The 142,364-nt window shown below is 53.4% G+C and overlaps 1 protein-coding gene across 1 annotated transcript; it reads right to left on the bottom strand.

Annotated features, from left to right (window-relative positions):
• Positions 1-26,994: 26,994 nt before the first annotated feature.
• On the bottom strand, positions 26,995-87,160 carry RUNX3 (RUNX family transcription factor 3; the record flags this gene model as incomplete). Its single annotated transcript, XM_082832628.1, has 7 exons — positions 26,995-27,542; positions 32,291-32,449; positions 43,228-43,332; positions 50,924-51,080; positions 52,962-53,230; positions 86,768-86,856; positions 87,084-87,160. 7 exons carry the CDS (start codon positions 87,158-87,160, stop codon positions 26,995-26,997), a joined length of 1,404 nt encoding a protein of 467 aa, XP_082688754.1.
• Positions 87,161-142,364: the final 55,204 nt, after the last annotated feature.

Raw genomic sequence — 142,364 nt, 5'->3', positions numbered from 1 at the left:
GTGTACACGTCTCAGGAGGCGGGCACGTGTCAGAGGACATGTGTCCTTTCCTTGAAGCCGAGAGAGGCTCCCCCACTCAGAGAGGGGAGAAAGGAGGAGCCCTGGGCAGGGCCACTGGGGAGGCGGGAGGAGGAGGCCCCTGCCCAGAGCCGCTGGTCCCCTGGAGCGGCTCCAGTGGGAAGGTGAGAGGCCAGGCAGGATTAAATGTCAGAAATGGGGCCTGGGAGCAAAGCAGGGGGAACCAAGGCGCAAGAGGAGCCTGATGTCCCCAGATGCGGGGAGATGTGCACAGGCCCAGAGGGGAGCCCAGAGAGCGGAGCCCAAGGCGGTCCAGAGGCGGGTCCGGGGGGTGCCCAGGGAGGCTCTGGAACACATCTCCAAGGCAGGTTTCCAGGTGCCCTGGGCAGAGGCAGACGTCTAATGCCCAGCCACTGATCATGATCCTTAGCAAGATGGATCTTTCCAGAAATGTCATTTTCTCCCCAGGGCAATTGGTTTGATTAGGGGTGCCCGTGGGACGTCTCAGGAAGGTGGTTAGTGCCATCCACTGCCCTGCGGGGGTGGAGTCTGACAGTGTCACTCTGGCTCCCTGAGTCGTTTCCTCGTCTGGAAGACAGGAAAGCAGTAGCATCCCACCCGCAGCTTTGCTGTGAGGCTTGAGGCGCTAGTGTTTGCACAGCCCGCTGCTCAGCACGTGGGCCAAAGTGAGGAAGCAGCAAAGGGGGCTGTCCCGGCCCTGGGTCCTCCAGTCACAGGATCACGGACTCTCAGGGTGGAAGGAAGGTCGAAGAATCCACCCCTCCATCCTGTAATTGATCACTTCTGTGGTTTCCTGCTGGGCAGTGCCAACCTCAGCTTGATCTCCTCTGATGACAGGATGCTCACTCCCCACCCCTCAAAGTAGTGTATTCCATCTTAGGCAGGTCTGTTGGAAGTTCTTCCTGGTGTGGAACCCAGCTCTATATCCTGGGGGGTCTCCTCCCATGGGTTCCAGTCCTTTCTCTTGGGACCGCATGGAGCACATCGCACGTCTAATCCATATACGAGTTACAGTTATCTGGGTCTGCTCTCTGGTCCCCCCAGCCATTCTCCATCAGGATGCTCCAGGCTCCCCACTCTTCTTATCTCCCACCTCCCACCCTTCTCGTTTGTCCAGATCCTTCTTCCATGCAGGGCTGAGCACAAGACTCTGGCTGAAGAATGCAGAGAAGATACAGGGGCCTCCGGCATCCTCATATAGGGCGGGCTCACCTGGCGTCATGGCCTTTGCCAGCTCTCTCTCGCTCTCATCCTTTTCTTTCTCTGGGTGTCCTAAAAGCACAGGTACAGCTGTCTGAGGCATGGAGGTCTTAGCCAGAGGAGGGTCAGGCTGAGTCAGCCTTGTGCCCAGAGACCAGAGGAGACCCTGGCAAACCACCGTCATTTTTAACTGAAAACATGTTTTCTTCCTCTCATCTTTATTTTTATTAATTTATTTATTTTTGGCTGCATTGAGTCTTCGTTGCTGCGCGCGGGCTTTCTCTAGTTGTGGCAAGCGTGGGCTACTCTTCGTTGTGGTGCGTGGGCTTCTCACTGCAGTGGCTACTCTTGTTGCGGACCACGGGCTCTAGGCACACGGGCTTCAGTAACCGTGGCACGTGGGCTCAGTAGTTGTGGCTCGTGGGCTCTAGAGCGCAGGCTTAGTGGTTGTGGTGCACAGGCTTAGTTGCTCCGTGGCATGTGGGATCTTCCCAGCCAGGGCTCGAACCCGTGTCCCCTGCATTGGCAGGTGGATTCTTAACCACTGCGCCACCAGGGAAGTCCTTCCTCTCATCTTTAAATGACAAAAATGAAACAAGCTCACTGTAAAAATGTGAAGCAATTCCAAAGTGTATAGAGTAAAAAGCAAAGCCCTTTTTCATTGCTCTCTCTCTCCCCAAATCTTAACCTCTGTCGACAGATTGGTGAGTCTCCTTCAAGGCATTTTTCTTTCCACATGGAGAACCTTTTTTCCTCCCAAAGGTAACACTACACATAGTGATCGTTCATTTATCAGGGACAGGTTTCCATGTCAGCACGTAGAGCGCAACCTCATTCTTTTTTATTTTTTAAATGAAATATGAAAAACAACTTTATTAACTCTTCTTAGAACAATGCTGTCCCTGAGGCAGCCACGTAAATAGCATAAAAGGTTTACTGTGAAAAACGAGTTATCGTCAGTCCCACCCCCCACACTGACCCCTGCTATGAGTTCTCTGAACCCCCAAACACACAGGGGAGGGCAGGTCATACTGTGTTTGGTCTAACGGCTACCCCGGGGGGCTAAGTGTGGGCGTGCCATGCTCTGTGACCGACCTCCTACTAATGTCACTTAGCTTATCTTCAGCTTTTCACTTTTAAACAAGGCTTCAGTGACCCCACTGCACTGATACGCTTAGGCTGGCGTAGGAAACCTTCCCAAGGGTGGACTGGCCGGACCACAGCATCGCCAGTCACAATCAGGGTACCAGCAGACCTGAGACCCTGATTCCTGGGAGGTGGCTGGGAACAGGATGACGCAGGAGGGGAAAGAGTCCCGGGCCAGGAGTCAGGAGGCCTGGGCTCTTAGAGAGTCACTTCCCCTCTCTGAGCCTGTTTCCTCTACCTCAAAAGAGGATGCTGGCCAGAGGGCACGGGCAGCCTTTCTTGGCTTGCATCAGATGCCAGTCCACAAAACGTGGCAAGGACTCTTCTCCAGCGCCCTGCAATTCTTCCCTGCTGTCCGAAAGGACTCTCTCTGCTCTGGTGACAATGAAAGGCTCCTGGACTTTTCTGATGGCTTGGGGGTGGTTCAGTTTCTGCTCTAGGACCTCTCTGGGTGGAGCCAGCCTGTCCAATGCCCCATCAGAGGGAAGTGGGCACTGGGATGGGCAGGGGGCTGTGGACTCCTGGGTGAGAGTCGCAGGCTTAAAAAGGACCTCCCGGATCAGCCTCGATCCATGACTTGTCAGGACAAGGCTCTTCCTGTGGCTTCAGGAAGGACTTGTGTCCTTTCAGACCCAATCGAGTAACAGACACGCTCTAGGTATTTCAGATAGAGGGACTTAAAACAGGGAGTTGGTCACCCAGGTGTATAGGAGAGCCGAGAGGCCAGAGGGGTGATGAGTCAAACCAGAGGTCATCCACCGTGGGAAACTGCCACCACCCAGGGGTGGAGGGACCAGGGGAGGCGGTTGGGTGGGCAGAAGCCAGGATCCTGGGCTACCTGGTGCCAGCTGGAACCTTGCTGGGTGGAGCACAGAGGAAAAGCAGCTGCCGCCAGTGATCCCACCTGGGGCAGACTTGAACGGGGGAGGAATAGTCCAGCTTCTCTCTTCACGCCCCCCTCCTCCAGGTCCTCACCCACTGGAAACCGGCTGGCAGGAGAGCCTGGGCAATGCAGCCCGCAGGCATCAGCCCCATGCAACACAGACAGGGAGGTATTTGAGAATGGAAGCCCAGGACTGGCCTGTGACTATCTGTGCTTAAATGCTTCAGGTGCTGGGGAGCTCACTCTCTAATCCTAGAGGAAGCAGCAGCAGCTCATTTCACTGCCTGCTGAGTATGAACGTTGGCTCAGGATAAGGAAAAGACGTTTGCGACTCCCAGCCTGAAGATGAGGGTTTGTCTTTGGAGCAGGAGCCCTTTGTGTAAGACAGTCGCCTCATGCCTCCCGGCGTTGCTCATGCTGTCATAGCTGCCAGGAATGCCCTTCCCACCCTCCACTGCTCAGCTGACTTTCGCCCACCTGATGAGATTCAGCTCTTCCAGGAAACCTCCGAGCACACCCATCTTGGGTGACGCTACCCTTGTGCCCATTCAAAGCACCTCGTGCCTCCTTCTCTACTTAGCACTAATTGCATCACATCACACATGAGTTTCCACGTTTGTCCACCTGATTCAGCGGAGCACAGAGCTTGATGCACACGACTTTGCCTCCCCAGTGCTAACCTACTAAATGCTTTGCACGCATTGTTTAATTCTCCCAATAACCTGAACTTAGGCACTATTATCCCCAGGTCTCAGCTGGAGAATCTGAGGTTCAGAGAGGAGAGGGTCCAAGCCCACTCGGCTCTGGGGGGCAGACAGGGATTTGAACCCTTTTCCCTGGCTGTGAAGACCTGGGGCCAGTCCACATGGTCTTGGGACAGTACAGCTGGGCAGTGGGGCGGAAATGCATGGGATGCCTCCCTGGGAACGTTTTCAGTTCATCTCTGGTGCCTCATTCCCCGCCCTCTGTCCAAGCCCCTACGTCAGTCCCTTACAAACGAGGAGGCCGTTCCCATGGCCACTTCTCCATTCTGAAATGACCAAGAGACCAGGCTGGGACGGGAGGTCTAACCACAGATTGACAGATGTTTCCACATGTGGAAGTGAGTTTGAGCCTTGACGTGTGTTTTCACGGTTCCCTTTTCACTCTCTCCCTTGGGTGATGTGTTCCAGTCGTGGTCTTGATGCTCTGATGTGTTTCATGTCTATTGCACACACTCCTTAGACTGTTCTTAACAATCTTTCTCGTTAGCAGAACACTTTCTAGTTTGCATAGCACTTACATATGCAACAGCTCAGGGGATCTTCCCAGCAAACCTGGGACTTGGGCCCATTTGATAGATGGAGGCTCAGAGAAGCTAAGAAATGACAATGACATCAATTTGCTGCCCTTTGTTGAGCTCTTTTATGCCTCACTAAAAGCATGATGCTCAATCATGCTGCACACAGCATCTCCTTTAAGCTTCCCAGCAGCTGGAAGAGGTAGACAATATTATCATCCCTATTTTAGAAGTATGGAAACTGAAGCTTGGAGAGGATAACTGACTTGCCCAAGGTCACAGAGCAGCAAACCCAGACTTAGAACTCATCTCTTGATTCCTGGCCCAGTGCTCTAAACAGTTCTTGAGAACAGCTGTAAAACTGAAAAAAATACATTACTATATTTCAGTAAATCCACAACATCATTGAACATAGATACACCAGTATTTTATATACCCTAGGAAATAAAAATGCTGTCAGTTAAACCAAGACACAATACGTTATCACTTAGGATTTTTTTGTTTCCTACTTAGTAAAAGAGCTCTTTTAGACTTAGATGTATATCATATATATGTATATATATACATATATATACATATCACTCTTGTGCATAATAAAAGGAAATTTATATGAAACTAAATTTATGTGAAAATAAACTTCTTCACATTCAAAATCTGACTCTGACTCAGAGTGGCCAAGGCTGGTGCTTTTTCACACGACATCATCCTCTGTGTCGGCCAGCGCTGGTGACGCAGACCTCACTCTCTCTTTCTATTTTTAAAAACATTTTACTGCACTAAAGCTTCCATATAATAACATGCACAAATCAGAAGTATATCTGATGAGTTTTTTTTTTTTTACATCTTTATTGGAGTGTAATTGCTTTACAATGGTGTGTTAGTTTCTACTTTATAACAAAGTGAATCAGTTATACATATACATATGTTCCCATATCTCTTCCCTCTTGCATCTCCCTCCCTCCCTCCCTCCCACCCTCTCTATCCCACCCCTCTAGGTGGTCACAAAGCACCAAGCTGATCTCCCTGTGCTATGCGGCTGCTTCCCACTAGCTATCTACCTTACCTTTGGTAGTGTATATATGTCCATGCCTCTCTCTCGCTTTGGTCACAGCTTACCCTTCCCCCTCCCCATATCCTCAAGTACATTCTCTAGTAGGTCTGTGCCTTTATTCCTGTCTTACCCCTAGGTTCTTCATGACTTTTTTTTTCTTAAATTGCATATATGTGTGTTAGCATATGGTATTTGTCTTTCTCTTTCTGACTTACTTCACTCTGTATGACAGACTCTAGGTCTATCCACCTCATTACAAATAGCTCAATTTCTTTTCTTTTTATGGCTGAGTAATATTCCATTGTATATATGTGCCACATATTCTTTATCCATTCATCTGATGATGGACACTTAGGTTGTTTCCATCTCCGGGCTATTGTAAATAGAGCTGCAATGAACATTTTGGTACATGACTCTTTTTGAATTATGGTTCTCTCACGGTATATGCCCAGTAGTGGGATTGCTGGGTCATATGGTAGTTCTATTTGTAGTTTTTTAAGGAGCCTCCATACTGTTCTCCATAGTGGCTGTACCAATTCACATTCCCACCAGCAGTGCAAGAGTGTTCCCTTTCTCCACACCTTCTCCAGCATTTATTGTTTCTAGATTTTTTGATGATGGCTATTCTGACTGGTGTGAGATGATATCTCATTGCAGTTTTGATTTGCATTTCTCTAATGATTAATGATGTTGAGCATTCTTTCATGTGTTTGTTGGCAGTCTGTATATCTTCTTTGGAGAAATGTCTATTTAGGTCTTCTGCCCATTTTTGGACTGGGTTGTTTGTTGTTTTGTTATTGAGCTGCATGAGCTATTTATAAATTTTGGAGATTAATCCTTTGTCAGTTGCTTCATTTGCAAATATTTTCTCCCATTCTGAGGGTTGTCTTCTCGTTTTGTTTATGGTTTCCTTTGCTGTGCAAAAGCTTTTAAGTTTCATTAGGTCCCATTTGTTTATTTTTGTTTTAATTTCCATTTCTCTAGGAGGTGGGTCAAAAAGGATCTTGCTGTGATTTATGTCATAGAGTGTTCTGCCTATGTTTTCCTCTAAGAGTTTGATAGTTTCTGGCCTTACATTTAGGTCTTTAATCCATTTTGAGCTTATTTTTGTGTATGGTGTTAGGGAGTGATCTAATCTCATACTTTTACATGTACCTGTCCAGTTTTCCCAGCACCATTTATTGAAGAGGCTGTCCTTTCTCCACTGTACATTCCTGCCTCCTTTATCAAAGATAAGGTGACCATATGTGCGTGGGTTTATATCTGGGCTTTCTATCCTGTTCCATTGATCTATCTTTCTGTTTTTGTGCCAGTACCATACTGTCTTGATTACTGTAGCTTTGTAGTATAGTCTGAAGTCAGGGAACCTGATTCCTCCAGCTCCATTTTTTGTTCTCAAGATTGCTTTGGCTATTTGGGGTCTTTTGTGTTTCCATACAAATTGTGAAATTTTTTGTTCTAGTTCTGTGAAAAATGCCAGTGGTAGTTTGATAGGGATTGCATTGAATCTGTAGATTGCTTTGGGTAGTAGAGTCATTTTCACAATGTTGATTCTTCCAATCCAAGAACATGGTATATCTCTCCATCTATTTGTATCATCTTTAATTTCTTTCATCAGTGTCTTATAATTTTCTGCATACAGGTCTTTTGTCTCCTTAGGTAGGTTTATTCCTAGATATTTTATTCTTTTTGTTGCAGTGGTAAATGGGAGTGTTTTCTTGATTTCCCTTTCAGATTTTTCATCATTAGTGTATAGGAATGCCAGAGATTTCTGTGCATTAATTTTGTATCCTGCTACTTTACCAAATTCATTGATTAGCTCTAGTAGTTTTCTGGTAGCATTTTTAGGATTCTCTATGTATAGTATCATGTCATCTACAAACAGTGACAGCTTTACTTCTTCTTTTCCGATTTGGATTCCTTTTATTTCCTTTTCTTCTATGATTGCTGTAGCTAAAACTTCCAAAGCTATGTTGAATAAGAGTGGTGAGAGTGGGCAACCTTGTCTTGTTCCTGATCTTAGTGGAAATGCTTTCAGTTTTTCACCATTGAGGATGATGTTGGCTGTGGGTTTGTCATATATGGCCTTTATTATGTTGAGGAAAGTTCCCTCTATGCCTACCTTCTGCAGCATTTTTATCATAAATGGGTGTTGAATTTTGTCGAAAGCTTTCTCTGCATCTATTGAGATGATCATGAGAGATTAATACAGGCAACTCTATGCCAATAAAATGGACAACCTGGAAGAAATGGGCAAATTCTTAGAAATGCACAACCTGCCAAGACTGAATCAGGAAGAAATAGAAAATATGAACAGACCAATCACAAGCACTGAAATTGAAACTGTGATTAAAAATCTTCCAACAAACAAAAACCCAGGACCAGATCGCTTCACAGGTGAATTCTATCAAACATTTAGATAAGAGCTAACACCTATCCTTCTCAAACTCTTCCAAAATATAGCAGAGGGAACACTCCCAAACTCATTCTACGAGGCTACCATCACCTTGAAACCAAAACCAGACAAGGATGTCAGAAAGAAAGAAAACTACAGGCCAATATCACTGATGAACATAGATGCAAAAATCCTCAACAAAATACTAGCAAACAGAATCCAACAGCACATTAAAAGGATCATACACCATGATCAAGTGGGGTTTATTCCAGGAATACAAGGATTCTTCAATATACGCAAATCAATCAACATGATACACCATATTAACAAATTGAAGAAGAAAAACCATATGATTATCTGATAAGTTTTTGTCCACTTATGTATACATCAGTGGTGGGCTCATGGTTAAATATCTAGGAATTTTGCACACTGGTTTTTAAACTCTTGGTCACTTAAAATGAGCCATGGTGAAAATATTTACACCATGGAAATTGGCAAGCGCTACAATTCAGGGTCTCCCCTCCCCCCCTCAGAGATTGGTTTACGAGCACCTCATTGAGTGTGACCACTGTAGGGGTCAGGAGAGAGCTTTCCAGCAGCCTAGAAGGCCCCTTTGTGCTCTCCCTAGCCCACCTCCGCCAAGGAGCCTCTCTGAAGCAGCATTTCTTACAAGAATTCACAGATAAATTGAAAGCCAAGGGTCCTTACACTGGCCTTGCCTTTGTGGCTCTTCCCACATTTGATCCCCGCGTGAGGAATGTGGCTGAACACGTCTGCTTTACTGACTTCTCCACCCTCTACCCACAACCGGTTGGTTCCTAGAGGTTAAAAGAATACTCTTTTATTGTCTCTAGGGTTTTCTTCCAAGCCGCAGAAACCCATACCAGAGTGCTGGGCAGGCAATAATGACTCCATCCAGAGGGCCCCTGGCCAGCAGATACTGGGAGACGCACCCTCATTTCAGAGCTATTAAAATGTGAAAAACCATGCCTCTTAGAATGGCTGAGTTACAGTGTATTGTTACACTTTTGACATCTTTCCTTGCTGAAGCAGTTTCCTCTGAGAAGCAGCTCGTCTTGATGATTAAGCTCCATAAAGCAGATGTGCCTCCGTTTCCTCACGGCCAGCAGTCTCACTGGTCATCCCATCCCTAAACAGGTGGCATCTGCCCATATCTCCAGGATGTTACTACCTCTGGCCCTGACCTGGAAAGAGAAGGAAACCGTGGCTCTGACACCAGGCTGCTTCTGGACCATCTTTTCTGGGTGCAGACGAAGGTGGGGCTTGTGCTCTCTGGGGATGGTTCAAGGTGTTCTTTATGGGGTCTCACCTCAGACAGACCCCTCTAATGACTGTTTCGGGGTCAGTGTCATCTTCCCAACCTGGCCGTGACCTTCTGCAACTTTGTGTTCCCTCAAAACCCAGCACCGGGCTTCCCTGGTGGCGCAGTGGTTGAGAGTCCGCCTGCCGATGCAGGGGACACGGGTTCGTGCCCCGGTCCAGGAGGATCCCACATGCTGCAGAGTGGCTGGGCCCGAGAGCCATGGCCACTGAGCCTGCGCGTCCGGAGCCTGTGCTCCGCGACGGGAGAGACCACAACAGTGAGAGGCCCTCGTACCGCAAAAAAACAAAAACAAAAACAAACAAACAAAAAACCCCAGCACACCCCTGACACGGAGCAGGTGCCCCGGAAATATTTAAATGAATGAGCCAATGACAGACCCTGGTGGAGGGACTGCATCCTGCATCCTGTAGCCTGCCTGACTCCCTGCCCTTGAGAAAGTCCCTTTTTGTGAAATTGACAGGAGCGACTAGGATGGCATGCAACATGGCTTCGCAGGAACTCTAAGGGGTTCACTGAGAGCATCGTTATGTGACCCCTTTGGAGACCTCAGGACCACCCCTCCCTTCTGTGACTTGGTTCAGGCTGCCCTACCCCAACCCTGCCTGTTGGGACCAAGGACTGGGTCTCTGGTGGGTGGGGCAGGGAGGATAAGGCTGAGACCTGGCCTGGAGCTGGCGGAGGCGGTGGCCGGAAGCAGCATCCAGATTGAAGGGGATTGAGAGCAGAGGGTTTAGATAAAACCCCAGAGTAGCAGGGAGATTGCAGTGAGTTTGCTGAAGATGGAGCGAGTGGATTGGATCACTGGGAGTCTGGAACGGACCTAGCATGTGCTTCAGGAACTGTGGGGAATTCAGAGGGAAGTACACGGACCAGAATATCTGGGCTCGAGTCCCAGTCCTGCCACCTCCAGTCCTCATGACTCCAGGTGGTTACCGCTTTCTCTAAGCCTCAAATTCACCACCACGATAATAGCCCTGGTCCTGCAAACCTCCCAGTTATGGTTATGGGAATAATTAAAATGTGCTTACGTGATAGTGAGTCCTTGCTCAGAGGCCAGACCCGGAGCGCTTTACAGGAATTAATTCAGTGCTTCTCCAAGTGTGGTCCAGGGACAGCATCATCCTCAGCATCACTTAAGAACTTGTTAGAAATCAAATCCTTGGGCTCCTTTGGAATCTGAAACCCTGGGAACGTGGCCAGCAGTTGGTATTTTAACAACCTCTCCAGGAGATTCTGCTAAAATGTAAAATTGGAGAATCACGGCATTAGCTTATCAGCCTGCTCATCCCTCCTGTGAGGTAGGTGCCGTTATCATGAAGAGTAGAAGCCTGTCATGCCAGATTGTCCCCAGTTTTTCCAGACGCAAAAGCATTTTTCTGAAAAAAGATATGATTCGTATATCATACAATTAACCCTTTTACAAAGTGTACAATTCAGTGGTTTTTAGTATAGTCACACAGTCATGCAGCCATTACCACTAATTCCAGAATATTTTCATTGCCCCCCATAGAAATGATGTACCTTTTAGCAGTCACTCCCCATCCCCCTTTCTTCTTAGCCCTTAGCAACCACTCATCTATTCTGTTTCTATGGATAGACATTTCTAAACATTGTGAACAATAGACAATGCTAATGTCAATGTCTCTTCTGGACATTTCAGATAAATGGAATCATATAGTATGTGCTGGTTTGTTTTACTTAGCGCATAATGTTTTCAAGCTTCTTCCATGTTGTACTTGATTCATTTTCATGGCCAAATAATACTCCATTGTATGGATACAGCACATTTTGTTTATCCTTTCAACCACTGATAGACAGTTGGATTGTTTCCATTTCTTGTTAATTTCATTGTATACAGAATGTACAATCCAGTGACATTTAGTTCATTTACAAGGTTGTGCAACCCTCACCTCTATCTAGTTCCAAACAATTTAATCACTCCCAAAGGAGACCCTGTACCCACTAAGCAGTCACTCCTCAGTCCTTCCCCCCCCAAGCCCTGGCAACCACTCATGTGCTTTCTGTGTCTATGGATTTAATTATTCTGGATATTTCATATAAAAGGAATCATATAATATGCGATCTTCTTCGTCGGACTTATTTGACTTAACATAACGTTTTCAGGTTCATCCATGTTGTAGCATGTACCAGTCCTTCACTCTTTTTTATGGCTGAATAATAGTTTATTGTATGGATAGACCACATTTTGTTTACCCATTCACCCACTGATGGACATTAGGGTTGTTTTTACCTTTTAGCTAATGTGAATAGTGCTATTATGAACATTCATGTACTTGTTTGAATACCTATTTTCAATTCTTTGAGGTATACATCTAGGAGCAGAAATGCTGGGGCGTGTGGTAACTCTGTGTACAACTTTTAGAGGAAATGCCAGTCTGTTTTTTCAAAGTGGCTGCACCATTCTACATTCTTACCAGTAATGTATGAGGGTTCCAATTTCTTCACATCTTTGTCAACACTTGCCATTTTCTTTCTTTTTTAAACATTTTGGCCATTCTAGTGGATGTAAAGTAGTATCTCATTGTGGGTTGGATTTGCATTTCCCTAATGATTTTTTTTTTTTTTTTTTTTTTGCGGTACGCGGGCCTCTCACTGTTGCGGCCTCTCCCATTGCGGAGCACAGGCTCCGGACGCGCAGGCTCAGCGGCCATGGCTCACGGGCCCAGCCGCTCCGCGGCATGTGGAATCTTCCCGGACCGGGACACGAACCCGTGTCCCCTGCATCGGCAGGCGGACTCTCAACCACTGAGCCACCAGGGAAGCCCCAAGGCAATATTTTAAAGAAAAATGTTAAGTAAAACACCTGTGTAGCTGATATGGGCCAGATATGGGAAAAAGTGGAGAGACGATACTTGAGTGAGTGAAGTTTGGGAGATGCTGTTTCTAGTGGATTTCTGTTCCTTGAAGATTTCCTCCGGCCTGGGAAGATGCTCTGTTTAGTGAAAGATGCCAGGTCTGAGGTGATAGGGCTGTTGGTCGCCCACCCAGAGGGACAGCTTGGCAAGGTCCCAGCCAGGTGTCACCTCCCCTGCTCTTCCTAGACGTGCATCCATGGGCAAGGGGTCTCCAGGAGCAACGAAGAGCCACCCCTCTCACTTGCTCATCTGGTGCCCGTCTGCTCCCTCCTCTTCCCCCAACTGGGCCTTGGTCCAGCTGCCAGGCCCAGCACCTCTCCCATCTGGCCAATGTGGTTCCAGAAACAACCTCAGGAGCATTTGGATGTGTTTCCAGCCCAGACTAATGGTGCTCCTGTCCACAGCCCAGACCCAGGTTCCTGTCGGGTGGGGTGGCAGTTCCTCACCTCCTGGAAGGTGATGGAAGCGTGTGGTTTTTCCTTTGCTCGTTTTGCTTTTGGAACGTAAGTCTCTTTCCAAGTCTCTCTGGCCAGATGATGACAGTGCAGGCCCGCTGGCCTCCTCATCAAAGCCCCGGGCTTCCATGTGCTGCTTCTGCTGCCCGTCACCCAGGCGCTTCCAGGTGCATTCATTTCCTAGGGCCGCCGTAACAAAGGGCCACAAACTGGGTAGCTTAAAACGGCAGAACTGTGTTCTCTCACAGTTTCGAAGACTAAAAATTCAACATCAGGTTGTTGGCAGAGTTCGTTCCTTCTGGAGGCTCTGAGGGAGAATCTGTTCCGTGCTTCTCTTCTAGCTGCCAGCGGCTGCTGGCGAGCCTTGGTGTCCCTTGACTTGCAGATGTATCATCCCAATTTCCGCCTTCGTCTTCACCTGCTCTTCTCCCTGTGTCCCTGTCTCTGTGTCTTTTCTCCTCTTATAAGGGCACCGGTCATAGTAGATGAAAAGCTCACCCTACTCATCTGATGATGATCTTACCATCTCGTCTTAACTAATTACATCTGCAGCGATCCTGTTTCCAAATAAGGTCTGAGGTCCCAGGAAGGACATGAATTTTGGAAGGGACACCGTGAAACCCAATGCTTGAGGTGAGAAGTTGTCGTTCTTGGGAAACTGGCTAGAGCTGACACAGGGAAGGAGGCTGGAGCTGACATTCTGTTTCTGTGACCCTCCCGGGTGCCTTTGCTTCTAACAGCCTGCACCTGTGGCTCTCTTCAGGGGCCTCCCCTTGAGCTACTAGAGCTGTTTTGCTGACACACACGTGCACACACACACACACACACACACACACACCCAGAAGTGCCTGGGCATTTTTGTCCCCAGGGCAGCCTTAGCATGATAATGACTGGCTGGTCCTCATGCAGGAGTATGAAAGCCCAGTTCACTGGCCTCCAGTTGGGAACAAACTCTGAGGTGCAGCTGACACTTCAGAGGCCTCCATAGGTCAGGGTTGAGCTGACTAGTTCGCTTTCCAGGTCCAGATACCCCCACTCTGTTCATGGCTTGTCCTGGAAGCACTTCCTTAAGAAATTCACTTGCACATAGAACCTCTTCTAAAAGTCTACTCTGGGCAGCCCAACCTGAGACAAGTACCCATACCTTGAGCCTGCTGTGGCCAGGACTGATGCAGGAACCCAGCCCAGGGGAGCCACGAAGGGACCCACCTCACAGGGTCCCAAGATTCAGTGATTTGTGGCTGGTGACGCTTTGTAGATGGACTCACCCCCTGGGGCCCCTGAGGAGTCTTCCACACATCCTGCTCAGGCCAGTCTTCCCAGCCGTGCCATCTGAGATCGTCTAATTTTGCAGTTTCAGGCTGCTGACCAACCAGCTTGGGAGTTAGTGCCAACGGGTAGTCCTTCTTCCTCCACATGAAGGGGACAACCACGTGCATCGCTCATTGCTGTGTGCCAGCCCATGGCCCAGACTTGAGTCCTTGACTCCTCTGACAGTTGACCATAGGGAACTATGACCATGAAGTCACAGGAGTGTGTGGAGGGACAGGTATAGATGCAACACAAGTGGGCAGCATGGGCCTGGCACACCTCTTCATGCAACCTGCTTGGATCTTCGGGACCCGATCAGTCCCAATTCCAGATATATCATTTCCATTCTATAATGGATTGATGCTGGGCCCTCCTAATATTATGACTTGGTGGATTTGATAATACCCAGCTCACAAGGGGAGCTCAGATGGTATAGTTGCTGGGTGTCTCATGGTCAGGCATGCAGTCTCTATTAGGATCCAGGAGAATGCCAGAAATTATCACAAAAAAAGAGTAGTTCTCTGCTGCAGAAAACCCAAGGAGTGTGCACCAGCACTCTTCTACTGGGGATTGCCAAAGACTCTGCCCAATATCCTTATCTAGCACCATGGAATCTTCTTAGTTACATGGCTTAAATAACAGGGCAGCTTGCATTGCAGACTGAACCTCCGCAGAGTTATCTCTCTTTTTGTCTCAAAAGTGATAGTTTTATTTTTTTTAATAACAAATGTTGGTGAGGATGTGAAGAAATTGGAACCTTTGTTCACTGTTGGTGAGAATGCAAAATGGTACAGCCACTGTGAAAAACAGTATGGCAGGCCAAAACAATCTTGAGAAAGGAGAACAGAGCTAGATGTATCACATTCCCTGATTTCAGACTATACTACAAAGCTACAGTAATCAAAATAAATGGTACTGTCACAAAAATTGACATATAGATCAATGGAATAGACTAGACAGTCCAGAAATAAACCCACACAGTTATGGTCAACTAATCTACAACAAAGGAGGCAAGAATATACAATGGAGAAAGATAGTCTCTTCTATAAGTGGTGCTGGGAAAACTGGACAGCTACATGTAAAAGAATGAAATTAGAACATTTTCTCACACCATATACAAAAATAAACTAAAAATGGATTAAAGGCCTAAATGTAAGACATAAAACTCCTGGAAGAAAACATAGGGATAACACTCTTTGACATAAATTGTAGCAATATTTTTTTGGATCTGTCTCCTAAGACAAAGAAAACAAAAACAAAAGTAAACAAATGGGACCTAATTAAACTTAAAAGCTTTTGAACAGCAAAGGAAACCGTCGACAAAATGAAAAGACATCCTACTGAATGGAGGAACATATTTTCAAATGATATGACTGCTAAGGGGTTAATACCTAAAATATATAAACAACTCACACAATTCAATAAAAACAAAAACAAAAACAAAAAACCCGATTGAAAAATGGGCAGAAGACCTGACTAGACATTTTCCCAAAGAAAACATACAGATGGCCAACAGGAATATGAAAAAATGCTCAACATGGTAACCATCAGGGAAATGCAAATCAAAACCACAATGAGATATCACCTGACACATGTCAGAATGGCTATAATCAAAAAGACCACAGATAACAAATATTGGCAAGGATGTGAAGAAAAGGGAACCCTTGGACACTGTTGGTGGGAATGTATATTGGTGCAGCCACTGTGTAAAACAGTATGGAGGCTCCTCAAAAAACTAACAATAGAGCTACCATATGATGCAGCAATTCTGCTCCTGGACATACATCTGAAGAAAATGAAAACACTAATTCGAAAAGATACATGCACCCCAATGTTCATGGCAGCATTATTTACAACAGCCAAGATATGGAAGCAACTTAAGTGCCCACCAACAGATGAATGGATAAAGAAGGCTTGGTGTATATATACAATGGAATACTACTCAGGCATAAAAAAGAATGAAATTTTGCCATTTACAACCACGTGGATGGACCTGGAGAGTATTATGCTTAGTGAAATAAGTTAGCTACAAGGATATATTGTACAACATAGGGAATATAGCCAATATTTTATAATAACTTTAAATGAAGTATAGTCTATAAAATTTTTGAAACATGATTTTGTACATCTAAAACTAATCTACTATTGTAAATCAACTTAAAAAATACCCACCCCCTCCATCCCCACTATGGCAGCTTCTCAAAGAATTAATAATAGAATTACTATATGATCCAGCAATTCCACTTCTGGGAGTATACTCAAAAGAATAAAAAGCAGGGTTTTGAAGATATATTCCATGTTTATAGCAGCATTATTCACAATAGCTAAAACATGGGAGCAATCCAAGTATTCATCGATGGATGAATGGATAAGCAAAACATAGTATATCCACACAATGGAACAATATTCAACCTTAAAAAGGAAGGAAATCCTGTCATATGCTGCAACATGGGTGAACCTTGAGGACCTGATGCTAAGTGAAATCAGCCGTCATAAAAAGACAAATACTGTATGATTCCACGTATATGGGATACTTAGAGTAGTCAAAAATCATAGGGACAGAAAGTACAGTGGTGGTTGTCAGGGGCTTGGGGGTTATCATTTAATAGATATAGAGTTTCTATTGTGCGAGATGAAAAGAGTTACGGGGCTGGATGATGGTGATGACTACACAACAATGTGAATACATTTAATACAACTGAACCGTATACTTAAAATGGTAAAGATGGTAAATTTATGTTATATGTATTTTAACACGCACACACACATACACACAAAGCTGGTAGCTTTCTGATCACCTAATAAATAGGTCAGAGTAGTATTGCCAAGTGTGGAATATGCTGCTTCAAAATTTAGAGAGGCCGAAGATGGTGGCTTAAAACAATAAGAATTTGCTCTCTCAAAGTTCTGGAGGTTAGAATCCTGAAATCAAAGTGTTGTCAGGGCCTTGCTCCCTCTGAAGGCTCCAGGGGACGAACCGTTCCTTGCTTCCTCCAGCCCCTGGTGGTTCCAGACATGCCTTGGCCTGTGGCTTCTCTACTCCAATCTCTTCCTCTGTGGTCACATTGCTTCCTCCTCTGTGTGTCACTTATAAGGACATTTGTCATTGGATTTAGGATCTGCTCGGATGACCCAAGATTATATTCTCACCTCGAGATCCTTAACTTAATTACATCTGTAAAGACCCATTTTCCGAATAAGGTAATAATCGCAGGTTTCAGGGATAAAGACATGGGCGCATCTTTTGGTGGGGGGACTTTTTTGTCTGCTGCGTGGTAGAAGGTGCAGAGTGCAGCGACTTCTCTTAGAGGTGAAGGCGTGGCATGCCTCTGCTCCCTTTCCCTTACTGTCTTCATTAATATGTCGGACCCCTGAATCCTCACGGGGTGTATCTTCCAACCTCTGGCACCCATGTTCTTGCCACTCCCTGCTCCTCGGGTTCACAGCGGCAGGGGAATGGGGCACTGGCCCAGGGAGGGGGGTATGGGTAATGTTCTGGAAGCATCGACACACTATGGTGTGTCTGATCCTCTAAACATTCCAGACACCACCCTGGGCCACCAGGTTGGCTCTAGCAGCTTATAGATGCCTCCTTCCCTGGAGAATTGCTCTCCTCCCAATAGTAGGGATCTTACCAGGGAGGTTACTCCCCTCTGGCGGGGGCAGGTCAGCCACACCGGCTGCCTGGGAGGCAACTCAGTGGTGCAATTCACACTTCAGAGGCCCCCGTGAGATCAGAAGGAGGCCAGTCTCCAGCCCAAAGACATCACGGATTATCTTTCTTCCCCTGCTCTGTCCCACTTCCTTCATTCCACTTCTGAAAGCCCACCCCACAGAAATCCCTGCCTCTGGAGCTGCTCCTAGGGAACCTGAGCTAAGACAGCCCCTGGCAGTGTTATTATGATGGGGCTCAGGCAGGGCCGGGAAGGGGGTTCTGCGGTCCCTGCCGTGTAAAGTCAAGCTGCTTTGTCTCCTCTCTGCCGCGGGACACCATGAAGAGAGTTTGCCAGATCAATAGCTGTCTGCCGGGCTCCAGACACGCTGACCTGCCCCAGGGAAGATGCCACCTGTAGCGGAGATTCAGCCACACCTGGCCGAGCTCCTGGCAGGCTGCGTCCCCTCCTCAGAGGGCCCTTCCCTGACTACGTTGTCTTCTAACACTCCGTCTTCCTCCATCATAGTCTCCCATTTTATTTTTTGTAGCCCTTATTCCTTTCTGAAATCATGGCATGTGTTTATTTGTTTGTTTACAGTCTTTCTCTCCTACTCAGGGCGGAAGCTCCATGGGGCTCAGGATTTTGGCTTATTCATAGCTGCCTCCCAAGCCCCCATCACGGTAGTAGGTGCTGAACCAATATGTGTCGAATGAATAAAAGAGCGGGCCTGTGTTCTTTCCCTTGAAGTCGACAGAAGTCAAAGGACAGGGTTTTCTACGGAGGTTTTAAAGTGGAGGCCACTTCTGGGGGTCACCGGGGTGGGAGAAAGCAGGTCTAGGTGGGCTGCCTTCCAGGTGGTGAAAATCCCCTCGGCCTGGTGAGCCCCTCCCTGGCTGGGCTTCTTGTTGGGTCTGGGGCAGACCTCAAGGAAACATAACATTTTTAATGAAACCTCAGGGTCAATAAAGCCACATGGTCTCGGGTGCCCCTCCTGCTGGCCCCAGCTGTTGATGTTAGAAGTCAAGAGGTTGGGGAGTCGCCCAATTCCCGTGTAGGTCGGGGAGACGTAAGCTAGAAGGGCCTGGCCCATTTTGTACGAAAAAACAAAACAAAACAAAACTCACTTGTCCTGGAAAGATTCCACCGCCAGCCAGAATCAAAGGTCCATTCAGAGTGACAGAACCGCTCACATTCGCCGCTAATGAAAACCAAATTTCTCGTCCCCCTGAGCGTTTCCAGGGGCTGCAACTGGAAGGGGCTGCTGTGGGCTCTTGGCCACCCCTCCTGCCACCCAGAGGGCCCCACCGTGTTAAAATAGTTTTATGATAATACCGGCCACGTATTTTTCTAATTTCGGGCGTCGGTGGTTTAGAACTGGGTTGTTTTCATGGAAAAAGAAATAGCACTTGTTTGAGGCAGGGAACACTGCCCCCTCGGCTGGTGGTCCCACTGGGTGTGCCTGTCCAGGGCGAGGGAGCCCTGCCACCAAGGGCCTGGGTCCCCCCAGGGAGGCCTCATTCACAGGGCGTCTGTCCCCTTGAGTATGCAGGACAGGCTGGGGGTCGCCAGAGGGTCCAGAGACGGTGATTTCTGTCTTTCGATTTCACACTTCTGTGAAATCTTAGGTTCACAACTCAGAAAGGCAGACACATCGCTCTCAGATGAGAAGAAAGGGCTGTAACGCCTGTGTCCTCCCTGCTTCTGTGTTTTTTGTTTTTTTTTTTTAAAGACATTTTCTTATGGCTTTTTCCTTTCTTTTTCCCTTTGATGGGCAATCTTTATGGCCAAGATGAGTCATGGGGCACAAACTCAGGTGTAAAAGAAATTACACCTTTTTCCTAAAGTGAACTGAATTCTTACTTTGAGCCCCCAATACGTTTAGCTAATGGGAAACTTAAGCTCAACTTTTTCAGGTATTGCTCTGTCCTTGTTAGAAATGGAAGGGAATTCTTTCCTTGTTCTTCAGTTTTCTTATCTGTAAAATGGGGATAATGATAATATAGACCTCAAAGAGCTGATTTAACATGGCAAAATATTTATAATAGTGCCTGGCATGCAGTGTTAGCTATTATTATCATTCCAAAGATAAACTCACAGAGAAGGCACCAAACCCAGCATGAGGTTATCAGGGAAGACTACCTGGAAGAGGTGACACCTCAGCTAATGTCAAAGGAGTTGGTCCAAGCATGATTTTGAACTCCTCTGCTTGGATATTCATCAAGGTCTAGAAGTTTAATACACTATACCCCTAACAAATGTGCTCACTTTAGAAAACTTGAAAAAACACTGAAAAATATGAAGAAGAAAACAGAAAACAGCTATAACCCACAACCTTCCAGTGAGTTCACTCTAGATTCCTTTTATTTCTATTTTTTTAATTACATTAATTGATATACTGTATATACAGTGTGTACCTGGCTAGAAAAAATTTATTCCAGGAAAAATATTTATATATTTATAGAAAATAAAGATCTGGATGGGGGAAAATCCCTGAAAGTATTAACAATGGTTATCTTTGGAGAGGTGGGGTTATGGGTAATTTTTCTTGTCCTCTTTTTGGTAATCTGTATAATCTATTTTTTCTCTGTAATTACTACTAATTACACTAGGATTATTTGGTGTCATTTTAAAATGTGATTTTACATCTGTGAGTCTGTTTCTGTTTTGCACATGCATTCATTTGTATTATTTTTTAAGATTCCACATATAAGTGATATCATACAGTATTTATCATTCTCTGATTATTTCACTAAGCATAATATTCTTTAACAAACTAGTGGTTACCAAAGGCGAGAGGGAAGGGGGATGGACAAATTAGGGGTATGGAATTGACAGATATAAACTACTGTGTAAAAAATAAGTAAGCAACAAGGATATATTATATAGCACAGGGAAACATAGCCTTTATCTTGTAATAACTTTTAATGGAGTATCATCAGCAAAAGTACTGAATTACTATGCTGTACACCTGAAACTAATATAATATTGTAAATCAACTATACTTCAATTTAAAAAAATTGATTTTAAAATTTAATACATAGAATTTGGGAACCTCAGGCTCAGGATCTTACAACCATTACATCTTTGGGCTACGGAGGAGAGTGGGGTGGCAGGACCAGACTCTGAGCCCTGGACCCTTTAGTCTGAGAGGCTCCATGTGGCCTCGGGGGTGGTGAGGGGGTTGTCACGAGCCAGGACATAAGGCTTCACTAAAACATGTGTAGGGGGTAGGGATCAGGGAGAGGGCAGGGTTGCTGTTATTACACACTTGGCATAACAAAAACTATTATCAAGACCTTGTCCCCAGTGGCCCCATCAAACGCCATGAACCCAAGACATTGAGAGACGCTTGAACCTGAGGTCTGGGGCACTGGATCCATCCTACGACTTTTGTGCTAAAGATGCCTTAGGGAACACTTAGCTCCTCCTCTGACCATTTTGCACAGGCTTCACCCTCCTTTGCCTGGACTATTGCAGTAGCCTGTGAGCAGGTGTCTTCTCTGCACCCCCATGCAGTTCATATTCCAGGCTGCCATGGTGACTCCCCCCAACAGACGCACAACCATCTGAACCTGCCCCCACTCCGCAGTGCCTGCAGGACCAAATCCAAGCTTGACCTTCAGCCCCTGTGACCCCTTGGCCTGCTCGTCTCCCATATCCCCTTGCCATTCCTCTACCTTCCCCACTGTCCTCCCAGCTTAGACACACTCCTGTCCTCCAGGCCTCTGCACGTGTGGTTCCCTCCACCTAGAGGCCCTCCTGCTGCTTCTCTGAGTAGAAGTTCTGCTGGTGAACTTCTACTCATCTTTCCATCTTGTCTCATCCGCACCGTGTATCCCACGGGTTAGCCCTCCTGTCTTCCTGTCTGTCCTCTGAGCTCCCCGGGAGCACAGCTGTGTCTTATTGGTCTTTTTTCTTGCTGTCTGGCACATGAGGGTGGATCGAGGCCTGGGTCTGTTTGGTGAATGAGTGAATGAACTCTGGCCAAGGCCTCGCAGACACCAGGCCCAAAGAGCAGAGTGGGGTATGTGGCCCAAACAGCTGCCACCCATTAGGACGACAACGAGGTCACAACGGTTTCCAGCAGCTGGCATGGGCACAAAGGAAGGGTGGCTCCAGAAAGCCAGCTCGGGGGCTGCTCCTCTCCCCTTCGCTCAAGGGCTTCCTCCGGGCTGGCTCAGGGCAGGCTCCCTCTGCGGGTGAGTATAAATATATAAAACAAACAGCGTGCCTTAACTGCAAAACTAAAAATAGGAAGCCTGGAATCCGGCTCCCCGGGCTCCTCTAGCTGCTGGACTACATCGGTGTGGATGTGGGTGTCGAGGGGATGCGGCCCCTCACCCCCTCCCAGCTCCCCAGCCCTCGTGGGGAGGAACGGGGGGCACCCTGAGTTTCCGCAAGGAACAGTTCATTCTTTCACTCCGGTGCCCCCCCGCCCCCGTCCTTTGGACAGCTCATTTCATTTACGACCCCAGAATGAACCGACCCACTGAGGTGCATTCCCCGGTGGCCAAGCTGCGTGTCTGCTGCAGCTGAGAGCTGCCCCCTGGGCCATGCTGGGGGGGCCTGGCTGGCTGTGTTTGTGGGGTGCAGTCTGGGGAAAGGGGGGAGTAAGGCAGGCCTGAAGCCCTTCCCCAGAGCACCGGTGCTGGCCCCGCACCGGGCAGCCCCTCACCGCAGCCTCCTTTGGCCCTCACAGCTCTTCCCTTGGTCACACATCATCACCTGGGGCCCGTAGACCCCTGCCGGGACATCCACCTCTCACTACAAAAGCCGAAGCCATCCCCATGGCCAGACGCCCAGCACTTTCAAGTCTGTCTGGGACCACTTCACCCCTCAGGAGGTGCCAAGATCAGTCCAGTGCCCAGGGAGACCACCCCTTGGAGTCCCAAGGCCTGGACCACCTCTCTCAGCCTCTGGCCAGGCCGGACACAGGCTGTGGCCTGGCACGGCTGGTGAACCCGTAGGCACTGCCCAAACTGGACCAGCTCCTCGAGCCTCAAAATGGAATTCTAGAGTCCAGGGGCTCCCAGACTCTGGAACAAAATGGCCCCTTTACCCTTGACGGGAGGTGCAGGAGGTGGGGGGCTCGGGCCTGGGCTCCAGCAGACTGGGGATGCTGGGCCAGGGATGTCAACCTTTCCTTCAAGCCGAGTAAACCCCTGTCCCAAAGCAGGGCCTTTGAGGATCATGGGACTTGATACTACATACCTGGCATACAGTAGGTGCTCGTGTAATATCTGAATTAAAAAGGGAGGCTCAGAGAGGGACAGGGACTTCCCACAGGCACATAGCTAAAGAAGGAAAGAAAACCCTTCCTCCACATCAAGATATTTTCCAGGCCCTTCTGGGATGAACCCCCTGAGGTTAGGAAGTTCTTTCCAACACCTAACCTGAATTCTGGCCATAACTTAGGCAAGTCCCTTTTCCCCCTCCTCTGGAGGGGCATGTTCACTCTCCCCACCTGCTGCCACCTGCAGGCTGATATGGTTACTGCAGCTCTTCCCCCAGCAGCCTGTGTGACCTCAGGCAAGTCCTGGACTTCTCTGGGCCTCAGTTTACCTTTGGGAACCTGGGTGTGCTGGTCTGTGCTTGCTAGGGTTAAGGTGATGGAGCTTTGAGTCAGGGGCTCTGGAGGCCACACCTCCTCTTGTATCAGCTGTGGCACCAAAGTGTGGCCAGCGGGGAGGAGCTTGAACTGTGCTCCCTCATAACCTCCATCATTCTCTACAAAGGGCCCCCAAATAAACACATCTTACGGAAGCAGAGTGCTGACTTATAGATGCTGCTTCAGGACCATTCTTGCTCATCCGGGCGACGGCACTCAGAGCACACCCACAGAGCAGTTCTGCAGCTCTGGCCGGGATCCTGCCTAGAGAAGACTCTGCTGGCCCTGGGGCAGAAGCCGTGCTTCAGCGCAGAGGGGCGGGGATCAGGGTTTAGGCCGGGAAAGGGGAACTTCCTGTTGGGTGTTGGGTTTCAGGCAGACCAACCTAACTGAACAGGGCAAAGTCTTGGGATTAGCTTTTGAAGTATTTTCACTCAAAACTAAGGTGTTTTATGAAATTTCCCCAAACCCCAGCTGGACAGGCACGGTGGGCCAAGCCTCCTTGCTGGCAGGCTTGGGGAGGCTGTCAAGCCAGGGGCCCACACCCTCACACCCGCCGCCCTCACCATCGGCCACAAACTCCTCCGCGGAGCTGTGGGGCCGGGTGACACCCCCTCTTTGCACCTTAGTCGCCTCATCTGCAAAATGGGGGAGCTGACGTGGCTGATTGCTTTGCAGTGCTGACTGCTGCTAATTTATCAGCATGGCAGTGAACAGTTCCCAGAGATGGGCTCTCACCAAGGCTGCTTCACGGTCCACCTGCCTATGCCCCCTTCCCAACTCAGAGCCTGGGGGATGAGCTGGAACAGGTGCTTCGCCTATTCTGTTGACTTGTGAAAAGTCATGGGCCGCCTGCGAAGGGAGAAGGGACGGTGGCACCTTGAAGACCTGATATTCCTCTGGGGTTCCAGCCACACATGGGAGAAGCCTCGCCAGCTGTACTTACCCAGGGTGGTCTCTGTGGCCCTTCCGGATGGAGCCGGATGCAGGGAGGCCAAGGCGCTGGGGAATCTCCAAAGCAGTGTGGTCAGTCCTGCTCCTGTCCCCAGGCCCGGCCCCATTCCTCCCTGGCCATGGCGGGAGGACTCCCATCCTCTCCCACCCCCATGCATACAGCTCCAGAAGTCTCGCACTGAGATCCTTCAACACGTCTCAGAGTTATACTATTGTAACAAATCAGCCAAAATTCCATTTTACTGTTAAATAGTATAGAAGACAGTTTACTGTACATGGAAGTTGTGCATTAAAAACAAACACACCAAGCAAATTATAGTGCAAAGCAGTTTCCATCCCTCCCCACCTTCTTCCCAGCCCTGGGTCGGTTTTACGGAAGATATGAGTAGAGCAGGTATTAACTCCTCAGCATGACAATATGTCACAACGTATCCGTACCCACCACCAAGAGGCTTACAGTAATATGGTGCCCAAACCCCTTCGTTTCCTTGTGCTTTCTAAGTCAGTGTGTTTGCCTAGTACAACTTCAAAGCAGCCTTGTAAATAAGGACCCATCTTTACCAGCCCAAGCTGTCTGTACCCACTATGGGCCTTAAAAAACTCAGCGCGGCTGCCATCACTTTGAGTCAGGGAGTTTCGGGGAGGGGGTCGATTTATTTCCTGTCCCTGCCCCCACCGGGGCTTGGATGTCAGGAAGGGGGAGTAATCTGGGGAGGGGCTACAAAGTGCTGGGCACTGGGAACCCAAGGGTGCCTCCCACTGGGGCCTGGGGCCAGTCTACAACCAAAGAGAATAGGAGAGGAGGAGACACGAGGGCAATGGATTTGTAGCTGCTTCCTGAGAAGGGGTGGAGATATCCCCCCCGCCCCTCCCCCGGCTGAAGGGAGTCAGCAGGATACCCCCAGCAGCTATTTTGAAGAGATAAAAGCAGGGGACTGCTTTTTCCAGTGAGGGCAGGACAAGAGAAGCTGTAGCTCCTAACCTGTCTGAGCGTGCATCCCATGTGCCTATCTGGCGGTTGTCACAGGTGCGGTGGCAGACGGGTCACGTGCTATTACAGAGACAACCGCTAAGGAGCATTTTGTAGGGGAGATTTCCACATCCACAGAGGATGGGGCTGAAACGATGGCTAAAAGCCACATGCTGCCCAATGCTTATAAGAGTTTTGTCCTTTTCCACTTACGCCTTTTGAGAACTAAAAAATTCAGACATGGGTTTTTTATGCCTTTCTAGAACGAAAAATACTCGGACATGCTTAAACCCTTGGGCAAGGCCTGCTTTCCCATTTGTAAACTGTAATACTTCCCCTGTGAGCAGAGCAGGGGCTGAGCTGAGGCTGCCAAGCCCTTCCCAGCTCTTGTGTTCTGCCATCATACAGCCACCGTACTCCCCCACATCCCTCCCACCTCTACCGGGACACCCACACGTCCTCTCGGACAAATGCCCGAGATTCCAGCATCTCACCAGTGCTCCCTTTGTTCTGCACCAGGCTGGTCTTGGTGCAGGCTGGTGGGATGCTGCTGAAGGACTGTGGCCCCTTGAGGAGGTTTTGGGGTCCTAACAATTCCACACTCTCAGCGGGGGAGGGGCATCGTTCACTATCATGGGGGCTTTTTCTGTAAGACATCGTGTGTCTGAAAATGTTTGACAAGCTTCTTTCTCTAAAATCAGCTTTAAAAACTGGTGTTTTGTTCAAGGCTGCTTTGGAAGCAGACTGGTTAAAGACGGGGAGCTGTGTGTCAGAGATTGGAAGGTTAGGCTGGGCCTTCCCCCGAGGCTGCGGGTCCGGGGCACAGCTTGGCTGTGCACAGCTTGGCTGGACCTAGGTGGGCCAGGGATGCTGACATCTGACCCCGTGACCCCTTACCCCAAGGCTTTCTGGTAGGACCTGTCTGGTCCTGGTGCTCTCTCCAAAAATGGCAATTTTGAGACCAGCCTAGGGGGAAAGGGACCCTTCCCAGCCCCCACTGAGAGAACAGAGGGCGAATGCCTTGGACTGGTAAAGTGCATGGAAGACCTGTCCGCAGGTGTCTTTCCTGGTTTTAGGGGCCTGCTGCCGCAGGCCAGTCTGCTCTGGGGCCTGGGACCCACAGACGGCTGGGATGGGGTCGGGGCCCTTAGCTGCCAGGAGTTGTAGGGAAACAGAGCTGGGGGGCGGGCCTGGGGGTATCCTCATTCCATCTCTGCTAGCGATTCCCTGGGGCCTCTGGAGGGGTTCCTTCCCCATCCAAACCATAAGTGAGCCCCTCTCAGGGCTGGGGGACCTTCCAGTTGTGACTCAACTTGTGTAAATGCAGAGGGAGGGCTGGGCCCACAGGGTGCGGGGTCTCTGAGGAAGGCAAGGGTGGGGAGGTCTTTCTAGGGTCCCGAGGATAAGAGGCCAAACCACGTGGGCAAATGCCGCCTCGCTCTAGAACAGAGATGGTCTCTGTCCCAGGAGGCCTGGGCCCCGTGACAGCAGTGGGCACAGCTGGGGACAGCCAGGTCATTCCAGGGGAGGTGGCAGGAGGAGGCTACTTCTCCCAAGGGGACGTGGGATGAGATGAGTAGGATCTGGGCTGGGGGTGGGGTCCTGGGGGAGGTCCCGACCCCTCTGTACAAAGACGTGGCTGGACCAGATGCTCTCAGAGCCAGCTACCAGCTCTGGGCCCCAGGACCACGGACCCTGGGCCCACAGCTGCCGTGAAGCGTTAAGTCCCATGAGTGCCCTGAGCCTTGGAGCTGGGCCCGCCACTTGTCTGGAAGGTTATTGGGGTCCCCGCCACCAGCGGGAGCAGTCCACTTGGACCCGGGCGGTCAGTAGGGCCGCCACACGGCCTCGTCCATGCGGCCGGGCGTGCTCAGCGCGGTAGGCGAGTTGCTGTGGCTGCCATCGGCCTCCACGCCGTCGCTCTGGCCACCCAGGCTGGGGTTCATGAGGTTGCCGGTGGCGACAGAGGCGGCGCTGCTGGGGCAGGAGGCCAACATGCGGGTGGGCGAGCGCTCGCCAGCGCTGCTGCTGCTGCCGGCCACCATGGAGAACTGGTAGGAGCCGGAGGACGCGCCGTAGTAGAGGTGGTAGGGGGAAGGGCTGGCCTGGAAGGGCCCGCTCTGGTTCTGCGGGGCCCCCGGGTAGGGCGGTGGGAGGTAGGTGTGGTGGAAGCGGCTGGTGGCCGGCATGCTGGCCACGCTGAGGCTGCCGATGCTCGTGCCCGAGGGTGTGGCGCTGTAGGGGAAGGCGGCCGACATGGCCCCTGGGTAATGCATCCGGGGGTCGGGGAAGCGGCTCTCCGGGAGGGTCGGCAGCGCTGCGAAGGAGCGGTCAAACTGGCGGGGGTCGGAGAAAGGGTTCAGGTCGGAGGTGCCTGGGGGACAGCAAGGAGGATGGTCAGTCACTGCCCGACACCACCCCGGCGGCCTTTCTTCAAGAATGACCTCGGGCTCTGGTTTACAGGCCCATCTAGGGGGATCCCTGGTGCTACGTGTGGCTCTGCTCCCACCGCCCGGAGCTGCTCGGGGGCTGGAGCCTGCTGATTCCCAATCCGGTCCCACCTGGGAAGCAGGTGCGAGCAGGGGTCTGGGCTGTGGGTGGCCCCGGGCGGGTGCTGCCGGGGCAGGCAGAGGAGGGGGAGGGCTTTTCTCTCCTCCCGGCATCCTCTTCCCAGCCTAGCCATGCAGAGGCCTGTTGAGGGGGCAGGTGGGCTCCCCGCTGGGCTGTGGGTGCGTGGGGAGCCAAGGGCGGGGCCAGCACAGGCTGCCCAACAGCCTGGCCTGGCAGGTTCCCCTCCCCCTCTCGCTCTCGGTAAAGAGGGTCTCCAACGGTCCCGTGAGATTGGGAGTCAGGCCCTGCTCTCGCAGACGAGGAACCAGGCAGAGAGAGAAAGGTGGCTTCTCCTGATGCTGCACAGAAAGGACTGGAACTCATCACGAGGCCTCTGCTTTCTGCTCCCGCTGGGGTGTACGTGCGTGTGCGCCTGCACCTCTCCTGCCCAGGTGGGGCTCAGTTAGGTTACGGGAGCTTCCGCCTGTGCTGTGGCAGCTGGGTCCACGGCAGCTCTGTCCATCCCCCACCACCCCCCACCCCGGCCTCAGCCTGGGCCTGTGTCTCCAGGGCTCCCCTGCAGGCTGGAGCTGACTGGTGGCCAGACAAGGATCAGATGCCACCCTCACCCGCCTCCACAGCAAAGCGAGACAGATGGCAGCCAGAGGGGCTTGGTGGCCTGGACCCTGCCCTCGTCACAGAGAGACCCAGTGTCCAGCCCAGGCCTCACCCTGGCTCCCCCAGGAGTTTGCTCCAAGACAAAAGCATCCCAGCCTCTGCCCCGTACTTTTGTAATCACAGACCCCCCCCAAACCTCAACACTCAAAGGGGTTCAGGATTGAGTCTAAACCCCTTGGTAGGAAGACTGAGACTCAGAGAGGGTGAGGCACTTGCCTAAGTTTCACACAGCACATTGGACCTACACAGAATCCTAGGGCTCTCAGTCCTGAGTTCTGACACGTGCCTGAAGGGTAACTGTCCCATCTTTGAGGCAGCACAACTGTGTGGTCTCTGAGGTTGGATACTTATCTTAGTTCTGACACTTACTAGCTGTGTGTCTTTGGGCAAGTCACTAAACCTCTCTGTGCATCAAGTTGTCCCACATGAAAAATGGAGACAATAACAGTTCCTAGGGATTAAATTAGTTAATACATGTAAAGTGCCTACACTGGGCACACAGCAGGGGCCTGATGAGGGTTTGTGCTGCCACTGCAGCTGTGACACCTCCTGTTCTGGGCACTCAGGAGAACCGGCTCATTCAGGGCCCTGCAAAGCTGAGCCCCTGACCCTGGGCCCTCCTTGTACCCTGGCCAAAGGGGTGACTCTGGGCAGCAGTGGGGAGGTGGATGAGCCCCCAGCAGCAGTCTAAAGTCTGTCTGTTCCCAAGCCCTCTGTCCACCAAAGACTAGGGGCCAGAGAGGGCTGAGGAGGAGGCCAGCCTCTGCCCCTGGCCAGCTCCAGGTGTGCACCGCCTGCCGTGCCTGAGGCGTGGCTGAGCTGCAGGTGCCCTCAGGCCTCACTTCCCCAGATCTGCTTGAGGTGCTGTGCGACCTCAGATAAGACTTGTAACTTCTCTGGACTTTGGGGTCTTCCCAGCTCAGCTGGGGGGGTGTTTCCTCAGCAGCAGGCTCTGGTCCCGGATGTGGATGATACGGGATGAGGCTCCGGGCTCCAGGTGGGGAGATGTGGGGGCTAGGGGCCGGGAGACGGGGGCCTTCTGGCCCATCTGGACCCTCCCTAACAGATCCCTTGGCTGGTCAGTGCTGCCCTGAGGCCTAGGGGGTCGGAGGAGCCTGGCTCCTGCCCTCATCTCTGAACCCCAGGGGAGGAGCCTTGTTGGCAGCGCCTGGCACCCCGAGCACAGCCAAGCATGAGGCTAACACTTGCCCTGAGCCCAGGGGAGCGAGCGCTGCCGCCTGACAGGAGGGAGCCCAAACAGGGAGCCCAGGATGCGACGGCAGGGCTATAGCCTGGGCCTCCGTGCCAGGTGGGCCCTCGGGGGTCATGTGGGCTGCGGGCAGGCCTGCCTGGCCCTCTTACCGTCCTCTCCTGCCTCCCTCCCTGGGTGGGGGGAGCGTCTGCCCTCAGCACCCCCTCAGCTCCTGCCCCCGGCCCCGCCCCCTCCAGCCCAGTAGCCCCAAGAAACCCGAGCTGGCCAGGCCTCTGTCGAGCAGCCAATCCCAACACTGGAAGGAAATGTTTATTTTCTTCTCCAAATTGCCCCAGCTGCTGTGTGGTGGCTGAATGAGGCCTTTGAGCTGTGAGAAGCCCCCATTGTGGGCGGTCACAGCCAGGGGGCTGGGGGCTGGGGTACGGAGGGGTTGGGGCCTCGGCACTGCTTGCCAGTCACCAAAGCTGGGGGGTCAGAGCTATTAACAGGAACCAAGAGAAGTGGTGGTGGGGTATCCTGAGGGGGACCCCCAGGATGGAGTCTGAAAGTAGAGGCTTGTCCCACCAGGAGGGGAGGGCCTGTGAGAGGGACACCCCAAGCCTGGCCCTGCCAACACCCCTGTGACAGATACCTCCTTCTTCCCACTTTACAGATGAGAAAACTGAGGCTCAGAGAGGTGAAGCGACTTGCCTAAGATCACACAGCCAGTGCCTGGCAGAGCCTGAATTCCTAGCCAGGTCCACCTGACTGCAAAGTTCACGTTCCTTCCTTGGTCTTGGTTGTCAAAAGCCCTTCCTCTCACTCCAAAGGGGACAGGCCTGAGGACGGGGAGGCCTGGCTGGTGTGAAGGGCCACAGAGGCTGCCTGAAGTCCAATGCTGTGGGTGGCTAGCGAGCACCCTGCCTCAGGATACAGCAGAAGGGGAAGGACTGGGTCAGCCACTATCCCACACAGGCCCGACCTCCTCTCCTCCCAGCCTCGGGGGAGGCAGGGGCTCTGCCTGCTGCTGGGCTAGGCCTGGCCCTCTGGGGCTGGACAGAGGGTGGGTAGGCCTGCCTCAGGCTCCAGCAGGTGCTGATTCCCAAGCCATGTCCACACAAATGGAAAGAGAGGTGGGTTCTCCTTCCACGGGAGCTGCTGGACAGGACGCCACTGTTAGCCCCCACCTGCTGGGTTCCAGGGCCCCCTGGCTGGGCCCCAGCTCTGCCCATGTCAGGGAAAGGCCTGGAGTGTTAGACCACTGTACCTGCGCAAAGGCTGGCCTGCCGGGAAGGGGAGCGCGGACAGTTTCTGGGCAGGGGTGGGCATGAGCCCAGAGGACATCTTACTGCCTCTTGAGCTCAGACCCCTCCACCCTGCAGCCCCCCTGGCTCAAGAGTTGCTGAGTGTTTCAAACTCGACAGCCCGTGGCTAAGAGCCTGGACCTGGGGCCTCTCCCCACCTCGGGGGCTCAGCAGGGCCAAGGCCCAGCTTCCCAGGCCAGAAGGGAGGTACCGTCTCTTCACACCACGGGGCTGCATCAAGTCCCCCTGCCATGGCATTGTGCCTGGCACACATGGCCAGGGCTGGGGGCAGGGCCTCCCTTAATGGAGAGACCCAGCAGGGACTCCCTCGCTCGTGCCCTCAGAAGTACAGGAAGTTCCTGGGGGCGGGTGCTGTGGACACTTTGAACCTGGGCATTGATGCGCTGTGTGACCCAAGAGTGGCCCTTAACCTCTTAAGCCTCAATTCACTCATCTGCCAAATGGGTTCTAACCAGGGCCTGGAGGACCAAGAAAGAACAGACACCCACGGTGCATGATGGCCGCAGCCAGCCCTCCCGGCCGCGTCCAGCACTGCTGCCGAGCACTCTCCACCCCTGCCTGGCCTGAGGGTCAGCTGCGCACTCAGCCGCCTGCACCCCAACCCACCGGCCAGGAGAACCTAGACAGCAGCGTAGATGTTCACCATCTGACCACCTACCGAGCACCTGCTGTGTGCCAGGCCCTGTACACCTGGACGGCCTGCCCGAGACAGGCTCACACGTGCCTGCCGTGTCCATCTGGCCAAGGGGTAAAGACTCCATCCTGGGCCTCCGCCCACAGGCCTCCCTCCTCCTTCCTGTTTGGGAAGAGTCTCTGGGCCAGGCGGGGACCTTTCTCAGGAGATGCTCTGTCTCTCTCCAGGGACAAATTCACTTCACAGTTTACGAAGTTTGAGTGCAGTAACGTCATCTGAATGTCGCCCGAGGCCCAGGCAGAGGCATCCACCACCACCCCGCTTTCAGATGAGAAAGCTGAGGCCTGGGGGGCTGTGATGTCCTTGGCAGACACGTGTCTGTCTCAGGCTCCTGGGGCGAGGCCTGCCCAACTTTAACGGGTGCACTGGGGGACTAATACCCATTTCCCGCCGGGCACAGGGAGCCCCTGGAGGGCAGGGACTGTGCCTGTCTATTCATCCCTGGGGCCAGGCACCACGACGGCACAGGGTGAGTGACAAAAAATGTTTGCTGAATGAATGAAGGAAGGGCTGAGCCCAGGACCGGGCAGAGCAGGCCCTCAGAGCAGGCCGCGTTCCTTTATACCAAACACCAGGGTGGTGCTGCCGGCAACCCTGGGATGAGCTTTGGGTCCGGAGCAGAGAGACCGCTTCCAGGCCGCCGTCCCCTTCTCCCACCGCAGCCCCCCCTCCCTGCGCCGTACCTTGGATGGGGGTCTGGGCCTGGCTGCTGAAGGGGCCGGCGGTGCTGAGTGAGCCTCGGGGGCTGGGCGTGCTCGGCGTCACCCGCATGCGCAGGCGCTCCAGCTCCCCGAAGCGGTCGGGGAACGCCTTGGTCTGGTCCTCCAGCTTCTGTCGATGCCCTGCAGAGCATGAGAGCCCGTGAGAAGCTGGTCCCCGTGAGTCTCGGGGGGCAGAAATGCCTTGCTCTGCTGGGAAGTTCTCCCTGAGGTCTACCCTTAGGCCTCTGTAGGGAGAACCCAAAGGCCACTACCGATGTCTCTTCTGAACAGAGAATGGTCAGTACGTGCTGCCCTGGGGCTGCCATCATCTCACTCCTACCTTCTTATGCCACAGGTGAGGCTCAAAGAGGTTCCAGGCCACAGAGCCAGTAAGTTGTGGAGTTAAGATTTGAACTCAGGGTTCAAATCAAAGCCTGCGACCTACACCTCTACGTTACGCTTTTTGGCAGAAGGGGAATCTGAGGCAACAGGCACGGGAAAGGGGCTTAAGCAGGCTCCCATGGGAGGCAGGGAGAGAACCCAGGCATGCTGCCACTGTCTGCCCCCCAGCATCCATCCTGCCTGCCATTCACATCTGCAAGAGGAATGGGAGATGGCCCCGGAATGGGAATGCTGGCTCCTCCAGCCCAGAGCTACCCTGGGACCCCCAGCACATGCCTCCTCCCCTCTGGGTCTCAGACAGGAGGGGAAATTCACCACGATGCTGGGAAGTGGAGTGGGGCGCTGTGTGAGGGGCTGGACTCCCATCTCTGTCCCGAAGCTGGGAACAGGGGACCAGGGCACCTGGCTTGGGCATCACACTTGGAGAAACCGCCAGCATTTCCCAGTATCCCTCTGCCACGGCCCACACAGGAAGGACCCCAGCCTCGTCAAGATGGCCATGCCCCTGCCTTTAAGCAGCCAGCCGAGGCCACCCTCAAGGCTTCTCGAATGACATCAGGCTTGCAGGGACCGCCACCTCTCTCTCTCTCTCTCTCTCTCTCTCTCACACACACACACACACACACCACTTTTTCAGTTACTCATTTTACATTTCACAAGCAAAGTATGAAAGCTACAAAAATAAAAGCATTACAGGTAAGGCTAATGGCCCCTCTGACCCACCCTAAATCCCTGCCCAGGAATCCCCACGTGATCTATTTGGGGGTCTTTCTTTCCAGCCGTTTTTTGGTTTCACGTGCATGCAAAACACAGAGCAAGTTTCCCACAGAACTTTCTTGAATGGCCTCAGCCTGGCTGTCTCATTCTCCAACTTGCTCTTTCAGTAGCACACCTGGGGGCCACCTCAGTTTCCTTATCTGATAGCTGGAGAGAGTAACCCAGCCCCAGGGCAACAACAGGGTTCCCGCAAAACCTTGGGAGCCCACCCCGGGGCACAGTGAGGGGCAACAGGTGGGGGCGGGACGGCCTCACTAAGCCTGCGGGTGTCCCTCGTTCCTGCTCGTCACATCCCCTGGAGGCCGCAGTCCCCTCAGCCGTTCCTCTCAGATGGACACTTAGCTCACTTCCAAATGATCCCCCTGCATGCAGGACTCCCAGGAATATCTCTGTTCACACACCTCCTTGTGTCGGGGGATTTCTCCAGGGCAGACACTGTGTTATAACAGACTCCTCACTGAGAGGACCGGACATTCCTGGGCTCTCCTGATCAGCCTGTCAGCCGAGGTTGACCCGTTCGGCTCCACCTGACCCAGAGGGAGGAGGCCAGGCAGACAGGTGGGCCTGGTCCTCTTTTTACAGACAAGGGAACTGCAGTTCAGAGAGGTGAAGAAGAGGCTTGCCCGAGGTCACACAGCGAGGAAAGAGGGAGGATGTCTTAGACTTGGGATCCTTGGAAAAGAAGTGTGGGGAGGGGCTAAGGGAGAGGAGAAGGCTTGCCTGAGTCCTGGGGTCTTCAGTGACACGAGGAATCTTCTGGATTGACAGAGAAAGAAGAAGGAGAGAGGGGCAGCGGGGGGTAAAACAAAACTCCTCACCAGGCTTGCTGAGGTTTGGAAAATGGTGTCCTAGGGGCCTGGAAGGTGTGAGATGACTCTTCACTGCCACTGGGAGCGAGGGGACAGAGGTGGGGACTTCAGAATGGGCCTGACTTCTGATTTTCAAAAGGGGGATGCAATGCATTCTGGTACCCACAGGCCCCTAGTCTTGCTACACACCCCTGTCACAAGCTCAAACAGGCATGTGAGAGCCCTTAGAAATGGAACAGGTTGTCCCAGGAGCCTCAATGGGCTCAGCAAGTCACCAAGAGCCAGGGACCCACTTTCCCCTCCGAGGAGGCCCCAGGCCCGAGCCCATGGGACATCCAGCTGCCAAAGTGAGACCACCTGGCTCCCAGCCGGGCCCCCCACTGCGCCTCCCAGGACCCTTGGCAACAGGGAAAAACGTGGGCTGGGGGTAGTTTGGCTGGAGCTGGGGCCACCAGGTTAGATGACTATGGGGGCTGGGCAAGTCACTTAAATGAGGCACATGGGATGGGTAGGGCCTGGGGCAGACTGGAGAGGGTGGGCCTCGTAGAAGGGGCCGTTGCCATCCAGTCCAGCTGACTGGTGCCCTGGCGGGGGTGGACCCCGTGTTGCCAGAGCTTCCAGTTTACCGGAAGCCATAAACCTGCTTTTATGTGAAACCTCCCGTATTTTATGTGTTGGCAATTCAAATACTGAAAACAACAACAAAATAACTCGACCACTTTGTAGAACATGTCCTGTTCAGGGGCTGCCGGTTTGCATCCTCCAAGCTTGGGATTTCATTTGCTGGTTGGTTGTCTAACCTTAGCCATCGAGGACTGGCTCATGGATACCCCTCAGGACGTGGTCTCTAGGGAAGTGCCGGACGGCCTGGCCTCAGTCCTGATCGGCCTTGGAGGAAACGCTGTTGCCCTGGCTGCCGAGGCCACTGAAAATGGCAAGGCAATGTGGATGAGCTGGGGCATGAATGAAGTCAGAACAATCTCAACAGGCAGGAAGCCGGCTGGATGGATCTGGAGACCGCAGACTGACCTGACGGCAGCTCAGGTGCAGAGGATCTGGGTGTCTCAGTCAACCACAAGCTTGAAGTGAGCCAGTGGGGTTACACGAAAGCTGGTGCAAAACCTCAGGCCTTGTTGTTATCGCCACTGGCTAATAAGGTCCCGTTTCTGAGTCACACTGTGCACCATGTGTCTAGAGATACTCCTGTGGGCCAGTGGAAGGAGGGAGGGGTTCGCAGCCAGCCTGGGTCCGAGGATGGGCTCTGCCGCCTGGTGGCCTCACCCCTTTCCCCCACCCACCCCAAGCCACGGTGTCTGCATCGTGGTGCCCTCGCAGGTCGTGGTGCTGGCCAAATAAGGTGACCGGACGCTCTCCACCCACCTGGGGCCCCACCATCTGCACGGTCACTTCTACCCCAGCCTGTGCCAAGGGACGCAGGATCATCATCCCCACATAGAGACCAGGACACGGAGGCCAGGATGCTAAGTCCTGTCTGGGACACAAAGCCAGGACAGCGGAGCTGGCGTCGGCACCCAGACCCCGACTCCAAGTCCAGTGCTCTTTCTCCTGACACTTCCCTTTTGGTCCCATTGTACAGATGGGGCCACTGAGGCTTCAAGATGAGCCCTACACTAAGCGGTTGGTCTGGGATATAAATCAGGTAATGTGGTCCCAGAGCCCACGCTCCCACCACATGCTGCTCTGCCTTCACACAGGGCAGACTTCCTGGAGGAGGAGTTTTAACAGCACTTGGGGAACTGCTTCCTTGTTGCTGTGGAATGCTGGAGCCACGGCCCAGGAGGGGCAAGGGGGAGCTGAGGTGACTCCACGTGGCCAGGGCGCCACAGAGTCTCAGAGCCACGGGGCCTGGGCCTTCACACTGGGAGCAGAGCGGAACTCCCTGTGCCTGAGGAAAGAAGATGTGCCTTCAGAATAGACCTCTTTCATTCGGCTGCCCACAGTGAGAGCTGGGTGGGGAGCCCTGGCCCAGCTCACTAGGTCACCAGGGGCCCAGCCCTTTCATGCTGGGACTCAGTTTCCCATCTGCACACACTGCTCACTGAGGCCCCTCTAGCTTTGAAAGTCCCTGACTTAAGACTGCAAGACTCAGCCACTGGCCAGGATGAGGCCCCCCACGGGCACCCCCATCACCGCCTCCTGCTGCTGCTGCTCCCAGGGTTTCTCTAGTATTTATTCTCTGCCTCTTCCAGGAAGCCCCCTTCTCCCAGCACCTTGCAGGCTAAGAGCAGTAGCTAGCAGGAACGGAAAGAAAAACAGTGGCCGACACTTACTCAGTGCTTCCTCCACTCCACTGTCTAAGCGGTTGACACGCTCTGCCTTGTTTCACCTGCATTATCCCCATGAGGGGGTCTACCACTGTCCCTAGTTCACAGGTGAGAAAACTGAGGCTCAGTGAAGGTCAGGGACATGCTCGAGGTCACATAGAGGCACCTGGCCACCTTGTCTTCCCGGAGCCCATCTTGTAGGAAAGGAGCCTGGGTTTGGAAAGTCAGGGGCTCCAAACAATGGGTGTTAGGACCCAGCCCGGGCCCAGGGCCCAGAGCAGGTGCAGGATTACAGGCCTGGAAAGAAGAAGATGAGAGGGTCTCAGTGGACTCCACCAGGAGCCCTGCCCTGCTCGGAAGCTCAGCGCTGAGCGTCCAACCCTCTAATCACACCCTGCTCTAACCCACCAAGTCCCTCTGCTCCTCTGGGCCTCAGTTTCCACAGCTGTCAAGTGGTTATCATAGTGTCTAACCCCTGAGTTGAGGATGAGCTGGAGGACAGGCCCCAAGTGTTTCAAGGTAGAGCACTTTGTGCAGAGGAGGGGGACTGCCTGGGGACGGCCCCACCTTGGCCCTCTGGACCTCGCTTGGGCTGCCTGTCCACCTGCGGCGCCTGGGCTCAACTCACTGACAGCCCGTGGGACGGCACCTGCTCCGATCCTCACTTATGACCCTCCAGGACCCAGCGGCCCAGGCCTGTCCCAGGCAGCTCTTACCCACTGGGCCACAGCTGTGTCACCTGTGAAGTGGAGCTCACACTCTAACTCCTGAGTCTGGGGACAGGCCGGGAGAATTAAACAGCCCACCTGGCCATGGCACTCAAGGAAGGCACTCTGGGTTTACAACCCCTCCTCAATGGATCTGGACAGTGGGAGGGCCCAGCCTCACAGGTGTGTGAGAAGGATAAAAGTTGGGGGAGGAACGCTGGGGCCCAGCCAGGTGGGTGACTCACCCGGCATCCCTCAGCACCGGGCCAGCACCGGGTCCCCACACCTGCCAGGTACCTGGCGCTTCAGGGGGAAACCCAGGGGCCATCAGGGCCACGCCCTTGCCTTCACACTGGCCTGACACAAGCCCCCGTGATGAGAGTGGCAACCGCTTGAGCAGACGTCTACGACGTGCCAAGCACTGTGCCAGGCAGGCCACGCGTGTCGTCTACAAGGGCCACGATCCTCTGAGAGGCCGCTCTCATCACAACCATTTTACAGATGGGAAAGTGGAGGCACATGGTCAAGGTCAAACCTGGACTGGTCAGCGTGTTGCATGGAGCTCAGCTGCTAAGGTCTTGACTTCCCAAGACCTCCAAGAGAGCAGAGCTGGGTTCCTTGGCAGTGAGGCCCGACTGGCAGGAGGCCAGCTCAGTGTCCTGCCGTGGTGGGGTGAGGGGGGCAGGAGGCCAACGGGAGCAGGGAGCGGGGAGAAACAGAGCTGGGCGGGGCCCCAGGAGCAGCGTGGTCTGCAGGCAACAATGTGGGCCCCAGCCATGGGGCCCTTCTCCCATCGGAAGCCACTTGGCCACCTCCTCGGCTGCCCGGCCTGGCCCTGGTGCGGCCACATCCCATACACAGCAGCCACTGTCTGGCCAGCCGTGGGGTGGGGCACCCGGGCCCAAGGCCCGCTCTGCGGCCTGTCAGGAGATTTACTCCTGGTTCCTAACAGCCGAGCAGAGTCGTAGGTGGGGGCTGAGCCCCAGGTGGTCTGCCGTGAATTGGCCCCCTGTGAGCAGATGAAAGCCAGTCGGTGGCTAGGCCAGGAACCAGGCGGGTGGGGGGCCAGCGGCTCTCCCAGGGGCACAACTGGGGCTTCCAGTGGCCTGGGGTTGATTAGGGGAACCGGGGAGGTCCAAGGTTAACCCCTTCCCTCCTGCTGGGTGCACTCCCCCTGGGGGCGTGGGGTCCTGGGAGCCAGGGGCCAGGAGCAGTTGCCTCTCCTCAAGCTGGGCATCCCTCCAATCCCACCTGGAGCTGAGGACAGAACTGTGGCAACTTCAGGACGGCCACAGTCCTAAAGTTGCAGGCTCAGGGTCACTTTTCCTGCCCATGTCGTCTCCCGCCCCCAGCAGCCCCAGTGGCTGTCTGCTCACCTCCTTCAGGCCTCTGCTCAAATGTCACCTCTTCAGGAGGCCTCCCCTGTCCCCCTCCCACTGTGGGTCCCCGCCCTGCACTCTCCACCGCTCCCCCTCGACCCCCAGCTTAGATTTTCTTTGCAGGGCTTCTCACTACCTGAAATTAAACTAGCTAATCATCTGTTTACCTCGTTTATTTATTCAACAAATATTTACTGAGCACCTACTAAGTGCTCACGTCCGTGTTCCAGGGTCTACATCAATGTCTGGCAAAGCAAAGAACCCCCACCCCATGGAGCATATATAGTAGTCAGGGGAGATGAAAAATATGTGAAATAAATGAGTGAACTATATAGCATCTTAGGAGGTGATAAGTAAAATGAAAGCCGGGAAGTGTAAGGGCGAGAGGGGGATGCCTTTGTGTTTGATTAAAACAGCGTGGTCAGGGGAGGGCTCACTGAGAAGTGTGAGTAAAGACTTCAAGGTGGGAAGCAGCGAGCCACACGTCTGGGGTTGTTGGGGGAGGCGTGTCCCAGGTAGAGGGAACAGCAGTGCAAAGGCCCTGAGGCAGAAGTGTGAAGCTGCCCAGTTTGAAGACTGGTCAGGAGGCCAAGGTGGCCAGAGTTGGGTAAGTGAGGAGAAGGGTGTCAGAGAGGAAGGCAAGGGGTAAAGGGCACAGATCAGGTTGGGCCTCGTGGGCCATGGTGACAACAGCATGGTTTACCATTTCTCCCCACCCCTAGTGTGTGAGACCCAAGAGGGCCAGAGCCCATCTGTTGGTTCACTGCAGTGTCCCTAGCTGCTAGAATAGTGCCTGATACATGGTCGGTACCCAGAAAAATATTTGTTGAAACCATCCCATGTACACTTTGGGGAAGAAAGGGCCCTCAGGCAAGATGTCAGAACAGCCCCCGGCCCATGGCCTCAGGCAGCATGGAGAACCTGTGTCCTGCCCTCTCAGCTACGGCACCTGCTAAGCCTGGGAGACAGGGTGAGCAGTTCCTACACTGCAGTCTACCCCAGGCTCGCCAGGCGCTACACCGCCTGCTGCCCCGTATATTGGATCCTGATCCACTGCTTCTTTACCAGCCCCCGGTGACTCTGAGGGACACCAGCACCGAGAACCTCAGAAACCAAGGCCACACAGGCAGGAAGCCACCAAGCCAGCCTTCAAACCCAGCCGGCCACCTGGCTGCAGACTGGGCACGCTCTGCAGGGCAGCGGAGGGGAACGACCTGGCCACAGAACCCACAGCCGGGCCTCGGGGATCTGCAGGCGCCTCTCCCCGGCTCCCGGAACCAGCCTCTACTCCCATCCCTCCCCACGGAAGGCTCAGCCCTCACACGGAGTCGGGGGTCACAAAGCAGAAGAAAAGCCCCGAAGGGAAACCCTGTGACAATCCATCAGGGTTGTTGGGTGCCTCCTGCAGGCCAGGCAGCTGTAATCCAGTAAAGCTCACAACTCCCCGGAGCAGAAGCTAATACCATCCCCATCTTACAGACGAGCACACTGAGCTAGGGAGGCCCTTCTGAGCGGCCCTTGTCTCCCTGAGCCCCAGGCTGGAGCCCCTGCGGTGCACCGAAGCTCACCCTTGGGCAAGTGGCTCGGTCTCCTGGCCTGTTTCCTCCTGCGGTTGTCGAGGATCAATTAAGAGACTCCGGGGGACTTCCCTGGTGGTCCAGTGGTTAAGACTCTGCGCTTCCAATGCAGGGGACGCAGGTTCTATCCCTGGATGGGGAACTAAGATCCCACATGCCGTGCAGCACGGCCAAAAAAAAAAAGAGACCCTGCACAGGGCCTGGCACACAGGGAGTGCTCGTTGACCAGCAGCAGCTGAGCTGCCCTCTGACCACTTATAGGTGGGGAAACGGAAGCTGGGAAAGGAGGAAGATTTGTCCAAGGTCGCAGAGTGAAGGGCAGGTTGGGGCTGGAACCCAGGGTGCAGGTGAGACCTGCCCTGAGGGCCGGGCAGGGGGAAGGGCAAGCAGGTGCTCAGATGGGAGACTGGGAGATGTGCCGCCTCCCACATCTACTCTTTTCTGTAAATGAGCCTCTGCTAAGACTTTGTTTCCGGTCACTGATCTGGCCCGTACCGCCTTGCTTCTGACTCCAGCTTCTCTCCGCTCCTGATTTCTTTCCCTTCCTCTTGCTGCCTCGACCTATGCCACCCCTTCCCCTACCAGCTCACCCCGAGAAGGGGCTGTCTCATGTCTGGGGGACCTCAGGAGAGACGAGCAGGCAAGGACTTGACTGGGGGCTTCCAAGGGTAGGGCTGAGCCTCCAGCCTTAGCCAGTGGCCTCGGCTGGGGAGGGTGGGCAGCTGCTCTGGGCTGGGCAGGGCTGAACGTGGAGGGTTCTGAGGGATTCCAGGCATTGGCCGGTCCCTGGGTGCCTTCCCCCCAAGCTCCCAGCGCCCTCTGCCTCTACACAGTGGGTGCTCACTCTTTTGTGGAGTGGCTCCTAACAGCTCATCATCACGTTGAGCCCAACCGCGGCTCCCATTCATCCTGATTCTGCCCCTGGAGACTTCGAGTACGATAGCACCTCCCTCAACGGAGACTTGATACCTCTATTACTATGGCCTGCATTTCTCAGCAGCCACCCCGCTGCCGACCAAGAAAGGTTCACCATCGGCTAACGGTGCTAGTGGTGGGAGTACAGAGGGGATGCCAGGTACCAGGGATAAGAGAATACCACAGATACAGAGACTCACAAGGACCCTCTGCTACAGCCAGATGCTATCCACAAGCCATCACTGATCTCCAGGCCTGCAGGCTGGGTGGTATCAACCCACTTCCTGGAGGAGGCAGCTGAGGCCCGCAGAGATCAGACCTTGCCCAAGGTCTCCAAGCCAGGCAAGCTGGCTCAGAATCTGCTCTCTGCACCAAGGGCTTATGGCTCACAAGGGCTTCCCAGCCATCACCACCTTGAGACTCTTGGGGTCACTGACCCGGTTCATAGATGACAAAACTGAGGCCAAAAGGGAGCCATGATTGTTCAGAGCCACAAAGTCCAAGACCAGGGGCATGGACCCATCCACATCCAATCCCAGCAGGAAGGACTCAGCAGGAATCTGGCCAGGGCAGGTGCCAGCTGGGAGGTGAGTAACTTGGGCCTGACCACCAGGTTCAGGAACCCGAGGCAGGGTGGAGGAGGTATGGCCCTGAGAGGCCTACAGGGAAACTCTTCCAGGGCCACCGGGCCCAGCTCTGAGCCTTTCCTAAGTGGCCAGGTACTGGAGTGGGCCCAGGAACTGGACAGATGGGGAGCCAGGCCTGGCTGGCCCTCACTGGCGCTGCCCTGGTACAGCCACACCCCATTCTCAGCCTCCTGCCTCAGGCCCACTTAGCCCTGGAACTGGAATTGAAGGCTGCCTCTGGGAAGACTGGCGCCTCCCTGCACCTGAGACAGTGTGACGTCCTGGTCAGGTTCTCAACATCCCCAGGGCTGGATTCTCTCCTCCCTGGAACTAGTGACCCTTTGGTTCAGGATCCCATGAGACAATAAATGTGAGAGGGTTTTCTAAATTGTAAAGGGCCACAGTTACAAAGAGAAGGACACGGCAGCTCTCAATACACCAGGCATGAGCATGCCGTGAGTGGGGGCCAGTCCACACAAGAGCCCTGCTCAGAGCTCAGGAAGCAGCCAGTCCAGCGATGACCAGCTGCTTCTTTGTTTCACTCATTCATTCAGGGAACACAGGCCTCAGGCCCACTGCGGCAGCTGCCCCTCCAGTTTCCCCAGTCTGAATCTGCAAACTCTAGGTCATTCAGCAGGCAGAAGCAATGAAACACAAACTTTCTTTGATGCTAAAGTGCACGGATCAGGGCTCCCTGCACAGAATATGTGCTCAATAAATATTTGCAGAATCAAATTTGCATTCCTGATCTCAAGATGTGGGTCCTGGGGTCAGGGTGTCTGGGCTCTATGTGACTTAAGTCACATGCTAAGACTCAAAGAACGTTTCCAAGGAGGGGATCTGGCCTTGCAGCCCGAGCAGCCCCTACTTCTGATGGCTCCCTCCCTCCGCCACTGGCAGAGGAAACTGGGGTGGAGTAGAGCAAACCTGGCCCAACCTCCACCCGCAAACACACACACACCACACACACACCACACCACACACACCACACACACCACACACACACACCACACACACACACACACACACACACACCACACCACACCACACACACCACACACACCACACACACACATCACACACACCACACACACACACACACACACCACACAGACACACACACACAACACACACCCATCCTTTTCCTTTCCTTAAAGGTTGCAAATCCATACTCCCCCAGCCGGCCCCCAGTGGGCAGTCATCCCTTGGGGTACAGGGAGCCAAGGGCAAGTCAGGTTGGTTCAGTCATCGCCTCTTCCCAGAATGGCTTCCTACAGCCCGGGCTAAGCACAGGCACACAGTCGGGGCGGGGGTGTGGAGCGGAGGACTGCCGTCCGCCACCGCTCCCAGGATCCAGTGCCATCTGTCTGACCTCGGCGACCGCCCTTCCCCCGCTGGGCCCTCCTCCCCGACCCAGGGGGCTGAGTGGCTCCGGCACTTACGTCTGGGCTCCCGGGGTCCATCCACGGTCACCTTGATGGCTCGGTGGTAGGTGGCCACTTGTGTGGGGTTGGTGAACACGGTGATGGTGAGTGTGAAACTCTTCCCTGGGGGGAGTGGAGAATAAAGAAGAGGTTGGCACCTGGAGCTATTCACAACACCCTGAAGCCCTCATCTTCCAGAAGGAGCAGGTCTCTCTACTTTGAACCTGGGCAGAAGATAGGGTTTTGGGTAAAATTCAAGCTGCTGGGGTTGGCATGCAAGGCCCCAGGAGGTCTGGCACCAACTTTACCACATTCCCCTGCCCCACACTCTGGCCACCCTGGCTTGCTTCCTCCCTGCTTCTTGGCCTTTGTTTGTGCTGTTCCTTCTACCTAGAGACCCTTGCGATTTGGGAGTGGGGAGCTCAGATGAGTACATATTTTTTTTTCATGAAAATAATTAGTGATCTTTATAGAAGACTTTGAGAACACAGAACATATAAAAAAGAAGAAAAAAGAATCACCCACAGTTCCACTAGCCAGAGATAAACACTATTAACATTTATTTGGGTATTCTTTCCTGCAACCCTTTTTGGGCGAGTGTGTGTTTTTACATAGTTGCAATGACACTAAAATAAGTATTTCCGTACCCTCTTTTTTGTTCACTTAACATCACATCATAAGCACTTATGTCATTAAAAATTCTTCATAAACTTCATTTTTAATGGCTGCAAAACATTTCAACTCATGGAAGCCTCACCTTTGACTTATCCACCTCCTTACTCTTGGGTGTTACCTTGTTGCTAATTTCTTATTGGCGTGTGCAGCTGGGGCTGAAAAAGGACTGATTTGGGAACTGCAGACATTTCATTTGTAGACACAACTGTTATTTCCAGAGCTCTGTTCTATTTTTAGATAGACATTTGGCTCCAAAGTCTCCATTCAAAATTCCTGAGACGGGAGAAAACTTTTAAAATCATCATTTTTGTTTTACCATTTAAAATAAAACGAAAATGGCCTTCTGTTTATAAAAATCTTTGTCTACATCTCTGCTTACTTCCTTAGAATAGATTCCAAGAAGCGGTGAGTGATTTCATCGCGTCAGAGGGTTGGGAGGGATTCAGGGGCATTAATCTCTCCGGTGAGATGGCTCTCTGGAGAGGATCGTCGTGATTGGTGTGGGCCCGAGTCTACCGTGATGCTGTCAGCATCTTCGTGACCTCATCTATCAAGGTGGAAAGATCTCTTAAACACTCTTGACTTTGTCGCCTTTGTTCTACTACTAGTGAGACTGAAATTTTTTATATGTTTATCATCTATCCTAATCCAACACAAATCATTGCTTCATGGTCTTTCATACTTTTCTATTAAGGTTTCAATGCCTTAAGGAAAAATCACTCTATCAAGCTTGTTAACACTCTCCTGTCCTGTTTGTGGCAGTCGGTTTCCCACTTCACTGGCCTTTACATTTCGCTTTCTGACACAAGCTGATTTGCATTTTCAGTTCTACCTCTTGCTCGTGATTTCTCCTGTCATTTTGTGTTTAGAAAGGTTACCTTCAATAAACACCATCCTCTCTACCTTCCACGTTGAATTCTTTGATTCTTCTGGGGGTTTACTGGTTGGGTTTTTCTTCAAAGGGCACCCCAATTTTCCCAGCACCTTTACTGAAGTGAGAGTCCCCTCTCCCGCCCTGTTCTCTACCAGCATCAAAGTCTCCATGCGTGTGAGGCTGGGGAGGGGTGTGGGGGGAGCTTCGCTGACCCTCAAGTCAAATTGGCCTCCTCCTGCCCTGCCCCCGAGCACCCCTATCTCTGGTCCCCAGTTACAGGCCTGGGGACTCCCCGAGGGCAGGGGCTGATGGCCCTGTGCACCTGTGTCCCCCCAGGGCTGTCCCCATCCTCCCAACACGTCTCCAGGGCAGGCAGGCCTGATTCCATATTCCCACTTCACAAGTAGGAGACGAAAGCTTGGGGGGGCGGCGGGGTGTGAGAAACGGTAGCTTAGCATGGCTGGTACTTGTTGATCGGTGATGGAGGGAAAACTCCAGCCTCAGGAAGAGGACAACCCGGCACAAAAGAAAACCAGACAGGCTCCCAGGGCCACACCCAGGAACCCAAGGGCTTCTGAGACTGGGGGGATGTAAGGGGGTAGGGGGACAGAAGGGGTTTAAATTGAGGTGTGACTCAAACTGGGGAAGAGTGGGGCCTCTCTGGAGGGATTTGCCAGAGCTGCCAGCTGGAGGCAGGGGTGGAAATGCAACCCACTCCCGACCTGGAGCTCTGGGCCAGACACCCACCTGGCCCTCACTCAGACCACAGGGGCGCTTTCCATGCTTTCGGAAACAGGAAGTGCAGAGGCCTCCCGCTCCAGGCCCCACCCCTCCTGGGACCCTCCTTCCCCCCTTGCTTCCCCTCACTCTGAGGTCTTTTCCCTCCTGGATCCTTCCCCCAACCAGTCAGGCCCTCTCCAGGGGTCCCTGGGCCTCTGACCCTTCTGTCACCTCCTTGGTACCGCAGGGTGCCAAGCCGCTGGGTAGTTGAGGTTGACAGCCCAGGGCTGGATGGGCCCCTGTGCCCCGCACTTGCCAGCTCCCTGGAGTGCTCTATTTCTCACCTTCCTTCCTTCAGGTCATCACTGAAAAGTCCCCTTTCCAATGAGGCCCTCCCTGCTCACTTTATCTAAAGGAGGCTTTTTTTTTTTTTTTTAAGGAGGCATTTTTAACTTGGCATCCCTCTTAGAATTGAGCGGGCTCAGAAACTGGGACAGGAGAAGAAAAAAATGACAACTGTATTGTCCCTAGCCTCTAGCTGAAATTTAGCGTCTCTCTTAAGTATGAACGTAGGCAACAAACCACAGAGGCATTACAGCGGTCCCTGTGACCTTGTCACCAACAGACGTCACACACATTTACATATCACATTACAGACGTTGCAGATTTCTTTAAATATCTTTCATGCTCGTCACAACTTCAAAGTCACGGTCGTCATCAGACCCGTTGCTAGATCTTGTTATTCAACAAGCTAACAAGGCAGCGCATTTATCACAATTTTTAAAAACGTTTTGCTATGTTTTAATATAATTGGTTTTCATTGCCATCCTTTGTATTTTATTTCATTCTTTAAAAGCACAATTCTGAGACTGTCAAAGGGGTCCATGGGGTAATGAAAGGTTAAGAAGCCCACTCTGAAGCGCCACAGGCCTCCCCACTCCCACTCAATCTGCTTGGGTTCCCTCCTAATGCTTATTACTTCTAATAATCTACCTACCTATTTATTTTATTTTATTTTGTCTCCCTTTACTAGATTATAAGCTCCCTGGGGGCCAGAACTTTTGTCTTGTTCACTGCTATGTCCCCTAGGACAGCATCTGGCATATAGTAGGTGCTCAATAAATGTTTGTTAAATGAATTAAGGGCAGAGGTTACTGCTCCCACTTTACAGATTAGAAAACTGAGACTCACAGAGGGGCAATCAGTTGACCAGGTCACACAGTATCCAGGCAGAGTGCCCAGGAAGGTTAGAATGTACTGGAGCCTGCCCCTTCGCACCGACCCTAAGCACCTACTCCTGGGGAGTGAGGAGCCCCCACCAGGCAGCAAACCACAGGCTTGCCCTGAGGTCACCAGCCCACCTTAACAGCTTCCTCCCAGTTTCCAGGCCTGACACCACCCCTCCCAGGTACCCACAGAGACCAGGGAGGGAGGAAGGGAGGGGCTGGCACTTGGGAGCAGGAGTGGGAGGGAGGGGCAAGTGTCAGGTGCCACAAGAGGCAGGCGCCCCACGAACCACAGGTGGGGAAAGCTGTCTCCCTGAGCGCCCATCACCTCTCTCTCCACCTGGCGGCAAACCCATCCGCCCACCTCTCCACTCTCTTAGAGCAGGAAGCTGAGAGGACAAAGGAGGTGGACAACTGTGCAGGGACCCCGGGCAAACTCTCAATCAGCTGGGAGCCCAGGACTTGCAAATCAAGGTGCTCCCACCGGCCCTGGTAGGAGGCGGAGAAGTCCTGTCTGGAAACAGTTGCTCCTTGGGGCTGAGAGTGGCTGTAGGCGTCCCCGCAGGACCTGGGTCCCTGGATGGAGCAGCAGACACAGCGGGGTCTGGCAGTGTGCCCTTGGGCAAGTCCCTGTCTCTCTTTGCCTGGGTTCCTGTGGGACAAGCCCCACTCACTGGGGCCTCATGGACAGCGGGAGGGGACATCTCTGGGGGCCTCTGGATTTGTTCAATGTCGACCAGGAAGCCATCCACTCCTCCCCCACCAGTGGTCCCCCTAAGCCTGCACCTTCATGTTGGCTCCCAAATCTGTCTCCACACACTACAGTTTCTTTTTCACCAGGTCATGACAGTTCAGGAAGTCATGTTGTTTTCATCTTTACCTAGGCCAGTGGCGCCCTCCTAGATAGCATTTTGGGGATGTGTGCTGCGTGGTCCTCAAGAGGTGGGATGTGGAAGGCAGGGGGGGATGCAAATGTCTAGCACTGCACAGGGCAATCAACTATTCACTCTTCCCGTGTGGGAAAAACTTGCTTATGTAGATTCTCTGAGCCATGAGCCTAACTCAGTTTTAGATAAAACAAGGAAGAAGGTTTTACACTCTTTTGATAGGTACTGAATTTTCTGGGAGGGAAGACAATTCTTTTTTTTTTAAATTTTGCTCAGAATTTTGCCAAGAATTGCTCACAGCTTCAGCGAATCATGCCATTGACGGCAGTGCCACGTTCAGACTGAGTCACGTACACCTGGCCTGTCGGGTCGGCCGCAGGGGTCACGGGGCTTCAGCTAGAGGTGCAAACACCCATCCACCTCACAGTGTCTGTCATCTCGCCCCAACATTTACATATTCAAATAGATACATTATTATAAGTTACTTTTCCTTTTTCTCTCCATTATAGCTATGGAATTATACAGATTTTGAATATGCACACAGGTGGATAGATTAAGTTATCTTGCGCGTCTCAATTGTAGGATGGTAGAGGGCGTGCTGCAAAACTTTGTTGTAAGAAGGGGCACTGCGTCCGGCAGGGCGGGCACCTTGGCCCTAATCACTGCAGGAGAATGACTTGGTTTTCTTCCCTTCCTTCTCTTGGTTTACACCTTCAGGCTTATCGTGAGAGCTCTGGGGTGGTATTGTGCGTATGCCTTGTACGGAAAGCTATCCTCTTGGAATTAAGACAGATTCAAGGAGTAAAATGCAAGGAAACAAGCAGAAGTTTCCATCTGGTTTCTTAGCTCTGGCAGAAGTCAGAGAGCCAGGGAAAGGCTCCGAGTCCAAAACCCCAGCCTGTCCTGCCTCCTAAAGTGGCCCAAACTGCCTGTGTCAACCACCGATCTGTTCCTCAGAGGGAATTTCCCAGTGGGCAGGAGGGGCACAGCAGATGCGGAGCTGCATGCCACAGGACCCCTGTGTCCTCCTATCTCACTGCCAGCCGCCTCCACTTCTCCCACTCGACACTTCACACTTTCTGGGTTTCCCCCACCCCCGCCCAAACCACTCCGTAGTAATCAGAAAATCAGTGACTGTCACCATTCAAAGGGACTGCAAAGATCTCCTCCAGTCCCAGGCATTTGAAGTAACAAAATCTCTGACCTGTATCCAGCTCTCAGCATGTGCCAACTGATATGCTAGTACCCGTCTCCTTAATGCTCACAAAAATCCCACGAGGTAGGTAACATTATTATCCCCATGTTACAGACGATGAAACGGAGACACAGAGAGGTTAAGCCATTTGCCCAATATCATCCAGCAAGTCACTGGCAGAGCTGGAACTGAAATCCAGGTCGGCTGGTTGTAGAGCCCAGGCTGTTGAAGACCATGAGCCTCCAAGGTCTGAAAGTCCCGTCAAGTTCCACGGGCATCGGAGCGCCCACTCAGGCCTCTTCTGCCTCCCAGGACCACTGAGACTGGCAAGAGAATAGCTGTGAGGATGCCTCATAAACCCAGCCTCCTGCATCTCCCAGAGCCATGACCCCAGCCTCAGCCTTGCCTGCTCCAGGAACACGCTGCTACACAATGCTTTGGAAACCTATCTCCCTCCCGGTGGGCCTTGCAGGGTGGGTGCGGGTCTGTGGGTATACATACCACAAAGAAATCGTTTTCAGCAGCAGAAGGGCCAGGCAGGGTCTCAGTAACACAGAGAATCACCGTCTCTTCGCTTTCTGGGGTTCACCTCCCAGAAGAGGGTGTAGGTGCTTTACTGGGCTCCCAAGACCGACCTCCCCTTCTGCTGCAGCTGCAGGGGGCCTCCCTCGCCACCGCCATCTGGGCCTGCGGACCTGGCCACCACCCCGCCGTCCAACTGCATCCAAGCAAGCTACCACCAGCCAGCGGCGAGCGACTCTCCACTCAGGGCTGGGGCTGGGATTAAGTTGCAAAAGGCTTGAGAGATTGGGGATGACAAAAGGGGCTTGAAGACTAATTAGGAGCAGCAATGAAAGCTTAATTCATAAAAGCAAACATTTTCCATCCATCAACCTGCAACCAGTTAAGGGCAACGTCTGAAAGAAATCTGGGCGTGGGGAAGGGAGCCAACAGGAACAGGAAATGTTTGAAAGAATGTAAACTATTTCAGTTTCATAAAAAGTAACAAGTAAACAGTTATTACATGCAAATAATGCCCTGGTTTTAATTAATGCTGAAAAGTCAAAATATGTTTGACATTTGTATGTATACACTGAGCGGCTGGAGAGGAAAAAATGGTGCCCAGATGCCCTTTTCCGAGCAGGACTGGCGGCTCAGAGGGAACTAAAACCTTAAGCAGGTCTTGTTTATTGGTGATGAAAAGTACCATTCTGCCTCCGCCTCTGTCGCAACTGGAAGCAGAGGGAACCTAGCTCACTTTCTGAAGCGGGAGGGGCCGGCTGGTGCTTGGGAAGGACACTCCCCCCTTTTCGGCAGGCTGGTCTTAAAGGGCCAGCGAGCCCTCAAGTCTCCATTTCACCCCGGCAGGGGTTCTAGAACGTCTCCACCCAGAAGTGATGACGGGTTTCAGGTCCCAGCAGCCTCCCACTCAACAGCCCCTGGCAGCAGCCACAGCGGCGTCTGGTCCCGCCTTCCTTCATATTGCCTGAGGAAGATCAGACAGGCAGGGTGGCACACCAGCCATGATTCTAGGGTGGGAGATGGCAGCCCTCAAGCTATGCTTTCCAACATTCAGCATCCTGCACTGCATTCGTTTCTTTTCTAAACCACCTTAAGGCTCGAAGAACTGGTGAAACTGTGGCTTCAGGAGACCGCAGCTGGGGAGAGGCAGCCTCAAAGTGTGGGGGAGATTCCACCCCAGTGGGGAGAGTGGCTGGGGCGCTGGGGACCTAAAGACCAAGGATTTGTCTAAATCAGCCTCGAAGCATCCTGCCAAAAAAGACTGATGAGGCCCCATTTTGAAGACAGTGATAGTCTACTATCTTCTCCCAGCACCTTTGTGAGACAAGGGTGCTTAACCGGGAAAGAGGGGAGCTGTGGAAGACTTCACAAGTTAGTAAACCCCAGAAATGGGAAGAAAGTTGTGTCTTTTCCGGCAAAAGACCCTAACGTTCTTCACATCCTCAAAAGGGTCTGTAACACCCTAAGGGGTTCCAAACCGCTGTTTTCGACAGAGCTGGCCCTGAAGACCTGTTTCTGGGGCTGCCACAGGGACCCCAAGACCTCGCTCTCAGCTTCCTTCTCCCCGCCTTTGCCATTGCCAAAGTTGGGCTGGCGCGGTCTCCCTCCCGCTCACCTCGCCCACTGCGGCCCACGAAGCGAAGGTCGTTGAACCTGGCCACCTGGTTCTTCATGACGGCTGAGGCGTTGCGCAGCTCAGCGGAGTAGTTCTCATCGTTGCCGGCCATCACTGTCACCACCGTTCCATCTGGCACGTCCCCCAGAGCCACCACCTGAGGGCATGGGGGCAGGGGGACAGCTTAGGAAGGTAGAGGAGGCCAAGGAAAGAAGGGGAGGAGCTGGGCGGGCAGCTCCCCTAGGTCCCAGGCGCACTGCAGATTTTTCAAATGCGGGTTGGAGAAGAGGTTTAAAAACAAGAGCGACCTGCCCCCCAGCACAACAAAAATCAAAGGACAAAATCTCTACCTTCCACACCCAAATCCTAGATCAACTGGCTAAGTCACGTCCTGAACAATTTATCCTTTCAATGAAATTTAATCTAAGCGAAAGCAGTGAATGAGCGCGGGCAGTATGTTGTGGGGTGCAGTTCCTCTCTTCCCTCCGGCTTGAGCAAAAGAGGAATCAACACGCTCCTAGCAACCAAGTCTCTAAATGAAAATAATATCATCAATAATAACGGGACTGCTCCCCACATTCAATTAATGCCAGAGCCCTTTGGGGTACAAAATGTGGCCCTGAAATGCAGCCCAGGCCCAGTTTATCTGCCTCTGCAGAGCCTGAATTTGTTATGCAGGGAAAATGCAAAATGCAAAACAAACTGGTGTTTTCAGAGGGGTTTGTCCAGAAAACCCCTTTAAAGTGAGAGAGGGGCTTTTGATAGCAGGAGGATGCACCTGCTGGGAATTGCAGGATGGGGGTGGAGATGCCCCCCTAATACAGTTTCCCCCACGCCCCCATCCCAAGGAGCATGGGGAGGCAGATGCCTTTTGAAAAGGAATCATACTGCAAAGGCAGTCACAGCCATTTAAACGTGGCCACCGCGTGCAGGGACTAGGGATCCAGATGGTAAAAATTTCAAGGAGAAAATGTTTGGGGTCTGATTAAAAAGGCCAGATTTCCTGTCAACATCCTGTCTTCTTTTAATTTCAAAGATTCCTTTTAAGCTCCAAGTGACAGTAAAACCTCCGATCTGAGGATTAAAGTCACACGGGCTTCCCCCTCCCCCTTCTCCCCGGGAGATTTTCCCCACTGGTATTTTAAGATGTCACCCGGGAGACCTCAAAGAGCCACTCATCCCTTTTTCCAATTTGGAGTCGTCTTAATGGGACCAAGGGCGGCCTCAGCTGCCAGGAGCCGCTGTTTCCAGCCACCTCAGGCACCCGCCACCCCCAGCCGCTGGCCCTTCCTGCCTTGCCCTTTCTCACGGCAGCTGTGAAAGGTTTAGGGGAAAACCAAGGCGTTTTCGTTTCATCTCGCTGCCCCCTTAAAAAAATGAAAATGAAACAGTCGCCTACTCCCCAACAAAGAGAAAAAGCTCCTCTGAATGACTGGGGGTTGCCAGGGGTGGGGGCGCCCCCAGTCTCTGCCTGACATTCGGGATCCCGGCCGCAACCGTTTAGGGTTCGTTTAGGCCCCCGATCCCGGCCTAGAGCCTCCCGGTGTAAAATTTCAGAAGCCGGGAGTTGACGGTGTGAGCAGGAAGTGTTTCTGAAGCAGTGCAGAAGGAGGGGTGCTGCTCCTCTGAGAGGAGGGTAGGCCCTCTCCACCCTCCGCACCCCGCCTCCGGTGTCCTCGCCCTGGTCCCGGGGCTCCTCTGCCCCGCTGCCCGCAGGGCTGTGTCCGAGGGATCCGGGCTGGGGAAGACCGAAGCCCCATCCGCCCGTTTCCGCATCAACATCTCTCCGCAGGGCTCCCCAAGGGTGGAGGGGCCAAATCCTCTAAAAGTCGTCCGTGTCGGGTGCATCCAAGAAGGAACGCCGAAGTCCCCGGCCGGAGCGCGCAGAGACCGCAAGCGCCCGTGGCTCGGCTGCTGGGCTCTAGCCGCGGGGTCGCGGGCATGTCCCCGCCCCTCCCTTTCTGGGGCCCTGGCTCCAGCAGCTGAGACGCCCGAAGGCGCAGGGCCGGTGTCCTCCCGCCCAGGGCCCCGCACTCACCTTGAAGGCGACGGGCAGCGTCTTGTTACAGCGCCAGTGCGAGGGCAGCACGGAGCAGAGGAAGTTGGGGCTGTCGGTGCGCACGAGTTCGCCCGCGTGGTCCGCCAGCACGTCCACCATCGAGCGCACCTCGGGTCGGGCGCGCCCGCCGGGCCCCACGGCCGCCTGCGCGCCCAGCGCGCCGCTGTTCTCGCCCATCTTGCCGCCGCCGCCGCCGCCGCAGGGGAAGGCCGTGGAGGGAGGTGTGAAGCGGCGGCTGGTGCTCGGGTCTACAGGAATACGCATAACAGCGGCCGTCAGGGCACCGGGCGGGCGGCGGCGGCGCGGCTCCCCCGGGGGTGGCTGGCGCGGGCGCCTCCTCGGCAGCCGCTGCCGCGAGAATCGGGAAAACAGAAGCAGCCGGGCCGAGGCCTCAGGGCGCAGGGGGCGGCGCCCGGGGACGCCTCCCCTGGGCCAGCCAGCCGTGAGGCCTCGCTGCCCCGACGGCCGCGCAGCCTGTCCGCTAGTCCCGCATCCTGGGCGAGCGGCCCGCGTGTGGCCGCCCTCGCGGCGATCCCGGTTGCCTTGAGCGCGGCGGGGCCCGCGCGGGCTGTGCAGCCACCGCCGCCGCCGCCTCCCGCCCCCGCAGCCCGCTAGCGGCCTCCCCACCGACTCCGCAGCCGCAGCCCCAGAGCAAATCCTCGAGAATCAAGTGGCGGTGCCGAAACCGCCCGCGAGGGGTTAGTACCCCGGGGCCCGAGGGGGCGGTGCCGGCCCGAGCGACGCGTCGTGCAGCCAATCGGAGCCCCCATCGCGGGCACCTCGGCAGCGCTCGCGGGGGAGGAACGGGGACCGCAGAAGGCCGCCCAACGGGGAGGGGCGGAAGGCTCCGCCCCGCCGAGGACGCCCGGGGTTGGGGGGCCCCCAGCGCGACGACCCGGGGCTCCTTGAGAGTTCTGGGGAGCCGGAGCCGAGGCTAAGAATTTGTTTAAAACGTCTAGTCCCTACAGAGGCTCATTTGCCGCCGCCTCCTGACCCGGGGGCTGCGGCTGCTCTTCTGTCGCCCTTCCCGGCCGCCCGCAGCCAGGCCTCCCCACTCCAGCTGCTTTCGGCCTGTGAAGCTTGCACTCTCAGCTGGGGGCCGTGGGGGCCTCAAGGCCGGTGACATCCAGCGGGGAGCTGCCCCAAAGTGGCTTCTCACTGCCCCTACCTGTCCCGCAAATTATTTTGACCCAAGAGCCTCCACCGCATATGAGATTACGCGCGAGCCAGAGGCCTCTGCAGCTCCCCAGCTCTGCGCGACTTTCCTCCCGGCCCCGGTGGCCCCGCTGCCAACCTGGGGACAGAGGGAAGGGTGTCCCTTATGCGCCCTCATCGGCTTGGGGGCGAGTAACCCCATTTCTCTCCGCTCTCCCCTCAAAATAACTTTCAGCATCGCGCAGGCCTCGCTGTGTCGTTCTTCGTTGTGGCGGCCTGAGGGTCTTCGAAAAACGCGGTGGGGCCTGAAAAACGCGAGTGTTTACTCCCGCCCCCCGCCGACCCCGCGCGCATGTAAACACTGTCCTGCATCGTGGAAGAGGACGCGAGTCCCTGGTGAGAGGAAAACTGTGCAGATAACGCAGGAATGGCTGCAAAGCTAAGGGCCCCTTCTTCCAAAGGAGGGAATTTTCATCCACCATGTGGATGCAAACTGGCTCCCGCGGGTCCACGCCCACCTCTGCCCGGGCGGTGCGCTTGGGCCACGCGGGCAGGGACCAAAGACAGCTCTGCCGAGGCGCTGCTCGCCGGCCCTGGGTCCTTGCTCCCACTCCCGGCCGCGTGGCCCAATCATTCCCCGGCGGCAAGCAGGCAAACAATCCCTTTCCCGCCTCCTAGGCCGGGCGAGCGGGCGTAGGGACAGGCTACATCGAGGAGGGGAACTGGAAAGATCAAGCCGCCATGCACACTGGATTATCGCCACAGATGCGCTCCCTGGAGTCTGGGGAACGAACGCGTGCAGAGCCTCCCCGCCGTTTTGCAGATCGGGTTGGATATTCGTTGTTTCCAGCACTCGACAGGTGCAAAACGACCGATTCCAAGCCTCGGGAGCAAAGAAGCATAGGATCTGAAGGTGGCTGCAAGATCTCGCCCTGGATCTGACCCCGGCGCATCGCGTGCCATTTCGTCGTTGCCAAACGAAATCAAGCCCTGCGTCCGCTCCAGGGAGGACCGGCTCTGGCCCAACCTCGACCACCTGGAGAGCTGATCCCCACCCCTGTCGGAGCCTCACGTCAGTCCCTCGGGCCATTTAAAGAACAGGGACGACGAAGGTCCATCACTGGACCTTTTTATAGAGCCTACACATCGGAGTTGCAGATCGCCGGGGCTCAGGCCCGCTCGCTCACGTGAGCACAGACACTAGCCGCAGAACTAGAAGAAAGTGAGGAATCGGGACCTTGGCGCATCCAACCTCTGGGAGCTTCCTGCCAGGTAGGGCCCGGGGCCAGGGAGGACGGGCGACGCCGCACTGCCCTGGAGCGGCCAGGACCCGCTGCCTCTGAGGTTCGTAAATCCGGTTTGTCGAATGGTTTTTGTTTGCAGCCATGCCCTTACTTGTCTCTCCGCCTGATTTCTCCCTCTCATCCTACGGCTGGTTTACAAATGGGTTTCCTGAGAATAGGACTCCTGTGGATCTTGGCACCTGGCATAGGACCCGTCATGGCTCCAGCCCTAAGGAAGGCTCTCGCTGCCAGTGGGCGCCAGAACCAGGGAACCTGGGTTGTAGACGTAGGAGGTCGCCGGGGCCGCCGGGGGAGGAGCAGTTCCGAGATCCACCGCTAGTTGACGCCTGCACTCTGCCAGCCGCGGAGATGCCCCGACAGGCTCTGCGCACAGATGTGCGCCAGCTGCGGTCCCGCGTTCAGGCGCCGCCGGCCGCCTCCTGCAAGCTGCCCCTTCTGGACAGACCTCTCGCCCTATTCCTCACTATCTGTGCGCTACGTATCGGACAAACCAGTGGCCTTGTGGTAGACCAGAGGCTGCCCTCTCCGCCCCCGATGGACAAGGACGCTCTCTGCCTTCGCATCTCGGACACCGGAGGGCTCCTGCGCCCTCCGACCCGCTGCAGAACGTTCCCTCTGGCAGAAATGCACAGTACTTTCCTGTCCTGTTCCGGAGCACCGGGGTTGAGGAGCACTCACAGAGGAACAGACCAGCTCTTTCCCAATTTCAACCTAAGGCAAACCTGCTTTGTCCCCACCCCAGACTGACAGACCTAGGGTCACACCTCTCTCTCTCCTTCTCTTCCCACCCCCTCTCTCCCCATTTTTCGAAGGACAGTTACAGTTGGAAAGCTCCCAGTCCCCAAGCTGGGACACCCAGTTACCCTGTCCCTTCCCCATCTTATGTGGACAGTCATCTCCTCTCCTTCTTCTCTGGGACCGATGGACAAACAGCCCACCTAAGGGAACGCCAAGTTGTCCACAGCAGGGGGAGGAAGCCAGGAGGTCTGAACCTACCTTGGCCCAGAGCTGGGTAAACAGGGACACAACCTGGAGCCTGCAGAGTCTGGGTTCTGGGAGCCACTCCTCCCGCCAAGTGTCCTCCACCCCTGGAAGGGGATCCATGGGGTCAGAATGACCCTGTGTCGGGCACCCTCCTCCTGCTGCAGGAGAATGTCTAGGAGTGCGCTCCTAGCGCACTCCCGGTAGTGAGGTGCCTGCACGTCTCTCCCCTCCCACCAGAGAGAGCGCTTCTGAGGGCAGGTCTGATTTCTAGGGAGTCCCAGTGCTTGGGGAGGGGTGAGGACCCCCCAGCCGTGCCAGATAGTGGACGTATATGCTCTGGAAAACCTAAGAGGTCCATTGGCTGTGGAAGGAGCTTTGGTCTGAGGTTCCACTGCCTGAGTTCTTCCACCACCTACTGTGATCTAGGGAAAATTGCTTAAAACCTCTCTGAGCCTCATCTGTTTCATCTGTACAGTGGGGGTAATAACAGTGGCCTCCTCACAGAATTGTGTGTAAAGTGCTTAGCACAGGCCTGGCACATAGGTGGTGCTCCATCCATTCTAGCTGGCACTGTTGTTTATACTAAAAAAATAAGTCCTGATCACCCCTTGTCCGGGACCTTTGGCAAGTCCCTTCCCCTCTCTGGGCCTCACATTTCCCATTTGTGAAATACCCAGTTCCCAAATTCAAAGCTTCCCCAGACTCGGAACCTAGTCCTTGGCAATCCTGTCCCCCTTGGTTCTCCTGGGGGCGGCCTGGGGGAGCTAAGGAATGTCCAGGCAGAGACAGCTTGCAAGAGGGTTTTCCAGCAACCATCACAGGGCTGCCGGTGCCTGGAACTTGAGGACTCACCTTCCCCTGGGCTCTCAGACCCTCACTCTGGAAACCCACTCGCCTCACCCCCTACCTCCCCACAGACACTTTCCCAAGTAGAAACTGACCTCAGCCAGCACTGTCAGCCCTCACGCCCTCCCCAGGAGGCGGCTGTTCCCTTTATCCTGAGTCTCATGGGAGCCCCAGTCCAGTGAATAGACAGAGGACAGTCATGCAGAAGCTGATGGTTTCTCCCAGCCCGACCTCCACACCCACTCCAGAGAGACCCATGGTGAAAGCTGTTTCTTTCCTAGTGCCCTGGAACCCAAGGTGGAACATTCCTGTCCCTCACTGAGCCTCAGTTTCCTCTTCTGTGGATGGAGGTCATTCTAATCGCTCCATTTCACAATCTGGCAGGGAGGGGCATTGTGTTTCACCATATGAAAAATACCATCAATTGTTCCATGTGAAAGAAAAAGAAAGAGAATGCTGCTGTTTAAACTAGGACTTGTCTGTATCCTTATTTCAGATATCTATTTATACATATGTAAGTTTTATTATATATGCTACCTATATATCATATATTAAAACATACATATCTAATTAGTGAGAAAGGGTCCTGAAAAACAGTAATACGGTTGAGGGGTTGCTGCCTCCGGCGTTGGGAGCCTTCACCCCCGAGAATCCATCTCTGAGGCTGTCCCTCCTGGGCAGCCTCTCAGGAAGGCTCCTGCTGATGGGGCTGGAGGAGGAGGACAAGTGGCTTCTCAAATTGCAGGGTTTTTTTTTTTTTTTTTTTTTTCACTTTTGGAAAGGGCCAGACTCTGAGGGGCGGGAGAGGGAGCTGGGGAGAGCATGGTGAGTAGGACACAGCTACAGCCTCTGCCGTTAACTGGCTGTAACTTTTGCCCAGGGTCTGCACCTCTCTGAGCCTTGGTCCCCTGGCCAATAAAGTAGGAAGAGAAGTAACAGCCATGTTGGCTGAGGTGTTATCACGTCCAGGCACTGTGTTTGGGCTTTAAGTGCGTCTTTTGATCCTCATGTGTACATGGTAGGTGTTACGCCCATTTAAATGAAAAGAAACATTGCTCAAGGTTTTCTGGGCTAAGGAGGACAAGCACCAGATTAAAAGCTCAATCTGACTCAAAATTCGGGTAGGAGGCACCTCAAATGGTTATATACGTTCCTCCTCCCTCCCCCCACCAGTGGTTAAATGAAGAAATGGGAAGAGCCCAGTGTACAGATATTGAAAGAGCTCCGTACGGTTAGCTGTGATGATGGTAGGGGAGCTAGAGGCAATACAATTTGTTAAACAACGGTGGACTTGGAAATCAGCAGACCCTTCAGACTCCGGGAAGCGGGTGCAGGGCTTGTCCGCTCCCACAGCCTGCTCTCTTTTCACCTCGGAACCGACTCTCCTGGGAGGAGGCTGACTCAGCTGTAGTCCCCAGTATACAGATAGGAACACTGAGGTCCAGAACGGGGAGAGACTTGACCTGAGTCACCAAGGAAGAAGGGAGACTTGGACGGAGCTCCTGCAAGGCCAGGGGGCAGCACCACAGCCGGGCGGCCTGACTTCCGCCCACCCTGCTGGAGCCCGCAGACGGAGCCGCGAGCCAGGGCTGCAGGGCATCCCTCCAGCGCACCCTCCCGGCCAGGTGCGACCCATCGCTCCAGGGGAAGTGCCCCGTCTGGCTGCAGGCCTCACTTTCCCCAACCTTCTAGGCTTTGGGCCGGCTCCCCGCAGTACCCCAGATGATTTTCACTGTGACCCCGGGTTGGAGCCTCAGGAGGTGCCGGCTCCCCTCTTGTCCCTGCAGCCGCGGAGCCCCCCACTCCCACTCCCACCCTGCTGTAGCTCCCCTGGGAGAGGGTGCCCAGTTTTGGGAATGCGAGAGGGAGGACGAAGGACAGAGGGGTGGTCTCAGCACAAGTGTGGCCGGGGGAGGGGAGGCGGCCCCAGCAGTAGCCAGGGAAGTGGATTCTGGCTTTGGCTCCCACCACTGGGTCTGGCCTTCCTACCACCCTCACCGTTCCTCACTTTGGTCATCTATAAAATGGAAATAATTCTGGCGGAGCGCTGTGGTCTATGACTAACAATTGCCCTAATTGGTTGGACTCCTGCTGTGTGCTGGGAGTGCTACCCCAATTATCACTAACCCTTATGAGGCTTCCGCAGGGTAGAGATTTTGTTTTCTCCACTTTACAGGTGGGAAAATTGAGGCTCAGAGAGTAAAGAGCTTCTTCCCTTTGGGCCTCAGAACCTGAGAGGTTCAAACAAGAAAGTCTCGAGGGCTCTTCTTTTTTTTTTTTTTTTTTTTTTGCAGGATCGTAGTTCCCCCACCAGGGATTGAACCTGGGGCCACAGCTGAGTCCTAGCCTCTGGACCACCAGGGAAGTCCCTTGAGGGCCCTTCTTTTAACATGACTCCTTGACACAGAGCAGGGCTCTGTCTCTGCTCTGCTGGCTGGTCACAGTGCATCCATCCACAACACTGGGTGAGTGCCAAGCTCCTTGCTGGCAGAGCCGTCAAATCAGAGGACTCCTCTGCTGGGGGGCAGGGAAGAGCAGGAGAATGGGGAGAGGGGCCTGGGTATCCTGGAGCCCAAGGGGGCTTCAGGGAAGGGCGTGGCCTTTCCCCAGTCCCTGGACGGAGCTCTCCGCTCTGGCAGTTAAGGAAAGGGCTCTTCTGAGTGGCTGTTGCCTCTTGCATCCCCTATAGTAGAGGAAAGACGGGAGGGCTTTCAGGTTCAAAATGCCTGCAAACCTTAATCAGGTGGCAAGAATAGGAGTCCAAGAGATTGGTAGTCCAAAAACCAATGTTCGAATAGGATTGGAACCACAGGGTTAGAACGCTAAGCTTTATTAATCATTACTGACAACAGTTAAAGTGCATCTAACCTCACAATATTTTTATGGGGGAGGTACAGTTATCACCCCCATTTTACAGGTGAGAAAACCGAAGACAGAGAGGTTAAGTAATTTGCCCAAGGACACACAGCTGGGAAACTGTGGAGCTAGGATTCCAACCAGGCAGCGTGTCCCCAGAGCCCACGTTCCTGACCACCACACTCTTGTTCTCATGGACCAGAATCAGTTGCTTGAAGTTACAGTCATGGAATAGAACTAGAATCCTGGCATGAGAACTGTGGGCAGGATTCAGAATTTTATAATGTCAGACTCCACAGGGCTCTGAGGTATCATATCCAAATCTCCTATTTATTGAATGGTGGAACCAAGGCCGAGTGAGGGGAAGGGTCTCACTCAAGGTCGCAGCTTTGGCCAGGGGCAGAGTCTGGAACCCCCTCTCACCGCCTCCCACTGACTGTGCTCCAGGGTGCCTTTCTCTCCATGCCACCTCCCCCCATGCCTGCCCACCCAGTGCCTCCAGGGCCCAGCCAGTCCCATTAGGGATTTTCCATCGCCCCAAATAGGTCCTAATGACTATCAGTCCTTGTGAAGCCTTAATTAATCTCAGAGGCCGATGGCTCTGAGGAGACTGGGGGCTTTGGCCTTACGCAGATGAAGATTACGGCTCCATTTCATGTGGTAGTAGAGGAACGCCTCAGACATTCCTGACAGCAATAAAAGCCACATGGTTTTCCAGCGTCGCCCTTGGAAAAGAAAAAAAGCGCAGCCCTTTGCGGAAAGAAATCAACTATGTGCTGTATGCATGGCATGAGATAAAAACGGGGCAGAATGAGGTGGAGAACAGTTGGTCTTTTATGTGGCCTCCAATGGCCACCGAGAGTGGCAGGGCCCAGTGGTCGTGATCCCAGCTGCAACCCCGGGGGAGAGGGGTAGCCCTCTGCGCGGTGGTAGAAGCCACAGTGGCAGGGCCTCAGTCCCTCAACCTGAACTGAGTTTGAGCCGCCCCAGATGTCCCACAGGCAGGGCCAGCTTCCTGGGCCCGTGACCCATGCAGTCGCACAAAAGGGCCTTGCAATTGGATTCATGCTCTGCCGTCACTGCCTTGACATGCTTAATACTTTTTGAAGAAGGGGCATGCATTTTCATTTTACACTAGGCCCCTCAAATGATATGACTGGTCCTGCCCACAGGTCACCCCATCAGCCCATTGCCTCATGTCTCCTGGCCCCTTCCATGGGCCCAGGCCTGGGGAGAGTGTTTTTTGAGCACCTATATTGTCTGAGGTGAACTTTAAAGCAACCTCGTGAATTGGGCAGATGTGGAAACTGAGGCTCAAAGAGGCTTCCATGCGGCAAGGAAGCCTAGATTTGGAGTCAGGTCCCTCTCCCACTCCCCATTCTGAACCACTCCCCATTCTGCAGTCTTTCATGTTCGTCATGCCCAGTGGGGATGGTGATGCCCACGGTCAGGCTTTTTTATTTCCAAATAACAGAAGGGATAATTGAGGCCTGACAAGTGAAGGTACTCATGGTCATACCCAGTCAGTGGGGAATGGGTCCCTCGGTCCTGGACTGGGCGACAGTGGACCTGGGCCCGGACCCATAGGGCTGAGGGGGAGGGGTGTCCCAGTTTTATAGTTGTTTGTTGCACTTGTACATTTTTAGCTCTCTGTGTGGGTCATTGCCTTGAGTCTGGTCTTGGATGTAGTGGGAGTCCTGGCCCCCCTCCCCCACTCTCCGTCCTAAACATCTAGAAGTCCTTCTTTGTGACTTCACTCTTTCATGCTCCAGTTTTCCTCTGCTACCCTCATTGGCTGGGGAAGCAGTTGTGCCTTATACCTTGATAAACTCAAAGGGCTTCCAATCCTCTATGAATCATAGAAAGTTGGGGCTGAATGGAGCCTAAAGGTGGTCATGACTTATGACCTGGCTGCTGGCCCCAGGGGAGCCGTCCCCTTATTCCTTGCTGGGTAACCTCAGGCAAGCCCCTTCTCTCTCTGGGCCTCCGACACCCCATCAGGGAGAGAAATGTATTAGCCCACACTTGATCCCCAGGAGGACTGTCCATCTTCAATGTTCTAGCATTCCATGTTAATCTATGACTGGGGAAACTGAGGCCCAGGCAAGGTCATAGACTTGCTCAAGGTCACACAGGATGCTCACTGGCAGCCGGACCCAACTCTGAGGCTCCTGCCTGATAACGTAGCTTTTCTCTGCACAAACCTTTGGAGGGACCAACTCTGGTCTTGTCCTCCACAGGTCACCATGGCCTGTCAGGCACCTGAAGTGCCCAGGTCTGGAAGCCTCAGCTAAGGGTCCTCTTTAGGAAAAAATGTGCCTGGTGGTGGTAATGTCCTTTTTTTCCCAGTCACGTTTAGGTTGTGTCATTGTTTCCATAATAAAGGCCTCTACTCCAGGTGTTATAATTTGGCTAGAAAATGGGGAGGAAGGGTCAAACTCTAGGACCCAAGGGGCAGGTGAGGGATAGAGCGCTGGAAAGCCAGGAGAAGAAAGATCTTACTGGACCCAAGGCACACAGGGTACGTGCACACACACACACACACACACACCTCTTCTCATGGGCACACTCACACGCAACACACATGCTCATGCGCACACTCTCACACACACTCACTCGCAGCTCACACCCACACATCTATGTGGACAAGTCCTCATGGAGGCCAACACTGCTACGTCACAGCCACACATGTAAACAGTTAAGTGTATGTGTGTGCAAAGACGCTCACAAGGAGACACATCTGTCTGTGTCAACACTCACAGACCCATTAATGTAGACGCAGATAGGCCTCCATAGGCACACGTCAAGTACGTGTAGACACGGACCATCCTGTGGACAGAGCTACATGCAAACTTTGAGGCAGGTGTGGAGTAAGGGCTTAGAGCTTGAATTTGTTCTCTAGCTCAGCTCTGGGAGGAGTTGAACCCTGGCTGTGGGAGTTTCTGCTTCTTCTTAGTTCAGGGGCATTGACTCTCTAGGTGTTTTGTGAGCCCAGGGCTTTCAGACGCTTGCCCAGTATCTGACTGTTAACCTCCTTCCCTCCCAAATGCTCCATGGAGGTGAGGGGAGCCTGCCCTCTTGGTCCAGAAAAAGGTGGCTGTTATATGAGGGTTGCAGGGAGGGTCCCTGAGGCAGCCTGGGCTGGAGGGCAGAGCATGAGCCTGGGGCCCCAGAGCCCTGGGGGGCCCCGGACATGACACATCACCTTCCTGAGCTTCAGCCCCCTCACCTGTAAAACGGGGCAATTACTGCTTCTCAAGGGGTGTCGTGAAGGGGCTTCCGGCTCACACGGGAGCTCAGAGACAGCAGCTGCCACAGCCTGACCACCCCTGCAGGGTGCGTCACCCTGAGCCCCCTCTTTTAGAGCCTAGGTGACACCCCCAGGAACCTCAGCACGGGGAAGAGTATTGAAGCCATGTCATTTGATGAACTGTTAAAGCAACTGGGAACTTTGTCCTGGGGAAGAGCAAGCCTGGGGCTGAGAGCTCTGCTTTCAGATCTCTGAAGAGCCCATGCGTGGCAGGGGACCATACGAATGCTGGGGATGGAACTATGGCCAGTGGCTGTTGGGCTCCATATGAGGAAAAGAAGCAGAGACAGAATGAGACATTCCTCTAGAGGTAGAGAGCTCCCCGTCATGGCAGGTATTCAAGTTGAGGCCAGGATATTGTAGAGGGAATTTAAATGTTGGATGGGGCTGGAGGCTGGACCAGGTACCAGTGTCTAGCCTAGGTCTGGCTCATAGTAAACATTTATTGAACAAATGATAGAGTGAAACCAAAGTTCCATTTGTGACCTGACAGTCTGTGATGCAGGGTCTACCAGCTCTGAGTTCTCACCCTGGCATCTTTACCTGCTAGTGTGTGACCTTGGGCCTCCTCCAGCCTCAGTCACCTCATCTGTAAAATGGGGAGAATTGACCACCTTCCATGATCTTCCCTCCAAATAAATTTTAGTAGTTCAATAGCTCACATCTTTTATTGCTGCCTTTCAGTTCATTCCAAAATGACTGCTCTTATAAATAGAAAATGACACTGAAAGCATAAAGCATACAGACAAGCAAGATGATGGTCAACACAGGAGAGTGGATCCCCTGCCCCGCCATGGCAGGGACAGGGAGAAGGAGGGATGTGACTGGGAAGGGGACACTGGTGGAAGCCCTAAGGTCCACTTAGTGGGTTTTTTTTTTTTAACATCTTTATTGGAGTATAATTGCTTCACAGTGTTGTGTTAGTTTCTGCAGTACAACAAAGCGAATCAGCCGTATGCATACATATGTCCCCATATCCCCTCCCTCTTGTGTCTCCCTCCCACCCTCCCTATCCCACCCCTCTAGGTGGTCGCAAAGCACCGAGCTGATCTCCCTGTGGCACGCAGCTGCTTCCCACTAGCTATCTGTTTTACATTTGGCAGTGTATATATGTCAATACTGTCCTCTCACTTCGTCCCAGCTTACCCTTCCCCCTCCCTGTGCCCTCAAGTCCATTCTCTACATCTGTGTCTTTGTGCCTGTCCTGCCCCTAGGTTCATCAGAACCATTTATTTTTAGATTCCGTATATATGTGTTAGCATACGGTATTTGTTTTTCTCTATCTGACTTACTTCGCTCTGTATGACAGACTCTAGGTCCATCCACCTTACTTAGTGGGGTTTTTTAAAAGCTAGGTGGTGGGTTTATGGATGTCTGTTTTATTATTATCATTTAAACAATATTTATATACACTCCCTGTTACTATATTTTACAATAAAATATTTTAGGAGAAAAGCAAAAGGTAAAAAAGCCCTCCCTCCCCGAAAAAGCCCTCCCTCCCCGAAACCTCTGAAAAAATGATTGACAAAAATGCTGAAATTTGCAGAGTTGCAAAACTGCCCATGGGGCATCAAAGTTGGAGAGTGTGTATTCTTGGCCAAATCACTGTTTCAACCAGATTGTCCTGTCCACCAGCTCACTCAGCTGAACCATCTGGTGGCCTTGAAGCCATCCTCACCATGGCAGCCCCCCATGTGGAGCATTTTGGGGTACCCAGCCCCTGCTGAGCATGCTCCCTACTGAGCTCCTTAGATCTTACCAACAGCTTTCTAGGTACATGTCATCGGGCCTGCTTTACAGACGAGGGACTGAAGTTCATTGAGTGAGTCTCCTGGACCCAGCTAGGAAGCGGCAGAGCTGGGATTTGAATCAAGATCTTTTGATGCTGAAATTGTGCCCTGCTGTATGCAGCAGCCCCACCCCAGGGGCCAGGCCCTTCAATATAATAACTAATGATATCCACACTCACATGTATTATTTCATTTATCCTCACAGCCACCTTATGTGTTAAGTACCCTTATTATTACTTCCATTATAGCACTAGGAAAACTGAGGCACAGAAAGGTTAATAAGTTGCCCCGGTTCACACCTCAGATGAATGCCAGAGGTGAGCTTTGAACCTAGGCAGCCTGTGCTGCCCTGCCAGGCCCATGGGGAGCACAGACGCCATGGACACAAGACAGAGCTGTGGCCTGGGGTCCACAGATGACCCCCAGGAACCAAAGGCCAGCAGGAATGGATGGCTGGGGTTGGGACATGCAGCAGGGATATCTGCTCCCAGAGTGACACCAGCCTTATGCAATGAGCTGTGTCCGTCCCTCTTCGCCTAGCGGGCCTGTGGCCCTTGGGGAGGCGCTGAGGATGTGGGCAGAACCAAACAGAGGCTAGAGCAAGCTGGGCCACAGGCTCAGACACTGGGCACTCTTTGTCATTTGCTGTTGGCATGAGTTTGTCGCTGGCAAGAAGGTGATGTTCATCACCTGTACATCTCTGGGTGCCCCTGAGTGACTTCTGGAATGGGATCATAAAATGTGCTTAGACCCTGGGTGGGGGCTGCACCCTCTTACTGCCCCATCTCTGAACCTCAGTCAGATCAGGGGTGGGCTTGATGCTCTGAAAGTCCTTAGCTCACAGAGGCCCGGTCCCATCCTAGGAGCGCAGGGGGAAATGTTCCCAGCCCTATCCTCGGGGAGCCCTGCACTTGATGGGGGAAGAGCTGGGATGGAAAGGAAAGGGGGAAATAAGCAAAGGAAGGAGGAAGCTCTAGCTAGATTCATTCAGTCAACAAACATTTTTTGAGCACGTACTATGTGCCAGGGGTTATTTTAGGTGCTGAGGACACAGCAATAGACACGATAGCTTAGACTCCAGCAGGGAAGGCACAAGATAAACAAGGAGGCAAATACATAAACACGAAGATAGACAGTGGGTGGTCACTAATTCCTTAGACAGGCGGGTCAGTGAAGGTCTCTCAGAGGAGGTGGCATCTGCGCCGAGATCTGAAGGTTGAGGAGACTCAGGTGGAGGAAAGGAGAGGGGAGCTGGTGGGAGGGCCCACAGCACGGCAGGAAACAGCTTCTCCCACCTGCCTTCTCCCACCTCCTCTGCACCAGGCACGTCCATGATTCTAAAACTTGTTTCCCCTTTTCTCCCTTTTTGCTTCTCCCACAATAGCCCTGAGAACCAGATGGGGTGAATTGAAGTAGCCTGACCTAGAGCTGAGGAAACTGAGGCTGGAGATGAGAGGGGCTTGTACTGCATTCCTTTGTGCCCCAGTGCCAGGACCCCACCAGGCCCCATACCCGGCCTGGTGCTCCTCAGGCCGGCCCCACTGTCCAGCGTGTTCTTCAACCTCCAAGTGCAGGCAGGTGACAGCCAGAGTGGAGTCAGGCCATGGGCACCGCTCCTCAGGGGTCAGGGGGCTAGAAACGTGGGCTGCTGGGCAGGGCCTGGGAGGGACAGCGCTGGGGGCTGTGCGCCCGGCCCTGATTGGAACAAGGTGGCGGCCCTGGGAGCCCAGCCGGGCTTCACTGATCTTGCCTGGTGTTCTAGCCACCGGGTGGGGCCGGCACCGGGCAGGCTGCCGGTTTTCCCAGGTGTGGGAACACCCTGGGGGAATGGCCTTTCATGTGGCTGTGGGGTAGGCATGCCACCCAGCACGTGGGGGAGGCCAGGGCATTGGGGGCACGCTGACAGTGTAGGGGCCTTCCGGAGACTTGGAACCCCACAGCCGGCCAATGTCAGGCTCCCAGGGACAGGGTCACGGACTCCAGACTCCGAGACACTGCAAGAATGGCGGAATCTTTGTCATCAGAACTCACATTTACTGAGTGTTCACCATGTGCCAGGCACAGTGCTGAGCACTTTATACGGTTTAACTCCGTGCATCCTGGGTTCTATGATCCCCCCCACTTACAGGTGGGGAGACTGAGTCTCATCAGAGTTAAGTAACCTACCTAAGGTCACACAGTTACGAGGCTTTTGTCCTAGAATATAAGATCCCTAGAATCAGAGGGTCTTGGAGTGTGGAAATCACAGCTGGTTGATATTGGGAAGACCTTGAAGATCCTTGAGCCCAACTCCCTTGAATCCCTTTTCCTTCTCATCTTGCGATACTTCTGAGGGGAGTTTGGCCTTTGATGTGAGTGGGTGTCAGCTTAGCAGAACAGGGTGGTACTGGGGGAAGGCGTTGAGGGCAGTTGAGGGCCAGGAGTGGGAAGGGCCATCACTGATTCTCCCCTTCCAATCAGCCCTATGGGGTTCTGCACGACTGCCCCCCACTCTTCCATCTGTCTGTCCTCATCTCTTTCCACTCTTTCCTTCCCTCATCCCACTCCAGCCACACTGGCCTCCTCGCTGGTGCTCAAACACACAATTATACCCCCACCACAGTGCCCTTGCACATGCTGTTCCCTCTGCCTGGAAAGCCTTTACATTCAGTCTGCATGGCTCAACTCCCCACCTCAGTCAGGTCCCTGACACCCCAGTGAGAGGCTCTCTTGGAGCCCCAGCAATAGGCAGAGTAATGGCTCCAAAGATGCCCACATCCCAACCACTGAAACTGAATATGTCACGTCACATGGCAAGAGGGACTTTGCAGATATGATGAAGGGTAAGGACTTTGAGATGGGGAGATTACTCTGGATTACCTGGGTGGGCCTAATACATCGCAAGGGTCCTTACAAGTGGAAGAGGGAGGCAGAAGAGGACAGTCAGAGGGAGAGTTGAGACAGAAAACTGATTGGGGAACCAGAGAGATGGCAGCATGAGAAGGACTTGGCCCAGTGTTGCTGGTTGTGAAGACAGAGGAAGGGGCCCCTAACCAAGGAAAGCAGATGGCCTTTAGAAGCTGGACAAGACGAGGAAATGGAGGCTCCAGTAGCCTCCAGAAAGAAACACAGCCCTGCCAGCACCTTGCTCTTAGTGAGACTCACGTAGGCCTTCTGACCCCCCAGATCTGTAAGATAATAAATGTATGTTGCTTTAAGCTACTGCATTTGTGAGGATTTGTTACAGCAGCAATAGGAAACTAATACATCCTTCTTCCCCGATGTATACTTATTTAGCACAGTTATCATTGCCTGATAAATTACACTTTCACTTACGAATTGTCTTTTCCCTCCCCCAGCACCAGAATGCCAACTCCAGGAGGGCAGGGTATTTATTTTTTTCATTTGGTTTCGCAGTCCCAGTTAGAGTTGCCATATTTAGCAAATAAAAATACAGAACACCAAGTTAAATTGAATTTCAGATAAACAACAAATACTGTTTTAGTGTAAAGTTGTCCCAACGATTGCAGTCATTCATTGTTTATCTGAAATTCAACTAATTTGGGCGTCCTGTATTTTGTCTGGCAACTCTACTCCCAGTGCCTAAAAAAGTGCTTGAGATCATACTAGGATCTCAATAAATATCTGTTGAATGAGTGAAATAAATAAATGAATGAATAAACATTAAATTCTAGCTTAAAAATCCTTTTGGCTTCCAGAATTCCTACAGGATAAATAACAGCAAATAATGAAAGCAAACAGTTTCATGGCCCTTCCTATATACCAGGTACCGTTCTGAGTGCATTACAATTACTAACTTACTCAGTTCTTGCAGTAACCGAATGGGGTCATTAGCCCACTTTACAGATGAGGAAACTGAGGCCCACGAGTGGCAGAGCCAGGCAGTGCAGGGCCCTCGAAGACCCTGGCTCACAGAACATTCTAGCTTTATCTCCTAATTCACTTCCCTACACATAGTGGATTCTTTCTCTCTAATAGACCATGGTGCCTCTCTGAGGGGTGGCTTCCCCCTTTGCTCTGACTGCAGAACTCCTGCTCATACACCAAAGCCATGTCCTAATTCCCCTTCATTGTGAGACTGTCTCTGATGCTCCCAGGAGGACTTGGTCCCTTGTCTGAATGCACTGTATGTAAGGACTTGCTGTTTTGTCCTTTACTCCCCCAGACTATGACCTCCCTGAGGACAGAACTGAGTCATTTTCAGCTCTCTGGCCGAGGAACTTAGAACTGAGCATGGCTCTAAGGGGCTTTCCAGAAGCATTTAAGGACCAGTGAATGAATGAATGAATGAGTGGTGAATGAATGAACGAGGGAATGAACGAACATCTTTCCCACTCTGGGCCTCAGTTTTAGAGTCTATGAAAGGGGAAGAACAGTCTCTAATCCCTACCCCCTCATCTCTTGAAACAAAACACAGTTTTTGCTGATAATAAGAATAATACACATTCATTAAAGAAAAATTGGAAAATAATAAAATTATGCAGAAGAAAATTAAAACCACCCATAATCCTGCCACCCAAAACAATTGTTAATATTTGGGTTTTCAGCCTTCTGGTATTCTTACTATATGTATAGATTTTTTTCTTCTCTCCCTCCCCCCTCCCTCTGTCTTTCCTTCTTTTCTTTTCTAACAGTGGGAACTTGTAGTCTATGTTTTGAACCTGCTTTTGAAACTCACCAACATACAGTGTGCATTTCCCCTTGATCTTAATCCTCTCCCTGACGGCAGGCAACAAAACTACACTGATCGGGCATGGTGGGGGTAAGTGTGTGGAGAGACCCCCCAGTTCCAGCTGGACCACCGTGGTATTCCCTCGTGGTGAGTCCTTTGAGGTGTTTCTGGATCTCAGTTATGAAGACACTGCTAGAACACCACAGTGTGGACGTCTTAGCCTCGTCCCTGGTTCCTCCCTTGGAACGTGTTCCAGGATGAGGACCCCCGTGTGGACACTCTTGGGCTCTCGACCCCACCTGCCTGCTTCTCCCCAGTCCCGCTCCTATCATTCGCCTTGGCTTTCTGGGCTTGGCAGGAAGCTGTGGGAGTTATTTGACCTCCTCGGAAGAAAAACCCCCTCTACATCCAAGGCCTCACTGGTTCCATCCAGGCTGAAGATACCCATTTATTTAGCCGTTTGTCCGCCTTATAGTCTAAGGCTCATGATTTCCATCTCAGACACTCGGTTCTAACTGAAACAGCCTCAGACATCTCTGAGGGTGCTCACGACCTCAGGCCTGCATAGACATCATGTGTTAATAATTCAATGACTGAACTTGCCTCATACCAGGCCCTGTGCATCTCTGTGTGTCCCCACAATCACCCTTGGAAGTAGGGATGACTATCTCCCATCTTACAGATGAGAACACTGAGGGTCTGAGAACGAAGTGGCTTGGCCGGGCTCACAGAGCAGGGAAACAGGGCATCTGGGATTCACCCTAGGTTGGCCTGACTCAGTGTAAAGCTGCCTCCAGGGGCTGCACCTGTGTAGACCACTGATTCTACCCTGAAGAGCTGTGAGCCTTGTAATCTGGGAGTGCAAAGACCTAGCCCCCCTGCCCCTGCTGCCTGCTACCTGATGGGGCAGAGTCCTAGCATCACTGGGAAGTAAGGAGAGAGCTTTGGCCTACAAGCTGGGTGGGCCAGATTCTGTCTGCTGTCCTGATGCTGTGTGTGCCCTCACCCTCTCCATCTGTAAAATGGGAGAGCAGAGACTCAGATGACAGCCTCCTGGGCATGCGGCTTCTCTGAGCACAGCCGTGGTGATACTCACCGCTGAGTCAAAGGAAGAGAGAATTCTTGTCAGACGGGCCACGTCATCAGAGGCAGCCAAGACTGGTTCTTGCGGGGTTGGAGTGGGCAAGTCTCAGTCCTAGACCTGACAGCCCCAGATGGAGCCTACTCACCACACACCCCCCCAGCCCCGGCAGATGGGAGGCTATTTTTTAACCAACCCCACAGGAAGAAGAGGCCAGAAATGAGTTCAGGGGGTTAACCCAGGTCCCTGGGGACCCCTCCTATTTGCATTCTCTTTCCCCCACCACCCAGGGAGCTGAGTGGACTTCACCTGGAGCTCCCTGGAGCCTTCCAGAGCTCCCAGCAGATCAGACTGTTGGAGCTGGAAGGTCCCCGTGTGATAGGCAGGGAAACCGAAGCCCAGAGATGTTGGACTAGGCCTGCTTTCCTCACTGCCCCCTCTGCTGTGTGCTTCCACCTCCTCTGCCTCCACCTTCCTGGGGTGACCCAGGGCAAGCAAGACCCTCCTGTCTCGGCCTCAGTTTTCCCACTTGTCAGATCATGAGTCCCCTCTGGGCATCTCCGAAGTGTCTCCCAGCTGGAGAACCTTCTTCTGAGCTGGGGCCTCCACTCTGTCCCATCAGTCCTGGGTTTCCCGGGAGGCTCAAGAAGCGTCAGCCCTGTGGACAGGGGCCAGTGGCAGGTGTCTGGGGGCCCCCCAGGAGAGGAGGAAATTCCTGGCCGGAGAAGCGGGGATCAGCCTGGGTAGGAGCAAAGCTGCTTCCCTTGCGGCCTCCCTCAGACCACACCACCAGGTGTACCTGGTCCCCACAGACAGGGGTTCCTGAAAAGTCGGGTGTCTGTCACAGTGGGTGCGGCCGCTGATGTGTGTTTGCCTCTGTGAGTGTTCACACGTATGTGGTGGGGGTGGGAGGAACATGGGGGCCAGTGGGCACACGGGCCTGGGGGGACCAGACTTCGGTTGCTGAACAGGGGCAGCTTGTGTCAGGCCCTACCACAACCACAGGTCCCCCCCAGAACCCCTTGGCTGGGGCTGGTCTAACCTGAAGGTGGAATGCACGTTGGGGAGGGGTGCATGCAGGGCCGGCGTATGGGGGGGGATGGGCACATGTGACGAGGGGGTATATGTGGGGGAGGTTTGCATGTGGGGGAGGGGATCATGTGGGGGAGCAGGGCACGCTGGGCCCAGCGCCCCGGTGCTGTCGGGGCCTCCAGGAGCTGGGACCCCAGTGAAGGTCTGAGGGGAGCTGACTCTAACTTGCCCCCTTTTTATTGTGTGTTTAAAACAACATTGTTAATAAATAACATTAACTGAGGGTCTCACATAACACACCCCTGGCCCCGTGATACAAGTAAAATGAGCACAATGAAAAAACTTGTACAAATACAGCAAAACACCTAAAAAATGTTGACGCCTGAAATCTTAGAGCCAGAGTGAATACCATGCGTCTTTGAGGAGGAAGGTGTCTCTAGAGCCTCTTGATATAAATCATCTTAATTCTCAAACCCTGAGCATGTCACTGGGGCCGGGGGCGGAGCTAAGCACTTGAAATACTGTCTTAGTTAATTGTCTGAACTGTTGTTCTCTCCCTTGTACAGATGAGGAAACTGAGGGAAAGGGAGCTTAAATATGACCCTCGGGGAGTAAGTGGTGGAGCTAAGATTCGCACCCAGGTCTGGCTAATTTGCAAGTGCAGATCCTCCCGGGGTCCAGGACTCGGTTCCCCTGGGAAAACTGTGTTCACTCATTCATTCCTCCAGCGGTATTTTCTGAGCACTCTGAGGAGTCAGATCTAGCTCAGCACTGGGGACTTGGCCTTGAACAAGACAGACAGGCCCTAATCGGAGCCCCCAAATGGTCACAGTCTGAGTCCCAACCCTGACCACAGCTTGACCCCCTACGAGCTGTAGTCCTGCCTCCCCCAGTCAGCAGGGGCCTTTACGAGCTTTTCATGGGCCACAATGTGTTCAAAAGCCAAGACCGGGTGCCTGCCTCACCAGTCCACTGTCTGCTCGGGCAGGGAGGCCCCCAGGAGCCCACTTACCGCCCCAGGCCCACCACTCTGGGCCAAGCCTCCTTGGGGCAGGGGGCTGCGTGCTGGCCTGGGGCCTGCCTGGGCAGGGGGCAGAGAAGCCCAGCTCCCCTCTTGCCTTGGCCGAAGGGCAAGCCTCCACTCAGAGCATGGGGCCACCCCGGAGTCTGAACTGGTGTGCACCCCCCTGCAGCCCCTTTTTAGCCAAAGATAAAGGTATTAAGAGTGTCGAGAGGCAACCGCAGAGCATTAAACGCGAGTGTGGGGACCTTCTGAGCTTGGAGCCCTGCAGCATCCCATGGGTTACGGCTCACGAAGCTGGCCTGCCTGAGGGAGGGACCCAGCTCAGATGGGAGGGTCAGTCACCCAACTTCCACCCCAGCAACAAAGCCCCTGACATGCAGGGGTGCAGGGGGAGTGTGGGTGTGTGTGCCCAGCACGTATACTTAGGAGCTGCCTTTTGTGCACCAGGCTGTGCCCATGGGGGACACTGTGGCAGTGGTGAGCAGAGCCTGGGATTGAACCCCAGCTCCACCACCTACAAACTTTGGGAACTTAGGCAAGTGACTTCACTTCTCCGGGCCTCACTTTCCTCCTCTGCAAAGTGGGGACAAAAGTACCAACTGGCTGGGTTTGTCCGAGTTAGTAGTGATTATATCAAGTGCTGAGCCCAGTACTGGCACGAGTCAATTTCAGAGGTGACCCAGGGCAGAGGAATATACCCCCCGGTAAGCAGGGGGGTCCATGAATAGGGCCAGAGGCATGTCTGTGTGTGCCCCTCACTCCACATGGAGGATCCAAGAGGGGAATTCCAGAGGACTGCTGCAGGATGCCCAGGCAGTAGGCTTGGGGCGTGGGGCTGGATCACACAGAACCTACACTAGGTGGGAGGGACCCCTGGGAAAACTGGGCGTCCCAGGGAGAGGAGCCCAGAGGGAGAGGCCCCCACCAAAGTGCTCAAAGTGCTGTTATGAGAGGGATAGCAGGGGACCCTCCCTGCCAAATGAGAAAGGATCCCGTTGCTTGTGCCATGCGTGGCCTGGGCCAGCTGTGGGATTTGGGCTTGGCTCCTTGGAGTGCTTTATGAGCTCAACCTTGGCTCAACTTACGCCCCCCACCCCACCCCTCCCCGCTCCCACTGCTCCATGCCTCAGTTTCCCCAACTGTGCACTGAGGAAGGAGAGGACCACCCTACATCAAGTGCTTTCTAAGTAGACTGTGCACTGTGTTTTACAAACCTCCCTCTCTTGGTCTTCAAATGGTTACTGGCCCATTTCTCAGAGGAGGAAACTGAAGCCCAGAAACGGCAATGACTCACCCAGCAAGAAAGCAGCAGAGCTGATCCTGACTGGCCAGGCTCGTGGAAGTGCCGCCAGCCCTTCCCAGGAAGGAGGCCAGTGGAAGCCAAGGGATGTTCCTTTATCCGGGAAAACCTCAGTTAACTCAGAGCTAATGTGCTGCGGTGAGGTGCACAGGCCCCGGATGCGGGTTTGAACCTCAGGTGGGTGACCCTGGGCAGGTGGTTTAACCTCTCTGGGCTTCAGTTTTCTCATGGATAAAACAGGCTTAATAATAGCACTCATTTTGTAGGGTTGTGAGGATCGAGTGAGCAAAGATGTGTAAGGAACGTAGTTTCTGGCATACAGTAAGCCATGTAAGTGTTGACTGCCAATGTGACTATTTAAGAGTTGAATTGTCATAATTTATATTTTCTAGATAATTATGCACTTATTAATTCCAATTTTGTACTTTTCCTTTTGCATTTAGGATCCAGCAAATTTCCCTTTCAAGTTTCATACAATTTCTGCTCCCACAGGCCTGCAGCTATGGTGGATTTAATAGCTTTCCCTAGAGCAGCTTTTCCCAAAGTGGGCTGTCAACACACCAGCTCCTTCAAGAAGCCAGTGTTCGTTAGCATATCAAAGGCTCTGAAAAGTCCTGCAGTAAAACCCTCTGTGGAACACTGCTTGATATCGTCATTCCTGATCTTATCTGGCCACGGAGCCCCCTTTATTTCTCTTTTTTAAATTAATTTTTATTGGAGTATAGCTACTTTACAATGTTGTGTTAGTTTCTGCTGTGCAGCAAAGTGAATCAGTTATACATATACATATATCCACTCTTTTTTAGATTCCCTTCCCATTTAGGTCACACCACAGAGCACTGAGTAGAGTTCTCTGTGCTATACAGTAGGTTCTCATTAGTTATCCATTTTTTAGTTTGTTTGTTTGTTTTGGGGGGGGTACACGGGCCTCTCACTGTTGTGGCCTCTCCCATTGCGGAGCACAGGCTCCAGATGCGCAGGCTCAGCGGCCATGGCTCACGGGCCCAGCCGCTCTGCGGCATGTGGGATCTTCCCGGACCGGGGTACGAACCCATGTCCCCTGCATCGGCAGGTGGACTCTCAACCACTGCGCCACCAGGGAAGCCCTAGTTATCCATTTTATATATAGTAGTGTGTATATGTCAATCCCAATCTCCCAATTCATTCCACCCTCCCTTCCCCCCTTGGTAACCTTAAGCTTGTTTTCTACATCTGTGACTCTATTTCTGCTTTGTAAATAAGTTCATCTGTTCCATTTTTCTAGATTCCACATATAAGCAATATTATATGATATTTGTCTCTCCCTTTCTGACTACTTCACTCTGTATGACAATCTCTAGGTCTATCCGTGTCGCTGCAAATGGCATTATTTCATTCCTTTTTATGAGCCCCCTTTATTTCTGCTCAACACCTGATAACATCTGCTGAACACACGTTGGGAGATGCCCCACTCATTTCCTGGTTTCTAGGAAATGGCAGAGCTGTGAGCGGCGCCCCTCACAGAGACGAGTGGTTCCACCTCTACAGAAATCATCTCCAGTAACTTGCTTCCATCGCTCAGCTGGTTCCCTGCGTTCTCATCATCACTGTCTGATTCAGTCCCCACAGCATCCTGGCGAGGTCAGTAGCGTCAATATCCCCATCTCACAGGTGAGGAAACTGAGGTCACGAGGTTAAGTGGCCACACAGCCAGTAAGTGGCAGATATGGGAGGCAAACCCACAACTTCTGATTCTAAACCCCACATTCTTTCTTCTGTACGTTGATAAGAAAAATAAAAACAGATCTCATTCTGCCAGGATCAATCTTCCCTGGTGATATGCTTTTAAAAATCTAAAGCCTTTTTTTCCCCTATAGCATGGAATACATTACAACTTAAATCTTCAGCAGCTTTTTTCTGCTTACGAAAGCAATCCGTGATGGTTGGGTATAAAACTTTTCGAACATTTTGAGTTGGAAAATGAAAAGCTCCGTAACCTCACGTTAAGAGATAACCTGGGTTAAACAGTTGGACATACACTCTTCTAGATCTGCATGGTCCAACATGTGCTATTTAAATTAAAATAATTAAAATAAAATAATATTAAAAATTCAGTCTCTCAGTCACACTCATTGTGGACCTGGGTGGGCACATTTCAAGTACTCAGTATTCACACGCAGTGAATGGCTACAGTATCGGGCAGTAGAGACAGAACATTTTCATCATCACAGAAAGTTCTATTGGACAGCATTGCTCCAGACTCTCCCAAGACATATCCCGACATATATGCATAATGATCGTTAGTATTTTTGGTGAAGTTCCTGGATATGTCATAAGTCTCCGTATGGCCTCACCCATAAAGGGAAGAGACCCTCTAGAGGCAAAAACCAGACACAGGGAAAAACAGTCTAGGCAGAAATACACTGAGTGTTAGTGGCTTTCTCTGGGTGTTGAGATTACAGAGTTTATTTTTAAATTTCCTAGGTCCTTCAGGTGATCCACAACCTAAAATGCCGGTGGGGTGGGGATGTCGGGTGGATTTATGTTTTCTCTAATGTTCTTGCTGGTTCTAAAAGCTTCAAGGTATGCTCTGGCCCAAGGCTTCATTTATTATCATTGTTTTTAAAATTGTGGACTCGTGAAGAATGGAGGCCTGCACAAGGCAAAGGAATGAAACACACAAGAAGGAGAGGCAGACAGAGGTTCATTTTCAGGCCAGGGGCCCCTCCAGCCTAGGGCTGCTTTAGGCAGGGCTGGCTTCACGGGCCTGCAGGCCAAGCAGTCACACAGGCTCCCTTGCTTAGAAGAGTCCCACGCTTGGTTTCATGCTCTGCAGTTGCCATCTTGAAATTCCTAATGATTTTTGACCAAGCGGCTCTGCATTTTCCTTTTGCACTGTGCCCTGCAAATTGTGTCGCCGGCACTAGTCCCGGGTTCTCCCGGGGATGGGTCTCGTTTTGGCTGCTCTGACTTGTCCTCGTCAGACCACAGACGATCCCATCCATGGCGCACTCTATGTGCCTGAGAAAAAGTTTGCTTTCGTTGCTGAGGTGTGTGTCTAGAGAGTGATAAAAATAGGGCTCGCAGGCAGGTGCAGGCAGGCCCCTGTGGTCTGTGTTCACACACTTATGTGCACTCAAGGTGCACGTCTACACTGGCCTGTTTCAGAGAGCGGCCTGTACATCACAGGATGCTCTGCCCCACATCACTGCCCAGCTTGGATCCTGCCTGGACCCCCACTGCCTTGAAGGCCATGCTGAACCTCTAGGCCTGGCTCAACTTCCTTCCAGTCTCTTCTCCCTCAACGTCGCCACAGGACCCACAGGCCCTCCCATTTCTAAGCAATCCTCTCTACGTGGTCCTTCTTCCATACCTTTGTCCATGCTATTAATTCTGCTTGGACTCCCCAGTGTTCCTTCCTTCCTAGATCTACCTGTCTCAGATTCTACCCTTTCTGGGAAGCCTTCTGGAATTATTTGAGAAGGGCCTGAAGGTACTCTAATTGCATAGAAGAAAATATGAATCACCTTGCCTGGAGGAATCAGGGAGGGCTCCAAGGAGGTGGTGAGCCTGGGCCTTTAAGAAGAGATGTCTGCCAGGTAGAAAAAGGAGAGTTTTGTCAGGCTGGCTTTGATATCAGACAGATTCTGACATGAATTTGGGCTTCACCGGTTACTAGCTACATGACATTCGGTGAGTTACTTCCCTTTGCTGAGCCTCAGTTTCCTCATCTGTAAAATGGGGATAATATTGATAACACCTACTACATGGATTAGAGATTAACTGATTAACTGAAATTAGAACCACCACAGTGCCTGGCACACAGCAAGTCATCAACAAACATGATTCCCCTCTCCCTTCCTCAGTGTCTTCCTTCTGTGAAATGTTAGTGTCCATCGCCCATCGCTCTGGGTCTGTCTGTTTATTCATCTCTGTAATGGAGGTAGTGGTGCCCAGCACACGGAGCTGTGATGAGGGTTCTATGGGGTGATGGGAAGGTACAGAAGTCCCAGGAGCCTGAGATTCTACATCGATAGGAAGGGTAGAAGCCGAAGGGGTGCTGGCCTTTCTCACTGGGGCATTTTCCTGAGGCAAACTTTCCGCACATCACGAGGCTGTCAGCTCCAGGAGGTCAGGCACCTGTGTCTGTTTTGTCTGCCCCTGAATCCTCAGTGCCCAGGACATGGCATGCAGGTGATGCTCAATAAACGTCCACTGAATGATCAGCGGCACCAGTTGGCCCACATCACACCCCAAGTCCTGGGCACTGGGAATGGGAGAATCCAGGAAAACCAGCCCTTTCCAGGGAAAACTGTCTTCAGATTGGGACCACAACACAGGCCACAAGCATTTCCCAAGCACCTGCTGTAGGCATGGCTCTGCCCAGCCCAGGGCAGACCCTTGCTCCACAGACAGATAGGGAGAGCTAGGGAGCGCCGGGGAGGACGATGACTGACACAGCGATTTGGGAAGAGGAAGAGAGACAACGGGCGGCCGGTGGGGCCCTGGCTGGGCAGGAGCAGGCCGACCCCTTGCTGCAGCCCCGGCTGATGGGAGGCCCAGCTCACCTGCTCCTGGGAGTGTGGGGCTGCCTCTTCCTCTTCCTTGTTTTGAAAAAAAAGTTTCCCTTAAATTTACAAGTAATACATGTTCAGTGTTTAGCAGTTTGGAAAATCTACAAAAATCACCAAGAGAATTAGAAATAAAGGCTCCCCGCCATCACTGCATCACGTAGCACTAACTACAGCATTTTCGTGTTGTCCTTCCAGTCTTTTTCCTAAGGTGGCCTTGTTCCCAGAGGCGGCTTCCTCTGCCTGCCCCGAAAGGGGTATGCCTGAGGTACAGGGGAGAGCCAGGCTCAATGCCGTGAGCCCCTCCCACCCCTAACGTGGGGCTCCAACCATGCTGGCCCTGATGCCTCTTCCTGAGATATGAGGGAGCCCAGAGCTGTGGGTGAGACCTCAGCAGGGCTTCCTCCATGGGGGGTAACGGGGGGGCAGAACTAGGGTTCAGTGAGGGAGGACGGAATGGAAGTCCTCAAGGTGGGGGCACTTTTGTGGTTGCAGTGTTGGCCTTTAGCCACTGGGCACCTGGGCGAGTTGAGTCTGGGGCAGGGGCATGACCAAAATGGACCTCCCTTCTCCTCCCCATGCCCTTTCTTTTCAGCCCCTTTCATTTGAGTACCCCAAGTTTTTCTTCCCTTAATACCTTCTACTTGCTGTATACCCAGCCGCTGTTCTCTTAACAAAGGTGAGCAGATCAGTGAACTCACGGGCACTGGACCCTGCGTTCTAAAAAAAACCCAGCCGGCAACGCTTCACCCCAGAGGGGCCGAGTGCCGTGGTGGAATTTAAGTCCACCAGTGTCCGCTTTCAGTGTCACACAATGAAGGATGTTCTGGGGGCTGACTTCGGTCACCCCTGCGAATCATAAGTTATGGCATCCGCCCTTTCCGCCCACACGTAAGTCTGAACCTTTTGCCAAAAACACTTTTCCCAGACGCGAAAGAAAACCCCAAAGAGGAACCTAACCCTTCACACGGCTGCACCAATTGGATGTGAGAGCTCAGGCACCCACCAGCAAGCGTTTCAAAGAACGAGCCAGACGGCAAAGGGGAAGTGAGGGGAGAAGCTGGAACCCTCCCTGGAGGTCAGTGTTGGTCCATCTATTCATTGGTCCTTTCACCCTCTGTCTCCTCCCTCCTCTTAGCAAGAAGCGCTGAGCCTGACCTGCTCCCAGGAGCACCCCACCCAACAGGAGGGGGTCAGGGGAGTGAGGGTGGGGGCAGGGCTCTCCCGAGGCCTGGAGGGGAGAAGGGGGGAACCCGGGAAGGCTCCCCAGAGGGGGCGGCCTTTAGGCTGGGTCTTTTTTTTTTTAAACATCTTTATTGGAGTATAATTGCTTTACAGTGGTGTGTTAGTTTCTGCTTTATAACAAAGTGAATCAGTTGTACATATACATATGTTCCCATATCTCTTCCCTCTTGTGTCTCCCTCCCTCCCACCCTCCCTATCCCACCCCTCTAGGTGGTCACAAAGCACCGAGCTGATCTCCCTGTGCTATGCGGCTGCTTCCCACTAGCTATTTTGCATTTGGTAGTGTATGTATGTCCATGTCACTCTCTCACTTTGTCCCAGCTTACCCTTCCCCCTCCCCGTATCCTCAAGTCCATTCTCTAGTAGGTCTGCGTCTTTATTCCTGTCTTGCCCCTAGGTTCTTCATGACCATTTTTTGGTTTGTTTTTTAGATTCCATATATATGTGTTAGCATACGGTATTTGTTTTTCTCTTTCTGACTTACTTCACTCTGTATGACAGACTCTAGGTCCATCCACCTCACTACAAATAACTCAATTTTGTTTCTTTTTATGGCTGAGTAATATTCCATTGTATATATGTTAGGCTGGGTCTTGAGAGGAGAGAGGCAGGTTTCTCACCTTCCCCATCCTGTTCAGAGTCAGACTCTTTTGCCCAGGAGGAGCGGGACCATGAAATAGTCACAATTTCCATAATTATGGAGGTCTTGCCTCTGCACCAAGCTCTATATTAAGCACGTAATATACATGATCTCATTAACCCACCCAACACATCTTGAGGTGGCTACCGTTTGTTCTCCCGATTGTACAGATGAGAAAACTGAGTTCATAGAGGCGAGGCACTTTGTCCGAGGCCACAGAGTGAGGAAATGACGGGGCCTGGCTGCAGCCTGGGCTTGTAACTAACTGCATTTCATGTGGCCTCTTCCCCAGAGGACACCCTCTTCTCCATCCCCATCTCTGGGAGCCATTGACAAGGGGCCTGACCGTGCCGCTACAGTCTCCCCCATGCTTACCTCTCTCCAGCACTGAGAACACCAGGCGGTTTGTGCTGGAGATGGAGCAATGGGGTGATACGTGGGAACATCTGCCAGGTGGCAAGTGCACGAACGTGGGGAGGCGGCGGGGCCGAGGGACTCAAAGAGGTGGCCGTGCCGAGTGAGCACTTACTATAGACCAGTGCCGTGCGCAGGGCTTCAGGGCAGGGTCACATTCTCCCTTGCAACCACCCTAGTCCCATCTTATAGAGGAGGAAAGAGACTCAAAGAGGTGAATTAACATGTTGGCTCACCCAGCTATCTCACAGCTTAAACCTGGCTTGACTCTTAAACTGTATGCGAGCCTGGTCCCCGAGCAGCTGAGAAAAGTTGGTGTTCCTGCTACGGAATTCGACTTCACACAAGACCACACATCTCTTTGGACCTCAGCTTCCCCATCTATAAACCGAGGCGGAGGCCCTCTGCCTGCCAGCTCCAGCATTCTCCTGGATTCACGCACTGCTCCTGCTTCTTGTGGAGTCTCCAGGCGTGACAAGTCTCGCTCCCAGCCCAGCAGCGTCCCTCCAGGATGCGCTATTTCAAGGCGGGTGATGGAGGGCTCATGTTGCAAATCCACTGAGGGATAAAGCCCTCCCTTCCTACCTCCCTCCGTCCCCTTCCAGCACGTAAGGGAGGCTACTGGGCACCAAGGCGGGAATAACTGGCTAATCCCCCAGGCTGGCCTGGGCCCGGAAGCTCCCAGGAGGCCAGGGCTCCCTGGTGGCCACAGGTAGTCCCAGGGAAGACCCCTGACAGAGGGGTGTTTGAGCTCAGTCTTGAAGATTGGGTGAGACTCCTCAGCTGCCAGCTGGGTACACCCCGGCTTGGTGGATTTGAGGAAGGGTCTGCAGATGAGGCGTCCCCAGGAGACGGAAGTAGGAGCTGGTGTTGCGGCCGCCCCACAGAAGCCTGAGCCCAGAGCACAGGTTCCCCGGGTTTGGAGGAGTCTGAACTGGCTCAGAGGCGAGGCTGGGGTCAGGGGGTGCTTCTGCCTCCCTCCCCTAGGAGGCTTCTCGAAGGTCAGGTTTGCAGGCCCTGTTGCTCAGGGGCATCTAACTCCTGGCCGCCCTCCGGTAGCCGAGCGGGCCTCAGCTTTGATGCAACCCCCTCAAGACTGAGGCGTCAATGGGCTCTCTATGTGACCAGTGGGGCCGCTGGGGGCCGCCGGCCGCCGTCGTGGGCGCGGGTGAGGCCTGGACACACAGTCCCACTGTGTGGGGCCGGCTCATGCCCGCCCAGACCCTGTGGCCAGTGGGGGACTCCCAGGAATGCCCTTCCTGCCTGGGGGGGCACTGTGGACTGGCAGGGTGGTCTGGGGAGATGGGCGTGTGCAGGGCAGCCTCAGGAGCCGCCATCAAAGGGCACAGCAGAGGTGGTGCCAGGCAAACGCCAGAGTGGCCGTGGGTGGCTGGCGGTCAGCACCTTCATCTCCCAGGGTCACGGGGTGGGGGGAGGCGGCCAAGGGCGCTCTACCCAGGGTGACCAACCATCCTGGGATGCCCGGGACTCGGGAGAGTCCCCTATTGTTTAGCCACTGCCCAGAGCTGAGCACAGGACACGGTGAGTGACCTCTCTGGTCGCGGCAGCTCTCCCGCCATCCAGTGACCTCTGAGTCAGACCTACCTGGCTAGACCCGCCCAGGGCCGTTCTGTGAGGCCTGCCTCACACCTGAGAGGCCACTTCCCATTCCTTCCAGGTGTCTTCAGCTGTGCAGCTGCCCATCGCTGCTCAGAGAACTCTGGCCAGACAGGCCCGTCCCGGTCCCCTTCCAGCACCTCACCGCGCATGGTACCCCCAGCCATCCCAGGAGGTGCCCACAGTCATCTCATCCTTTCCTGCCTCTGCATCTTTGCCCACCCAGGCCATTGCCTCTGCCTGGGACATCCTTTCCCCGCCTGTCACCCCCTCACCCTGCAAGGCCCCGCTCCAGGAGGACTGTCCTCCCCCAGGCTGACCAGTGCCCCCTCTCTGATCCCCCAGCCCCCTGTTCTTTGTGTCTTATAAATTTATCACACCCCAGTGCAATTTTCAGTTTACCCGTCTCTTTCCACACCAGACTGTGACTTCAAGGGTGGAGAGCCTGACCTAGTCACCCTTGTACCTGAGCTCCCAGCACAAGGCCAGGCTCCTGATAATTTAAAAAAATGAAGGCATTTATTGAGCACTTACTCTATGCCAGGCACCCTGCTCATTTAATTCTCTCCAGAGCCCATGAACTTGGTGTAATCATCATTCCCATTTTACAGATGGGGAAACAGACGCACAGAGTAGTGAAGTGGCTCGCCCCGGGCTACAAAGTTAGCGAAGGGCAGAGCCAGGACTTGAGCCTGGAGAGTCTGATTCCAGAGCCCAGCTTGAATCTCGGTATCTACTCCTTGATAAGCTTTTGTGGAATTACTGAATAAAGGAAAACCTTTATCTCCCTGAGTCTCCCAATTCCTGCATGTGGCAGCTTAGACCCATTTCCTCTAGTTCCCTTCCTGAAGGGGTGCCCACCCTCAGTGTCCTGGGGAGAGTACTTTTGTCCATGGGGGTGCAGTTTGAGGGTGCTGTGAGAGGGACCTGCTGCAAGGGGGAAGCCCCCAAGGGGTTCAGAGAAGGGCCTCGTGGAGCTGGCCCTCCATGGGTTGTGGACGGGTCCTTGGGCAGCATCAAGGCTGTTGCCCACATTTGTCAGGTGGGGAAACTGAGGCCCAGAGACCGGAAGGGACTTGCCCACAGTCACACAGTGTACCATTAGGCCTCAGCTTCCGCATTTGTCAAAGAGAATATTCATACCCCTTCTCCTACCTGGGAGAGTCCCGGAGAAGAGATGGGAGAAGGTGGTGAATTGCTCAGGGCACAGGGCACCCCAGGAACCCCCTTTGGCCTCTCAGTGCCTGCAATTCTGCCATCAGCCTGCAGCTCTGTGGGGTAGGCACCGCCCTCTTCGTGTCTCCCCCTCACCCTCTACTTCGTGTGGAAATCAAATGTCTCTTCACGCTCTCCCCAGACCTCTCTGTCACAGGGAACTGAGAGCAGTTCTGGAATCGGGAACCCAGCCTGAAAAGCTCTCGAGAGGCAGCGATGTCGTGAGACCCGTTGGCTCCACTGCCTCCGGCTGAGGAGCTGGAACCGCAGGCCTGCATTCAGGGGGGTCCGTGAACTCAGGCGGGAAACACGTGACAGCTCTCCTTTCACTGACCTCTAACTAAAATGTAGCATCTTTTGCCACAGTGATTTTGTCACCCATGGAAATCACAGATATCCTCCAGTCTCATCAGGGCTGTCACGGATTCTCCTGGAATACCATGTATGCCCGTTCCTGCTGTATTATGGCCGTTACCATCTCCACTGAGAGGCCCATGGTCACGGAGTCACAGACTTGCTTTTTTATAGTTGGATAACTGTATTTCCATAGATTTGGGGTTTTTTCATAGTTCTTTGTATTTTGTTTTATGCGTTTAAAAATTCGATTCTGAGGAGTCTGTAGGCTTCCTGAGACTCCAGAAAGGTCTGTGGTTCAGGGCAGGTTAAGGGCCCTACATGGGACAGCATGTAGCCAAGCACTGCAGGACCCAGAGGCTGGATCGCTTTGGGGACAGAATTGCAGCTGCAGCCCTTTGAGCCTCCAGAGACAGAATCCCCCGAAGTGAGCAGAATGTGGGGGACAGAACTGGGCAGGAGAGAGGGGACCAGACAATGGGGACAGAACACGGAGCTGCAGGGAAAGCCTCAGACCCCAGACCCTGAGGCCTCCCCCGGACCCTGTCTTACAAGACACATCTGCATCCCTGCCCACCAGGCATCAGCCCGCTCCGTGCACACAGCCAGCCCAAAGCCACCAGCTGTCCTTTTCCTCTCCCTCTGTGTCACCGTTTACCATCTCTCTGGCCCCATGGCATCAGGAGCCCATCCTAGGTGGGTGGCCCTTTAGTCCTGTCTCCCAAGTTTCCTTTGTTTTAAACTCGACATTTCTCCATCTTGCTCACGGAGGGAGAAATACAGATTACAAAGACCCAGCAAATGGTTTTTATAAACTCTTATTTTCTTGCCACAGAACTGCCTTTAATTAGCTACGAGGACTACAAAGGGAACAGCGTTATAATAGGAGCCGCTTGAAGGAAGGAGCCCATGGCGCTCGGCTCCCAGACCTCGGGCTGCTGCTGGTCACCAGCCACAGGCAGGTCTGACGGGAGCGCCCCCGCCTCTCCCCACTCAGCCCCTACATGCGGCCACACAGCCTGCCTCAGCTTCTCTCCAGGGAGGAGGAATATGTCCAGCCCTCAGACAAGCCCTCACAGAAACCTCTGGACAATAGGCACCCACATGTGCCTCAGTCCCTGCCCAGAGCTGGCTGCCCAAGGACTGGCGCAGAGTCACGTGTTAGCCCACAGCAGGACAGGCAGATGGGCAAAAGGGCAGACGGACAGTCAGACCGACTTCTGTGTCTCAGCCGATCACCTCAGCTGCGAAAAGGCAACGCCAGACCCCCAGACCCTGGAGTTCCAGATGCTACTCAGTCCTTCTATCCTGGAGGAGGACTCATCCCCGTGTATAACCCAGAGACACTGCCCTCATACACAGTCCGTTCCCAGCCTCAGGCAATTAGAATGTCACAGCCAGAGGGGCCTCCATTTGGGGCACAGAGAGGTTAAGTAACTTGTCTAAGGCCGCTCAGCAAGGTTGCCACTGAGCTGGGACTCAGACTCAGGGCCTCTTGACCTCCAGTCTCAGGGGCCACAGCCCCCCTCTGGGCTCCTGCTAGCGGGGAGGAAGGCAGCAGGGGGCCCAGACAGAGGCAGGAACAGCCTCCCCCCGAGTTCTAGCCTCAGTCAGAGGTTTCAAGCGGGGGATCCCGGGACCCTATCCTTTTGGAGGCACGTAACTTCGACCTCTGGGTTCCTCTAGGCCACGAATAGAGGCAGAAGCCACCCAGAAACACTTATGTCTACCCGGGACCAAGTCCATAAGGCCTACTCCCTCAACTCTGATCCAGTTTCAAGGCCACACAGAGCTGCACGAGTTCTAACAAAAGCCTGTATCCCCTTCTCCCTCTGCTTCCCTTACCCCAGGGATCACTTGGAAAATGCAATGCAGGAGAAGTCCTCGGGAAGGTCTCTAGATCCCAAGGCGTAGACTTGCCCCCTGCCTGCTCCACGGCTCTGCTCAGAAGCTGGCTGGGCTCTGGGGGATCGGAGTATCTGAGTGTCTGCCTGAGCACAGGTAGAGGGTCTGAGCTCTCTGGATGGGCCAGAGGCTGGGGCAGCTGGGCTCAGGAGCCCTGATGGTGAGGCGGGAAGCCTCGGGTCACAGGGACACCCCTGTGTCCTCTCGGCCCCACGACCCTCCGAGGTCTGGCCTTTGAGGTCTTGAGGTCTTGTGGTATCCATGGCGCCCACCACGAACAGTCCCCACCAGCTGAGGATGAAAGTCCACAAGGGTGCTCCGCTGCAGGAGACCGCGGAGGCCACCAAGCCCTCTTCCCACCTCAGGCTTTCAGAAGCCAGCGGATTTAGGTAGTCAGCCCGGGCACTTGAAAGCAGCCAGGGCTGGCGGTGGAGGGTCGCGGTCCGGGGCCTGGCCACAGCTCCCCACCCGAAAGGGGGATCATTACTCACCGCGGATGAAGGTCGGCGAGTAGGTCGGGAAGGAATCGAAGATGCTGTTGGATGCCATGCCCCGCTCTGAGGAAGGCGAGGTTTCAGCCCTTCAGGGGGTTGGGTTGGGATTGACTTGGTTGGCTGTTGTTTTATTTTTTCCTAGCTACTTTTGAAAATAAAGGGGGGGGGGTGCTGCTGCTTTTTGTTTGTTTTTTTCGTTTTGTCCCTTTATTCCCCCTACTGCTATGAAAGGGAAAAAAGCAAAGAACGCGAGAGTGTGTGTGTGAGCGAGAGAGAAAAAAAATCCCCAAGGAAAGTAAGTTTCTGTTTGTACCCAAGAATTTGGATTCCAGGTCCCACAGGAATGTCTCGCCACAAATTTTCAACAGAAGCGTATGCAGAGTGTATCATTAGATGACGGGAAGGGGCCTTTGGCAGCCAGGGCAGGAGTCGCAGGGCAGTGAGAGCAGAGCCAGCCCCGTATCAAGCGCCACGGGACTGAATGAATGAGGCTCGCCCCCGGCAGAGCTCAGCTCAGTGGGTGCGAGGGCGGCCCGGGGGTGGGAGAACGGGGAGCCAACCAGCTCCGGCGCAGGGCCTTGAAGGCGGCTGAGGGCCTGGCCTTGTGGTTCTGTGGTTGAGGGACCAGGCCTTCACGGTGTCAACCCGACCTCAGCTCACAGGATGCAAGAAGTCAGCTCGCGGCCTTGGCCCATTGGCTGGGCGGCGGTCACCTGGGCCGTGATGTCACAGCCTCTTAGAAGATCTTGTGGCTGCCTCTCTCTCTTTTTAGAAAAAAAAAAAAAAAGAAGAAGAAGAAGAAAGAAAGAGAAAGAGAGAACAAAAAGGGATGGCTTTTATTTGTGGAGCTAGCCTCAGCACGCGGCCCAGAAGCAGAACTGGAAGCGGCTGGAGAGGGAGTGGCGTTGCGGGGGGGGGGGGGCGGTTTGGATCCTGTGGGAGATCCCTTTTTAATTAAGGCCAGTGTTGGCCCGGGCAGCCGGGAGCCCTGCAGGCCCTGCATTGGGTACCGGGAGCCCGGATCCCCTCCAGGCCCCCCCACCCTGGGCTGCGTGTGGCTCTCACGCTGTCATCGTCCACCACTGCAGCTGGGGAGAGGCGTCCACGTGTGTGGCTGGGTAGCACTTGAGGGCGATTTTAGGGGAGTTGGGATTAAGTACAAAGGGAAACACATGAAGGGATGCCAGCGGCGCTCACGCCGAGGCCTGTCTGCCTTCAGAAAGGCCCTCCTAGGGAAAGCTGGTGGCATGGCCTCGCCAAGGGGCCCTGTGCAGAGCTGGGGTTCTGAGGCCTGCGCCAGTCGTTCGAGGCTCTTTGCTCATTTTGCCTACATGTGCATCTCCGTAGCGTCTCTGTTCCAGCCTAACGTGCCTGGGCTTTCCTGCTTCTGGGTCTTTCCTCTTGCTCTCCCACTCCCCGCTCCCCCCACGCCCGGCTCCCAGTGCCCTTTGTCAGCCCCTGTTTGAATGCTTCCATTCCCAGGGAGACTCCAAAGTAGGAAAGACATGGAGGATGATTCAACGCCACACTTCCGTGTTCCCAGAAACCAGGTCAGGCGCTGTGGGGGAGGGTGGCGGTTTTACCATTTCCCTCGTAAGTTCTACTCTCCCATTTCATGGGCCAGACCACTGAGGCCCAGAATACTGACGTCAGCTTGTGCAAGGCCACACAGTATTCGGAGTGGAATTAGAATGTCAGCCTCTGGCTCAGCAGCCTGGGCCTCAGCATTGACACCGCAGTGCTCTGCAGCATCCTCTAAGCTAAATCCCAAGGTTTCCAAGAGTCCTCTGCAGACTGGGCACCACCACCTGGCCCCTCCCAGGAAGCCCAAGCTTGGGGCCAGACCCCGGCACCAGCCTCGGACTCACGCTCTTCTCTGTAAGCTAACACGGAGCAGAAGGGGCATCCGGGGGAGGAGGGGCTCGTCCAAGGTCCCAGGGAGACTTGCTTCTGCCCCCAGCCTCACTGGGTCACCTGGGAGCGGGATGCCCTAGGAAATTTGTTGTCTGTGCCTCATCTAGATCCTCATGAAGGCTCAGTCTCCTCTTCCTGACTGGCAAGTTGGTGGAGGCAGGGGATGGGGGTGGAGGTTCTTATTTGTCCAGAGAGGAAGCAGGTTTACAATGAAAGCCACAGGGCTCTGGAGTCAGATTCAAGTTCCAGTCCAGCTCTGCTGGATCCCAGCTGCAAGACTATGGGCCAAGTCACTTGCCATCTCTGGGCCTCAGTTTCCTTTCTTGTAGAATGGGGACAACACATTTCTCAAAGAGACAGGCAACTGGGTGAGGGCACCATGAAGGTTGGTTTCCTTGTCTGAGGCTCGGTGATGTAATTTGGGCTCTGTTATGAGTAAGTGCAGGAAAAGAACCATCACAGTCACATAGGAGGATAGACTGCCCCTGCTGGAAACTCATCAGCTGGCCTGGCCCGAGAAGGGCCAGGGTGGGGGGAGGGGTGGGGGGAGGGAAGGAGGGGCGGTCAGCGGCACAAGTAGAGCCTGCCAAGGGGCCTTGGCCTCCTGACTAAATTTGGAACGTTTTGGAGTCTGCCACATTGTGAAATAGATCAGAGATGAACACAACTGGAAAGACCCCCTTTAATAGAAGTGGAAACTGAGGCCCCCCAGAGGGGCAGAGACTCACCCTACCTCACCCGTGAGTCAGTGGAACCCGGGCCCCTGCTTCCCAGCCCAGGAGTTGTTTCCACTCTGCCGACACCACCTCTGGTTTCTAACGTACCACCCTACGCACTTGTCTGTTTTTTCCACACATAAGAGTGGGCCCCCCGTAACACCTATAATTTGGTCACTCTGAGGGACTCCCCCTCCCTGGGAAGCTGAGTTCAGGCCCAGGAAGGGGGCCCAGGGGCACTTCTGTGCAGCAGGTGGTTTACTGCTTTCCTGGGACCACGTGGCAAATGCTTACTGGGTGACAAGTTTGGTTTTTCCCTCAAGAGGCTTATAATCTCCATGTGCCTCTTCAGAGGCATGTACCAGACTTTGCTCGAACTCCTGGAGGCTGCCTGGGGAAGCAGAAAGAACCTTCCCGAAGCCTGACTTTGTTCCTGTGAGCTGTGAGATTGTGGGCAAAAGGCTTTTTTCTTCTGAGCCTGCTTCCTCGCCTGTGAGATGGGGCCAACAGCAGGACCCACTTCTCAAAATTGCAAAGAGGATTAAATGAAAACAAATATTGTGGGTGTGCCTGGCACATTGTAGGTGCCCAGTTCCTGAGATTCCCTTTCCTGCCACTTCTGACCGTGCACCCTCTCGGCATGCTCTGGGCAGTCAGGTGTCCTCTTTTTCTCCACTGGAAAAAAAAAATCCGATACCTTAGAAGCCTCTGAATCATTAGATCAGGTTAATCCAAAACTTTGGTTGAAGAAGGAAATCATTAAAAAAAATAGTAATGTTCCTTTATTTTACCTTTAAATTTATAAATGGCCTCCCTCTTGTTCTTCTGTCTCAAACCAGCCCAGAAGGCGTCTCCTACAATTTCCAGATTTGTCCTCTTTAAAGTGGAATGCAAATGTAAAGATGCTTACAAAGCAATTAGCACCCCGTAGCATCTAGACCTGACTCCTTCGCCCAATCTTTTACGTTTCACCCATACCCAATTCAGTTTATTTTTTAGCAACTTGCCTTCACCGAGTCTTTCCAAGGTGTTCAACCTTGGAAAGTTTTCACAGAGACAGACACCCCCGTTTTGCCTCATACCATGAACAACATCACATCACCACTAGTAAGGGTCCAATTAGGAAAACAGAAACCACTTTGAGTGATGGACACCGAGGGAAGGAAGTTAGTTCAGGGATTATTGGCAACCCAGGTGACGGAAGAGCTGAGAAGCCAAACAGAGGTGGGGAGGAGCCCCAAGAGTAGCCACGGCAGGAAGCCACTGCCACCATTCTGCAAGAGGGACACAAGGAGGAGTGTTGCCGCTAGGGTCCCCAGTGGAAGCAGGAGCATGATGGCCAGTCTTGCATTTGCTGGAGCCGCAGAGGAGACTCAGCTGCCATGGAGGGCCCCTGAGACAAAGAATAAAGCAACCTCTCTTCCTGCCGTCCTTCCACCTCCTTCTAGTGCCTTCCACCAGTCCAGTGGAGCTGGAGCCGGCTGATGTAGTGGAATCAGACCTCTGCATTATAGAGCCAAAGAGGGGACGGAGTAGATGGGTCTGAGGGCAAAGTGGCCCAACACTGGCATGGTATTCAATGGAGTTCTGTAACCATGGAAACCCAGCTGGAATGAACGGGTTTGGGAACAAACCCAACAGATGTTTGGCAAGTTGACAGCTCAGTGGGTTGGTGGGACCAGAAGGTGTGGATACCAGCGAGGGATCTGCTGGCCAAGGGCATCCACTGGCATAATACACCAGAAGAACCAGTGAACCCCACGGGCCATTTACATTGGGGTCAGTTAAGAAAACACCTACTGTGAATGGTGATGAAATCCTTTTTCTTAACCTGTGTGCAGAGCTGATACTTTCACTACAACCTTGGGTGACTGTGATTGGGGAATTATGAGCATTGGCTGCCGGGCCTGTCGATGAACCTTACACTTTACAAAGGTGGCACACTTCTGGACCCACTGGACCCTCCCAACAACCTGCGGGATAGGTGTGGCTCTCTTCACTTTTCTGATGAGGAAAAGACTAATCACAGGAATTAATCCCGAGTTTTAGCTTCTAGGAGTCAGCACAGCCAGCTTGGACAAAACAGGCAGCAGATTCGAGGTGAGGACTGGGCTTAGAGTTCAAATCCTGGCTTTCAACCAGCCAATCGCAGCACTGGGTCCAAGGAAGGTACTGGAATGATATTTGATATCTACTGCAAGCTGCCCGGGGGTGGGGGTGTGTGGGGGGGGTGGGGGATAGGGCAGAGAAGCAGGGGAGGGGGGGGCTCTACCTTCAGAGCTCAGCACAGAGACATCAAGATAAGATGTCTCTTCCCCCATCTCCCCTTATCCCCCCAGCCAGATTCACCCCCTGCTCTATTGGGAGCTCAGGTCAGAGCATGAGGCCTGCAAGCACGCAGCCCACCCAGGGGCCAGGATACGCAGGCCAAGCCAGGGATCATTAGCTAAGAAGGTACCAGGTGGGATGCACATGCCAGGAGCTGTATGCACAGGGTCTCCAATGGTGGGCTCTCAGGACAGCCAACCATGCATACTGGTCTTCCTGCCATTTCCAGGGGCAGTCAGAGAGGTGAGGAGACCTGCCCAAGGGCATCCTGTTTGTGGATGGAGGAAGCAGGATCAAACTCAGCCTGCCCTCCGCCTGCTTTCTGGGCTTCTCCCCTCCCCGCCCCCCGCCTCTCTCTTTCCTGCTGTTTGTTTCAGAAAACTGCTCACGATGCCCCCTTCAGAACCAAACCCCTCCCTCTCCTCCCCCTTCCTGCCTCAGCCCCCTTCTCCAGGCCCTCCCTTTGCTGGAACCCACGCTGCCATCTCTGTGTAGCTGCCATAGGCTTGGTGGCATTAAGGACAATCTTGCAACAATCTTTACTCTCAGCCTCTGCTTTACCAGGGACCCTGATAGCTCCACTCACGGCCTTTCTTCCTGCCTGAAATTCCACCATCAGTACACGTTTGGATTTGGATACATTTCGGCCATAAGCCCTCTGTCAAAAAGGCAGGTAGAAGCGGGTGGAGGAGTAAACAGAGCCCCCTGCAGGGGAAGAACACAGGCTGGGTTCTACCCAGCTGCCCCCCAAATGGACTTGTTGCCTCTCTCTCTGGCCAGAGTTTCCCCGCTGCTTAAAATAATGACCCCCGTGCTTCCCCATCCCACGGCCACCTGCACACGAACATCCCAGGCAGACAGAGCAGAGATGCTTCTCTCTATTTTTACGGCTGGGGAAACTGAGGCTCGCAGGGGGCAGGGGCAAAGGGTCTCACGTGCAGTCACAGGTGTGGTAAGAGGGAATCAACTGCAGGTCTGCTGCCGCCACACCCAGCCATCCCCAGGGCGCCCCTTGACTTCCCTTTTCTCCCTCAAGTCCCCTCTAGGGAGGTTGACATGCTGGGGCCTTGGAGTCGGGAGAGCGCCCTCAGGCTCTTCCTGGCCGTGCGATGTCAGCCGGTCCTGTCCGCACCTCGCTGCCCTCACCTGTAAGATGAGGAAGATCAAAAGCCCCCGTCTTCTCCCAGGGTGGGCGGGTGAGGAGGGAACCCCTGGGAAGAACACAGGTAGGCAGCTGGCTGGGGTAAGCTCTTCTTCGGCTGTTGTTTTGTGGCCGATGGTCTGAGAGCCCAGGCGGCAGCGTGTAAGGGGTGAGGGTGTCCTGTATGGAGGGCAGAGCTGGTGGTAGGAGGGGGCATGTGGCTGACTCACAGCTCTCCCAGGCTCCTTGGTGCTCCCAGCAGCTTCCTGCCCTCCCATCCAGTCCCACCGAGGCCCTGCTTCCAGCAACGCTGACTCGATCCCAGTCGAGGGCCACCCGAACCTGAGTCCCAGGCTGCAGGACTGGTCACCCCGGCCAGCGTGCATCCCTCCCGAGCCGCCGGTCCAGCTCAGAGGCCTCTCCTGTGCTCCTCTGAGACCTGGAAAGACTGGCCCCTGACGCTTCCTCCCTCAGAGTCCCAGGCCCCTCAGAGAAAGCAAGAAAACTCCAAGCTGTAGCCCCTTTGGGCTCCTAAAACGAGCTCTCTCTGGGTTTTTTGGTGGAATAATCTATTTTTAGCATCAAAGAGTGCTGCCAGGGGCTCAGACCTTCTGAGGGACAGGCTTGGTCTGACCACAAACCCTGCTGGAGGTGGGCACTCCTCAGCGGGGCGGGGTGGGGAAGGAGGGCAGCAAGGAAGGGTGTCCCCAGCCCACCCTGCCCCGACCCCCAGGGCCACACGTGGCAGACGCAGGCTCAGGGCTCCTTCCTTTCCTGCTCAGGGAGCCCCCTGCCCCCATTTTCTCTCAGTGCTTTCTGCCCGCAAACGCAATACTAATAACCATAACAAGGAGCATAAACTGGCGCTCCTCGCGTGCCAAGGACTCTTCCAAGAGCTTTAGGTAAATTAACTCAATTCTCACAAGAACCCAATCGCTTAGACAAGGAGCCTGAGTCTCAGAGAGGTTAACTGACCCAGCCAAGTTTGGCTCAGGACGGATGGAGCCAGGATTTGAACCCAGACAGTCTATTTTATCATTAGTTAGTCTCATGTTCCAGCTGAGGAAACAGAGCCTCAGAGAAAGGAATACATGTGCTCAAAATCACCTGGACAGCAAACGATGAGGCCAGGATTCACGACAGGGCTTCCAGGGCATGGCACCTCTGGCCTCGGTTCATTCTCCCAACAAATGGGGTGTGTGTGTGTGTGTGTATGTGTGTGTGTGTGTGTGTGTGTGTGTGTGTGTGTGTGTGTGTGTGTGTGTGTGGTGGGTACTATTATTCTCCCCCCTCCCATTTTCCTGAGGAAACTGAGGCTCCTACAAGAAAAGGGACCCACCTGAGTTTGCAGAGCTAGGAAGTGGTGGAGTCGGGATTTGAACCTCATCTGTTGGAATTCCTGGAGCCTTTGCTAGAAGCTGCCAGTCTCAATCCCCACCCCCACCCATCCCCCAATCCCTGCTGCTTTCTCTGAGGAGGCTGGGCCCCAGGAGGAGCCTGGATAGGGTTGTAATTTTTAAAAAATGATTTGGTCTTAATGTCCCCCCCACCCTTCTCCATCCCTTTCTTTCTCCTTCAATCATAATGACCCCGTTTGCAAGGGTGTGCTGGCCAGCAAATTTGCTGACCCAGGCAAAAGGAAGGGGGTGTGTGTCATTATGTGGTTGGGAAATGGTGAAGCATTTCATATGCCACCGATCTAGTATCCCAGGAATTTCTGCAGCCCTCAAGGAAATTAAAGAATTAGCTACCATCCAGGGCTGTGGCTTCCTCCTCACTGTGTGTGTGCATTTTCTTGACTTTAAATAGGATGCTCTGAGCATCTGCACGTAAGTGGCAGCATTGTAGGAAGAGGGGCTGCCTGGGGTAAGGAGAAAGTCCTGGCCAGTGAGGGTACAGACCGAGGCTCAGAGAGGGGCAGGAACTTGCCCTAGGCCACACAGCTAATACCCAAATCTGTACCACCCAACTTGTGGCCTGATGCTCTTTCCATGCTGCCAGGCTCTGCAAATAATTTGCTGCGTGAAATCAGACAAGTTCTTTTTCCCTCTCTGGGTCGTTTTTCCTTATATGTAAAAGGACAGGGTGAGATCATTGTCTTCGTCTGGGTTCCTCCAAAGACAAACCTTGAACCTAAGGACTAAGTGTAAGCAGTTTATTTGGGAAATGATCCCAGGAAGCAGGGGTGAAGGAGGGGGCACAGGGAAGGGAAGTAGCCCATACAGGGCACAGCTTGCCGCTCTGGCACCTGGAGCTCTACCCCCCGGGACCCCTCTGAGGAAGTGGGTGGAACCCGCACAGAACTGCTTCCCCAAGGGCCAGGGAGCTGGGGAGTGTATCCACCAACTCCCATCTCTCACTAGTTGAGGGTTATTCTATGAGTAATGACTCTCCAACAATTCTTGCTGCTCCCCTTGGGCAAAGCTCACTCAAGACCAGAAAATGTCCTCAGGCCGACCTGTTCTTTAGGGGAACTGTCTATTTGGGGAGGGTGTATGATTTCTAAGGCATCCCTTGGCTCTGATAGATGAGGATTTCTTATTTCATAGGCATCTTCCTCAGTATCCTTCCTATCAACCCTTCTGAGCTGTCATGACATTAGGGAAGTAATGTGTTAGCACAGTAGATGAGGTACAAAGTCATACCCTCACTGCCTGTCCCAGAGCCTGAGCTTCTCCTATCCATGCTTCAGCATATTTAAACACTTTTTAAGTAGTGTTTGTTGAAACCCCTCGGGGTCAGTGTCTCAGCGTACCCTCAACGAGGAAGGTACCAGGGAGTAGGCTGAATGCGGGGAGAGGGACTCTGTCCTCCATCACTTTGGCCAAAGAAGTCTGCTTTGTCTTTTAATTTTTAATTAAAAATTTTTTTTATTATTCCCTCAAAGTTATGCACGCTCATGATTTAAACAAATACTTCTATAAGGCGCTCCTTCCCACTCCTCAGAGAAAACCATGTTCAACACCTCTAACTGTTTCTTTTAGTATTTCCTCCACTTCTCTAAATAATATGTTTACCAAATTCATTGCGATTTTTCAGTTTTAGATATTATCTATTGACTTTCCATATGAAAGAGGATTTAGCTCCTTTTACCTGGCCTTCTCCTTAACCATGTACCTTTCTATCCTTCTAGGATAGTAGTTATTTTGGTTAGATGAGCTGTTAGCATTTCCTTTTTTCAACTGGGTAAATGCTTTCCCGGCTGGGTCATATAGTATGCTCTGATCACATTTCCTTGCTTGCATAGCCTTTTGTTTTCCCTGGAGTTATAGTTTGTTTAGCTTTTCATTTGCATAATTTTCTGCGTGCTTACCACAAATTTATTCCCAAACTCTCCACTAGTTGTCCAAATCTCCTATTATGAAATTCAACAGCATCGATTCCTTTATGGAGTCCTCTCTCCTGGAATATCCTAACCTGCTCCAGTCTAGACTGGTTGCTCTCCAGGTCTGCTACTCAGCTATTAACCTGTGATCTTTCTACACTGATATCCTGGGGTTCTCTTTGCCCCCTCTTACACCAGAAGCTCTGTTTTCTGGATCCTTTCTCTTTCTTGGTTTATTTCCTTGTTTTGACGGAGCACATCTTCCAGTAGCTTCCCAAGAAAGGATGCATGCAAGGTAGATTTATTGATGAGCATTTGATGATATCTTTAGTCATACTTCACAGGTAGTTTGGCTGGGCATAAAAATCATAGTTAAAATAATTTTCCCTCTTCAAAGGTATTTCTCCATTGTTTTCTTGCTTTTTGTGCTGCTACTGGTAAGTCTGAAGACATTCTGATTCTTAATCTCTGAAAATAGCTTATTTTTTTTCCTCTCTGAAAACTTTGAAGATATGCTTTGTCCCAAGTGTCCTAAAATTCCACAATTATATGCCTTTGTGTGGTTCTATTTTCACCCGTTGTTCTGGACATTCCATTAATCCTATGACTTGGACTTTTGTGGTGATCGATCCTGGCTAGTTTTCAAGAATTATTTCTTTGATTATTTTTTCCCTTCCCTTTTCACTGTTCTATCTTTCTGTTGAGGCTTCTAAAGTTCTAAATAATTTAAGATTCTCATAATTTCTAAAATTCTTTTCCTCTCTTCTGTTTCTTTGTGTTGTGTTTTTGTAGTCTTTTGGGGGGAGATATCTTCATATTTTTCTTTCCATGTCTCTATTAAGTTTCTAATTTTTGTTATAATAATTTGAATTCATACTTTTTGATTTTCTAATTATTACAGTTCATCTCTTTTCTTATTGCATAGATGCAGTACCTTCTCCTTATCCCTCTGAAGATATGAATGATAGACTTTCAAAAAAAGATTTCATCTCCCTGTCTAGTGTGTTTCTTTTCAGTTACTTTATTTTTTCCATTTTATTTTGTCTTGTCTTTCCTGGTAGAGTCTTTCTTCAAATGGCTGATGATCCTTGGCTGTCTGCCCTATTTAATAGAGGGCACTAAACTCTGATTGGAAGCTCTGTGTAATTGAGTCCAGCCTGACTCTGGACTTCATAGAGGGGTCTGAGTAGGTCAATTCCTTGGTCAGTATCTTTAGATCTTTCCCCTTGGTCTGCTCAGATTCCTTGGGGTAGACTCTCTTGATGTCTTTAGAGGGTATTGGACTGGCTGCCAATATTCTGGGCCAAGAGGGTTATAAATGCACATATGTAACATTCTCCTGATCCTTCATGATCCTTCATGCCATACATAACCTCTATCTTTTATGTGGCTGGTCCCCTCCTGTCCAGAGACCCTCTGATTTTTTTTCTCTCCAAAAAATAAACCTCAAATATCCTACTGAGGTGGGAGAGAGAATCTGGGGATCTAACTGCTTCCTACAGACTTTCGAACGTTCCTCCTGTTCTCAGTCCCTTCCCCACCTGCATTTCTGGATGTATCTCTTGTGCCCAATCCCTGAGTCTTTGGCAGTTTTGCCATGTAGGAAGCTGAGTGCTTTCTGCTTTCCCACGGCATGTCTGTGGGGATTCAGGTCGCTCAGGTCTGCCAAGTCAGTGGCTTCTCCACAGATGCTTTACAGGTTCCTACACTTTGCTGCTGTTATCTTTTCTCTGTTCTCTCTGACCTGGTAGTCAAATAACCTAAAATAACCCCCCAAACCAAAAAACACACCGCCAACCACCTAGCCAACAACAACACTCTACAGATAGGAAGCAGAGGTAAACTCATGTCTTCAATCCACTCCTTTCTGTTTTCTAGAGTGTGGGGAAGATTTTGATTGAAATAAGAATTCCAGATATATCTTGTTTGTGTTTGGGAAGACTCAACTTTAAAAGATGTGAGTTCTCCTCCAAATTCACTTATAAATTATATTAGCAATTCCAGTAAAAACTCCAACAGGAGTTTTCAGTAAAACTTGACAAACTATTTCTAAAGCTCATGTGGAAGAAGAATGGCCAAGAAAAGCCAAGACAATTCTGTAAGAGGGGAGCTAGAAGGGTCACCCTGCCCGATATCAGGATCTAGGATACGTTACAGTCATGAAGTCAGAGAGGTACTGGCACGAGATGACACGATTAAGCCAGTGAAATAGAATAAAGAACCCAGAAACCGATGCCCCTATAAGGGTGCATCTGTCAGGATCCTGGAGGAAACAGATGTTACCCTCAAAGCCTTGACTAAGGAGCATTAAGGAAGCAGCTCTTTATGGAGGTATGGGCAGGATCAAGGGAGCCAGCAAGCGATGCTGATGGTCCCAGATTCTAGCAGCAATGGGAAACCATCACCCCAGCCTGTAGGGACGAGGGAGGGGAGATGGTTCGGGAAGTCAACAGCTCTGGGACAGGAGGTGACTCACAGAAGAAACGCAGACACTGCCCAAACCATGGCTGGCCAGGCAGGGAAGGAGCACCTCCTACAGTGCCAGAGGGCATGGAGACCAGGTGAGGCAGGCCATAGATGGTAGCCTCTGGGTACACAGAACAGTGCAGAGAAAGGTGACAAGCAGATCTGAGCGTGGGGAATGGAGAAAAACCAATACAAATTGAAATAGCCAACCATCTCCTGGGTAGTCCACTCAAAGGTCCCACAGACAAGGCAAATGCCACAGCTCCCAAAGGGACTTCATCAGAACCCCTTTCTCCTTCCGTGAATGGCACGGTCATCCGCCCTGTCCCCAAGCTGGATCCTGGATCACTCTCCTCTCTGCATTTACTGTTGAATTTACCTGCAAAATAATCCCCATGCTGCTTCTTGCCTGGTGGGATGACAGCTCATCCTCCACCTATCAGCCAGGTAGGCGGAGAATCAGTCAGTACCCTGCCTACGCTTTCAACAACATCCCATTTTCTACAAGAAAACCCTGGTCTTTCCCTCCCCCTGTTCCTCCCAGCTCCAGCCTCCCAGGCCAGGTGTGGTGTCTTCACAAGTCTGTGCCTTTGCCCCTGCTGTAATCTCTCCCGAGAGGCCTGCATGCTCCCTGCCCCTGCTTCCTGTCCACGGACAACTCACTCCTCTGTGAAACAGGCTTCTCAGCTTCTCCATATTTCTAGCTGCTGTCATTCCTATGTCTGGTCCCCTCCACCTTCTGTGAGTTTTCAAAAATAGGAAGTGTGTCTCCAGATACTGGAAGAAGCACTCATGAATGTTTGTTGAATGAATCCATGATCGAATGACCAAATAAGGAATTGAATGAATGCCCCTCCTTTTCTGAAATACTGAAAAAGAGGGGGCTTGGGCAGCTGGGCTCGAATTCCATTTCATTTACTCAACAGCTGTGCATTGTGCACTTACTACGTGTCACATCCTATGCTTCGTGCTGAGGACACAGTGGTTAAAACAACAGGTGTGACCTCTCCTCTTGTGGGTCTTAGAGTCTGATGGGGGAAATCGACATTTGACAAGTAAGTTCACAAATAATTACTGCATTTTAGTCATGGATGAAGCGACATTTTACAGAGTCAGGAGCCGTTGTGACCCATGGGTGAGGGTGAGACCTGTGAGGAGTGGGCCTGGTGGAGGCCACAGCATGGGCAGTGACCGGAGGAGGACAGGAGGTCGGCCTGGTTTGGGAGCTGCAGAAGAAGGCCATGGGCCCGGGGAGAGGGGAGGCTGAACAGGTACACAGGGGCCAGCTCTGGAAGGATGTAAAGGTGACCAGAGGTGAGGATAGTGTTGGTGAGTCTTGGGGGTGTAACATGATCAGGTTTGCATGTTCTAAGTTTTCTCTAGAGAACTAGTTGAAGGGGGACTGAGGGCTGTGGTCAGGGGCGTCCTATACACACACACAGGCTGCAATCCCTGTCACCAAGGGCAGAAGGGCAGGGTGACCCCCACTCTCCTTCCCTCCCCTCGCAGTCTGAGGTGGCTTCCTGTTAAGGTTAGCCCTGGGGCCCCTGTCCCAACCTCCCTGAGATAAGCCTGCCTGCTCTGAACCTGCCCCCTCCAATACCCTTCATGAGGGTCTCCCCGGCAACCTCACATTTTTGGAGAAAGGGACAGCCTCTCCCAACATCCCACCCTTGACCTGCCTGGCTCTCATGAGTTGAGCGGTGAATCCCCCGAAGATTATGTCCACATCCTGGAACCTGTGAATGTTACTTTACATGGCAAAAGAGTGAATATTACCTTATATTGTAACAGGTGTGCTTAAATTAAGGATTTTGAGATGAGACTATCTGGGGTTATCCAGGTTGGCCCCAAGTGCCGTCTCATGTGTCTTAGAGGCAAAGGGAGGCCACGCGGAAAAGAGGAGGCAGGGACCAAAGTGACGCAGCCACAAGTCAAGGAATGTTGGCCCCACTGGAAGCGGAAAGAGGCCAAGAAAGGACTGTCCTCTAGAGCCTTCGGAGAGAGCTTGGCCCTGCCCACAACCTGATCTGGGCCTCCTGGGCCTCAGATCTGTGGGAGAATACGCTTCTGTTGTTTCAAGCTGCCCAGTGTGTGGTTGTGTGTTTCCGCAGACCTAGAAAACGAACATGCAGCTGAGACGCCCTCGCTGCCTGGAATCCTGGACTGGCGGCTTGGGGCACTGTCCAAGGGTCCTATAGCGCAGGCCTCACGCGTGAGGTGTGACTGGGCCAGTGTGCCCAGAAGGCCCAGCTTGGGCTTGCCACACGTTGTATTGTGCCCCCAAACAGTCCTCAACTGAACCGAAGTGAATTTTGCATGTGGAAAGGCATGGACTTGCCAACCAGGCCAAGCTGGGTTCAAACCCCCTTCTGCCAGCTGCTTCACGGCATGAGACACAACTCTCGTGTCTGTAAATGGGGGCAATGGCAGCACCCATCCAGGCAGAGTGGAAAGGACCCGGGTTAAACCTGCAGCTCTACCACAGGCTGCTGTGCACCCAGGGCCAGCGCCTCAACCTCTCGGAACTTTTACTACCAGTTGAGGGTCAAGAAGGCATCAGGGAACTGGATTGGGGCAACCAATTGGCAGGCAGTTTCCGCGGGTCCCCTTGGCCCCAGGGTCAGCCCCACAGGCTCAGATCTGCCCATCAGCCCACCCCAGGAGGCCCCTCCTTGGCCTGTGGCCCCTCACAGGGCCAAGGACCCTCAGAAATGGTCCTGTCCCTGGGGAGGGGGGAACGGGTCCCCCAGGTTTCTTGAGGGGCCGAGAGGAAGTTGCCCGCCCCCGTCCCCAGCTCCCACCCCACCCCTGCCCCTCATGCGTAGATGTTTGAGTTCCCTCTTTCAAGGAAACAGATCAAAGAGCCTGAAGTAGCCTCAGGATGGGGGGCGGGCAGGAGGGGAGAGCTGCCTGGGGGTTCATCTCTGCTGTGCCCTGCACTTCCCCTTTTACACGCCACCCCTCGTCTTCACCCTCACCTGCTGACCAAGGTGACCCTCTGTCCTCATTTGAAGCGTGGGGAACTGAGGCTCAGGCCAGGCAAGTCCCTGACAGCTCTGAGTGGAGCCAGCCTCTGCCCCCCGGGGGGCCCCTCCAGGCCTGCCTGCCTGCCCCGGATGGGGGCTGGACTCCTCCTCCTCTTGCCTTTCTCCCCTGCCTGTAGTTACTTTCATCTCCCTCTCTAATTACAAAAGCAACACACGTTCAATGCTGAACACTTGAAAAGACCAAAGAAAAAAATTTAATAATTACCCCACACCTCTTACTTAGAATTAAACTCGGTCAGTATTTTGGTGTGTGGACCAATATACACTATCAAACGTAAAATAGCTAGCTAGTGGGAAGCAGCCGCATAGCACAGGGAGATCAGCTCGGTGCTTTGTGACCACCTAGAGGGGTGGGATAGGGAGGGTGGGAGGGAGACACAAGAGGGAGGGGATATATGTATACGTATAGCTGATGCACTTTGTTATACAGCAGAAACTAACACACCATTGTAAAGCAATCATACTCCAATACAGATGTTACAGAAATGTTTTTTGGTGTGTATCTTTCTCTTGAGTCAGTGTCTGTCGTTTTCTTTCTCCTCCCAAGATGTCATCACCATACCTGAATTTTCATGAATCTTTCCCCACCTGGATAGATAATGTTCCACAGTGGGCATTCTTCCCCTGAGTACAGCAAGCTCCGGAGAGTCTGGGGCCCCTCTCTGTGTGGAAAAAACCACACACAGAGTCACATACAATACGTAGTTTCTGGTGAGAGGGTCCCTAGCTTTCATAAAATTCCCAGAGGAAGCCAGGGCCCAAATAAAGGTTAAGACCCCCTCTTCTGCCCACTGGTCCAGGTCACAGGCGGGAGCTGTGACTGGGAAAGGCTAGCCATTTGGGTGCCCTGGGGGATGACCGTCCCCGCTCCGTGGGCTCTGCAGTGCCAGAGCTGTCTCTGCGGGAAGGAGCTCGATTACACGGGTGTTTGTGGGGAGAGGCCTATGGCCTACGTGCATCTGGGGTTTGTCAAAGTACAGATTCCCAGGCCTGCAGCCGCTTCCACCCAGTCCCACGCGACCACCCTCCAAAGAGCCCGCCACTTCCACCTGCCTGTGCTGCAAAATGTTTGAAAAGTGCCCTCTGGTTTCTGAGGCGCCATTGGCTTTGGGGAGCTCGGGAGGCGTGTCCAGAAGGGTGTGAGATGGATTCAAGAGGCATTTAGGAAGCCGCCTAGAATGAGCTGAGAATGACTCTGGGTTTGTGGCCTGGAGGCTGGGCGGTTGGTGGTGAGGAACACCAGGCCGGAGCCTGTTTGGTGGGGGCCATGGGGTGGAGCCTTTAGGAACACGGGGCGGAGCTTGTGACGTCCAGAGCTGGGAAGGCTCCAGGCGGGTCCTGCCACATCTGAGGAGGTCTCCTGGAGGAGGTGTCCAGCAGACAGGTAGAGGTACAGCTCTGGAGCCCAAAAGGAATTTGGGCATCACCTGCTCACACATGGCCATGGAAGGGTGGGTGTGAAGGGATCCAGACAGAGGGCTGGAAGCTGGGACACACCAGTCTGAGGGATCAGGAGGGCGAGGTGAGCTCAGAAAGGTGACTGGGGAGGTAGAGCGGGTTCAGGCGAGGGTTTGGAAGGAAGGTGTTACTGACGGGAGCGAATGCTGCGGAGAGAACCTAAGACGTGACCGCGGATTTGGTGAGCAGGACGTTGCTGGTGATTAACCAGGTGCAATTTCAGGTGAGCGCGGGCGGGGGTTGCGGGGGCAGCAGAAGTCAGACCATATTCATTGATTCGCTCATCCATTCATCAATTCATTCACTGTTTCAGGCTTGGGGCAAAGAGGAAAATGGTCTTCCAGGGGCCTAGGGCTGGAAGGGCTGAAGGGCTGTGGCCAGGGGACTGGGGAGGCGGGGGACAAAAAGGGTACAGAGGACCAGAGGGCTCCGTGGGAGATGATGGGGGGACTCTCTGGGGGGGCACCTGGAAGCAGTGGAGAGGTGCACCCCCTTGACAGCGGGGAGAAGGTGGAGGGGCAGCCTCTCAGGGAGGGCTGCAGGGAGGCGGCATACTTTGGAAAGAGCCAGGTTCCGGGCAGGTGGGAGGTGAAAAGAAACTCCCTAAAGTGAACCATGGCCTGGGGGACCCCGGGGCTCCGTGGCGGGGTTTGGTGTGGTGGGGAGAGGATGGAGAGGCACAGAAAGCACAAGTGACCAGCATAGGAGCTCTGGGCCAAAGAAGGCAGAGATGGGCTTCAGAAGTCCCAGTGTCCCCATCTGTCCCTTATCCTGCCTGATCCTTCCCGCCCCCGCCAACCTCTAGAATCCCTGTGCTTCCCATCCTCCCTGCATCAGAATCCACTCCCAGAGAACAACCAAGATGCCTTCCCTCTGAGGCCTGGACCACTGAGCCACCTTCCTAGCTCCCCCTCCCCTGCATTCTGGTAAGTGGATAGAGCAGGCATTAGGCCGGCGGGGAGGCAGCTGAGATGGTGGGATTTCAGGCAGTGGGATGCAGAAGAGAGAGAAAGCTCTTCCCAGCATCACCGGGCCAGTGACTACACTGGCACTAGGGGCCTGGCCTCAATGTAATCCTGGGCCCTGCCACTCCTGGTGACCCAATAAGGACAGCCCAGGACACAACCCCCAGCTCCTACTGAAGCTACAATAGTATTTCCAAGGCAGAGCAACCAGAAGCAAGAGAGAAGTCAAGACACTTCCCTTGCCTGCTCTGTCAGCTCTGCATTAAGGCACATCAGATAAGCCTCTTGTCTTGTATGTGGTCGAGGTGTCAGACGGGCCCGGCTGCTGTCTGCTTCCCTCGGTGGTTCTAACTGTTCAGATGGGCCTCCGGGAAGCTTAGGGAGGGCGTGGGCAGAGGCCGCTCACTCCTGGAGCCTGGGCTGGGGTAGATTCCTCAGCCCCGTGGCAGCCCCAGGGGATGCAAAATGCCTGGTCCTGTCCCTGTCTACAGCCTCCCATGGTTCCCTGGGATCCGCAGCAGCACCTCCACACTCCTCAGCCTGGAGTTTGAGGCCTTCCAGGTAAACTTCTTTCTGCTTCTAATCATGCATCTTGCACTAGCCAGGATAGGGTATACTTTGCACTTAAAAAAAAAAAAATCCAGGTCACTGTCCACAGGGATTCTTCCTCCTGGAAGTCCCTCCCTTCCTTCTGCCACTGTCTAAGTCCTGCTCCCCCTTCATGACCCGGCTTTCGTGCCCCTCCTCCAGGAAGTTCCCAGCTGCCAACCTCATGCTTCTATTCTTCTGTGTTTTTAGTAGCCAAGATGTCAGCTTCTGCTTCTGCTTGCCCCCTTAGTGCCTGGCACCGTGTGGTGTGTGGCATGGGCATCAGTGATTGCATCCACTGGATTTTCTACCCCATTCAGGTTTAGCTCACATATTTGAAGCACCTACTACATGCAGGCCTTAAATTTCACAAACTCAGCCTCCTTAAATTTACTTAATGGTGTGGGGATGTTGGTACCACCTCCTCCATTTCCATGTTAGGAAACCGAGGCTCAGAGAGGCTAAGGAACACCCCATAGTCACACAGCCAGGAAGTATCAGAGTTGGGGTTGCACCGGGGCCTTCCTGAGTTCACAATCTGGGTGTTTCTACTCCATGCTTTATCTTTCCATCTGGAACATTTTCCATCAGATGGGGTTTTGGAGGAAGCAGAGAGGAGGGATCTGCTGTTTTCACCTTGACATTTATTTCAACCTTCTCTTTCTTCTTTATTACGTTTTTCCTTATAACAAAAGGTATTTGTGTTCAGGTCTGACTCTTAAATCCAGTGCTCTTTCTAAGACACTCTATTGCCTCTGTTCCAGGTGGAGTCCCTGAGCCAGAAAAAGACAGAAAGTTCACCTGGACCATTTTCCCCTGCCTCCGGTCAGGACTCTTTTGACCATAACAAGTGACAGAAACCCAACTGTGATGGGTTAATATTATGTGTCAACTTGGCTAAGTGCTAGTATCCAGATATTTGGTCAAACACCAGTCTAGATGTTGCCAGGAAGGTATTTTTATTTATTTATTTATTTTTGATGGAAAAGAGAAGAGTTTTTATTTGCTTTAATAAATAACCTACACATCTTAGTGATTCACAACAGCAAACAGTTATTGTTATACCTGTAAACTGAGGGCTGGTTGCCTCTGCTCTGTGTATCTTTGGATTCCGGGATGCAAACTTCAGAAGCAGCACGTAGTGGAACACAAGCCACCATGAGAATGAACGGGCGCAGACATTAAGGCAGGATGTTCACTGACGAGGAGGAACTGAAGCACAGTGTGCATTTTATATATTTACAATCCACAGTGCAAGCCGTGTGCCTAGTAGGTTGTAAGTACCTCATTTCAGAATGAGGATTCAGTCATTTTCAACATTATTTTGTCATCACTATGGGCATTGCTGAACTTTATCTAAGCTCTGTCGTCCCAGAAAGCAGAAACAATTAAAAATCTTCCTACCCTGTGTTCTGGACTAAGGCTGATGGCAGAGAACACTCTGCCCTTGCATGTTCCCACATGAGACAGCTTCCATCCTTTCCATCCTTCCTCATGGCTTCCATCAGACTCGTGGATGACTCTCTTGTTTACCTGCCTCTGTAAGACCCAGGCCCACTTCCTTTTCTTTGACAAGTTCTTCATTAATGAACGTTTTTGGGAAGGTATTTTTAGATGAGATTAACACTTAAATCCATAATCTTCGAGTAAAGCACATTGTCCTCCCTAATGTGGGTGGGCCTCGTCCAATCGGTTGAGGGCCTTCAGAGAAAAAAGACTGACCTTCCCCAAGGAAGAAGGACTTCTGCCAGCAGATGGGCCTTCAGACTGGAGCTGCCACACCAGTTCTTCCATAGGTCTCCAGCTGCTGGCCTCTCTGCAGACTGTGCACCTGCCAGTCTCCTCAACAGCGTGAGCCCATTCCTTAAAATCTGTCTCTCTCTCTCTCTCTGTTCTGCTTTCCTCTGTGTTGGCTTCATTCCTGAGCAGGCTCTCCTCACAAGGTACAAAGAAACCTGCCCAAAGTTCTAACTTATTGTCTGAGCTTAGCAAAGCAAAGAAAGGGAGGGCTGCTTTTTTTTTTTTTTTTTTTTTTTTTGCGGTACGCGGGCCTCTCACTGTTGTGGCCTCTCCCGCTGCAGAGCACAGGCTCCGGACGCGCAGGCTCAGCGACCATGACTCACGGGCCCAGCCGCTCTGCGGCATGTGGGATCCTCCCGGACCGGGGCACGAACCCACGTCCCCTGCATCGGCAGGCAGACTCCCAACCACCGCGCCACCAGGGAAGCCCTCCAGGACTGATCCTTATTGGCCTGGCTTGGATCACGTGCTCTCCCTCAAACCGAGGGCTAGCTGCAGGATCCAGTGATCTGACTCGCTAGGCCTGGGCAACATACTAATCCCTGGCGCTGGGGAATAGTATCATTTCCACCCAAACCACATGGACTGAAATTATGTGTGTGTTTGGGGGCGGGGAGGTGGTGAGGGGAGTTCCTCGGAGGAGAATAAAGATGCTGCTTAAAGAAGAAGTAAGACGGGAGGGCAGCAGGCACAGACACAGATGTCCACTCATGAACCAAATCTTCTGTATTGCTGGGAACTTGTGAGGGATGTGTGAACCTTACAGGGGAGAAGGTGACTCATCTCCTTCCTCTGGGTGCCCTGCCTTCATCAATGCAGCCGAGAATCCCAGCAGTTTCAGCAGCCAGGTCACCCGGTCAATGCATCTCCAAGTGCGAAGCCCCCACCCCGACACTGTGGCTCAGGCCAGCTTCTTCCTGCTGTATTTTGGATCCAAGTCCAGCCCTTTTACATGTATCCCTCTGACTGTCTTGCGACACTCGAATGAAAGCTCCACAGAGGCTGGGGCCTTTGCCTGTCTTCTCTGTTGTGTTCCCAGCACCTGGGACAGGGCCTGGCCCGTGTAGACACTCGATGAATGTTTGTTGAAACGAATGAATGAGATCAACCTGTGGCTCCGGCCAGCTGAGACACCTTAGCCAGCCCCCAATCCCGCCGCTTCGGTATCTGTAAGCCTGGTCCCTCCCTGTTGGATCACACGTCACTGTTGAATATCAGCAACTACCGTGTGCTGAGAACAGGCCACATAGTCCACACCCATCATTTTGCTCAATCTTCCATCTCCTCAAGAGCCCCATGAGGCGGTACTAATTTCTTATTTGTCAGATGCAGAGCACAGGGGCTCAGAGGGGTCATGCAACTTACCCAAGGTCACACAGCCAGAGCACGCAGAGCTACGATTTGAACCCACACAGAGAGACAAGGCTGGAGCTCTATCCCAAATGGCTTCCAGTAACAATCATGGCAAACTCATACTGAGCATTTATCATGGGCCAAGCATCACGCTAAGGGTCTGACATGTGTCATCTTATTTCAGTCTTTACAGCAGCTCTGCAGGGTGGGTGCTATTACATCCCATTTAACTGATGAGGAAACTGAGGCTCAGGGAAGTTGAGTGATATGCCCAAGGTCACATGCTAGCGAGTGGCTCAGCTGGGATTTGAAGCCATGATTGATTCCGGGCTCTTTACAGCCACCCAGTGCTGACTCTCCCAGCAATAACCCCTCTCCCCTCTGGCTAACCCTGATCTGATGATCTACATCAGGCATCGTTCTAGGCACTGGGGACACAGCCAAACAGAAGGGACAAAGATCCCTGCCCTTACAGACAACACTCTAGCGGGGGAGTCAGAGAAGATAATAAACCACAAAGCACAATCAAAAATGGAATATATCAGATGGCGAAGAGCAGTAAGAAGGAAACCGTATGCAGGGCAAGAGGACTGAAAGCTACGTGGGTGTCAGGAAAGGCCTCTCTGAGGAGGGGATGTTTGAGCAGAGGCCTGAATGAAATGAGTGAGCGAGCTGCACCCTTATGTGGAGGAAGAGTATTCCAGGCAGAGCAACAGCAAGTGCAAAGGCCCTGAGGTGGTCGCAGGCTTGAAAGTGAAGAGACCAGTGTGACTGGAGCAGGTGAGTTAGGGGGAGGGTGTGAGAGGAGGAGTCGGAAAGTAACACAGGCCAGAGCTGTAGGGCCTGAAGCCCATTGGGAGAATTTTACCTTGTCTTTCCATGGCGGTGGGAGCCACGGGAGGATCTTGAGCAGAGGAGAGGCCTGATCTGACTTGTGATCAGTTGATGCAGACCGACAAGGAAGGAGCATGGAGGACGGGGGGTTCCTCACAGGGAAACACAGATATTGTTTTCAAAGGAAGAGAGGACAGATGCTGGGGGGGCCCCAAAACAAGGTGTCCATTGCAGCTGCCCAGCTCTGCAGAGGAGGGCTGGTGTGTGGGACAGGGGCTGTCTGGAAGGCAGCGCTGGTGGAAGGGACCATGGTCTCTGGGGACACTCCTCCACCCTCCTCCTCTCTTTATGCTGCCAGTCCTTGGAAACAGTCCTGCCAGATGATGCAAAAAGGTCCTGTCTCAGGCACTCAAGGGACTGATTTCTCTTTCCAGCTCTCCTGCCCACCTCTCCAGACACTCAGGCTTCTCACGGCTTCTGAGCATGTCCACCCAGTCCAGCCTCTGGGCCTCTGCTCGTGCCATTTCCTCTTCCTGGAATGTCCTCCTTACCATCTCCACATGTTGCAATCCTGCCAGCCTGCAAAGGGGACCACAACTCACTGAAATGGGCTGCATGTGGGCCTGCCTACCTGACTTGCCTGCAAGCCCCAGGAGGGTGGGAGGAAGGTGTCATTTTCCAGCATCCTCGTCACCTCAGCTGGGCAGGTAGGCAGGAAATGCTGGCTGAATAATGAATGATGAACAAATAAATTATACTTGAATGATGAAAGGGAGGGGTGAGGGATGGAGGGAGGAAGGAAGGAGAGAAGGAAGAAAGGTAGGAAGGAAGGAAGGAAGGAGGGGAGGGAGGGAGGGAGGACAACGCTGTTCAAATGTGACCTTCCTTGGGAGCCTCCCCTGATTTCCATGTTTCAAAGCCACACATCATTTATCTCTTAGCATCAGTCATTTCGAGATATGCCACCTCATCTCTCCTTGTGATTCCAGGAAATACGTCTTAATCTCTATCTTCTCCTCTTGCCTCCCCATCCCCTTCCCACGCCCTCCCTGGCACGTGGGGCATACAAAGGGCTTAATAACTACTGAATTAAAATGACTAAAGCCCTGAGAAACATACCAGGGTCCTCCCCTACCAGGAAGATGAGTATTTTTCTACTGAAAGAGGGTAAGGCTTAAATCCATCTTTCTCTAGCAGGGGAACCTCAGACATAAAGGGGAAGTGAAGAAGGTGAAGGAAAACAGGGTTCCAAGTTCTTCAAGGGAAGAAGGGGGTATATGCTGAGTGTCTGCTGTATGCAGGTGCTTCACACAGACTCTGAGTTTATTTCCCCAGCAGCCCTGGGAGCTGGGTATTAGGCTTCTAATTGCATAGGAAGAGAAACAGGATTAGAGAGTGACAAGACCACAGTTACACAGCTGTTAAGAGACATGGCTAGAATCGGACTCCAGGCACTGGTGTTCCGGTGTAAACTGGTTCTCAAAAAAAACAAAAACCAAAAACCAAAAAGCTCTGATTTGTAGTGCTGGCCAATTTCTATGGTGCAAATACTCCCACCAAGGCCAATTTCAAGTTACCAACAACTGGCCTGCAAAATTCCCAAATGTTTCACCATTGCCTCCTGCAAGCTCACGGCAGCCAGCGCCAGCCGGCTCCAGCACACCACTGAAGGTCTGTCTGACCCCCAGGTGAGGCCCCCTTCCACTGCCCTGGATGGGCGGACAGACTGCTGCAGCTGACATCAGGGTGAGGGTGGCCCTGGAGGTGGGGGTAGGGATCCTCCCCAGGCTCAAATTTCCCCTGTGCTTCTGTGGGCCTCGCTGGCTCCCTTGGCCCACTCTCCCTCCCTCTCCTCTCCCTTCCTCCATCACCTGCAGGCGCCTCCTGGTGCTTTTCCACACTGGGGACCCTCCCAGATGCCCTCTCTGCTCCATCTCTCTTCCTTTCTGATTCTAGGTCCTTCTGACACATTTTCCCTCCCATTTCTACCTGCAGGTTTCTCTCTCTCTCCTTCTCTTGACTCTCCCTCCCTCTCAGGAAACTTTTCAAAGTCGGCTTAAAAAACAACACAGCGACTCACTTTACAGGTTTTTTTCCCCTGTTCTTGAGAACAGGACGTGAGAAGGCCAGGTTGAATTTCCTGTGTGAAATGATGTGTGGGGTTTCTGAGCAAAACAAGGGTCAGGCTGTGGTCCTGGAGGAGCTGATGCCAAGGTTGCCTGGAATCAAGCCTCAGACAGAGCAGCCCAGGGGGTAGCCAGGCCACTTCCACCCTCTCTGGATACAGATTTTCCGGACATGCGCTGGGACAGGCACAGAACATTCCACTGCACACCGCCATTGCGCCCCATTCATCCAGGCCCTCACCACAGGGCAAGAAGGGGCCCCGGCCAGTCCAGACCCTGCTTCAGCTCTTCCTGATGTGGGTGTGACCCCGGGCACGTCACTCTGCCTCTCTGAGCCTCAGTGTCCTCATCTGTAAAATGGGGATGATGAGGCCAGCTTTGGGGTCTTGGCAGTGAGAGACTAAATGTAGGTAATACACCCAGAAGAATGTCTGGCAAGTAGGTGGTGCTGAGGTAACATTAGTTATCTGTCCAGTGGGGAGGAAGCGGAAGGGAGGTGTTCTATACAGATGCTAACTGAAATCTCTACCCTGCATATGGTAAAACCATGGTTAATTGAAATTCTCTTGAAACTTCCAATAATTGGCTGTGGGACCCTAGGCAGGTTACCTAACCTACTCATGCCTCAGTTTCCTAATCTGTAAAGTGGAGTTTACGATAAGACCTACCACATAGGAGTATTACATGGGTTGGATGAGTTAACACATGGGAAGTGCCTAAAGCAATGCCTGGCATATAGTAAGTGCTTAATTAGAGTCAGCTGTTATTGTTGTTCATTTACACATTCCTAACAGCCATTTGACAGGAGAACACTGTGACATTTCTCAGTTAAATTTAAGGACGCCTCTGATCGGGACAGTCTCCATAATTTTCCTCCTAGGCAACATCATGCAGAGGCTCTTCAAGTCTCTGTGCTGCCCCAGTGTCCTCACACGCTACACGAGGTGATAACCGTCCCTACCTCATAGGCCGGGTGTGCACGCCGGGTGGACAGTGTTGGGAAATGATGGCGGCGAGTATGACTCTTTCTCTTCTTGGTGGCTCGGATTCCTCGTGCTCTGGACGTGAGGACATTGTCTCTCTGTGCAGCATCATCACCCTGTGGTCCAGGTCCTGGTGTACTGGTGGCCACGCCCCCATCTCCAGGGCCGGTAGGTGACTCACCTGGCCACTCAGGGTTTCCCTGATTGGTTTGTGGTTGGGCATGTGACCCAAGATGGGCCAATGAGGGCCCAACCCTCAGTCCGGGCAGAGGAATCCCAACCATCCCAATGGCCTTTGTCGTGTGCCCAGCACTGTCCCAAGCAAGTTTGTGCGTGCTTTCGTTGACCCTTCTCAGCATTTCTCTACTCATTTTACAGATGGAAGCAGGAGTCAAAAAGCCTGGCGTCTGGTCCTAGTTCTGCCACTGACGCGCTGTGTGATCTTGGGGGAGGTCCTCTCATTTATTTACTCAACGGTTAAGTGTCAAGTGCTGGGAAATAAAACTGCTAACATTTACTGAACCCTTGTTATGCTCCCAGTACTAGTCTAAATGCTTTACAGATGAGAGAAATGCTATTATTCCCATTTTAGAGGTAGGAAAACTGAGGCATCAACAGCTCACATAGGCGATTCGCGGGAGAGCTGCGATTTGAGCCCCGGAGTCTGATTCACGGTCCCTGCCCTTAAACTACTAACTGTACCACTTGTGCTGAGCCAGGGGGAGTTGTCAGTTCTTCATGGAACAAGGGTAATGGCTCTTGGACCCTCTCTCCAGTTTCCTGTTTGGTTCTGGTTTCAAGGAGGCAGAATGGGCTATGTCCCTGATCTGGGGCTCCCAGCTCTGACCTCACTCACCTGTGACGATGGGGTCTTGGCTCCTCTCGGAGCCTCACTTTTCCTCTGTCAATGAGGTGTGTTCTCAAAGAAGATGCCCCACGCTCTTTCCACCTTCTGGGAATGGCTGGGCTCTTTAGCACCTCTCTGCCTCCCACCTCTGCCCCATGCGGTCCATTCATTCCTTCCATCCCCAAACCCTGTTCGTCCTCTGAGAACTCACTCTTAGAAACAGTGTGTTGTAAATATATATCTCCTGGCCTCTCTCCCCTAACAGGGGGAGACAGACAGCTGGGGCAGGTGGGATTCAATGGTCCCGGGTTGGTATAGATCCACTGCCCACCAGCCACGCAAGCCTGTCTGGCCTGGCAAGTGCAGGGCTGTTTCTGCTGATCCGTGTTGTCAGCGCGGGGAAAGCAGCTGTTTTCCTCCAAATCTGAAATCGATGGGGGCAGAGGGTTTGGAGTCAGGAAATAGTTCTCCTTGAGTTTCGGAAACACTTTGCTTGGAGGATCAGCTGGCATGGGCAGGACTGCAGAGCATGCTGGGAAGCCCCAGCCTGTGGGGATGAAAAGGCCTAGCCCATGGGGTACCTCCTTCCAGGCTCTGGGTTAACCTTGATGCTTTCTGGTGCTTCAATTCATTGCTGTTTCCCTCTAGCCCTAGACTTTGAACCTGAAGAATAACCTGGTGGTGCGTGTTTGACAGCTCTGGGCTGGAGTCATCAGTCTGATTCTAGTCCCTGCTCTGACATTGACCTGCTGTGTAGCCTTGGGCAAGTTTCTGTCCCTCTCTGGGCCTCAGGTTCCCCGGGATCAAAGGAGGAGGTCAGTAAGGTCAATGGGAGGTCAATGATCAGTAAGGACAGTCCAGCTCTGATCTCGCTGATGGTGGTGACGATATTCCCTGCTGTCTGGAAATGTTGCATTACCCAGGGAGGGCTCATAGAGTGGGCATGGTCCTTGTAAATGCATAACTGGCTCCCTTCACACCCTGGCCCCTGCCGTACTGGACGGAATGTCAATTACCGTTCCCTTTCCACCCACTCCTACCCTATCCTGGCAAGTTCCCTTCAAAAGCCCTCATGATACTCACCCCCACCTCCTGCCCCACCCCTGTCACTGTCTCCCAAGGAGGCCGTAGCTTCCCCTGTGGTCAGGGAGTGGGCCCTGTGTTTTTGTTTCTCTATGGGGGTAGGGCTGGCCCCCAGGAAGGGGACCTCAGGAGCTGGGCCTGCAGACAGGGTCTTTATGATGGCTTCCAGAGCTGTGCTTCAGTATTTGCTGGTCAAGGAACACTGGGCTGATGGTCTAAGCCTTGGATACCCCCTGTTTTCTGGCCCTCGGTGCCCACACCTGCAAAAGGGGTACACTGAGCTGGGGCAGCTCTGAGGCCCCTCCAGTCTGATCTCACATGCTGCTGTCTCTCTCTGTTCTCTCCACATTTTCTTGACTCTCCTCCCTTCCCCCCTTTCTCCCTTCCCTGCTGCCACTCCGCTTCTCCTGCACCCCACCTGCAGCATCCTCATGGCCTCCTCTCTCCCCTGTTCCACTCTATCCTTTAAGGTGAACCTTCAGAAGCACGTGTCTGATCAGACCCTGCTCAGCAACCTCCCTGGATCCTTGTTGCCCAAGACATAGAAGTGCACTCAGGGCGCTCTGTGCTCTCCTCCCAGCCCTCCCTTCTGTTCTCATTCCCCTCTCCCCACCGTGCCCCCAGCTCCCCAGCCATAACACACTGCTCCTGCTTGTCAAGTAAGACCAGAGCTTCCCCACCTCTGAGCCTTTGCTCGCGCCCTTCCCTCCCTTTTCCTTCTGTCAAAGCCCACCCGTTCTTCAGGACCCGTACATAGGTCATGTCAGCTGTGGTTCCTGGTGTTTAGAGCTCCCATGCCCTGGCTACAACCTCTACCACGCTGCAGGCCTGGCTCAGCTTTGAGGTGGCTCCCACAACAGGGGATCCCTCCATGCCATGGAGGCTACTTCCCAAATGCTGGGAGACTGTGAGGACCCTGCAGACAGGACCTACGTCTTCTCATCCCCGTCCTCAGAGGCTTGTTTAATTCCGAAGAAAAGTAGCTTCTTAATACCAACGTGTTGCATGGAACTGGGCTGGGGTGGCCTTTGGAGGGAGACCATGGGTAGTCTGTTTGGACCTGGACTGCTTAAACAGAATGAGCTCGATTGGGAGGATTTATCCTAACCCAGGTGGATTTCAATTGAGTTAGATGGGCTACCCAGGCTGGGTGAAGCTGAGTTATTTGGGCTCAGTTGGATTAAACTGAGTTCATTGGATTGGGCCAGTTAGTAGAGTGGGACTGGTTTTGTTAGACTGGACAGGTTTGGGAACATGGCTGTTTAGTTGAATTGTGTTGGATAACTTGGATTGGGAGAGCTGGGGTGGCTTGATGTGGGTAAATTGAATTGGTTTAAGTTAGTTGAGCTGGGCTATTGTGTTGGCTTTGTTTGGGTTAGTTCATTTGGGTTGGGTGAGTTGTGTTGACTTGGGTTGATTTAGTTGGATTTGGCTGGTTAGTTGGATTCAACTAGGTTAGCTGTGTTGGGCTGCTGAGTTGAATCTTAGTCAGTTGGGGCTGCTATAACAGAATGCCACAGACCGGGTGGCTTAAACAACAAATATTTATTTCTCATAGGTCTGAGGCTGGAAGCCCAAGACCAAGGTGCCAGCATGGTTAGATTCTTGGTGAAGGCCCTCTTCCTGGTTTACAGATGGCCATTTTCTCTTTATAGCCTCACAATGTAGAGAGCGAGCTCTGCTCCCCTCATCCCTTTATAAAGGCGCTAATCCCATCATGAGGGCTCCACCTTCATGACCTAATTATCCCTGGAAGGCCCCACCTCCAAATACCACCACATTGGGGATTTAGGCATCAAAATATGAAGTCAGGGGGGACACAAACATTCAGTCCATAGCAAGTTGGGTTGGTTGACTTGGGATGGGTCGGCTGAGTTGGGCTAACCTGTTGAGTAAGATGGATTACGTGGGTGGAGCAGGGCTACTTGAGTTGGTCTGGTTGACTGAATTAGGCTTGTTTACATGGGTTGAGCTCATTACTTGGGTTGGGTTAGTTGGTTGGGTGATTGCTTTGGGTTGGTGCGGGCAAGGTTAGCTGGGTAGAGCTAGTGGGATGGGATAGGTTACTTGGGTTTCTAGAACTGGGCTGCCTTAGACAGATTGGGTTGGTTGGCTTGTCTGGCTTGGGATGGGTTGGTGTGGTGGGCTGGGTTGTAGGCTGGCCTGGTCCTGCCTGGGTTCCAGCTGGCTGGGGTACAGCCACAGTGCTGTGAGTTCTGCTTCGTCTCCAGTTCTGAGCCAGCGCGGGATGGGGGCGGGTGGGCGCCTTGGCCACAAATAGCTGTGGGGAACACAAACAGTTTGGTCTTCAAAGACCTCAGTGGTGTCGGCTGTAACTTTCCACACGGCCCAACGAGCACACCTCTAGGCTTCGTGTTCAGGCCCAGCTGCTGCTTCCTCTGTGAGCAAACCGCAGTGTGGGGGGCGGGAGAGGTGGGGAGCATGGGGGCTCCGAGCCCCTCCTTGCCAGGCATCCCCCAGCTCACGTGCCAGCTGCTCTCTGCCAGGGAGATGGAGATTGGCCCCATGGTGGGCAGCATCCCCTCCCTACAGGGGGCCTGCACAGTGTGTGTCAGGTCTGGCAGGGGAGGGTGAGACCAAGAAGGACCGCAGGGAGGTAGGAGCCAAGATGGGGTGATGGTTAAACTACAGGCCTGGGAGATCTCAGGGGTGCCTGGGACTGGGTCCTGCACAGCCGTAGTGGGAGTTGGGCTGGAATTCATTCATTCATTCATTCAAAAAACTATTTCCTGAGCACTAGGTGCAAAGACCTGGCAGGCAGGAGTCAAAGGAAGGAGTGTGGGTGATGGCTACGAAGACAGGCTTAGGCTTCCTGAATGGCGGGGTCACGCCGCTGACCCCTGTTCTCTTACCCCCTCTGCTCAGCCCTCTCTGTTCTCCTTTGAAGACACCCACCGTGAGCACCTCAGAGCCCTCCTGTGCCCCGATGAGATGCACCTGTGGGCAGACAGACACACGATGGTGGCCAAGCCCAGACAGCAGGGCTTGGCACTCACTGCCCGGTAACCACTCCTGCCCCCCAGCTTCCCTGCCCGTGCTCTTGCACCGCACCTCACCTTCCCACCCATGTCAGCTGAGCCGAAGGTAGAGCATCTAAACCCAAGGGGCCGCAGAGGCTGTCAAACCTAGAGATGAGGAAATTGGGGCCCAGAGTCAGGGAGAGCCTTGCCTGGGACACACAGCACATCAGAGGCAGAATGAAGGCCCCCGTGCAGATGTCCTGATTCCCCACGCCAGGAGCAGCCACATGGCTCAGTGGGAAGTCCACACGTTTGCGATTCCAACAGCCCTAGGCTTGCTGTTTACCACTGTGTGGCCTTGGATAAGTGTCTTTGTCTCTCAGCCTCTCTTTCCTCTAGGGTGATGGTCCTCAGCACTGGGGGATTTTGCCCCTCAGGGGAACATTTGGAAATGTCTAGAGACATTTTTGGTCGTCACAACTGGAGGGTCACCACTAGCAGGCAGAGGCCAGGGACACTTACAGACATTCTCCGGAGCACAGGACAGCCCCTCACCAAGAGAAGCAGCTGGTCCCAAATGTCATTAGTGCTGACGTCGAGCAGCTCCGTTCTATGGTGACCAACTGTCCCAGTTTGCTTACCAGGCTCCTTCCTCCTGCGGGACTTTGCTCCGGCATTAATACACTCTGTACCCGGCCCGTCCTCCCAAGGTGCCCAGGCTCAGCTCCTCCAGGAAGCCTCTCGGACGGGTCCCTCCATAGAGAACTCTCCCTCCTCAGGCTTCCTGCCAACTCACTGTCTGTCCCTTGCAGCAGAGCACTGTGCATCAGGTTAGCTGTCAGGTGTTCTGAGGGTCAAGGGTTTTCTTCTTTCCAGGTAGCTCAACTCATTGCCCTGGAATTAATGGATTCCCTGCTCACATCCCAACTAGAGAGAGCTCCCGCCCGTGCAGGGCTGTGTCGGGTATGTGTCTGCACCCCACGTCCAGCTCAGGACCTGGCACAGAGGGGACAAATGTCCAGTGGAGATATTCCACCAGGTACCAGGCTCCACCGTCTGCAAGTCCTGGAGACTCTTCTCTCCCTGTCACCCCTTTCCCCGTCACGCCGAGCACAGGACTGGGACACAGCTGAGGCCCAGCCCAGACCTGGGTTCTCTCAGCCTTGAGAAATGTCAGGATTGAGGTCATCATGTGGTAAGAGGTTCTCAGTACACCGAGTGAAAAGGCTGATTACAGAGCAGTATGTGGGTGTGAACTCATCTTGGTAAATTACATTCATATGAAGGACATGTTTTCTTGATGTAAAAATGCACTTTGGGGCTTCCCTGGTGGCGCAGTGGTTGAGAGTCCGCCTGCTGATGCAGGGGACACGGGTTCGTGCCCTGGTCCGGGAAGATCCCACATGCCGCGGAGCGGCTGGGCCCGTGAGCCATGGCGGCTGAGCCGGCGCGTCCGGAGCCTGTGCTCTGCAACGGGAGAGGCCGCAACAGTGAGAGGCCTGCGTACTAAAAAAAAAAAAAAAAAAAATACTTTGGCTCTTGAGGGCAGAGGTGACATTGGCAGGGCCTGGCCACTTCTCTGCTGTGTAAACTTGGGGAAGTTTTTAAAGTTCTCTGGGCCTCAGTTTCCATATCTGTAAAATGGGCTATGAGAGTGTCTCCCTCCCTGGGGAGTCGGGAGGCTCCAATGAGCTAACGCTGCAAAGGGCCCGCACTCAGTAAGTGCCCAGTGGGTGTCACCTGTTCTTACAATTCTGAGGATAGGGTGCCAACCTTTCCTTTTGCATCTGCCCATCACCCCAAGCTCTCCGTAACAACAGAGGGAGGCTCCTGCATCCCAGCAGAGGCCCGGCTCTAAGCCCTCGTGGTCCCTGGATCAGGATGGGGCTATAGGCTTGTCCTCCAGCACCTTGAAGAGGCCACCGAGGACATCCAGGACATCTGCCCTGGTCCTCCCTACCTACACCACACGATGGCCGCTGACTGCTGGGCCCACCAGGAGACAAGGCCAGCCTCTCTGCACAGGCTTGGACGGGGCAGGGTGGGTTTATTTACTCTTTGCCGATGCTGGTTTCTCTGTCCCCGAGGTGAAGTCCTGCTGGTTGACCATGTTTCCTGCCTGGGTTTTCCCCGTCTGGCATGTCTGCTAGCCACCCCACCCTGGACCCCCTCCACCCTTGCCGTGAGCTCTCTTTCCAGGTCCTCTCCCTGGCCACTGGAAACCAGACTCAGGAGCCTCCAGAGCCCCTCAGGTTCTTCCTTAGCAGGAAGTTGGCACCCACGGGCAGCTGGCTCAGCCCAGGTCACCCTTTGGTCCCGGTTAGGACGGCCACAGACTACACATCAGTCAGCTTTACGGAACATAGCAGAGCCACTGTCCTGCCAGGTCCAGCCAGGCAACTCAATCCACAAAGATATGCTCTCTGCTTCTCTGCTTCTGCCATTGTTAGAGAAGAGCATCTTAACTTGGCTTGGTGGCAGGGACCCAACTTAAACTCCCTGACTTTTGGCTTGATGACTCAGGAAGAAACAGAGCCACACCCCGCTCTGTGGTGAACTGTCCTCCCAAACATGCTTTTTTTTCCAAACTTCAGTCATTCCGGTAACAACTTCAAGACATTCCTTGCTCTAAATTCATATTGCACATAATATTCCTTACTTCGTATGTTTTAAAAAATGTATTCACTGTTTTTACTTAATTACATTTAGCCTCATCCTGAGAAATCTTATCTGTGGAATCACAGGTTTGATTGACTAGAGACTTTCCACCCTAAAATATATGAAATAACCACGAAAATAGCCAATACTGGTTGGTGCACCATCTATAACACGGTCCTCGGAGAGCAATGAGGACGGTTACCCCAATGGAGGATCCCCGAGCCCAGCTCTTATCGACCCCTGAGATGGCGCAGCCCGGCCCCTTCTGGGCCACCCCCAGCACCAGGAACACTGAAAGCTACTTAACGTCATGAGAATTGACTGGGAGCCAAACTCCATTCTGCGCAGCCGCTGTGAGTACCCGGAACAGTTACAAAGCCCAGCTTGGGTTAGTTCAGGAAGCAGGACGAATAATAATAACCCCCTGCATTAGCACAGCACTTTACAGTTGGCAGAGCCCATTCTCAAGTCCTAGGCTCACTGTGGGCAGCCTACGGCCATGTGACCAAAAAGGACGGGGCTGAGATTGGTGGTCAAAGTCATAGAACGTTATTGCTGGGAAGGCCCAAGGGCTGTCTGGTCTCTGAGGTGTTTTCGGTGGCTGTTGATGGGCACGGACTCCAGAGTGAGCCTGGAGTGCCCTTTTCTATTCATGTTGATACCTCTGATTCCCATCAGTTAGGTGCCGGAGGGTCTTTACAGTCTCGTTCTTGCCAGACTCCCGTCTAGGCAGAGAGTCTCAGAGTCAGAGGCTTCAGCAGATTGTAGTATCCAGCTGGAGTTTCAGAACGTTGGTGGTAGGCAGCTTTCTCAGATGGCCCCCAAGAATCCTATACATGCCCCGTGTAATCCAGTCTTCTTGAGTGAGAGCAGAACCTGTGAATGTGACTTAATCAAAGGAAGTTTATGTTGGGTGGGCCTGACCTAATCAGAGGAAACTTTCAAAGAAGGTGAAGTACCAAAAAGTGACTTCTGCTGGCCTGGGAGACAGCACATGGGAGGCCCAAAGTGAGGAACTGCAGGCAGCCTCTAGGAGCCGAGGGCTGTCTGCTAGCAAGGAAGCAGACAGCACCACAGCTACGATGAACTGAATTCCGCCACAACCAGTGTGTTTGGAAGAGGAGCCTGGGCCCCAGTGCGATTTTAGTTCTGCCAACACCCTGAGCAGAGGATCCAGCTAACCTGTGCCTGGACTCCTGACCTATGGGAACCGTGAGATCATAAATTGCAGTTGAGTTAAGCTGATATATTTATTAAACAGCAACAGGAAAGTAATACAATATTTTTGCTTTCCTTATATTTACTTTTGCAGTTACTTGATGTTGGTTTTTATTTAGTGTGGAGATATAAGATATAATTTAAAATTAAATTAATTCAATTTAAAAAATCAGTGTGGCAGATCAAAAAGTAGCCGAAATTCTTTGACGCTCGTATCATCAAGCAGTGGGCTTTATGTCCCTTCCCCGTGAATCTGGGTAGGCCTGTGTCTGCTTCCATCAATAGGATATGATGAAAGTGACGTGATGTGACTGCAGTGTTAGGTGGTAAAAGGCCTTCCAGCTTCTGCCTGGTTCTCTTGGGACCCTGTTGCTTGAGAAGCCAACTTCCGTGGAAGGCATCTGACTACCCTGCGGCTACCGTGTTGGAGAGGCCCCACGTAGATGCTCCAGTGGCCGCGGCACAGCTGAGCTCCGGGTCGACAGCTGTGAGAGGCAGCCCGCTTGGACGTCCAGCCCAGTCAAGCCCTCAGATGAATGCCGCCCCAGCTGGCACCAGACTGCAGCGGCATCAGAGACCCCAAGTGAGAGATGCCCGGCCCGGCCCAGCCCTTCCTGACCACAGCATCACGAGCAAAATAAAATTGCTGCTTTAAGCTCTTGCATTTTAGGCAATTTGTTATGCAGCAGTAGCAACTGGAACAATTAGTGACACATTCTTGCGGCTCCAAACTCAAAAAGTACAAGACTGTCTGGGATCAGCTGTGGACGAGGCCTGCGCAGAGGCGGGGGCTTTGATGAGAGGCAGCATAGCTTCTCCACCGCCCTCTTCACCCACAGCCTCACCAGGGATAGACGTTTGCTGAGAACCTGCTGCAGGCTGTCAGCGGGGCATTAATGGACCTTATCATTATTTAATAGCTAACGACTTAAGTACTTAATATATACCAGACACCATTCTAAGTATTGGAGAGTGTTGAAATCGCCTCAAAGCCACCAGATGCTATTACTATTACCTCTCTTTTCAGAATGGGAATTGAGGCTCAGAGAGGTGAGGTAACTTGCAGGAAGGTGGCAGAAGAAGCGCTGGAACCTAGGCTTTTCGGAGCCCAGAGACCAAATCCACCACCCTGTCCTGCCTGCCCAAGGGACAGCAAGGCTGAGGCAACACAGAGGACACTCCAGATGGGGAAGCTGCAGGAGCAAGGCTCGGAGGCTGGACGTTGCTTCCTGGAGCCTGGGGAAGGCGAAGAGGAGAAGTGGGAGGTGTAACAGGGCTTGAATGCCCAGTCAGGACGCCTGCGTGTGGCTGTCATGTGTGCGGAGATGCCCGAATCATCAGAGTCTGCTTCTCCTCTCCCCATACCCCTCCCCTCCCTCCCATTTCTCTCTTTCTCTCTATCTCTCCTGGAGGCTCCCTTTCTTTGTAGAAATGTATTTTCTCAATGTAAATAAGTATATATATATATATATATATATATATATATATATATATATTATACATGTAAAACTTCTTTTTTAAACCAATGTTAGTGTCTTTAGTCAAAGTTGCCCCCCACCCGCTCCCACCCCCCAGCAAAGGAGGTATTTCAGTTTGCCAAAGGTATAGAGAAGCGGGAGCCGTCTTTGGTTTCCAGTTCATCATCACTTTGGCCCAGGAAGGCCTTTGCGACAGTCGGCCTTATGAATGACAGCCTCCCTGGCAGCCTGAGACCCGCGGCCCCAGAGGAGAGGGCTCAGGCACTGGGGCCAGGAGGCCAGGCGCTCAGGACAGGGCATAGTGGGGTCCCTTCTCCAACCCCGCAGTCCCAGTCCCCCCACCCCACCCCCCGCGCTGCTGGGAGGCACCAATAAGCCTCACCTGTTAGAGCTGGAGGGGGTCCTCTGATTTCCTGCACAGGTGAGGCCCAAGGAGGGGGAGGGACTTGTCCAAGGTCGCACTGTCAGAGCATGTGACTTAGAGCCTCCAACCCAGGGCTCTTTCTCTGCACTGGGGCTTCCTTCATGCCTAGGGATAAAGGGTCATCGGAGGAGAGAGACATGTGCTGAGCCCAGGAGCCGGGGAGATAACGGTAGGGTTTCAGGCTGCGCCACCCGGCTTTCCTCATTTGGGGGTTCACACCACGAGGCATTGGTCCCGATCAGGCCAGCCTTGAATGCGGTCTTCCTGATACCTCTGAGGAGGTTGGGTGGGCGGGAGGGAGGGAGGGAGAGAGAAAATGGAGGCTTATCTGGCCTGCGGAAGCCACTAGAGAGCTGATGTTGGAGAGCCAGACTCCCAGAAAGACGTCTGAGGCTCCAGAGGAGCACTGGACAGGGAGTCAGGGGCCCAGGGTCCAGTGCGAGGAGGCCACTGTTTCCACTGTGAACTTGGACATTCATTTCACTTACTTGCTGAGTGTCTGCTGAGGATCTGTGTGCCTGGCCCCATGCTAGGAAAGGGCCAGCCTTCTGTGGCCAGCCTGTGGCCAGCCTTCTCAGTGACAGGAGCTCACAGCTCAGTAGGGAAGAGAACATATGGGAATATCAGTAAAAGATAAAGTCTGACCAGGACCAGGAGGGAAAATAGAGGGGGGGTGCTGTAGGGCTTGGGGTGGGAGAGGAAGCTGAGCAGGCGAGACATGCGAGCATCCCAGGTACAGGCGCCACAGGGACAAAGGCCTGGCGGTGGGGCTATGAGGTCGTGCGTGGCCTTGCTCAGCTGGAACACGCTGCTAGGGAGGGAAACGACATTTGGAAAGTGTCCTTGGGGTGGGTCTTGAATGACCAGCTAAAGATTTTGGACTTTATTCTTTAAGCAGCAAGAGCCAGTGAAGGGTTTTGAGCGAGGACATGGCGATAAGCCTGTGAAGCAGGAAGAAATGCCCCTTTTCTTCTTTAGAGCTCAGCTTCTTTATCAGTAGATTGAGGGAACTGGACTAGTTTAGAGATGGTAAATACCTGGCACACACAACATCACTTCCCTGTCTGCATCTGTAGCAGGCATCAATAGTCAATCCCTGCACTTTCTCCCTTTGAGCTCAGTTTCAGCTCTGTAGCGCCCCAGCCAGTCTCTGGGATCACATGGAATTGGCCTAAAGGATGCACTGGTTGACTCTCTCTCAACAAGGTGATGATGGTGATGTTAATTGCAATGAAGACCGCAGCCCTTTTCACCTTGCAGAAGAGCTTTAGTCCCATCTTGCTTTCTGATTGCTCTTACTGGCTGCAGAGAGACAGGGAGGCTTTGCACAAGGCCACCCAGCTTTCTGCAAAAGCCTCTCCCAGGCTTCCGTCCCAGCACCAAGGGCTTGACCCCCCCTTCTCAGCTACATCCTACTGTCTCCCAGCCCAGATGAAGGGGGCTGATTTAGGGGCACCTCCAGTCTTGCCACTGTCCCTAGAGCTGCTGGGAGCTCTCTCCCAGCCCCGGCCACAGCCCTGGTGGTCCTAGAGGCAAAGTATGAGGAGCTTCTGGAATTGCTGGCACAGGACAGTTGCCCAGTTAGTTAGAAAAACATGTGGCTTACTCTTCCCTCTCCAGCCCCTCCAGCAGCCACCACCTTCTAATTCAATTTCCCTTGAAAAACAATGGTTTCAGTGAAGGGGGAAACAAGATTTTCCGAAGTAAAGTTTTGCAAAATAATTACCCCCTAAACTGGCAGACTCCCTCCCCCTCCCTCCTTGCATAAAGGCCTCTAGGACAGTTTCACAGGCCTCAGATCCCAGCTGGATCTGCCCCTCACCTCCCCCAGAAGTTGCTCACCTCAGATCAGATGCTGGGCATCAGCTGGGCATGGGGTCCACAGGGGTCATTGCCCTCCCTCCTGGTTGCCTACCTCCTGTTTCAGTGAGGACTGGCCTGGGAGGAGAGGAAGGAGAAGGGAGTCTTGTTGTGCCCCAGGCCTGGCCAAGGAAGAGGCAAAGCCTGGGTGGCAGCTCCCTGAGCTGGCTCCACCATCATGGTGCCCTGGCTATTCCCACAGAAGGGAACTGAGCACCAGACAGGGGAAGGAGTGTGCCGGAGGTCTCGGCACGGTGCTGCGGAGGACAGAGACCAGACTGGACCCTGGACCCTGGACTCTTCGTCCCAACGGCCTCGCCTGGAAACTTTGGGTGGGCCTCTACTGATGGGCTTGATGCCTGGCAGGACTCCTGAGAATGCAGCCTCTAACCAGGAGGTCTCCTTCCACCCTGGGTCCTTGCCAGCCCATTGGGCAAGGTACGGATTCTCCTTCCTGCTCCACGACCTCAAGGGAGCCTTCCAAGGGGCCTGGGGTGGCCCAGCTGCAGTGTCTGCCTCTGCTGGTCACTAGTGGGCTGTGGCCCACCCCTCAGTCAGACACACTGGCAGGCAGCCAGCCAATCACATCCTAACGGCCAGCCAGGGTCCACCCATCTGGGCCAGAAGCTTCTCTTTGCTGTGCCATTTCCCCCTGCATGCCTTCTGCCCTCTCCTGATGCCCTCACCTGGGCATTTGTTGATCCCCAGATGACCCTGAGCAGTGGGCACCAGCTCCCATCCCAAGTTCTTCCCTCCCTGACCCCCTTCAGGGGCCCCACCCATGTGCTGCATGAGGTGTCCGCCTTCTAAGGCTTCCCCCAAGATGGTCCCTTCTGGCCCTCCCCAGAAAGGCTGCTCCCTGCCAGAGAATCCCTCCAAGTGCCCCTGGCTTACCTTCCCTACAACCTTGACTCTGCTTCCCACCAGCTCCCATCCCAAATCTCCTTCTTTTTCTCCTTCTACTAATTCATGCCAAGGTGTGTCTGACTGACCAGCCTAGCTCTCCCAGAGAGGCTCCCAGAGAGGCTCCCAGAGAGGCTCCCAGAGAGGTCCTGGGCTGAGATTCGGGCATGGGAAGAGCAGCTTTTGCTCTCAAGACACAACTAGGTGCTACAATGACAGACTTTGATGCAGAGCCACCTGCCCCATGACCTTTGCTCTGTAGCAGCTTTAAGGAGCTGAATAGGAAGGGTCCTGGGCAGTCGGACAGCTGAAGGCAACATCTGCTTGCTACCTGCACCAGCTGCATCCTCTGGCTGAAAGGACCCTAAGGGTGTCCAGCTGTGGATCCAGTTTCCAAGACGGCCACAATGATCCTCACCTTCTGGTATTTACCCCCTTGTGAAGTCCCCACCCATCAGGCAGGGCTGACTTGTGTAGCCAGTAGCCTGTTGGAGAAATGTTGGAGTACGATTTCTGAACCTAGGTCATAAAGACATTGCTACTTCTGCCTTAGCATCTGGGATCGCTGAGGGAAGTTGGCCACCATATTGTGAGGGTACTCAAGCGACCATGGAGAGGCCTACATGACAAGCCCTGCCAACAGCCTGCACCAATTGTCCAGTCGTGAGTCACCTTGGGAGGGGATCCTGCAGGCCCAGTCAATCCTTCAGGTCAGTGCAGCCCAAGCTGACATGTGATCGCAACCTCATGAGAGACCCTGAGCCAGAAATGCCAGCTAAGCTGCTCTCCCATTCCTGGTCCATAGAAATTGCAACATAATAAAAGCCAATTGTTTTAAGCCACTAAGTTTTGGGTAATATTTTATACCACAAAAGATAATATACCAGCCAACCCCTTGCCACCAGAACTCTCCTGCAGCCTTTCACTGGAGCCATTTGCACAGCTTTGTAAGAAAAATTACCCAAAACTTGAACATAGACAAAGAGAGGGCAACATGTTTTTTCAACTTCATATTGGAGCACTGTTTAACTGGCCCACCAATGGTATTTAATTATCTGGAGGATTTTACATTTGACTTGGTATGTGCTATCAAAAGACCCGACTTTAGAAGTTATATGTTAGCTGATAGATTTCTCTCTAGTAGAAAACCCCAAAAGGTTATGGATTTTTGGCCCTTTAGGACATTAATCAGTTTTGTATTTAACGGAGCCATTTTATTCCAATGTTCTTTCTCTAATATCTTGTAACTCTGTTCCTCTTGTTCTCCTTGGAATCAGCATTACCATCTTACTGGTTCTCTCATTCATGATTTAAACAAATTTTTGACGTATGTTCAATCTATATTTGAATGAGTCATACTTCTTTTTTAAGATTAAACTCTGACAGCTTACATACCACCAGGAATGGGGAACTCACTACCCATCAAGGAACCCAGGAATCTTAGAATATTTCCTAGAACAGGCTTAGGAACTCTTCCTTATCCTTATAGCTACATCCTATAGACCTGGTTTTCCATTTGATGAGAACCTCAGGAAGTAAGCTGAGCCCCTAATTCCCATGGAAGCCCTTTATATTTGCTAATTTCCCATTGTTCTGCACTATAGAGTGCATATTTTGTAATCAGGAAAAGAAGTTATTAAATAAAAAAAAGACTGAGATCTAAATTTTGCTACTGTGAGTTGATGGAGAAGGATATGGGGGAAGAGCCATTTAGTGGTGCTGCTCTGTGCCCATGCCTATGCAGCTAGAGGAACTGGAGATTGGCAGGGGTCCACTCTGACCCTCTACCTAATCTCTTCTCCCCAGGCTTTGGAGGGATCTTACTAGGTAAGACCTTCCCCCCTCTCCCCTGGTTTTCTTTCATGGCCTTGTGGCTTTCAGGGGTGAAGGCCAAATCCCCACCATGACCCCCCGCATGGCCCGGCCCTGCCCCCACTTCCCTCTTATTCATACCAAGATTCATACCAAGCTCCGCTTTGCCCCCTTCATTCCAGGCACACTTTCACTCCCTTAGGCTCACTATGATCCTTTGCACTACCTGGTCTTTGCTTATGCTCTCCTCTCTCCCTGCAATACATCCTTTATCTTCTCCTTGCCTTGACCCTTCCCTGCCCCCACAGAGGCTCTCAGAGCACCTGTGCCCCGCCTCTCCCCCAGCATGCATCAGGTGGCCATTGGACATTCGCTTGTGGGATGATCTGATAGTGCCGGCCTCCGCTGCTTGACTGACGGTTACAGAAGGAGGGGGACCACCTCCGCCTTGTCCTATATTTTGTCCCCCAGGACTGATGCCAGGACTGGTGAGCAGTGGACCCTCAGAGCCCATGGGGCCCTGCACCTGGCACTGAGGAGGCACTAGGGAGAATTTGCTGAGCAAATAAGTAAAGGTTTCATCATACGTGGTGGCGGAATGCCAGGCTAACCCTAAGTCACTGGGCTCACGGTCCAGTGGTCCTGCAGCCCCGAGTGTGCAGTGGGGGTGAAACTGTTTCTTGTTAAACTCGATGGGAATGCCTTGGCCTCCTGCACACCCACGAGCCGTGACTCAGGTTCTATGAAGTACAATCAGGTGCTCCCTCTTTTTTTATCTAAAGAGAGCAACATAGTAGCCACAAGAGGCCTCTTGACGCCTACTCACACCTCAGCCGAGCCCGAGGTTTTTCTTTATTTAAAAAAGGTGTGTATATCACAATAGAGGCTAAATGCTCATTGAAAAAAAGTAAAATGCTACTGAAGTGTGGTGAGTACGAAGTGGAAATGCTGCCATCCCACTCCTAGAAGTAACCCCTGCTAACAGCTAAGTGCATACCATCTACACGGGTAAAATAATCGTAATGATCACAGCCTACGTGGGGCTGACTCTGCACCAGGCCGATTTATAAATTAAGTGTCACAGTAGCCCCATAAGGCGGGTACTTGGTTTCCATCCACATTTCATTGATGGGAAACTGAAACACACAGAGAGGCTGAGTAAGTTGCCCAAGGTCACACAGCCAGTAAGTGGCAGAGCTGGGATTTGATTCCAGGCGGCAGGTTGGAGAGTCTGGGTGCTTGATCCAGAGACCTCTTGAATTTATACAGGTGTCTACACTGAGGTCTTAAGGCATAGCTGTTCACGTATGGAGTCTGGACCTGAGCCTCAACTCTGCTCCTTTCTAACTCGGTGACCGTGGGCACCTTACTCAACCTCTCTGCGCCTCAGCTTCTTCTTTGTGAAATGGGGCCCATGGTGGTTCTACTTTTTGGATGGCTGTGAGTTAGTGGGTGGAAAGTGCTTGGAGCAGGGCTCGGCACACAGTACGTGCTCAGGCCATGTCGATATCATCACTGTCACCCACACCAGACCTGAGATGTTCTCTGGCCACAAGGATGCACACTTCCAGCTCTCCTGCCACAAGCCTTGGTCCAGCACAGGCAGTGAAGCCCCACCTCCTTCACTTTCCTGACAGCCAGGCCTGAGCCCAGGGGTACCACGCAACAGTACGACAGCTGTCAGCGTGTGGCAGCCACCGCCTGCTAGGGCCTCTCTGCACGCTTCAGTCGACCGGTTCAGAGCTGGGGAGCCTGCTGGTCCTGAGCTCAGATCCGGGCTTGGCGCTTCTTGTTGCTGAGCTTGGAGCAAGTGGCTTTACCATTCTGAGCCTTGCCTCGGGGCCGAGGCGTGCAGGAACGGGGCAAGTACGGAGCAGGCCTTCAGTGAACGAAACAGGTCTCGTTTCTCTTCTGTGAACGGGGACGGTGCGCACACTGGTGGAGCTCAGGGTGAGCTAGGCTGATGCTCCCCCATGCAGGGCCCGACGCCCGCCTTGCGATCTCCGAGATGTCCGCTGCGAGCGTGGCCTCATTTTCTCCTCACCACAGCCTCACAGGTTAGGACTTATCAGCTACAGTTTGCAGGTGAGGAAACTGAGGCTTATCGAAGGCAGTGATTTGTCCAGAGCCCTATTTCTGGCATTCAGCGAGCTCAAGCAGGAGCCCAGGGGCTGCTGGCTCTGAGGGGGCCCCAGCGCCAGCCCCGACCCCGGAGCGGCAGCCTCCTCCGCGCCCCCCGGACAGGTCCCGCCTCCAGCCCCCATCCTCTCCTCACACCAGGCACCTCCTGCCACAGCTAGAACACCCGGCCCACAGGGACACTGCGGGCAGTGGGGAGGGCGTGGGGAGCCAGAGGCTGCAGCTGCAAGAGGGAGAGGCCCAGATGGGCCAAACGGGTTCTAGACCCCCCAGATCCTGGAACAGGAGAAGCAGACATTCTTGAGATGGTCGGACGCCCAGCTCTGTCCCACCCTCTTTGAATAGGCCCGAACCAGCTTGCTCCCCGTCAACCATGGGTCCTCCAGCCCCTGCTTACACCCCTACCGATAGGGAGCTCGCCACCTCCTGAGGCCCCCGCTGCACCCCGGGGAGGCACTGGCTCAGGGGATCACACAAGAACACGGCCGCAGGGGCTTAGGCAGACTGGTAGAGAAGCATCCGTGCCGGGAAAGCCCACTGCATCCTCCCTGCAACCCAGGGACACATGCCAGCTGAGGCCCTCTGCTCAGAACTGTCGTCCTACTCGTTCCACACCAGCTTACCCAGTCCTTCCTCTGCACATGGCAGAACTTTACACAACCAGGTTATTTAATCTTCCAACAACTTCATGCAGGGAAGGCTAGGACGAGCCCTCAATGGAGAAACTGAGGCATTGAGCAGAGAAGAGGCCCAGGCGCACACAGCGGTGCGTGGCAGAGCTGGACACCAAACCCTATGCTCTGGTGGAATGTCAGAGCCAGAGGGCCCCTCACACACGACCTGGCGAGGGCCCTCAACCCTGGCTGTTCGGTTGAATCACCTGGGGTGGGCTTAAATGGGGACCACCCAGAACCTTAACCAAGTGCATGTTCTAAAAGCTCCCCAGTGCAGCCGGAGTCGAGCTGATGAACTCAAGCCCCTCGCTTTATAGGTGGGGGCGACAAAGCCTCAGAGAGGCCAAGTCACTTGTCTAAGGTCACACAGCAAATCAGTGGCACTAGAACTGGGCCTTGGTATCCCTCAACCCAGCAGGACTCTGACACTGTTCAAGGTTAACGCTAAATGAACTAATTGCATTTGGTTGGTCAATGTACTGCCCACCCCCATCTACCCACACCCACCCCTGGCCACAGCTGCCTCGCCCTGAGCCTAATTTCTTCTCCAGGTTGGCTGGTTCCTCTGAATTCAGCGGCAGAGAAAACATCCACCAGGGGAAATGATGGCGGGTGTGGGGTCACTTTGCCTGTGTCTGTGGGTTTGTCTTCCTCTTACCTCTCATGAGACAGGCTGGAGGGTAAAGAGAACAGTGTTCCTTGTGGAACGCAGAGGGCCCGAACTTCCGCAAAGATGCAGGGGCGAGGAGGGCTGGGCATGAGGCTGCCACACCCTGGGCATCCCCTGGCCTGGGCTGCCGGGAGTGAGGCTGGCGGCACAGAGGGGACACATGGCTTGGTGACTGGCAGCCAGGCTCAAATCTCACCTCTTTTACTTGCTGGTTGAGTGAACGTAGCCTTAAACTATCCCCCACCAGTGGACACCCCCCAACAAGATGGGGCTGGTGGTCGTATGGCCCTGACAGGGTTAGATGAGACTGGACGTGGAGGGGACGAGGGGTAGGGCTGCCCGCAGGCAAGCATAGCCCCGTTGTTATCATAAGCCACCTAGGCATGTGCTGGCACCTCACTGTACAACCCTGGCCAAGTCCCTTCCTAACCTGAAGCCTCAATTCTCTGCTCTGTAAAATGGGGAGAGGGTGATATGTAGGGTCCCTTCCTACCCAGTTCTTGGGGATTGTTTTCTCACTGTCTTCAGAGATGTGGTAGTCATGAGTAGATATGGTCGAGAGCAACACCTGGAATCTGACCCTGATCCTTTTGGCAAAGCCCAGGTCAGCGGTGCCGACTGCCCCCATGCAGGAAAGGCTGGAGGGGGCCCCTTCCCTTGGGACACAGGTTGGAGGCTCAGGCCTGCTTCTCCTTCCCCTGCTATGCAGTATCTCCCTGACCTGGAGCCTGGAGCTGAGAGTCTAAGACTCCTGTTTGTTGACCACCTACTACATGTCAGGCCCCATGATGTGAGGTGACTTGCTCAAAGTCTCGATGGCAGGATGGAGCCTGACACTCAGGCCCATGGGGCCCTGAGTTTCTGTCCTTTGCCCCACACTGCCCTGCTTTGCTAAAACAGTGCGTACGCGACCTTTTATAAATGCCTCACTAGGCTCTTGGAAGTTTATGGCATTTGATTGGAAGCATGGGCTAAGGAGCCAAACTGCCAGGGTTCAAATCCTGGCTCTGTCCTTTGCTGTGTGACCCGGGGCAAGTTACTTAACCTCTCTGGGCCCCAGTGTTTGTACCTGTAGAATGGGTTAATGACTTACTTCCAAGGAGAACAGTATGGAAAGGGAGAGGTTTGAGAGTGGGGAGAGTAACCTTACAGTAGAGAAACCTGACAAATGCTACCTCAGCCAGTGGTCAAGGTCAACAACAACAGTGATAGGTCATATGGATAGCATGTACCCTTTGTATGATGTGATGGATACGCCACTCTACCTGTACGGCCTTTCTCCCCAATTCCTGTAACTCCAGTCTAATCATGACAAAAACATCAGAGAGATTCCAGCAGAGGGACATTCTACAAAATATCTGACCAGTACCAGCACTTCTTGAAACTGTCAAGATCATTTAAAAAAATAAATAAATAAAAGGCAAGCCTGAGAATCTGTCAGAACCAAGAGGAGCCTAAGGAGACACGACAGCTAAATGTAACGTGGTTTCCCGGGTGGGATCCTGCAACAGAACAAGGACATCAGGTAAAAATGATGGAAATCTGAATAAAGTATGAACATTAGTTAATAATATCAATGCGTTCATTGTAACAAAGGCACCAGACTAATGTCAGATGTGAGTAACAGGGAAACGGGATATATGTGTAGGGTATACGGGAACCCTGCATTAGCTTCTCAATTTTTCTGTAAATCTGAAACTGTTCTAAAAAACTAAAGCTTATTTTTAAAAATAGGATTAATAATAGTTCCTACTTCATGGGGTAGTTGGAAGGATAACATGAGTGAATGCATGGAAATTACTTTGAACGGTACCTGGTGCGTACAAAGCCCTCAGGAAGTGCTGGCCCTTATTATTATCATTGCATTGGTGGGGCGACACCGGGCACAGAAACCCAAGGGGGGTAGATAAGCAGATCATATCAGCCGAGGTTTGCTCCCCACCGCCAGGGAAAACCATTTCTCCTGAAATTCTGAGAAGGCAGGTCTGGCGTCTCCGTGGCTGGGTGTGCTTGCCTCGCCCTGTCCCGTTCAGCCCGGGAGTGCTTTCCTTGAGCCCAGGATGGGCAGAGGAGCTGGAGGAGGTCGTGTGACGAGTGGGTATGGCCCAGTCTCAGAGCTGGTGGGCCTGGCAAACCCCGCCCCATCCCTGCCAGCTGGTGACCTTGAGCAAGTGAAGGCACCTGTCTGAGCCTCCACTTACCCACCCATAAAATGCGGGTATTTGTCTCAACCTCATATGGCTGGGATTGGTGGTAAGTGCCCAGTAACAGGAATAGTTCAGGGGCAGGGGTGGGTTTAGGGATCAGAAGCGTCTTGAATTGGAACGATGCCCTCCACAGTCCATTGCTCAGCATCCCCACACCCAGCCCTGCAGAACGGCCCTTCTGGCCTCCAGATGGTTCTTCTCCCGTCACGGGGGCCAAGATTGGGCTCTGAGCACAGGTGACCACAGAACTGAGGAGCAGTGGCTCTTCTGGTCCGATAGGAGGTGAATCAGGAGAGGGAAGAGGCCTGACTGCCAGCTGCTTCTCTCCAGAGGAAAGGGTGGCATTGTCCGGGGGAGGGTGGGGGTGGGGTAGCCAGATGTGCCCGCCATCTGCACACACCTGGAGCCAGGCAGTGGGGGTGTGAAGGGGAACTGCATGGGGTGGAGAGCCCCCATCTCCTGCCCCCAGAGACTCCAGAGCCCAGCTTCCCACCTCTGTCCCAGCCCATCACAGCCCCTGCAACTCCACCATTAGCAGCCCTGGTCTTTGGGGCTTGAAGTCCTTTGGTCTTCCACAGTCAGTTCATTGCCTCGGACTCCTCAGCCTTGACCCCAGCCACAGACCAAGCTCTGACTCCTGACACACAGCGCTGGCCACACAACATGCCCTGACCTTGGCCTCAGATGAACCCGTAGCCACAGCCACAGGGTCCTGACCCCAAACAGCGGTGTCAGAGACGTAGATGTGGGCTCTGGACCAGCCCAGGCTGCTCACCTCCTGAGGCTGGCCTGCTGAGCCAGGGTTGCCATCCCCGAAGGTGAAGGCCATCCACGTGGCTCCAGGACATGCACCACGAAGCCCCCAGCTGGTCCTCGGGAGACGTGGTTGTAACTGGGCCTGGCACCGCCCCCCGTGTGACCCTGGACACGTCCCACCCTCCTTGGCCTCAGTTTCCCCTCTTCCCTACGAGGGAGGAATGGATAATCTTTGAGGGCTTTCCCAGCTCTGACGGTTGGCGATTCAGGAGACACAAAATGCTCTTGTGGGCGTGTTTCCAGACTTTTCCCAACTCTCACTTCCCTAGGCTGACTCCCCTCCACTCTGCCTTCCTGGCCTCAGTCTCACAGCCCAGTGGTTAGAAACAGCCCTCAGGGCCACCCAGACCTGGCCTCAAGACCCACTCACCACATCCTAGATGGGGAACCTCTGCAAGTTTCTTAACCTCTTGAAGCCTCAGTCTGTTCGTCTGTGAAATGGGGATTTCGGGTGTTGGGAAGACTCGTGCAGGCGATGTGTGGAAAGCTTTCGGTGCAGAGCCTGGCATGAGAAAAGGGCCAGTAGGTCAGAGCCAAGCAGATCACCCTTGCCTGGGCCTCCTGGGCTTTACTCAGCTCCGGTGGTGATAAGATACTGTAACACCCTTTTCTTCCCTTTCTCAGTGGGGTAATGGAGGCCTAGAGAGGGCAAGCTCCTTGCCAACAGAGTGGGAGCAGCAGAGGCTCGTGTTCCCCCTACCCCACCTTTCTTCTGCCCTCCGTGGAAGCCACCAGAATCCATCATCAACCTCCCTGAGCCTCAGTTTCCTCCTCTGTAAGAGGAGGGAGGGGGACCAGTGGGACCCCCCTACCTTCCACTCCCACAGCTTTGCCCGCCCAACTACTGAAGGGGACAGGAGCCTGCTGGGGTAGGAGGTTATGGCTGGACGGCAGGCCTTGAGAAACCTCTGGAGCGCCGATTTGAAAGTTTGGGGCTCATTTTTGCTACAGGGGCCCCCCTTCTTTCTTTTCATGACTTGTCACCAACTGTTTCTTCCTTTAATCCAAACCATTGTCTTTCCAGGGTGAAATTTAAATCAAAGCCACATGGCTCCCCCGATACACACCCCCTTGACAAATGGAAGCGTGTTCTGGGGAAACAATAACGACCCTGTTGAAGGGGATTCTGATCTCTCCGTGGGGACCACCAGTCAATGGGAAGACTTGGGGTGCTTCAAGTCGGCCTGACTGGGGTGGGCTCAGAAGTTTCTAGGCCCAAACATGGCTCAGACCGAGAGCTAGGGATGGGCCACAGTTCCACCATTGAGAGGACAAGAGCTCTTTCCTGAGTCCGGGGTCTCCATCTCCCAGGCTGTGGGCATATGAGATGGTGCCCAGGCCCCTGAGGCCCCTTTTGGAGGTGGGGGGAGGTCCGCAAGGTCAGCCCCGCAAGGCTTGGCCATTCAGGTGAATTGAAATGTGACAGCAGTGTGGCCTAGTGGGTAAGACATCTGGATGTGGACTCTGGTTCGTGTCTGACTCTCAGTCACTTGCTGTGTGACCCTGGACAAGTTCCTTAACTTCTCTGAGCTTCCATTTCCTCATTGGTAAAATGGGGCGCTTGCCAGACCTCTCTCTTGGTAAAGCGCCAAGTACCTGCTGCAGGGTGCAGCTCGCAAAAGCAGTTCAGGGAGGTGCAGAAGTGAAAGGGAGGAAGGAGAGGAGATGCCACCTTCCTCGCAGAGGAAGGAAGGAGATGCCAGGCATAGTGTCAACAGAGGCAGAGAGCAGGACGGGTAGGGCCAGGGGGGCAGGGAAATCTAAGCACCCGGCTCCTGACGGGGTGAAGGCCCTGGAGCGGAGGGTCACAGGACTCTGGAAGGGGCAGGCTGCTCTGCTGCGGGTAGTGAGGGTGGTGGGGATGGAGAGAGTGTGGGGGGAGGGGGAACCTAAGCAGGAGAGGAGGGCCAGCCAGTCCCCAGGGGCTGCTCTCCAGGGGCTTCCCCAAGCCTGGCCTCTGTTTTGCATAGTCTGGCCCTCGCAGGTGGGCCCGTAACTTGGAGTCTCTGGGGAAGGGCGAGGTCAGGAGAGCAAGGGGCACCCTCCCACCCCACGCCCCACAAAGAATTAACATATAGGCCTGAACACAAAGAATTAACCACATAAGGCCTGAACACCTGTGGGGTGAGCACACTCATACACATAGGTCCATGTGTCCAGGCACACAGCCTAAGACATACATGCAAATACACACACGCTAGACCCACATGCAAATTCAGACCCAGACAGGCCCATGCACAGACACACTTCCATGCTGGCTCACACCTGCGTACTGAGTGTGCATGCACGCATACACATGTGCTGTGAGAGGGGGGCTCTCTCTCTAAGCCTTTATTCCCTCCAGAAGCACAGGCAGGGCATCTACCATGCAGCAGGGACTGTGTCAGGCCCTGGACACAGAGACATAGTCCCCGCTCCTGGAACTCACACTTAGTCAGAAAAAAAAATCAGTAGTGCTTGTTGAAGTAATGATTGCTCTTCACACCGGTGATTTTGTTCATTGAATCCTCACAACGACCTTCTAGAGTTGGGGTATCTGCCCGACTGGAGGGGGCGTGGCCTGCCTAAGGTCCCGGAGTTTGTGAGCAGCAGCCTCCCTTGGGGAGGTTGGGACAGGGCCCTCTGCTTCCTCACGGTGACCTACACACAGACCAGAGAGGCTCTGGGGACACACCCCATCTGGGGGGCATCTGGGCTTGCAGAGGGGCCTGGCTCCCGCTGTTAGCTCAGCTCGGGGGCTGGACCAGCCACTCTTCCCACGCTGCCTGCACCTGCTGGAAGAAGTGATTCTGCCCATTGAACAAAGAGGACACAGTCTCTGAGAGGACAGGTGACCTTAGGAGGTGGCAGAGCTGGGCACTGCGTGCAGGACCAGGGCCCTTGAGGCCATAGGCTCAGAGAGGGGAGCAACTCCTGCTCACCCGAGGGCTCCAGCTGCCCCAGACCCCCAGCCAGTCAAGGAGTCCTCCCTGACCCTGGCTGGACATAGTGCCGGGCACAGGGGTGGGACAAGGGGCAGACCTCAGCCCACCCCAGGGGTCCGGCCAGCCCCTAACCACCAGGCGGCCCAGCCTGTGAGCTTCTCGCTGCTTCCCAAATTACCTAGAGAGAGGCCACCAAGTGCTACCAGGCCTGAGAAAACCAAGCTCCTTGAGCGCCAGATCAAGAGTTAGAAGACATTTGAGGCTGACGCACTGGCCCCCACCTTTCCCCGCAGCAGGGAGGTGTGGGGGTCACCATTCATCCAGCTCCTCCCTCAGCGATGCATCATTTCTGGGGCCCCTTTGGGCTGGGCTTTGTGTGCAGGCTGAGGTTGGTGTGGGAGGGGAAGGCCGCAGGGTGAGCCTCCCATTAGAAGCCCTTGCAAATCACCCTCCTGGAGGAGTGGCACCTGCCCTGGAGCCACTCACAGTCTGTCCCAGAGCCTCTCAGTCATCTGCTCAGTCTGAGGAATCTTATAAAATGCAGATTCCTGGGCCTGTTACCAATCTGCTGAATCATAGTCTCAGAGCTGGCGTCCTAGAATCTGTATTTTTGCAAAGCGTAGAGCTCTGTCCGAGAAGCCAGCACTGAGAACCCCTGGCCTAGGGCCCTGGTGACTGCTAGTTGTTATGTTTCGGACTCTAGCAGGATGTCATCTTATTTCATCCTGGGATCCTCCGAAGGACACGCAATAAACGTGTGACGGTGATACCGGTGGGCTGCCCAGGGTTGTGGGCCCATGGAGGGGTGCACCTGGGGCTCCACGGGTCTGCTGTGTGACCTTGAGCAGGTCACTGCCCTCTCTGGGTCTTGGCTCTGATGGTCTCTAAGGACTGACACTTAGTGAGCCACCACTGGCCCCCAAGGGCTGCTCAAACAGCCCCTGAGAGGAGCTGTTACTCCCAGCCTGGGAGGGAACCAGACTGCCCAGGCATCTTTGGATTTCCCCCATTGACCCTCTGAAAAATGGGCACAAGCCATGGGGGCACCCTGAGCTAAACTGATCTCAGCGTTCTTGCACACCTGAGGGGAGAAAACTTTGCCAGCCCCGGAGCCCCTGCGCCTGAGGGCTCAGCTGGAGAGAATTGAGGACCCCCGGCCCCTCCCCCCACCACGGGGAAGCCGAGATGGTGGGCGAGGAGCAGGTGCAGAAGCTTCCACTTCTTAGAATCCCTGCGAGGCCTGGGTGGGGGAGCTCACTTACGGGAAAGGGGGATGGGGGGCTCGCTCTTCTCACCCGGCCCTGCCGGGGGGCGGCAAGTGCGTCAGCAGCCCCGGCTCCTGGCCTGCCTCCGGAAACGCCGCCCAGGGCTCAGTCACGAACCGGGCGGGCAGGCGGGGCAGCCGGAGCGCGAGGGGGAGTCAGGTGACCTGCGAGGCAGCTTGGCTGTGGGCCTGGAGGCTGTACCGGGTGCAGGGTGAGGTCAACTTCCCCCTTCCCGGGCCTGCACCCCATGCCTGCTGCCTGGTGGGATGTCTCTCCAGCTGTCTGTCTGTCCGCTATCTCCCGGCCCACCGCGGGTTCTGGACCTCTGCTGGGTTCCCATGGTGCCCGTGAGGCCTGCGTTCCCAGCAATGACCAGCCTCCGAGGGGGCTTCAGCTCAGGGTCCTGTGCGGGCGGGGTGTGGAGACCCCTGCCAGGGCCTGGGAGGGGAGAACCCTGCCTCCCAACCTACCCTCCCCCACTTCTCTGCAGCTATTTAAAGCAAGTGGTGGCCGTGGGAAACTTCTTTAGATGTGTGGTTTCGTCTTCTCCAGCACAGAGACCGGGCGTCTGCTCTCTCGGTCTGGTGAGTCATCCAGAGTGAGAAAAGCCTTTTTGTTTGGTGCTCGCTCGAGGCTCTACGGTCTGAGAACCTGGCTCGCTGGGGCCTTCCCTTGCTGGGACTCCTGGAAGGCCTTGGAAGTGCCTGGAGGGGCCCCTTTGTCCTGTCACCAGACCCAGGAAGCCCAAGGGCTGAAACGTTCTGCTGCGGTCGGGGGAGGGGGGTGCTGCCTGGCTGAGAGGGTGCCATCCTCAAAACTCATCACAGCCACCACCTCCTCCAAGAAGCCACCCCTGAGTCCTCCAGAACCTCGACCAATCTCCACCTTAGTGACTCGGTCCTCTGCCCTCAGTCTTCTCATCTCTGAAAAGGGTCAGTGAGTCCAAGCTTGCAGATCTGTGGGAGAATTAACTGCAGAATGTGTAGCACAGTGCCTGACACACAGCAGGTGCTCCGTGGATGGGGTTTATAATTCGTGAGAGTTGCTAATGTGTGTTGGGTGCTTATTTTACATGAATGATCGCATTTAGCTTTCCTAACAACTCCAGGAAGTGCTTACTAGTATTATTCCCATTTTACAGATAAGGAAACTGAGGCACAGGGAGTCAAGTTACTTCCACATGATCTCACAGCCAGTAAGTGCAAAGTGAGATTCAAACCCCTGTGATGTGGCACCAGAGCCCGAGCCGTTAATTGCCGCGCCAGCCTGTCCCAGGAGCTTGGCGGACGGTGGCTGATGGAGATCTGGACTACAGGAGCTATGAGGAGCGCGCCCCTTCTGCTCAGAGCCCTTGCACTCGCTGTTTCCTCTGCCTAAGCACTGACTGTTCCCCCATTTGCCTGACCATATCCTCCTCAAGCTTGAGACCTCAGCTGGAAGGTCACTTCCTCCTGGAACCTTCCAGGATTGGCTCTGTTACGTGCCCTCACGGCACACAGCCCCTCTCTGCATACTAATCATAACTGCTTAAATCATGATTTGTGCAGTTTTCTGCCTGGGTCCCTGCCCAGACTGTGACTGTCCCCGGGATAGGGACGAGTCTGGCCCCTCATGGCTGCATCCCCAGGCGAGCACAGTACCTGGCACACAGTAGGTTTCCAAGGCTGTGGACTGAAGGAGGGCCACCAAGGCAGCCAGAGGCTGAGAGAAGCACAGAAGGTTTTCCAGGAACCTCCCTTCTTCCCTTTGGTGACCTCTGGGAAAGGCAGGCCCTGGGACCTGCTGCTCACTGAGGGTTTAGAGTTGACAGGAGGGTCCCAGAGGGGCCGTGCAGAGGACAACTTTCCCAGGACAGCAGGTGGCTACCCCTCCGTGGATGTGGGAATCCCTGGCTATTTGCTTACGGCACTGGAGCTTTGGGGGAGTAAAAGTGTGCTGTGCCCCCCACTCCCTGCCATTCTGGCAGTGGCTGAGGTCCCAAGAGAGAGGGGCATTCAGCTCTGTCGTTGGGGGCCCACAGGTCACCAGGGCCAGGGCGGACGGTGCTCATCACAGGGTGGCGTTGGGGACAGAGAGAGGTTCCAGGGCAGAGGGGAGCACACAATCTTGGGTCCCCAGGGCATGGGGGAGCTGAGGCCCCCTGGGGGATGGATCTGAAGGCAAGGCTGTCCTGCCCTGGTTGAAGGGGCAGCAGTTCCCGTCTGCAGATGTCTGGCAGGCGCCTTGAGTACTGCCGTGAATGCAGAAAGCCGTGGCCTCACACCCAGATCCGGCGGCCATGCCAGTGGGGTGGGGGCAGCTTACCCGACCACAGGAGTAGCTGTGCCGGCAAAGGGCCCTCTTCCTGCTCGTGGAAGGAGCCACCGCCACAGCAGGCACACCGACAAGGGCAACGCAGTGATCAGGGGGTGTAGCCATGCCAGCAGGGAGCAGGGGAAGAAAGGACAGATGACCATGGAAGAGGTCACGCCGCCACCCACCAGGCAGGAATGGTTCAGAGGACCGGAGGGGCCACGCCAGCAAGAGCAGCGCAGCTGACCACGGACGCAAATATTCCCTTTGACACCAAATGCTCTGAATACCTCTTCAGATGCTTGGGGCTTGGGTGCCCACTGCCTGCCATCTCTGCCGCCTCCTTCCCTGGCTTTCCCGGCTGCCTTGGGGGCCTTGTGAGGGGCAGCACGAGCCTGTGGAGGCACCAGGAGAGCTGAAAGGAGGGACACCGCAGCCAGGAAGCTGGAGGATGGCAGGAGAGAGGCCTGGGCCACTGGTCAGGCCCCAGAGAGAGTGAGGCCATTTTGGACATTGGTGTCAGCCCTCTCCCCCCGTCACCCTCACTCTGCCCAGAGCACAGATGAGAACATGGGGGCTCAGGGACATCTGGGAACTTGAAAGCTGGGGCACGGGGACCCAAAGCCCCAGCCGCCGCAGGCCTCTCCACTTGGGTGAGATTTACCCCATTACTCGGATGCTCTTGGAAGGGGAGGGAGAAAGGGTGTATGGGGAGCAAAACGGGGCATGAGGAGTGGGTATGGCCGGCCTCTCCCCCTTGGGGCCTCAGTTTCCTGCATCTGTGAAACTAGGCACTCGGCCTCCACCATCCCCCAGGGCGCTCCTAGCTGGTTGGTCTCACAGGAGGGGTGGCATGTGGCCAGAACAGGCTGCTCCTCGCTGAGGACTTTGCAGCTCCATTACCCAAATGGAGGCCAGAGATGTGGAGTGACTGAGGCAAGGTCACACAGCAACTCAGGAAAGTGGGAGAGGGGAGCTTCACTTGATTGGGGTGGGGGTGTGTGTGCTGGGGGCCCAGGCACCATGAAAATGGACGGAAGACTGTGCAATTGAGCCGCCCCGCCCCCAGCCTGCCTTATTGCTGAAATGCTCAGACACAGGAAGAGCCGTCTTCCCTGAGGCCACAGCAGCTCACCTCATGCAGAAAGACACAAATCATTGAAAACTCAGTCCCTCTCTCAGTCCGTTCCCGACTCCCTGCCCTGTCTTCAGGATCATAGGTATCTCCCCATTGTACAGAGAAGAAGGCTGAGGCCCAGCAAGGGCAAAGGACTCATCCCAGGTGCCCGCCGCCTGAGGAGGTCAGGCCAGAGCAGCGTCCAGAATCCAGGTGTCCTAACTCGTGGTCCCCTGCCCTGGTGTCCCACCCCACCACCAGAAACAAAAGGATTTATCGAGGGCCCTGGAAGTCAGCTCTGGTCTGTCTGGAGCTGCTCAGGTCTGTCTCCAGCCAGACCTGATTCCGGCTTCAATTCCACCCCTGCCCTAGGTTTAGCCCTGCCAGCCCCAGGCACTGCCCGCTACCACCCAAGCAGCCCCTAGGAAAGCCCTGGAGAGACCAGGCCAGAGCTGAGCGCCAGCGCCCTGTTAGGCCTTGGCAGGGCCAAGAGCTGCCCTCTGGATCAACCTAAGGATGGGCCGCCTGCAGTTCTTTCCCAGCCCTTTGCCATCTGCAGAGCCAGGATCGCTCCTTCGAGAGCTCACTGCCTCATGCCAGCCCAGAGAGTGAATAGATGAGAAGCCAGAGGCACCTGCTTGGCTGAAAAGCCAGTTACCCCCAGCTCTTCTCTTGGTGCTGGGTTCAGCCGGCTGGGTCTTGTAAGAAAGGCAGAAATGCTCGAAAGAAAGTTCCCTGTGAATCGCTGACGAGGAGTTTAGGAAAGATTTTGAGACAGCGAGGAGCTGGAGGTCGGTGGGGACAAGTCACCCGTCCTGGGTCGCACAGAAAGTTTGGGCTGAGCCAGCAGGGGAGGTCTGTCTGCTGTCCCCGACCCAGCACTGGCTCTGATCTGAGGCTGGAGCTGAGCTGACCAAGGCCCGGCTTGTGCATGACCCCAGGATGGTCTGTGCAGGTGAGGTCAGGAGCCTCTGTCCGCAGCTCGGAAGCTCTCCTGATTCAGAGCCACCCGCACCAGGCGAGGAAAATCCCGAGGCCAGACAGTTGTGGGAGTGTAACGCGCCCTCCTACCCTGCTTACATACCCCCCGCCCTTTGCATATGACTGGAAACGTCTGACCTGGGGCTCTGGCCGGATTCTAGTCCAGCGCAGACAAAAATTTCCCCTGTGGTTTGGAAT

Source organism: Leucopleurus acutus (genome assembly GCF_964270905.1).
Source record: "Leucopleurus acutus genome assembly, chromosome: 2".
Taxonomy (NCBI): Eukaryota; Metazoa; Chordata; class Mammalia; order Artiodactyla; family Delphinidae; genus Leucopleurus; species Leucopleurus acutus.
Note: the sequence above shows the minus strand (reverse complement) of the source record. Positions and strands in the feature narration are given on the sequence as shown.